Consider the following 125,070-nt stretch of genomic DNA (forward strand, 5'->3'; position numbering starts at 1 on the left):
AATTAAGTACGATAACCCCAGCTTAATTAACTCCGTAGTCTGCTAGAGTGGTGGATTTACAAGGATTTGAAACTTTTCACTGGTTCCACTGATGGTGCACGCATTTAGATGTGCGTATATCGCTTTTTACATATACATGTGTGTTCACCCGGTAGATAGGACCCAGTACAGTCGGTCTACAGAATGACCCACGACAGGAGTGGGACAGCATGAAAGAATGACTAGGTAGTTGTGACGTGACTGAATCGTCTGACAACAGCAAATTAAACTGATAAAGTTGCGATGAGAATGGAATCGAAACAAAGAGCGTTTGATATGAGTGAGTGAGTGAGTGAGTGAGTGAACATACCAGTTGATAATCGAGTTAGTCTACAGAAAATAGGTTGTGTTTAATAAAACATATCATGATAATAAGACTACACAAGTATTACAATAAATAATTTATTAATGTTGCAATGACTCTATGTCTACTGACTCTGATGTCTACGTAATGCATGTACACCACATTAGAGACAGGTCTGTCCAAACTCTCCCTGGTGTTCGGCCGTCGAGTGGAGTCGGCTCTGTACGAGTGCCCCACACACGCTAACCCCTGTATGTTGTACGATATTCTGTCATGAAAATGTAGTTGATTGTCCTAAACAATTGGCGAGGTTTGACGCCACAAGTAACACTGCCGCAGCTAATTAAATCCTGTTCAGATCAGATCTTTCACCCCGATGTCACGGAGAGAGGTATTGAACGGGGATAAAATATGTGTTTACGAACCTATAGAAAGTAGCCATGTCTGGGACAGTCAGACCGGTAGTCGATGAACGTCATAAATTTGCATTACGTTGACCAGTAAACGATGATACACAATCAGCGTTACTGAAACGCCAAGTTTGTTTCATTTTTTGGTCTTACAAAGCGGCTTTATACACCCTTCACAGCCGCCAGCATTCGAAATTAACGTTGGTCCTTATGCCCGAAGCCGACTGAAAACCACTCACACCCGCAGCTTTGGTTTTCTGCAGGTCCTTATGGCCGATAGCTTCTTCATCACCAATAGATAAAAGTATTGCTTCCATATTAAAATATATGACTACACATTCTAATCAGGACCAACAACTTTTTCTCGGGCCATAGGGCCTGTAGCTTTTCTGGGTTAAGGGCAAACGCTGACCGCCATTGTGGCCACCGAATCCACACTTCAGTGCCCTCTGTGTAGGAGTTGAGACACTCGACTAGAGACGCTGTGCAAACCGTAAAATATGGAGCTTGGTGGTTTTTAAAAGAGATTTTATACGGGTGGACAAGTAATAGAAGGGTTACTTCGTCATACAATACGTGATTCGATTCCCTTCTCTGGTGCAACTTGCTAAAACCAAATACATGAAGACTGACTGAGTTTGGTTTTACGCCGCTTTTAGCAATATTCCAGCAACATCACGGCGGGGGACACCAGAAATGGGCTTCACACATTGTACCCATGTGGGGATTCGAACCCGGGTCTTCGGCGTGACGAGCCAACGCTTTAACCACTGGGCTACCCCACCGCCCCACCATGAAGAATTCAAGGTAACAGTAATGACACTCTTAGTTACCACACAGTTGCTGTAGAGCAGCACGCGGTATATAAGCTAATTTCATATTCTTTGTTGATTTAAGTGTACTTCTGTTGAAGATTGTCTCAATTTTTAAACTGTTTCGTTTTATGAATTTTTGTCAGATTCAGATTCTGTGCACCAGGTGCATGCTTTTTGTACTGCTTATGATGATGGGTCTGAATATTTTCATTCCTAAGGGACCGTTCATGATTTATGGCAAATTTGATGATGATGATTTTAAGGAGGGGGGTGGATGTATGGCACCCATTTTGTTCTGGGGAGGTGTGTGTGTGTGTGTGTGTGTGTGTGTGTGTGTGTGTGTGTGTGTGTGTGTGTGTGTGTGTGTGTGTGTGTGTGTGTGTGTGTGTGTGTGTGTGTGTGTGTGTGTGTTTGTCAGCAATTTTGTACTTTAGATTACTTTAAAAAATATGCTTAAAATATGGGAAGGGAGGGGGTAATAGATTTTGTACATGATATGCAGGGGGTCACTTACTTTGTACATATATTTTAGGGGGAGTCACTCACATTATACATGCTGCTCCATAAAAATCATCACCCCACCCTCAGCCATAAATTATGAACGGTCCCTAAGTCACAAGAGGTGAGGTGAGGTGAAATTGGGTTTAACGTCGTGCTTGAGAATATTTCGCTCATATGACGACGTGCATGCGTGTGTATGTGTATGTGCGTCTTTTGGTATGACGCGGTCGGGGATCGAACCCGCGACCTTCTAACCACTACTCCACGGAGGCGGTCCACAAGAGGTAAATCAGTTTGACAGGGGAAGACAATTTGAGGTGTGGCTTTCTTTAAGCAGTCTTGTGGGTAGTTTTTGTTTATAGGCAAATCTACATGATGGCAAGTATTTCTGTGTACATCAAACATGAAACATGTCAACTGTTTGGACTACTGATGTTTAATGATTCAATGTACACAGGTTGATCTCCACAGGAATTGCTACATCTATTAAGCGTTGAAATGAATCCCAAGAATAATGATTTACTAATTGTCACAGTCAGAACGTTTCGGGATCATGTAATGACCACCCTCTGAGTTCCTGGGGTCTGGGATTAATTAGGGTCGTTAATTACGTTTTCTAGGACTGTCTCAATTAACTACCTCGTTTGTTGTCACGGAAGATTGACAATATAATTATTCTAATCTTTACCCGTATGGATACCGTCTCTTTGTAAAGGGGCAGAGTGTAATTTAAAATATTGAAAAGTCTTTTGCGTTTAATGTTATTTGACTTGTGTGAGAGTGACACATCGTCATTGTTACAAGGCTGTTGTTCCCGAGTTGCACATGTATATACACGGTAGGTCATCAGCATACATAGCTCATCTTACTCATCCTCCATCTGTTTGACCTGTAATATTTTGGCTAAAGCATATTTTCTTTTCCCCGGCAGTTTGTTTGATTGAATACTCTCTAAATCATATGAATAAATAAGTTAAATTTAAAGCATGTACCACCCAACACTATATCGATGCAGGTTTCGTGTGCCACCATGGCGTGTGTTGCCGAACTGTACTGCGAGTATATACATTAGAGTCATATTGTAACTAAATCATAAATAGAAGCTGATATACACACTAATAACAAACTATGTATGTATATATGCTCTATATTTCATGTATTACTGGATGTTACCTGAACTGTCTGGATATGTACATCATATCAATTTGTAATATATGTCGCTAATAAACGTATGTTTAATGATATAATAATATAAAGGCAATCATTATTACTAACTTTTAATTCTCCTGAACAACATGTTTTAATCAAATATACTTCACTGCATTGATGGGTTATTCCTCTGCCTCTAAACCTTGGTTAGTTCAAGATAAGGAATATAGAAATCCTGGGACGGGTGTCTGTTCTATACACTGGAATCAATACATATGTTTACACCTTGGTGGAGTTGTTGTTTATGTCCAAGGAGATAGCTCAAGCTTTAGCATCACTTAACCAGTACTGTAAAAATACGTAAGTTTTTTAAATGATAACTTTTTGAGACGTTGATTGCAACAAAACAGTGGAGTGATCACTTCTCCGCATGTGAGTCAGTTTAACTTCGCTTTTAGCAATATTCCAGCAATATCACGGCGGGGACACCAGGAATGGGTTTCACACACTGTACCCATGTGGGGAATCGAACCCGGGTCTTCGGCATGACGAGTGGACGCTTTAACCACTGGGCTACCCTACCACACCCCTTCTCGCAAGTGTATAACAAAAGTACCTTACGGGTCCTATGTGCCCGGAATGTGTGAGTTTTGCTTTCACGAGGTTCAAGTGTACACTTAAGTTATTATATATAGCCCCGACTGACATGCCCCGTGTTAATCTATATTGCTCTGCTATCAAACACACAGAAATAGAAGTAAGAGTACTTTAATCAACGGTTTGTAAGTGCACACAATACCCCACGACAGTGATTGATGGTTATACAGCCCTGAATTGCCATGTGGTGAACTATTTTTACTTATCTGTTTCTCACGACCATGTTGGTATGTACTTGTACGTGCCCCTACTCCCCTGGGCGTTATCCACAGACTCCACCTGTAAGGCTTAATCTTGTACGTTATTGTATAACCACCGCTTATTGATTAAGACTTTTACGTTGCCGTTGTGCATGCATGTGCAGGCACCGTCTCGAGGTGCGCGAGACTGGATTAGTACTCAATACATTATAACGGAAAGAATTGCACCAGGAGCTTAGACGTCCCCGACCACCCGCTAAACTTTAGATTAGGGTTACGTAGGTTTCTAAAGTCTATTGTTCTACGTGAATCTGTAATATGGACGTAAGCCCTGGTAATGCAAGGAGGAAGAGAGCGGTTCTATATAAAGTGGTTGGTTGTGATTACCCTTCAGCATTGCGCGTATACCAGGCGGGTCAGTACAGACGTAGTCAACATTCCGTACTGTCGTCTGCTATTACTGAACAGTTCATGGACGTACTGTAGCAGGGTAATACAGAAACAAGTCTGGATTTGACACGAGAAGGCGGCATTGAAAGCCGTGTAAGATTTTAACTCAAGGGCATTCGACCAGCTACCACCCTGGCATCCTGGTGCGAGATCGGTCTCCCTTCCCACAACCCCTTGCAACTCGATTACCCGGGTCCGATTCCCAGTAGCAGACGACAAGTTGCCGGATTTGTTGCGATGTCGTACACATCCATGTTTACAATATCGCCCCACGAAGTAGGGAAAATGGTGCGATCAAGACTAAAAAGCGAGGACGATGAGAAACAGTGTTTTATGCTCCAAATCATTCTCCAACCAGTGTATAGTGACTCGGACGTTCCAAACTCGTGTTTCAAAAAGCTCCCCCGACTTGTGAATGGAATTCCTTTGGGAGCCGGATTAATGTCGAAGGATCAGCTGGGGAGTATACGATGGAGGTACATAGAAGGAGGGAGGAAGATTCAGACATTCATATCAGAACCCATACACAAGGACGAAGCCGAGGAGACGAAACGGACGCTCAAGGATCGACTTGCAAAACAGTCTCAAGCCATTTTTGGCGATATGACTGTAAAAGCAACGATTGTGTTATCCCAGTGTTTAGACTATGACGATGATTTCATCATCAACGACATTGCAGTTTCGTTGGAGGAGGGTTTACATTTCCGAGATTGATACCGTCACTATTGGTGTGTGATATTTTGTTATCCTGTGATGGAGGTACGTGTGTAAACATAGCCATTATGTGGAGCTCCTCGCGCGTGCATCACGTCTGTGCATGCGCTGGTTGAACCAGTGCCAATACAACATCTGGTTCTTCTATTACCGTCAGAATACCTCTTCCCAGTGATACAGATACCTGGACCGCCTGCTTACCTCTAGCCTACATCACCGGAACTCCTCAATATGTTGTGTTATTCCACCCCAACCTGGTTCTCCAAAACAGACTGCTGACGTCATAGTGACATAGTTTTCCTATTGTTACGTATGTACACTACATGTATATTCTTTGTAAATATGTGCGTTTTATTCTGTTAGAAAAAGAAATCTGATTCCGTTCAGTAACTCGGTTTTTATAAAGTTTTACTTCATTTTATTATAGTTGCATATATTTGTGATCATTACCGGTTTCTTTAAAAAAAACACATTATGTATGTATGTATGTGTGTGTGTGTGCGTGCGTGTGTGTGTGTGTGTGTGTGTGTGTGTGTATGTATGTATGTATGTATGTATGTATGTATGTATGTATGTATGTGTGTGTGTGCGTGTGCGTGTGTGTGTGTGTGCGTGTATGTATGTGTGTGTATGTGCGCGTATGTATGCATCCATGTATACTAATACAAACACTTGTGGTGAAAGAATATTTCCCTTGAAAGTTTTAGTTAGATTCATGAAAATAGTTTGTCTTCTCAAAACCCATGTTGTAATTGGATATCCAGGTTTGGTTGAACGGACATGACCTGCACCGGTGTTTGAGTGCGCGATGATAAGGAAGGTCGAGATACATTTCATGTACAAAACTCGCGTGAAGGTCGCCGGACCCGTCCAAAGTTATTGTCGAATATACACGACCTATGGCTCCCTGCCTCACTGTTACAATGTACATTTGTGTATGTTCGAACGTCACTAAGCCTATAGAAAATTGGCCTATAGTGTCAGTATGTGGTAAAGATTATATTACGTTTATAATAACCTGTCAGATAATATACTAGCAAGTTAGTATTACGTCCATTTTGCATTTGAATAAATATGATAAGTAATGGCAGCGTATCATTATGCACAATCAAAATATTAATTGTTTCACAAACACTAAATGGCGTCAATTATACCGAAACTTAGCCTGGCTGTTTGCTATTCTATGCGGTTCAATGTAATTCTTGCATTCAATGTCTGCCGTAATCAGGACAGATGTGGTTATACGTAAAATGGAAGAGAATCATTGTTGATATTTAATTGGATTTTATTTATTCATGTACCGTGATCATATCTGTGACGTTCGTGGTATATGAATAGATTACCTGTTCGGCTGTCGCACGAAAATGCTGAGGACTCAGTTATTCATGTCACGTCGAAAACTGCAGACATGGAATCAGATCGCGTATATGCATGTCAAGTCAGGGAACTTAGAACAGCGGTCCTTTGGGTCTCTACATGCCTTAGGAAATCAGGAAAACCTTTACAAGTCAGTATGAAGGTTACCAGATGTGTGATATCAATGGCAGTAAGACTTGGTTATACTGAACTATTGCATTTTGTACTAAAACATTTTGGTTATGTTAGAATGTGTCCTTAAAAAGGCTGATAATAGGGTGAGATTTCTGATATATGAACGTGAGCAACTGTTTGATTCAAGCTGATTTTCTTTGACAAAAGAATCTTGAAGAACTAGTTAAAATACTAGTATACACGATAAAACACTTTCCATATTCCCACGAATTCTCTGTTAAAAGTCGACTTATGATACCTCTGTAATCAAATACACTCGGCAAACGATTCGTCTTTGGTCGGGACATGCTCATTGTTGAATTATCTTATATCTCTCTCAGCTTAGCCAGATGTACGTATTTGAAAATGCCAGATGACCAGAACTTGTAACTGAAGAGAGAAAATGGCTGGCAGTAATTATTTGAATATGTCTTCAAGTTCATATTTTAAAGTTTTACTCAACTTGGATTTTACATCTCAAGTTGGCCAAAACGGATCTTATCCTACCTCGTCCTTGCTACCAAATCCGAAAAATAACATAGACCTGTATGTTTGAAACGACACACACGCGCACACGCACAGACACTGGATGCGTGTACTCATTGATTGTGTTATCCCAGTGTTCATCACACAACATCATTATGAGGCAAGTGACAAGGTTGGATGTATGCAGAATACTGCTATGTGGTATACATGTGTACACTGACCGTATAGTGTATGTCACATCACTACAGGTTGGTTTACTGACCAGGTATTGTGTGTACTGTTAACCATCTACCGCCTGACGGGCACCTTGGCTTGTATACTCCCGAGGAAGTTGAGAATGAATTCTGGTAAACTAATTGGCGTAATAATGTTGATATTTGGGAATAAGTGGGTGGATAATATATATAAATGCTTGTGTGCGCATTATTTTGATTATCAAAACATCAAAATATGTAATCGGTATATAGATTTTAATGTTTTAATGTATGTTTATACATAACCTACAAACTTACAGGGTTTATCGAAAATAAATGGGCGAGGATGTGCGTATGTGTTTGTGTATGGCAAACGGAGGGTATATGTGCGTGTGCGTGTGAGTTTGTGGTAGGAGCATGAGCCGTGTAGGAGGATGACGCAATGATAATAAAGCGTATTAACAACTGGACCCTCTCCATTGGAATATTAAACTGCATATCGACACAAGTCAGTCAGTGTGTGATACCATTGTATGTCAAGAAATGTGTCATGGTAAATAGGTGGTGTAATGATAAAGATATGACGTTATTCATCTGTACAAAAACCTTGACGTCATTACTATACCGTTCATACCACGTTAAACCCAGATCGCCGTTATTACAGACACGATAGACTCGAGCCTTTGTATATTTCATGCCAGATCCGGGTTAGAATTGATCTTCAGCAACCCATGTTTGTTGTAAGAGGCGGCTAACGGGATCGGGTGGTCAGGCTCGCTGACTTTGTAGGCACAAGTCGTCGTATCTCAATTGTGTAGATTGATGCTCATGTTGTTGATCACTGGATTGTCTGGTCCAGACTCGATTATTTACAGACCGCCGCCATATAGCTGGAATATTGCTGAGTGCGGCGTAAAACTAAACGCACTCACTCACTCATGCCAGAAACCTGTGATTGTACGTTCGAGTCGGTGATTCACCCAAAGCTTTCTTAGCAGCGTTTCCATGTTTGTTGGTTGGTACGTGTCAAGGACTTGAACCCCTTCGGGCTTTCCTCCCACTTTAACCAGACACTAAGTGATGGCACTGTATACTGTTCACAGCGGTGTTAAACCCAACTCACTCACTCACTCAAGTTGGGCTTTAACCGAGTTACTGTATATTTGAATATTTTGTTTTTAATATTGTTATTGCGTGTTGTGCTTTGATTTCTTGATACCGTGTGATACTGCCTAACTTGTAATATATCCCGTGACAGATGGTTTTAATGATTTTACAGATGTTATTTCTATTTACATATTGGAGGGCGAAATATAATCTACGTTTGTTTACTCAGGGTTAAAGCGTGTAGTATATACTTATAAATACTGGTGTACTCATATGTCATGCAGTGTTCACGATGACATTGATCTCTGGTCATAAACGTGTGGAATCAATTTCTTGAGTTGCTTTTATGTATATTATATGGCTCTCTCTCTCTCTCTCTCTCTCTCTCTCACACACACACACACACACACGCACGCACGCACGCACGCACGCTTACGCACACACACACGTACTCACATATGAACCCACAAAAACCCATACACACATCAGTATCAAACAGTGATGATATCAATCCCCGCCAGTGGCTCAAGTCACTAACACACGTAAAGGCAAGTTTCGTTACGAAAACTACGGGAACATTGCCATAGGCTGATCCAGAAGGGAGGTGCAGGGCTTTGCTAAGGATCAAATCATTGATTCAACAGAAAACTATGATGTGGAAAACTATGTTAAATTTGGTTTAAATATCTAAGCCTATTGTAGACATGGATCCAAGCTTTCTGTATGTCACTGCATCTTGTGGATCCCATACCTGCTATTGACACGTGTGTGCTTGTCAATGGCCCGTGCCATGATTTGCAAAATGGTTGATTGGTACCACGAAAACCATTTTTACGGTTACCCATGTATCAAGTGCATAAGGTTAGCTTAAAGTGGCTGTTTTCCTAAAGATGTGTTACCATGTCATTATTTATCCAGTTTTATCTACGTTATAGTAAAGTTCCGAGTTTTTGTGATTCTTATCAAGGTGTGAGTAGTATATGTTAATGAATACCTCAGGCAGGAACACATGGAAGAAACTCCCGAACGCTGAAATGACACAATGACGCAATCCTCCGTTGGGATTAAGCAGAGCTTTGAATGAACGCTCGTTGCCTACCTAAGAGCGGAAAGAAACATGTCTGTGTGTGTATATATTATATGTGGAAGCATGCACGGGGATTAAGCTACCGTATTGCCTTACCTATAACCTCATGTTTCCTGTCCTACAATAGACCACAGACTTTACCCACAGACAGGTTAACGGTGTTCGCACATGTAACCCACTTTTAATTACCCCTTCTCTACATCAGGTAGCATTTCCGATAAAGTGATGACAGGATATCAGCCTGAATGTATGATTCTGGCTATCATAGGTTAACGTGTTAATCACCAACTGTTTACAGAGGCATGTATCGTATGATAACGCTTCTAGAATACTGCCATCTGCAGCGCTTTTAACATGCCCCTGCTACTACCCCAGATCGTGACGGACATTTTGTAACAGAAATAAACTTATCTTATTTTAAAATATATATCTATGAAATTTATAAAAACCCAAATGAAGCCTGATGTTTAATTTCAGCCACTAACCAATTGCTAGATATGGGGCAATATCATCCTCGATAATCTCCAGGGTATACGTTCAGATAAATCTCCACAATATATTATCGGAACGTATACCCTTGAGATTATCGAGGATGGGGCAATATATATACTTGCCCAAACATTCTAGACTTGACTTGGGCTCCTTTTTAAATTTATTCTCTAATAATAAGATGAAACGAGAGAGCTGAGTATGGTTTCACGCCGCTTTCAGAACCGTTCTAACATCACAACGACGAACACAAGGATCTTTTACCTGTTTTACTTAGAATTGAACCGGGCCTTCGGCTTGACGGCCGAACGGTTGAACCACAAGGTTACACCACCACCCCAGCAGGAACGAACAGACACATTTATCATATCTATGCGCTATATAAACACACTACAAGAAGCCAATATAGATTATCTAATGTCTCGATCAGCTGCAATATTTGGTCGCGCTGTTTCATTTTAGAGGTTGCCATGAGCGGCTGAGAATATTGTTTTGTACAGCGGCCTGGCACCTGGCAGGTCACGGGGAGGGTTTCTTTCCGAGCGGAGATCACGATCACCACGCTGACAGCTAATATTTCAATACAGCTGACGTCACGCATGTTTTCGTCACGTCATGTCACGTAGTATACACATATTATCTTACAGGATATCGCCATTTAAGTACACTGAAACGTATTTTGATTGTCGCATATTCTACAGACCGAATCATTAGCCGCTCACACTTGACAGTTGATTGAAAGATCTCTTCAGCATCCAAAACCGGTCCAGTGTTGAGATTTGTATCTCAGTTGTCCAAACGCCTCACGACACTTTTAGATATGACTAATCGGCCAGGGTGCCGTTGTACAAAGCGATCGTAGCGCTAAGGTGATCGTAACTCCCATACCCTAACACAGACTTACGACTGACGTAGCGCTAAGGTTGCTTTGTACAACGGCACCCAGAGCTAGTTTACATGAATACCTTAATTTGTCCATACACATCACCTTCAGCATTCTCATAAAACTACTCTGTTTGAGCGGATTGCGGTTCAAAAGCCACTTTAAAGAGTACTTCACTTATTTCACGGCAGTAGTGCTCGGTGGTGCTCAAACGCTCGTATGTTGCGGACGAAAATAAGAGTTGTGTTCGATCGGCCTTTGAACTGTTGTTCAGGACCGCTAGATCCTGGTAACAAAGGGACGCAACTCTGTACATAGAATTAAACTGCCTTAGCCCATTCTGCAGCTTGTAAGTGAAACGCAGTGACGTTCTGAGACACCAAGAGTTTCCAGGGTGAGACGTCAGACACTACACATATATTTAAATGTTCACGTTGTAATAATACTGAAACAATACCGTATTTAAGTGGCATATCAAGTGTACCGAAGAAAAAAACACCACCCTACCGTATTCAGAATGGAACCTCGAGGACCAACGCTAAGGCAAATCTTGGCGTTAATCCAAAGCTTTATCCAGCTAATCCAAGGACTACGTTCTGAATACGTGGGCCAAGGAGGGGTTAGAGAGATTATCGACTGGCCTGAACAATTATATCCACAAGAGGGTAAAGGTTACAACACATTTACAATGTTATATCCCCTGGCGCCAGACGCCACAAACTGTAACCATATTTTTTGTTGATGTTTCTCACATTTGTTACATACTGTTATTCAAAAGGTAAGCATAGTGGGTGTTAATTCAACACAAATTGCGATTATTAGTCATAATCCAACATCTGACCAAAAGTGAAGTGGAACGCAGATCACAATTTAACAGGACGAAAAAATGATAACTTGAAAACGCATTTTAGTAGCAAAACTGAATCGCTCACTGGAAGCAATTCCACAGTCAGTAATGCAGGTCGTAGACTCTCACACCTGAAGTAATGCAGGTCGTAGACTCTCAAGCCTGAAGTAATGCAGGTCGTAGACTCTCACGCCTGAAGTAATGCAGGTCGTAGACTCTCACGCCTGAAGTAATGCAGGTCGTAGACTCTCACGCCTGAAGTAATGCAGGTCGTAGACTCTCACGCCTGAAGTAATGCAGGTCGTAGACTCTCACGCCTGAAGTAATGCAGGTCGTAGACTCTCACGCCTGAAGTAAGCCAGGTCCTAGACTCTCACGCCTGAAGTAATGCAGGTCGTAGACTCTCACGCCTGAAGTAATGCAGGTCGTAGACTCTCACGCCTGAAGTAATGCAGGTCGTAGACTCTCACGCCTGAAGTAATGCAGGTCGTAGACTCTCACGCCTGAAGTAATGCAGGTCGTAGACTCTCACGCCTGAAGTAATGCAGGTCGTAGACTCTCACTCCTGAAGTGATGCAGGTCGTAGACTCTCACTCCTGAAGTGATGCAGGTAGTAGACTCTCACTCCTGAAGTAATGCAGGCCGTAGACTCTAATGCCTGAAGCAATGCAGGTCGTAGACTCTCACTCCTGAAGTGATGCAGGTCGTAGACTCTCACGCCTGAAGTAATGCAGGCCGTAGACTCTAATGCCTGAAGCAATGCAGGTCGTAGACTCTCACTCCTGAAGTAATGCAGGTCGTAGACTCTCACGCCTGAAGTAATGCAGGTCGTAGACTCTCACTCCTGAAGTGATGCAGGTCGTAGACTCTCACTCCTGAAGTGATGCAGGTAGTAGACTCTCACTCCTGAAGTAATGCAGGCCGTAGACTCTCATGCCTGAAGCAATGCAGGTCGTAGACTCTCACTCCTGAAGTGATGCAGGTCGTAGACTCTCACGCCTGAAGTAATGCAGGTCGTAGACTCTCACTCCTGAAGTGATGCAGGTCGTAGACTCTCACGCCTTTGGTGAAGCCAACGAATGTGTTTTAATGTTTATTATTTGTGGTGATAAATAATACATCTGGGTTATCAGTATGTGAGACATGATTCTACAATTTAATGTATGTGTCATCCAGCAATACTCCATTGGTATCGCGACAGCCTGCACATACTAAGTCCAGACAACTGGTACATATAAACTAGGTCCAAAGCAGTAGAACGGTGACAGGCAACCCATGTCGAGCTTGACCACCAGACCGGTGTCGGTGTCTCTGGCTACTGAATCTAACTAGAATACCCATAAGGGTATTTAACATTGATGTCATGCAGGCGGTTGCATATATAGGGCACAGTATGTCTGCATAACCATTTATGACAGGCTAGCTATTTGTGACACGATACAAAAATTATATACATTACAATAAATAGTCTGATGACGCGCGTATTCAAGTATGGTGAATAATTATATCATATTAGAGGACGATAGACATGGCCAATTACGCAGTCTACGATATATATACATGTAATGCAATGCTGATCTAATACAGTAATCCAAAACTGAATAAAATCCACATAACTACCCTGGGACTGAACCAAGCGTCGACGCCACATACAACAGCAACGTTTTGTTTTGGGACTTGCTTTAGGAGTAATGATAATTGGGAGTTTTTGAAGCTAAAAGTTAATTTATAATGCTCTTCTGGTGTGACTGACATATAATGGACAAACCTTTTTGAATCACTTGTTAGTTTCAAGCCCAGTTACCCATATGTGCCAGTGGTTGAGTGAGTTAGTTGGGTTCAACACTGCCAACATACGTTTCAGCTTATTGCCCGAGTCAGTACTATTTGGATGCAGATCTCAGTGGTTTACCTCTATGAGCAGAGCTAGGTGCTGACAAACTTAGAAACATAATCTGGGCAAACAATATTCGAACCCATGATTCCACATACCTACACAAGGGGCACAACTCTGAGTACCTCAGACAACTGGGCCCCCATTGGGTACAAAAATGACCATGAGGTTATGCCCTCTAAGCATTTTATCAGTTCTTCAATATATTCAATTAGGAATGCACAGTATCAGGTTACTCGTTCGTTCCTTCATTCATTTCTTCGTTCCTGAGTGAGTGAGGCTTTTGCACTGTTCCCATCAGGGTCAGGGACACCAGAAATGGATCTCACACATTTCCCTCGTAAAATCAAGCCAGCGCATTTTGAGTGACAAGTGCTTTAATAACTTGGTTATCCCACTGGTCAGGATGAAATAAATATATAGTCCGTTAGGCTCACAGCCAGGTGTGCGAGAAAGGATGGAGACGGCACATCACAGGTTAATGAATCAATAACATTGTCGGCACTTGCTTCTCTAACACCTGGCTGTCCCTTTCTCTGCACTCCTCCCTCTTAACAAATAGTGAACTGTGTCAAAATTTTAATGATAGTTTGTTAAACAACTTTTTTAATTTTAGAACATAAATTCTGCAAACAAATCACAGAGTTGGTCTGATGTTTTGATTATGATCAGCGTTTCATTGAGTATTTTATGTTTATTAGTTTTCGAGTTAGATTGCACTTCATCGGTCCGCTTTTGACCCAAACGGACTATAGGTTAGGACATTGTATTTGATTATTGGTTGTTTCAGGCTGCACATAGCAATTTTCCACCTGTATGATGGCAGTTTGTATATAATCAAGCCTGAACCAGACTATCCAGTGATTGACAACATGAGCATCCATCTATGTCACAGGCATCTACCAAGTCAGTGAGTCTGACCATGTTCAACAAGCATGGGTTGCTGAAGACTGATGTTAACCTGCATCAAGAACATTATGCAACATAGACATTTGATAAGATATTTATTCAAAATAAATACAGTTTGTTGTGAGATTACATGACACTACCCCTTATCATAGGTATGTCCTTCACCTTTCGTGACATTGTCTGTAACAGCACCATCGTTCTGAACACTGGATACAGTGGTGGTTGTCTCTGTACTGCTATGTGGTAGATCTGATGAGACACCACAATGACCACTGATGTTGGTCATATTGTCCACTTGGGCTGAATCTGACAGACTTTCTAATTCACCTTCATCAGTGCTTTTAATCTGCAGATTCTTAACGTCTGGTATTTCCACCTCTCTGCCCCTCTCCTTTACTTCACCATTCTCATCTGTATCTAAATCTAATTCTTTCCCCTCCTCTTCATCTTCAACCTCTCCTTCCTCTTCTTCACCATCCTCCTCCTCATCATCGTCATCATCAGTTTCTTCTTCATCCGAGCTATAAGAACACAAGTGTGAAACTGTTTTAAAGTAAGACTGGATTTGAACTTTCTATGTTCTGCAGTTTCACAGCCTAATTAATCTGTGATATAACATCCGAGACAATAAACAGTTGAACACTACACAAAATAGATCCATCAAATGCATTATGTAGGTTATATATATAATGGAAACAAATACAAGTGATATGTAGTTCCACTCAGACCATGTAATAAACAATGTGACAGAAATCACTCCTCACCTGTAGCCTGGTGGGAGGTCATAGCCTCTGTTTGGATTGCACATATCTAGGTCCATGTCAATATCTGTGAAATCTGAAACACACAAACATCCAACTCAGGTACTGCTGCTGGTCATTAACTGTCATCCATACCATACATTGACAGTATCACTGGAACAATACTTTCATCCACCTATGTAAAATATTCTAATGCAGGGAACAATGAACTAATAGAGATTCAAACATAACATCAGTTAGCTGGTCCTGTGTTTTTGTGTCAATATTTGCTGTTCCTACTGGTAAATTTTAATCATTGATAATGCACATATCACATGCACATGCGATTATCCAGTGTATAAATGTTTAGCTTGAAAAGATGTTTTCCTGAGACCTAAGACATTAGGAAGGAAGTCTTTATGCTACAAGTACATGTACTGGTCATATTGTCAGTTGTTCAGATGTCTCTATTCTGTGTTGTGTCAACTTGACCAAAAACAAACCTATGGCAGCAAATGCATATTTATCATCAAATGCAGAAATATACTATACATGATTTGACAGAATATATCAAGGACAGGCACAGCAGATGCCACAAATGTGAATGTAGATCCAAGCCAAGATGGTGAGAGTTCAGGTTACATATACAAGGGAGATAATCAAGGAGACGATCAGCCTTACTCACTTACCTACGTCCTTCCTGGAGAGTTTTTCATCTGCAATTTCAGCCAGGTAATCCTGTTGGACTTGTACAATCTCAGCACTGGTTTTACATGCCACATATCTCTCCAACAAAGCTTCATTCACTTTGTAGAAGTTACTTCCCCACTTGAACTTGGACAGGAGAATTGTTCCTAGTTCCTTAAATCCTGAAATGTAGAATTTACCCACATCATGCACTTATTGTAATGGAATGTCATGGTTAATATTTCTCAAATAAGTACTCCTTTGCCCATTCACAACCAGTGCTATACATGACATGATAATTCAATTGAAGTTATTTCAGACATATCGAAGCACTGATAACATCTCAGGCATTTTCTGAGGCCATGATCCCTGGTCCATAAATTAACATGCCAAGAGTTCTTTCCCCTTAGATAGTACACTAATGACTGACTGACTGAGTTTGGTTTTACGCCGCTTTTAGCAATATTCCAGCAACATCACGGCGGGGGACACCAGAAATGGGCTTCACACATTTTACCCATGTGGGGATTCTAGTACACTAATGTGTCTGCTTCAAGTGGGAGGAAATCTTGAAGTGACACAGCCCTTGGCATGCTTAGATATTTGGTTAAACCCACAAGCAAGGGTACGATATTGACAAACCTAGGAACATAGTGATGGGGAGTCCACAATCACATGGCATGGCAAAGGAAAACAACTCTGTATCCTAAAAATCAGCTAACATTGTTCTAACACTGGGTCAACCAAAGTGACATCTTATCTGAATGGCAACTGTTGCTTGTGCTATAAACATGATAAAGTACTGAGTTACCTGATCAAGATGTGATATACTAGTAAACAGTACTATGATTACATATACAGGCTGCCTGGACATAGATGACAGCTGAATAAAACAACATTCACTCATTATTACCTGTGAGATAGAAAGCAGCTGCGTAAGCCTCTACACAAGACAGTTTGCATGGACGGCCATAGTTGATTGGGTTGGTAGCAATGAGATAGGGCAAAAGACGAGGGTGACCAGCCTTCATTTTGGAAAAGGGAGTCTCCTCCAATTTTGCCCAGGAACAGTCAACCACAGCCAGGCCACTTTGTGCAATGATGTCACTGTTACAGGAAACTAAGAGATATTCATTGTGTCCAATAGAACTGGAGTAATATAAATTGTTTGTCTGCGGTTTAATGCAATACCCAGCATTATTCCAGCCACATGATGGTGAAATGTAATTTATACGACACACAATCAGCCAAGAGATCAAATATGACCACACAGTCCATAAAGTCACCTCTTACAGTTGACATACTCAGGTCTTAAATATTTTTAACCTGGATAAGAACCTTCATAATTAAGATGGACCTGTTAAAATAAACCACATCAAAAGGGGACCTTCACACAGTTTTTAAACTTCAAAGTTCCTTACTGCCGCCTGTAAACAACACACTACACTCACCTATCTTCTGGAGACACACATCTTGTACCGACTGGTGTAAGCACTATCCCGTCAAAGCGCTGCTGTAGTCTCAGTGTGCGGACATATCCCAGCCTTCCCAGCTTCCTGCCTGAGCATTTCTTGGGGTCACACTGTTCCAAGTCCCACATGGCCAGGGGGGCATGGGAACTTGGCCTCAGCAGTGTCTGTCAAATGAACATGTTTCATAGTCAAACAAACACAGTATTTCAAAGTCAGCAGAACTATTCCAAACAAAAATTCACATCTTCTCATAAATTTTCACACACATTGTATAGACTGTGATATGGTTTAGTTGGATATTGATGCTGAAACATGTCTGAATTACTATGCTGAAATATTCATATTTCATAAAGAAGACATAATTGCTTAAATATGCTCATTCTGTGAAGGGTGTTTAGAATGAAAGGAATGAGTAGAACTTCTTCACAACCTATTGCATCAATCACATCATCTAATCATTGTTAACAGCATTTAATTACAGTCTTACTAACCATGCTGATAGGCCAATGTGGTCAGAACCTACTAAATATGGAGGAATCATGAAACCAATAACATTTAGTTGCATATCCACGTGCAAATGATAATTAAGAATAAAATCACATTAATCACAAAATTACTCATGTGACTAAATCATGCTGCAATTATTACCATCAATAGCAGCTTGCAGATTTTCTGAAAATCTTTCTGGGTCAAATTTTGACACTCTGTTTCTCCGATGATCATGTTTTGAGTGGTGATGACTACCTCCCTTGCCTTGCTTCCCATGTGCTTTCTCCTGCTTGTGACCTTTGCTCTTGCCCATGGTGACTTTTTTAACCTAAAAACATTTGACCAAAAAAGTTAATTCACAAAAGTGGAATTTCCAGAGAAAGAAAGCAATATGTAACATTAATAATTTGGCTGCAGAGTAAACATACAAATTATACACCTCTAACCAGTGCTGAAGAGTATGTGTTAAAGGCTACAGAAATGAACTCAAGTACCTTCCTGCACGTACAAAACATGCACTAAAATCACTAAAATGCACTATCCAGAAGAAAGTGTGTCTGTGTAATGAAGCAATCAAAAATAGTTGAAGAGAAAGGAATGTCTATAACATATATTAAAGTAGACCTAAACAAAGTGATATATGGCTGTCAAAGGGTTCTACTTACTGACATGACAGGACAGGTACCACCCCAGAGCGAGTAGGTATGCAAATAATACCCATAACTGGTTTGCTGTAGGTATAGTTACGAAATTCTAGATTCTTGTCGGTCAATTTCCTTTTATCACCTCCGATTGTGTTGTTCAAAATCCCATATAACAATCAAACACTAATGGTATGCAGTGCGATCAGTAGCTACGATACTTTACCTATGTGATCAGTGGCTGAGAGATATAGATTCACATTTTCATAACATCGTGTTTAGACTTCATGGGCGCCGCCATCTTTACGTCACGTGACAAAAGTTACGCGAAGAGGTTACACTTTACAAACTAGGTTAAAATGAACAATGCCATGCATGTCTAACAACCCTATTAATATATTCCATGAAGATCAATGCTATATATACAATATAATCTGATTGTCAGGGTTTATCCATAGATCTCGTAAAATATCGTCGAACCGAGATGAAAACAAACGATGAATTTTGCTTTCTCCTTACAGGGGTGATAGGAATCACAACATGAAGAATAATGTTCCTTACTACTATGAACCAAGTCAAGAGTTTAGAGACTGGCCACATGACAAACATTGTCGAAGCAATGAGGCCTACATTAGTTGTGACGTTACTGCTTATACTTTTCTTCATAGGAAAAGGTATTTATGATGTTCATCAATTAAATACTAGCAAAACTCCGTCTCTTCGCCCTCGTTACGTATCGATTACTAACTAGTGTAATAAAGTTGTGTGCGACTAAAGAATGTGTAGGATGCTAACCTTTGAGAAAACGCTGTTATTTGGTCTGAAATATAAACGTCACTTTGTAGTTACCGAGCGTTTCCCAAGCACACATACTTGAAAACATGTTTATATCATGAAAGGTCTTTTTCAAATTCTTTTGTCGAGAAACTTGCTACCAATCCCATATCTCACAAACGATAACTGAACATTGCAAATTTTCCTTGAATACATGCATTAATGCGTGGCATGACTATAGTTAGGGACCGTTCATAATTTATGGCTGGGTGGTGGTGGTGGGGTCGTGTGATGATGATTTTTATGGAGAAGCATGTACAATGTAACCCCCCCCCCTAAAATTTATGTACAAAATAAGTGACACCCCCCCTTTGTCATGTACAAAGTCAATCTCCCCTCCCTTCCCATAATTTCTAAGGATGATTTTAGACGTTTTTATGTACAAAATTGCTAACCCCCGCTTGAAAGTGTGTACAAAATTGCTTACCAGAACAACATAGCTCCCCAGAACAAAATGGTGACCAAAACGCACTCACGCACGCACAGCACGCACGCAAGCACGCATCATCATCACCCACCCCTAGCCATAAATTATGAACGGCCCCTTAGTTCAGCCAGCTAACTGTTTAGCTGGCTGAACTGTACTATAGTCAAACTAACCGATGCCTTCTTGCCGTTTGCAGCCATTCATTGCTCCTGAGTGAGGTTTTGTTATCAAAGGGAGGCTACTCTAGTCAATGAGATGTCAGGTTCTTTTAGAGTTTTGTGGCCTGTCATAACATTACAAAATGCAGTCTCTGAGAGAGACACAATAATTCCATCTGTTTTAAATTGGGGGAAAAGGCACCAAGTTGCAAAGGTCTTGAAGCACAGATATAGAAACTTATCCCACAAGCTTGCTCCAGGTTAACTTGTCCTTGCAATGTATATTTCCAATGTTGAGAAAGTTGCACCGATTTTCATTATCAAACTATCATATTGAGAGTGATGGCAGTTGTCCCATCATCCTGGGGCCAAGAAGTGAAATGACAATTAAAGTCCAGTTTCTGCCCTTGCCAAGTTACATTTGGGCTCATGTAATTCTTCATGGTTGATTTTAACATGATCGCCAACTGACAAAGGTAATGCCATGTTTGTTTATAAGCACTGAAAATAGTACCTACCTGACCTTCCATATTTGCATCTTATGACCTCAGCAGATACTGATTTATCTGTTACATGACAAATATGTATTATGAGTTGAAATATAAATTTGAAATACCACTTCCACTCACTTTCTTCCTGCCAATGTACATATTTTGCAATTTAGGAATGATTATGTAGTCAGACACTGTGTTATGAGAGTGTTTTTTGTAGTTTGTAACATTGGTTAGGTGATAGTTATTATGAGTCACAATGTTTAAAGTTTTGGGCGTTGGTTGTGGGTCGCGTTTCGCATTATGTGTGTTCAATGGCAGTAGTATTTTAGCGGTATGCCTTTTGAGAAAGTGCTCCAGAGTTACCTCCCTTGACCAGATGTTTATGTTTTACAGTACTAGTATTACAGTATTATTCCTTCTTTATCAGATGTAAATGGTGATATGGTCAGTATGAAGATAGTCGATGAGCCATCAAGCTATGGGTGAGTACCAGAAATACGTGAAAATGCTGCATTTGAAATGACTGATGATGTAAATGTGATGTATAAATAATTATAGGGATCTATGTTCTGGAACATGCAGTGACAACCATCCCCAAGCTGTCAGTGACAAGTACATCACTGTGTTATCTACTGTTTCCATTTATCTAAACATATTTTATTCAGTGAAGAAAGGGATTAGGAACAAGTTAACCAACTTGGGTAACCACCCCCCGAGTATTTACATCATGAGAAATATACAACAACATACATGTAATACAGAAAGAAATATAGTACAGAAATGGTAGAGACCTATGTACAGAGATAGTTATTTACACATATGAAAATATTTACAGCATTCACGAAAAACACTTGCTATTTGATATGTAATGCAACACTGTTTCCATTCCCAGTTTAAGCAACAGTTTTGGTGGCCTGTACCAGTCTCCAGAAGATAAACTGCAGATGAGAGTTAGAGGCCAGCCAACTTCTCCGGCCTGCTCATCTCAAGAGACTGGTGGGGAAGTGCTTCAGCCTGGTGGACAGCAGGTCAGTCTCACATCATTGGTCAGAGTGTTGTCGCTGTAGGCCCCTGGACAGCAGGTCAGTCTCACATCATTACCGTCAGAGTGTTGTCGCTGTAGGCCCCTGGACAGCAGGTCAGTCTCACATCATTACCGTAGTGTTGTCACTCTAGGCCCCTGGACAGCAGGTCAGTCTCACATCATCACCGTGAGTGTTGTCACTGTAGGCCCCTGGACAGCAGGTCAGTCTCACATCATCACCGTAGTGTTGTCACTGTAGGCCCCTGGACAGCAGGTCAGTCTCACATCATTGCCGTAGTGTTGGTCGCTGTAGGCCCCCTGGACAGCAGGTCAGTCTCACATCATTACCGTGAGTGTTGTCGCTGTAGGCCCCTGGACAGCAGGTCAGTCTCACATCATTACCGTGAGGTGTTGTGGCTGTAGGCCCCTGGACAGCAGGTCAGTCTCACATCATTACCGTGAGTGTTGTCACTGTAGGCCCCTGGACAGCAGGTCAGTCTCACATCATTACCGTAGTGTTGTCACTGCAGGCCCCTGGACAGCAGGTCAGTCTCACATCATTACCGTGAGTGTTGTCGCTGTAGGCCCCTGGACAGCAGGTCAGTCTCACATCATTACCGTAGTGTTGTCGCTGTAGGCCCCTGGACAGCAGGTCAGTCTCACATCATTACCGTGAGTGTTGTCACTCTAGGCCCCTGGACAGCAGGTCTGTCTCACATCATTACCGTGAGTGTTGTCACTGTAGGCCCCTGGACAGCAGGTCAGTCTCACATCATTACCGTGAGTGTTGTCACTGTAGGCCCCTGGACAGCAGGTCTGTCTCACATCATTACCAGAGTGTTGTCACTGTAGGCCCCTGGACAGCAGGTCAGTCTCACATCATTACCGTGAGTGTAGTCACTGTTGTCACGTAGGCCCCTGGACAGCAGGTCAGTCTGACATCATTACCGTAGTGTTGTCACTGTAGGCCCCTGGACAGCAGGTCTGTCTCACATCATTACCGTAGTGTTGTCACTGTAGGCCCCTGGACAGCAGGTCAGTCTCACATCATTACCCTATTGTTGTGGCTGTAGGCCCATGGACAGCAGATCAGTCTCCCATCATTACCGTAGTGTTGTCACTGTAGGCCCCTGGACAGCAGATCAGTCTCACATCATTACCGTAATGTTGTCACTGTAGGCCCCTGGACAGCAGGTCAGTCTCACATCATTACCCTATTGTTGTGGCTGTAGGCCCATGGACAGCAGATCAGTCTCACATCATTACCGTATTGTTGTCACTGTAGGCCCATCTTCGGGGCCACCTCCTTTCATGTATTACAGATCACATTGCAAATCCCAGTCCCTGATTTTCTCTTCGTGATAAGTGAGCTGGAACATGACTCACCTGAACCAACCAAGATGACAACACAGCCAGCCAGTAATAGTTGTCATCAGTTAAAGAGTTAGCATGATCAGTGCCTAATTTGTTTTGTTATTTATGTTCTATGTTCATCAATTATATTTTGCTGGAGAACTGTAACTTGTTTGATTTCAAGACTTGGCGCGATATCATTGCTTATGCCTTATGCTTAACTGTTTCGCTTTGTTGAGATTAGAATATTTTGAGGGTGGAATACTGTTTATTGCATTATAGGGCCTGTAAGTCCCGAGAGGTCCTAGCATTCCAATAATAAGCTGGTTCCTAGCTCCCTTTGTGCATGCTAGGTTGTGATATGTGAGATGGGGCCCAGCTTACCGTCAAAGTACCAGATTTCTGGTGACAAGCATATGTTCAAGAACCAGTACTGTTGGTTCAAAATTGCTTGTTACAGCCAAATATGACTTTACTAGACCAGACCAAGTGTACATTGTCACTGCCAGAGGGTACTAAGGACACGCTGAAGTGCCATGACCTACTTACAGACCCTATACACCATGTATACACACTGCGGCAGCGAATAATAAACTGTTGTGTGGTGCAGAGGCCACTGCAGATGGGCATCTTGAGGAGAAGACAGGAGCTTACAGGATATATTATTCCTTCTTTATCAGATGTAAATGGTGATATGGTCAGTATGAAGATAGTCGATGAGCACATCAAGCTAATGGGTGAGTACCAGTTAAATTATTTCTTCTTTACCAGATGGAAAATGCTGCATTTGAAATGACTGATGATGTAAATGTGATGTATAAATAATTATAGGGATCTATGTTCTGGAACATGCAGTGATGCGGTGACAACCATCCCCAAGCTGTCAGTGACAAGTACATCACTGTGTTATCTACTGTTTCCATTTATCTAAACATATTTTATTCAGTGAAGAAAGGGATTAGGAACAAGTTAACCAACTTGGGTAACCACCCCCCGAGTATTTACATCATGAGAAATATACAACAACATACATGTAATACAGAAAGAAATATAGTACAGAAATGGTAGAGACCTATGTACAGAGATAGTTATTTACACATATGAAAATATTTACAGCATTCACGAAAAACACTTGCTATTTGATATGTAATGCAACACTGTTTCCATTCCCAGTTTAAGCAACAGTTTTGGTGGCCTGTACCAGTCTCCAGAAGATAAACTGCAGATGAGAGTTCGGCCAGCCAACTTCTCCGGGCCTGCTCATCTCAAGAGACTGGTGGGGAAGTGCTTCAGCCTGGTGGACAGCAGGTCAGTCTCACATCATTACCGTAGTGTTGTCGCTGTAGGCCCCTGGACAGCAGGTCAGTCTCACATCATTACCGTAGTGTTGTCGCTGTAGGCCCCTGGACAGCAGGTCAGTCTCACATCATTACCGTAGTGTTGTCACTCTAGGCCCCTGGACAGCAGGTCAGTCTCACATCATTACCGTAGTGTTGTCGCTGTAGGCCCCTGGACAGCAGGTCAGTCTCACATCATCACCGTAGTGTTGTCACTGTAGGCCCCTGGACAGCAGGTCAGTCTCACATCATTACCGTAGTGTTGTCGCTGTAGGCCCCTGGACAGCAGGTCAGTCTCACATCATTACAGTGGTGTTGTCGTCTCACATCATTACCGTAGTGTTGTCGCTGTAGGCCCCTGGACAGCAGGTCAGTCTCACATCATTACCGTAGTGTTGTCGCTGTAGGCCCCTGGACAGCAGGTCAGTCTCACATCATTACCGTAGTGTTGTCACTGTAGGCCCCTGGACAGCAGGTCTGTCTCACATCATTACCCGTGTAGTGTTGTCACTGTAGGCCCCTGGACAGCAGGTCAGTCTCACATCATTACCGTAGTGTTGTCGCTGTAGGCCCCTGGACAGCAGGTCAGTCTCACATCATTACCGTAGTGTTGTCGCTGTAGGCCCCTGGACAGCAGGTCAGTCTCACATCATTACCGTAGTGTTGTCACTCTAGGCCCCTGGACAGCAGGTCTGTCTCACATCATTACCGTAGTGTTGTCACTGTAGGCCCCTGGACAGCAGGTCAGTCTCACATCATTACCGTAGTGTTGTCACTGTAGGCCCCTGGACAGCAGGTCTGTCTCACATCATTACCGTAGTGTTGTCACTGTAGGCCCCTGGACAGCAGGTCAGTCTCACATCATTACTCGTAGTGTTACCGTAGTGTCACTGTAGGCCCCTGGACAGCAGGTCAGTCTGACATCATTACCGTAGTGTTGTCACTGTAGGCCCCTGGACAGCAGGTCTGTCTCACATCATTACCGTAGTGTTGTCACTGTAGGCCCCTGGACAGCAGGTCAGTCTCACATCATTACCCTATTGTTGTGGCTGTAGGCCCATGGACAGCAGATCAGTCTCCCATCATTACCGTAGTGTTGTCACTGTAGGCCCCTGGACAGCAGATCAGTCTCACATCATTACCGTAATGTTGTCACTGTAGGCCCCTGGACAGCAGGTCAGTCTCACATCATTACCCTATTGTTGTGGCTGTAGGCCCATGGACAGCAGATCAGTCTCACATCATTACCGTATTGTTGTCACTGTAGGCCCATCTTCGGGGCCACCTCCTTTCATGTATTACAGATCACATTGCAAATCCCAGTCCCTGATTTTCTCTTCGTGATAAGTGAGCTGGAACATGACTCACCTGAACCAACCAAGATGACAACACAGCCAGCCAGTAATAGTTGTCATCAGTTAAAGAGTTAGCATGATCAGTGCCTAATTTGTTTGTTATTTATGTTCTATGTTCATCAATTATATTTTGTGGTATATATATCAAAGGGAGATCAATGGTAATTAAATAAAATGCATGTTACCGTAATCGACTGGTAAGTAACCAAATGTACTACAATGCCCAGTTACATATTTAGAATTTTAAGTGGTAATTTAGTATAATTCCAAGTTAAGAAGTTTGCCACTTAAGCAAGATCATAATGATTTGTATTTATTTAAACATTTTGGCTCCAGAGTGTACTTATTTCAAACACTTCCCCAGTATGTCAGCTGAGTCTTATGTCTGTGATTAACTGATTAAAGTCATATGGTGTTTGTAGGACTGTTTCATATCTATGTTGAATCACCTAACACTCAGACAATGCCACCCACTAATCATGGTACTTGTAGTGTGAAGGTCTCACAGGTGCTGTTATGTACATTTCCTTGTGCCTGTTTGCTTCCAGCTATAAATATGAGTTCTGTCCCTTCTCCAACGTGACCCAGCATGAGCAAAGTTTGAGATGGAATCCATACAGTGGAGTGCTGGGGTGAGCTGTGTTGTAGAGCTTATACCAGTGTACAGAACTGGCATGTGAAAAGTTGCACATTGTATTCATGATACCATATTAGCCATATTAAACACCCAGTTGCTAAAGTCGCCCCCTGACCAATTTCTAGACCAATCAGTAAGTAATTGACAAGTACCCCTCCAAGAACCAAAACATTACATGGCAGTCTATATTTTCTTCGTTATTCAGATTGTTTTACAGCGGACATCAGTGCAGAAGGGGTATAACTGACGTTAGATTTATCTAAAATGTTTCATTTCATCAATGTTTGAATTAATGACTGCTTCTATGGTGTACTAAGTGCCCCCGTTATCAATTTTCTAAAGAACTTGGGTGCCTATTATGACAAATATGGTATTCAGTATTCAGAGCATTGAGAATATGTACCACTACCAGGTAAACATGGTAAATGTGTGTCTTGTTTGAAGTAATTACATGATGGCTGTGTTCAAGATAAGTAACAAATTTACATGGTGATGTTGAGGATCAGTAAATAGTATACGCTTATGAAAATGACTTGTCAGCTTAAACATCACTATACTTGTAGATCAAATTTGCATCAGGTTTACATCAAGATTGCAGATAGTTACAAAATTGTTTATCCTAAAGGGACTGTTCATAATTTATGGCTAGGGTTGGGGTGGGTGGGGTGGTGGTGGTGATGATGATTTGTATGGAAAAGCATATACAAAGGGAATGTCCCCCAAAACCCCCACCCCCAATGTGTACAAAAGTAAACACACCCACCCCCAATTTCATGTACAAAATCAATGGCCACCCCACCCTTTCCTATTTATGTTAAGCAAAAAATTTTAATATTTATATGTGCAAAATTGATTTTCTTCCCCCCAAAATGTGTACAAATTTGATGAACACCCTATTTCTCCAGAACAAAATGGGTGACCACCCCCTAAAAACATCATCACCCCCCTAGCCATAAATTATGAAGATACCCTAATAAAATATGAAAGATATTGTATCATTGTTTCATGTGCTATATGGGGCGGTGGGGTAGCCTAATGGTTAAAGCGTTGACTCGTCACGCCGAAGACCCGGGTTCGAATCCCCACATGGGCACAATGTGTTAAGCCCATTTCTGGTGTCCCCCGCCGTGATGTTGCTGGAATATTGCTAAAAGCGGCGTAAAACCAAACTCAGTCAGTCAGTCAGTCATGTGCTATATCACATAATGGAAGTTAGCTGCAAGTTAGCCATTTAAACAACTATCTGCCATTTAAACAACTATCTGCTTTAAATTGTAGAAGTTAGCAGTGTTATTTATTTCAATACACATGTAAATAGAGATTTTACTGAGTTCAGTGAAGGGAAAAGAGTTTGAATTCTGAACAAGACTTATGAAGAAAGACCTTGTTAAAGACATTACAGCTATGCATGTCTGTCAAGTGTCATGATGTATGTTTTTTTGACAGAGTGTATCAGGAGTGGGATATCGAGAACAACAGATTCACCGCCATGATTATGAGGGAGGGTGATGCTTGTGGTGATATTTTCAGATCAGTCAAGGTTAGTGTCACATGCTACTCAACTGATGAAACTGTTTAATGCATGTCCATCATATTATCAGTCTCAAGTTTCAAGAGGCTCCCATAACCCATAACCCAAACAAAAGTACAAGAATCTGTACTTTATACTAAGAAAGTGTAATCCCAAATATAACGTTTGTTACATTTGACCACTTTCTAAATGGCATTGTGTAATCATAGCTTTCGGCCGTGGGAGCTGCCACGATGCTTATCAGAAGGGTACACAAAGTCCGCAGTCTAGACTACCAGTTATCTGACTTTCATTTTGTGGAAGTAGAGGTGGTTGCGCGGGTTAGGTGGCTGACTTTGTGTGCTGGTGATTAAGTGCCTGACTCTGAGGGTGTGGGTTCAAGCCCGGATGGGACTCAACCCAACAAAAGTACAAGAATCTGTACTAAGAAAGTGTAATCCCAAATATAACGTATTGTATAACAATAGTCTTCAGACCTGTGGCATCTTGCTAGATTTTACATGAGAAAGTAAATCCTGCCTTGTGGGCAGCACACAGTTACAGCTAAATGAAGAAGTACCTGTTGTCTACAAATCAAAGATTTCTTCAGAGTTTCTAGTTCACAGACTTACAGAACATTGTAACAGCTGACGATAAATGTACAGGATTCCTTTCAATTTGTTTAAAGGTCACATGCAACGTAAAACACAACTTTGCAGATTCTGATACAACGATTCACTAATTTTCCCCCGACTTTTCGGGGGAAAACTGGTTTCAACAGCTGGGCTGTGCTCATAGCACGTGCGCAGTGAAATAGGTTCGCGCAACTTGGAAGCGGGCTGTCCGGTGAATACTCGGTGAAGGCTTTGGTGTGAGCTATTTTCCTAATGTTTTGTTGATATCTCACAGGCGCGAGCTTTTTTATATGTTATGACAGTAAATAAACTGTTTATATAATTTCATTTGTCTATTTCACCACACGTTCTTCTTACCGAGTCACTTTCTCAGTTTGATACTTAAAACAATGTCATTATTTAGCGTTGACAGAATTTCTAACTGTGATATAGATATGTCGTTGTCACAGACAAAACTCAATGTCTTGTTTTAATGGCACCTGTGTGTCTGCCTGCCTGTCTGCTAATGACAATATTCAATACACAACTGCGATCACTGACCACATGCAATTTAAACTTAACACCAATCAGGCTATACACCATAAACAAAATGCATTGATTTATGGCCCGAGTTCGGTCTCTGTCACATTATGTAATTACACAGACAGGCAGGTGTGATACTTGAACACATGACATGTTATGATGTCTGTTGATTGCAAAATGTTATACAAAAAAAATGAGCATGTATTTACAAAACCCAACATCTCTATATATATACACACACAATGTGCCGTGAGGGCATCTGCAAATGAACCAGCCGTTACACCAGTGACACCCACCCACTCTGACTGGGTTCGGTATCCCGGCTGCTTCGTTTCTTGGGAAGTAAACTGAAGTACAAAATATTGCACTTTTGATTTGCGATTGTACGCTTATTATTTTGTTTATATGTATTTTCATGACCAGCAATGTATACTATATGTCATGAATAAGTGATAATTGTGTTTTAATTATGTTTGATTTTTTGGTTGCATGTGACCTTTAAGAGAATTTGTATAATGAACTGTTGGAGAATGTTTAATATGGAACTCTATAAGTTATTACCATGATTATTGGGGCAAACCCTAAAGTCATATAGTATAAACTACGTACTGGTGTTTGGAACGTTAAGTTGAAATAAGTTTTACAACTATATTAAAGTTGGATTGTCATATAAATATTTTGTAGATTATGAGTTCTACAGCAAAATATGGTACCACCATGATGAGATAAACGTGATATTCATTTTAAACATAATTAGGTTGTAATTTGTAGCTGTTTAAACACAATGGTTTTCCCCTCCTGTACAACATTCTGTGCCATGGTTACTCAGTCTGTTATGTATGATTAGGAACTTTGATGTACAGCATGGTATACTTTGGCATATGTGGTGAAGAATTTGCAGAAATATACATTTGACGTTTTGGTCATGGTAACCAAGGACTGTTTCAAGCCCTGCTTTTCTGTCCTAAGTCATGGCTATTGTGACAATTTGCATTGTTTTTCTTCAGGACAGTTGACTGTCATATATTTCACATAATGTTAACTGTATTGTCACGGAAGATGCTTCATTCATGTTGCCATGATTGCCTTACAGTGTTAAACCAGTGTTAAACCAGTGTTAAGAATGTAGGGTTTATTGTAAGTTATAGTTATTACTAAGATGTCTTCCCCTGCTTGTTGTCAGGTGTTTTTCAAGTGTAGCAATCACAGCCAGTTAACGACTGTGTCGGAGCCACACACTTGTCAGTACCACATGGACTTCTTGACCCCCCTTGTCTGCCACAACCACTCCATGCTGGTGTACCCCACCCTAGCACGGGAACTGAGGGCTGAGTGGGACAGGGTTGAGGGGGAGCTTGTCAGGGAGGAAATTACTCAACAGGTAAGACATTCAAACATGAATGGTATACATGTGGGTGCAGGAATAACTCACTGTGCAGAGTTCTGTCCCTTGGCATGGCTGAAACTTAGGTTAGCCTCATTAGGTTTCTTGGTTTGTCAGTCAATACCATGCTTGTGGGATTTATCAAAGCGATCTGTTTCTAAGATCTTCAATACTTTTAATTTTCCGCTGACATCAAGCTGACACACGCAATGTAATTGAAATGCTGCTCAAAGCAGTGTCACACAGAAACATGGACACTAGAAGAAATTAGTTGTGGGAGATGTAAGCACTGCACACGTTTGATCACTGCCCTGTGTGACTGTTGCAGATGTGTTGTTGTTATGAGTATTTCTCAAGTAAAACATTTTGGTGTCAGATTATCCAACAGTATGATGTGCTTCTGTTCCAGGGCTACAAGAAAAAGTTAAGAAAAATATTTGAAGATGCTGGATATTATCTGTCAAAAGAAAACCAGAAAATACTTTCTGAAACAGCAGAGATTAAAAAGGAAGAACCTTTCAGGCCTACTGAGGAGCCAAAAGGAGAGTTCTCATCTATGCAAAAATGTACCGAGGTAAATGTGTCTAATTTGATGATGAGTGATTTGATGAATAGTTTTATGCTGCTTTTAGCAATATTCCAGCAAACTCACAGCGGGGGACACCAGAAATGGGCTTCACACATTGTACCCAAGTGGGGAATCAAACCCGGGTCTTCGACGTGACAAGCGAACACTTTAACCACTAGGCTACCCCACTGCCCCAATTTGATGATGATGATGATGATCAACATGCTGACTGACTGACTGACTGACTGAGTTTGGTTTTACGCCGCTTTTAGCAATATTCCAGCAATATAACGGCGGGGGACACCAGAAATGGGCTTCACACATTGTACCCATGTGGGGAATCAAACCCGGGTCTTCGGCGTGACAAGCGAACACTTTAACCACTAGGCTACCCCACTGCCCCAATTTGATGATGATGATGATGATCAACATGCTGACTGACTGACTGACTGACTGAGTTTGGTTTTACGCCGCTTTTAGCAATATTCCAGCAATATAACGGCGGGGGACACCAGAAATGGGCTTCACTCATTGTACCCATGTGGGGATTCAAACCCGGGTCTTCGGTGTGACGAGCCAACGCTTTAACCACTAGACTACCCCACCGCCCCTCAACATGCTGAAAGTTGGCCTCTGTGAATGTTGTGATACAACTGGAAGAAAGCTGACCTCTGTGACATGACTGACAATTGCTGCCATCTTTGGCAGAGCTGAAAGTCTTTGTTGAACAAAGTGTGAGGTTCTGTTTTGCAGGAAGTAGCCAAGTTACGAGAAGAGCTTGAACAGCTAAAGGAAGGGCTGCTAGTGCGAGGGATCAAGGAGTTCCAGCTAAAAAATAATATAAAAGGTGAGATGTGATAGCCTTAGCATGTTAGCAGAATTCAGATTCTTATATCAAGTTGTACCTCTCCTCTTGCATGGCTATGTGTAAGAAAAAATATTTGAAATATTACATTAACAATAACTGGTCTGTAAGGAGGAGTTTAATGTCTCTCCAGTATTGTATTTGTTATTGTAAAACTTGAGGCAGTCTAAGTTTGTTTATGTCCAACCAGAGGCAATTCTATTTTGGAATTTTGTTGTTTCCAAACAACCTCCATCCTCGATAATGTCCAGGGTATACGTTCTGATAAATCTCCACTAAACTAAATCTCCATCTACGGCCCCATGATTTTATTACCTCCCTTGGTTGGCTTTTTATCTAATCAGGTGTCTAAGCTGTGAAGTTGAGCGTACCAATCACAACTCACTTTCACTTCTTTTATCTAACCGATTAAACTTGGCAACATAATTGTTTCAGAGGTACTCTGAAAGAGGTAGAAAGAGTTCTGGCCTATACTTTTTTAAGGTTTCAGACCTGTCAATTTGTCTGTATGATTTCCCCCTAAATCTGAGTCGCACTGCCAACAAACCTTCGTGGCTACGACCGCCATCTTTGTTACACTGGCAAGCTTGGTTGTAATGGCGGCTTAGCTGATTGGCTACTGTGAGAATGCGGAGCCAGCAAAGGGAGGTAATAACATTATCGGGCCGAGCCATAGATGCATCCAGGGTGCATTTACCTTTATGACCCAACACTGCCGCTGTTACAGGTCATTGGCTCCCTCCCTCTGCACGCAGTTAGTATTCTGCTGTATATTTTGTTGACAGTTACATAGACGGATTCTTTAATACAAATGCATAAAATCGGTGATTTACAATGTGATTAGGTTGTCTGACAAAACAACCACTTGCACAGTTTGAGATCGATTGGGTCATTGGATGAAGAGATATTTACAAAAAACCGGGTCCACATGCATTTCATGCGAAACTATAGTGGAGATTTATCGTAACATATACCCTGGAGATTATCGAGGATGAACAACCTCCCCTTATCTCCTAATCATGCTTATGATAGACAAACCCATTACCAACCACTTTAGTTTGGATTTGTGTCAGAGGTGGACAGTGTTATTTGAGGGAAAATGTTACAGATGAAATTTCTTTTTATTCAGCTGAAAACTAACATCATGCAGTGTATTTTATAATGGTTACCATGTGAGTATATCTCGTTGTCAAAGTCGTTGTGCCATGTCTGTTTTAACCTCAGCCATTAAACCTGTATGAGTGGGAAACATTGTTGCAGCTGTGTTCAGGTGAAGGTCAAGGGGTCCTGGTCTTGAGGTTAAGGGGTCCCTAGGTTCATTTAGGAAAAGAGCTGACTCAGACCCAAGGACCTATCTTACTTTTGTACCCTCCTATGTAGTCTTCCGTGTGATCATGTCATGTTGTGTGTTACTCATCTTCCATATACGTCCTGTACATTTGTGTTGGACATACACTACTAGAATATAGTTGCAGAACACAATTCTCTCATATGTATTGTGTTCCGCCATAGCAGGACAGAGTAACTGTAGTAATATGAAAGACTCCTGTGTTTTAACATCTTTCGAGTCGTGTGTAAGAAGCAATGGAGCTTTAGCTTTGTATGGATGCTTGTTGTCATGGTGACGTCATTATTCAGAGAATTCTGCAAGTTATGTCATATTTAACATGCGCTACTAAGAATGTGCTGTATTTTAACTTTTGGCTTTGTTTATGACCTTTCATTTTGAGGTTTGTTCTCCAGAATAATTCTCAGAAGTCATAGGTTTGGAAACTAAAAATGTTCAGTATTAAAAAATTCATCCAAGTAAATCAATCCTAAGTCCTGGTTTCCACATGGGCCCAAAGGCGAATATTTTTACATCTTTTGAAAGACCTTCCACTCTAATTTCAACCCTGTGATAACCAGGGGTTTCAGTGTTTCTATGTCAGTGTTTGTGTTTTGTTGTAACATGTTTCTGTAACAGCAGAGTGTAAATTTGTTGTTCCAGATATTCGTATGGTATCTCTGATTCAGAAATTATTTCAGGAATCATTATGCGATAGCAATGAAACATCTCTTTTGAAGTCTTTGTCCTGACTAAGCTTGCCACTCATACCGATTAGTAAAGAAATAGCTGAGTGAGTGAGTGGGTGGGTGAGAGAGAGGGAGAGTGAGTTTGGTTAATACTGATTTGAACAGTGTTCCAGTGATATGACCTTTTTGTCAGTTTAATGAGTTGGAAAAGCCCTGAGGTGATGCAAGTCTTGGGTGTGAACCACTTTAGCACATATAGGGTGCGGTCACACAGGAATATTATCAAACCCATGCTGATAGGTTGCCATAGGGATACACACTGAATAGCTGTGTACCAATGTTGTTATCCAACATTAATGTGACAGCAGGTATTAGTTATGCACGTTATAGTTCCACAGTCATTATTATTCTGCTAGGTAATCTAGGGGATTGCAAGTTCACTATGTTCATTGTCGTTTTCATTACAATGTAATTCAGGATCACGACTACCGGCTGTGAGGCTCAAGTCACCAATACCAGATCTCCAAAATGCCACTGCAGTACGGAATGGAACTGAAAAAAAGTAAACAGGATTCACAGTGATCTCAATTCATCAACATCATACTCACCTTGTCTACTGAAATCCAAGGTCATCAATCTGTCACCTGTGTTATTTGTGTTGTGTTTGACATTAGCAGAACAAGTCATGTCTGTTACCTTGTTGTGCCAGAATAGGCATACAAGTTGGCTGGTATTTTGAGAGGAATATGGAGTTGGTAATGCTATTCTATAATACTCAAAAAAGAGTTAGGGTCACTTGTTTCTTTTCTGTAGTTAATCTCTCATGCCATGACAATTAACTATAGTAGTATTGCATGGTCATTAACTCTTTTTATGGTTTTAATTTGTTGCTAAATTATTGTGTACTTTCCAGTTATACTTGTTTATGGTCTGTCAGTACATTGAGAATGTAGTGTGACAACCCAGTGGGTCGGGATTGTGGGTAAGGTACCAGCTGTGGTTGTTATGACATGTCCAGACTTGATTTAGTGTGCTGGTGCCATCAAATAGCGGAGATATTGCTGAGAGTGGCTTTAATCAACTTCAGATTTGCAGTGGAAATGGTTTATTCATGTTCATTTACACCTCACTATAATTATTTTAAATGACCAAATTCATAATTGTATGCACTGTACATTGAGGCTTTAAAGCTACTTGCCATCTTCTATATATATGCTTGTATATTTGCAATGCAAAGTTTATTGATGTGATGAGTCTTAATTCGTTATGGGACATGATGCAACTACTCCACATTGAAAAGTCTGTTTGAATATCCTTATGTCATAATGAATAACCTATTTACATAAGAAAGAGAGTTTTATGAATGATGACCACCTGATGGAGTAATGATATACTGTGAAAAAAGTTATGTTCCTCAAAATAAAGAAGTTGACATCCGTCAAACTCTTTTTTATGTGTATCACTTCTAAATGCCACTTAAAGACCTAACTTATTTACAGACTGCCAATGTATAGCTGGAATATTGCTGAGTGTGGCGTTTAACAATAACCAAACCATAATAAATAACATAATAGGAGCAACTATTTAAGTGTTCCACATCAGATGAAACTTAATGGATTCAACAAATAATTTCATGTCTGAATTAGTACCTCAAGTCATGAATCAAATACATGATTACATCCCAGTTTTTCGTAAGAAAGAATGCTTGTTTGGAGTGACAGTATTCCACATTCATCCAGGTGGGCACCTGTTACTTCAGATGGTCCAACATATCAGTGAGGTTCTACTATTGTTTTCAGACATGGTATACACATATTACTGTGGGAATAAATCTATTATTTACTGGGTTGCATCTAGTTCTGTTTTGATTGGATTCCATGAAGGAGTCCGAATCAGGTCTTGGTCCCTCTGGTCGGTGCATGGTATGTGCAGTCAAACACTGTTGTGACATGTTATGGTTGTCTCAGAGAAACGCATGTTCCCTGCATATTATTTATTGTCGACATGTTCCAGCTGTGTGGAACCCTCAGATAACTTCAACTTCGACTCGTAAGTGTTCAACTGTACTTGTTCTTGGGTATCCGTCACTTGACATAATTAGGTGAACATCTGTTTGTGTGTGGCTTATCCTGAACATGCACCTTCATGCAGATCAAATATTTATCCCACTGAATATTATACTCAAAATCAGAGGTGGCATGTGTGAACAGAGCATATTGCAAATTGGGCACATTAGTCATAGAGAATAGGTGTAGGTGATTGTACCATGCTACAATTGGTATTGAAACCCTTAGAATATATGAGCCATTAGTCCTGTTCCATTAAAACAAGTTACGTGTTGTGTCTACTTGGGCAGGTGACTTTGGTCAAAATGTGCCTCTGTTCGCCATTCATAGTGAATGGGTACCCGGTAGGATAAGCAGTAATGTGACTTAAGCTAGCACCTCATAATCCAGTTTGGGTTGCATGGTCCCAGTACTGATCCGCTGATCAGGGGTACCCGGTAGGATGAGCTGTAATGCGACTTAAGCTAGCACCTCGTAATCCAGCTTGGGTTGCATGGTCCCCATACTGACCCGCTGATCAGGGGTACCCGGTAAGATGAGTGGTAATGTGACTTAAGCTAGCACCTCGTAATCCAGCTTGGGTTGCATGGTCCCCATACTGACCCGCTGATCAGGGGTACCCGGTAAGATGAGTGGTAATGTGACTTAAGCTAGCACCTCGTAATCCAGCTTGGGTTGCATGGTCCCCATACTGACCCGCTGATCAGGGGTATCTGGTAGGATGAGCTGTAATGTGACTTAAGCTAGCACCTCGTAATCCAGCTTGGGTTGCATGGTCCCCATACTGACCCGCTGATCAGGGGTACCCGGTAGGATGAGCTGTAATGTGACTTAAGCTAGCACCTCGTAATCCAGCTTGGGTTGCATGGTCCCCACACTGACCCGCTGATCAGGGTAGTAATGTTGTACTTTGGTGCATCATAAATATGCACACCCATTGTATCCATGTGAGGAATTTGACTAGGGTCTTTTGTTTGATGACTAGATGATTAAACAACCAGGCTACACCTTTTCTTCTAGCAAATTAATGATGATGAAATGTTCACAATGAAACCTGTTATTCCGTGAATGAAAAAAAATAAAACTATAAAAAAAATTATTTTATGTTGTAAAAATAAATAGTGATGATGATGAACCAAGCATAAACTGTTAGCACTTGAATGACTATTACATCTGCCTCATTTTGGACAATGTATCAAATTGCTGATTCCCATTCCAGTAGGGAAATCAAATATCAACACTTCATTATATAAGGATCTGTTTGAAAATTTTACAATCAGATGAAACAGATCTCATAAATCCAAAGATATTTGAACTGTTTGTTAAGATCCATTCAGTGTGGTTGTTTCATACTGGGATTAGAGACATCAGCCAGCTCGCCGTCACCTCACTCTCATGTCACAATGGAAGAGTTTCTGGGTGCTTGAGGAGGAGTTTTGGATAGATGACTCCGATTTGAAGCCTTTGAATACTTTGCACCAAATTAATGGTCAGGCACAACCTGGCCTATAGTCTGTTTGCAGAGAAAATGTACGGTTGAATTTCACTTTAAACGAAAAAGTAAATCAAATAAAGTGAAATTAAGATTGCGAATCCTCTTAATTTTATCTTGCCAATTGAGCATTTAAATCTCAGAATTTTATTCATCTGAGAATAAAAGTTCTTTAACAAACGATCATAGATTCAAATCGCTATTATTGATTTGTATTACAAGGTGGTAAGCGTAGTAGTTGGAACAGTGAAACAAATGCACGTGCGGTACGTGATGAGCGTTAACTTAGACCAAACATACTTGTTCTAGGTGTTTCATCTAATGTGCATACCCCCTTGTAATACAAACCAATAATAGCGGTTTGAAACCATGATCGTTTGTTAAACAACTTTTATCCTAAGTTGAATAAAATTCTGAGATTTAAATGCTCAATTGGCAAGGTAAAATTATGAGGATTCGCAGTCATATTATCACTTTATTCGATTTACTTTTTTGTTTAAAGTGGAATTCATCGGTACGTTTTCACTGCAAACAGACTATAATTTCAAACATCACAGCTGAAAATGGAAATGCTATAGAGATGCCATCCATCCACTGAAGGTGATCAGATTAATGGATGATGGATTAATGAGGTGTAAAATGCTGTGGCATGAAGGTTTTCTACAATTGTGACATGATGTGATGAAGATTGAAGTCCATTGGTCATATCTTCCTTCAGGTCTTCCAGCATTAGGTTTTCATTTGATGGATTCCTGGCAGTCAGCTGCACATCTTCCAGAGCTGCCTTCTTGGGAACCCATGATGGGTGTCGGTTGGATGGACTGTGCAGCACCATTACTCCCTCCTTCACTGAACACGGGTGAATTTCTTGTTGAGAGTTCATTTCATTGGGCAGTGGTTTCCAGTTTTCAGCACCATAAGATCAACCGTGTTCAACTTCAAAGCAATCAACTGAAGTACATTGGGCAGTACAGAATAAGCAAACATGAATGGACACATTATGTGTTATCTTGCAGACTTCGATGGGCTTGGTTCAGACTTTTCTGGTGTACCTGAAAACATACGGGCATTAAATCTTAAGTCCCCAACCATGGCATCTGCCTTCACAGCCAATCTGACTGTTGGAGTACAATGAAAGAAGACTGTTTGATCATGCAGTGTAAACAGATGAAGGTAAACATATTGAGAATTTGAATAATGTAATTCCAAATGTCATAACTGACTGACTGACTGAGTTTGGTTTTACGCCGCTTTTAGCAATATTCCAGCAACATCAGGGCGGGGGACACCAGAAATGGGCTTCACACATTGTGCCCATGTGGGGATTCGAACCCGGGTCTTCGGCGTGACGAGACAACGCTTTAACCACTATACTACCCCACCGCCCCCAAATGTCATAATGTCTTGTATGTATATATGATTATATAAATTGCATATTTGTCTTTATTATTTGTTGTAAATAAACTCCTTGGTTTGGGTAGCAGTCACAATGAACCTTCACTCATCCTATACACAAGTTTCAGTGTCAAAGAAAGCATTGCTACCTTTTGTGTTGCCATGTTGTCTTTTCCTACTTTTCAAGAAGGGCTGATGGAACACATCATGGAGTCGCTGGGCCTGGAGCAGACGTAAACACTCAGTAGTTTGTAAAGAAACAATAACAGCTAGCAAATGCAGGATGTAAGAGTAGTGTAAATCGGAAGCCTTAATGCTTTTCCCAAAACTTCCAAGACTTAAAGTAGTTGATGCTTGAACCAAAGATGTGATCAGAACAACTCAATCAGATGAACTTCCAAGCTTGATAAATGTCAAGAAGCTGTCAGCTGAGATGTATCTGCTCAGCCACATACCTTCTGAGGTCCGAACCCTGGACACAGCGACAGCTCCTCCTTGCCAGCCTTCATCACCTTCTCCAGGCTCTGTCATATAGCAAGTTCAAGGCCATCATTTAGCAAGTTCAAGGCCATCACAAAGCATCTTTTATGGCTTATCTTATAGAATGTTCATGGCTATCATATAACAAGTGTAAGTCCATGATAGAGCAAGTTCATAGCCAACTGTATTAGTCAACAGTATTTAGAAGCAAGAGACAAATACACTTAGATCATTAATTCGAAATGTTGTGATGCAGTTTCATTCATCAGATCGCCTTTCGACGTCACAACAGTGCTCCTTGAGAAATTGAAATTAATATTGTAATCTCCACAATGAAAAACATACAGATACGGAAATCTATCTTCTTTCAAATCTGCTATAAACCACTACTAAACATGTTCAGGTCTGCCCGCTGAAAACTCTTTTGATTCATATCGATGAAGGTCATGTGACCTTCAGCTAAATAAAAAGTGTGTTTTGATACATATGATTGATAATAATCTTTCAATTGATGAATCCATTGTATCACTTTGTGAATTATACTGTTCATAAATACTAGTCATGTGTATATTATCCATATTTTTGTCCAGTTAACCTGTGAGAAAATACAGTTGTCACAGATTTAATAAACCGGATAATAGACACTAATAAAACATGAGATCATCTTTAACCAGGCCATTACACTTTAACTATGACATCAGCCATGAAATGTCCAATCTTAGCAAGCAATTACCATCCGTCTGGTGGCTGAACATACTGCAGTAAGACATTTTCATGGCTTCGTGAAGCAATATTTCTGGGACAGAAGAACCTAATCTGAGTACCAGAAAGGTAGTTAAGAAGAATTTGTACAGTTATCGTTGTTGAATACATTGGATGACAAGGTTGAGCAGCTCACCCCAAATGTGGTCATTAGGGTCATGCAGTCTGTCTTGTTGACGGACTTCACGGTCGTCAGGCAATCTGTCATCTGGGGACAAGAGATACGACACGTTTGGAGATGAAAACGATAACTCACAAATGACAAACTTTTGAAACCGGTGCCTCATGTTTCAATCCTTACATGTTTTGTGTGTTTCAAGAAACACCCTGTGGAGAGAAAGAACAGGTCCCAACTATCAAGGCTGGTTGTAAGACGCAAAATATGGACTTGGTGGTAATACTCCGTAGCTTAGTGACAGCATGTCACTCTACCATGATATGGATTGTGATATCTGTAATATATCATAATATCAATCACTAGACTGTGCCACAGAAGTGATAACTTACAGACAGACGTCTTACAGCTGGATTAGTTCTTACTGCAGCACTAAACAAAGTAAGTTAAGTTACCTTTGCCATGAAGTTGTTCTCTGTCCTCTCCATGATGGCTTCTGGTGGTTTGTTCTCGTACACCTTGTACGTCTCCAGATACCGACCTGCTTCCTCGGGGCTACACATCACAAACAGATGGAACCATTCTCCCAGTTATGGATACAACATGTCTTTACAAAACTTTCAACCAGTAGCGGAAATAACATATCTCTATAAGCCCATTCAGCACAAGAACATGTCTTCATGCTTTACAAACACTTTCAGCCATGTATCATGAAACAAGGATAAAAAAAATGACATATCATGTATAATGGAATCGAAATGCCATCTGCATAAGTAAAGAATAGATTATAGTCTGTTTGGGTTCAAATGAGAACGATGAATGATGAAATATCTCGAAATAGGGTGAGGTGAGGTGAAATTGGGTTTTACGTCGTTCTTGAGAATATTTCGCTCATATGACGACGTGCATGCGTGTTTATGTGTATGTGCGGCTGCTTGTACTAGCCCAGACTTAAGCTGGTTTTATAGTGCTATAGCCCACTGAGATACCATGCCGCAGTGAAGCATGAATACCCCACTCAGACACATTATACTGACTCGAGCCGACCAGTCCTTGTTGTACCCATTAATTCCGAGCGCCAGGCAGGGACCAACAAGTACCATATTTTAACGTCTTATGGTATGACGCGGTCAGGGATCGAACCCGCGACCTTCCACTCTCCGGGCGGACGCTCTAACCACTACACCACGGAGGCGGTCTCGAAATAGGGATAAGTGCAGAAAAGGCATAAATAAGACACATGGTCCTGAAACCTTTGTACCCAACAGAGGTGCATTTGAAGTCAGACGTTTTATGATCTATCAAGGAAAAAGTTGTTAAAGAAACCATCATGTAATATTGTGCTATTTTGGTGCAACTCAGCACAGCCAGGTGAGATGACCCCAGCAAGTCCGGTTTGTCACCACTCAGTGTGAAGCGTGAAAATAGCACAATATTACATGATGGTTTCTTAAACAACTTCTTCCGCAATCAATCATAAAACATCAGATTTCAGATCCTGTTGGGTACAGGGGTTTCAGGACCATGCGTCTTATTTATGTTTTCTGCACTTATCCCAATTTTGAGTTATTTAATCATTTGTCGTTCTCCTGTGAACCCAAACAGACTATAAATGCTCACTATAAACACACTCTTGATGTAGAGATTGGTCTAAGACTACAATCACCTGAAAGCCAGCATGAGAGTACAGTCTGCCAGAATACACATCTTGGCCAGGTCCTTTAACAGATGGTGGGGATCTTTCTGAAGTAAACAGAAGAAAAGACCTTATTACTTAGGGAGTACCACCTTGGATCTATTCATTGCTGTATGCATCCTCTGATGTGATGTATCAGTAATACTGCTGGGAATTCGTAGTGAAATCATGAGTGATGACGGTTCCATCCCAAACAACTGATCACTGATATATTTGGCTAGCAGCATTTAACTTCAGTAAAACCGGTCTAACCCAAGAGTCACAGGTTTAGAAGACTACAAAGGATCCATGTTTGTAAATCTTAGTTCCTAAGATCAGGGATGATGAAATAAAGGTTTTCAAGTTTTTTATCCAACAAAGTACCCCTTAACTAACAGTGAGTGAGTGAGTGAGTTGGGTTTTACGCCGCTTTTAGCGATATTCCAGCATCACGCATGGGGACACCAGAAATGGGCTTCACACAATGTGCCCTCTTGGGGAATCAGAAGTTGTAAGCAAATGTTTCAACCACTGGGCTACCCCACACGCCTATAACAGATCTGACCATTACAAGTATTGATGTTGGAGTGACACACTCACGATGTCAACTTGGACTAGCAGCACTCTCAGATCAAAACTCTTGCCCAGAAGTTGTAACCGTTTTGGATATATTCTGGGTTTAGTTGATGCCAAGACTGAAACAAAACAAAATGTATCGCTTGTTGCTTAATGCCAAACTAGTGGACCTTAAAATAGTGGACTGAAATTAATTGTGTCTGGCCAGACAATCCAGTGACTGACAATAAGGGAAGTCCCATGCCATCATGTACAATGACACACAGTAAAATATAATAAACATTAAAGTTGTTGGGTCACTGGCGAGCATTTTCACCACCTCTGCTGGAAGGTGGGAGTGTTTTTGTAATCTTTTGATGAAACTGTAAAGACACACCTGAGAAACAGTGCACATGTTGACTGCCCCATAACATAATCTGGCACGATGTTGCCGTATTCCCAGGGGATGTTCCTCACATGCTTCAGTATGGGGTTTCCTCTCTGAAATAATATTGAAAACATTCATGAAATTATAATCGTATTGTTAGTATGTGTGAGTGTGTCTTCACACTTAGGTATCATAAACATGACCCCAGTGTGTACTAGTATGTCAAGTGAGTGAGTGAGTGAGTGTTGTTTTACTCCACAGTCAACAATATTCCAGTAATCTTATGGCATCCTGTATATAGTTTAAACTGGCATGAGGGATGATTACACACTATCAGCGACTGACTGACTGAGTTTGGTTTTACGCTTTTAGCAATATTCCAGCAATATCACGGCGGGGGACACCAGAAATGGGCTTCACACAATGTGCCCCTGTGGGGAATCGAACCCGGGCCTTCGGCGTGACGAGCAAATGCTTCAACCACTGGGCTACCCCACCGCCCCCTTAACTAACAGATTTGACCATTACAAGTATTGATGTTGGAGTGACACACTCACGATGTCAACTTGGACTAGCAGCACTCTCAGATCAAAACTCTTGCCCAGAAGTTGTAACCGTTTGTGGATATATTCTGGGTTTAGTTGATGATATCGAAGACTGAAACAAAAACAAAATGTATCGTTTGTTGCTTAATGCCAAACTATTTGAACCTTAAAATAGTGGACTGAAATTAATTGTGTCTGGCCAGACAATCCAGTGACTGACAATAAGGGAAGTCCCATGCCATCATGTACAATGACACACAGTAAAATATAATAAACATTAAAGTTGTTGGGTCACTGGCGAGCATTTTCACCACCTCTGCTGGAAGGTGGGAGTGTTTTTGTAATCTTTTGATGAAACTGTAAAGACACACCTGAGAAACAGTGCACATGTTGACTGCCCCATAACATAATCTGGCACGATGTTGCCGTATTCCCAGGGGATGTTCCTCACATGCTTCAGTATGGGGTTTCCTCTCTGAAATAATATTGAAAACATTCATGAAATTATAATCGTATTGTTAGTATGTGTGAGTGTGTCTTCACACTTAGGTATCATAAATATGACCCCAGTGTGTATGTCAAGTGAGTGAGTGAGTGAGTGTTGTTTTACTCCACAGTCAACAATATTCCAGTAATCTTATGGCATCCTGTATATAGTTTAAACTGGCATGAGGGATGATTACACACTATCAGCCAGTTACATAACTACCCTACTTGAGGACAAGTTTTCAGTGTTACATAATTTAGAATGGAAAGCCAATACACTGGATAATCCTAGGTGCTACTATCTCTAGATATTTCCTGTAATGACTGACTGACTGACTGAGTTTGGTTTTACGCCGCTTTTAGCAATATTCCAGCAATATCACGGCGGAGGACACCAGAAATGGGCTTCACACATTGTACCCATGTGGGTCTTCGAACCTGGGTCTTCGGCGTGACGACCCAACGCTTTAACCACTAGACTACCCCACCGCCCCATATCCTGTAATGAAGAATTCTAGTAGCACTTCAGTGTGTCATGGAAGAAGCTCAGAATGAATTAGTGCGTCTTCACACTGATCCCAAATAATACACCAATGTTTATGTCAAGTGAGTGCATGTTGTTTTACACCACATTCAACAATATGCCAGTCTCCTGGCAACTATCCATGTTATCATGCTGTGACTTCAGCCAGGCTACACTGGACCAACCAGTCCCCATTATAGCACACTCTTACAACCATGATGGAGTGTTGGGGAACTTTCCAGGACTCCCTCCCCGACAGACATTAGTGGCAGATCCCTTTGTTTGGAAACTAATGCCAGTTTGGGCTGGTCAGTCTGGGGTATCGAATCACAATATAACATTCTGTAGGTTTATCTCCTAAATGCTTACCTGTCTTTGGTTAACAATCAGGGAGTTTGTTTTTCCTATTTTAGCAAGTGTTGGTAGAGATCTGTAAAGAGAACACATTAGATAAACAGCCTGAATGACTAAACACACTGAATGTAACCTATTGTTTCACTCCAATATAACACTGACATCAGTTTCATAGCCTGAGTGTCAGTACCACATTTCATGAATACAGTAGGAGTAATAGAACAATGTTGACTGGTTTACTTGTTTCAGCAAAAGAGGATGTTTTGATCATTTCATCTAGCAAAGTAATCAATTGGTAACTATAGCATTTTTATTTAGAGATAAATTCTGTGTAATATTTTTATTACAAAATTTCAAATGTATTGGTTATGGTATTCACTGGTTTAATAGTCAGATTAGCATACAGCTGCAAGGATTATCATACAGCTGCAAGACAACATAGTCAGTTTTAATGTAAAATATACCTACTCTACAGGTTCTTCTTCCACCAATTTCCCTGCCTCTTTTTGTAAACTTGTGGGTTTTGCTGCAACCTCAACCTTGTTATCTGTCACTTGCTTTGTCAAACTGTTAGCTGTTCCTAATTTACTAACAACCTCTTTGTCAACATTTGTATTTTTATCTGAAATAAATAAAATGTTCAAGTAAAGTAATGTAAATCATTATACATGATGGTATTTACAGCGGTTCATCATGTTCAATGTCATTTTGTTTGCAATGTAGAAAAAATTACTTCCTGAATTATTTTGTTTAGAAGAACAGTGGAAATGCATAACAAACAGAGTCTTTCTACATCAGCTTTCAATTTCCCTGTTCCCTCTGTATCATCATATTTAGTATATATTCCTGCTGAAGCTAATCTTGCTATCTGCCTTCTGTATGATGAAACTAAACAGGTCGGGTAACTGACTGTTTATTCCCCAAAAGTACAGACCTACATCCTGTTTTTATTATAAGATATGGAAGCATGGATCCCCCCTTGCAGTAAAACATGTACGACTTCAGGAGTATTACTGTACCATTACTTGATGCAGCCACTGTGTCTCTTGTGCCTGAATTTGGTGGGAGTGTGCCAGAGTTGTTACTGCTGGCTGGCAACCTGGGAGCTGCTGATGGTATCACTTGTTTGTGCAATACATCATCACTCTTGGACTCCTTGGTTGTCTTGAAGAGAGGCTTCACTCCCTTCTGTAAAAATACATAATTAACTTTAATACAGAATGGTGCACCTGTCCACTCAATGTACACTTAAATTCTACATTATATTCTTCGCTCTTCAGCTATATCTTTGGTTGAGTTTTCCAGATGCAACCAACTTGACACAATGGTTATTATGTGCTGCGAAGATATGAACCTGTAGACATGAAGGGGCTGAGTTTTTTACAAAATAGCAATAGCAGCAGAGTTCACAGTGCATGCCAGTTTTTGAAACTTCCTGTTCCAAGTACAATAGCAAATTACCAGTCCCTCTAATGTTTTGCCAGTTCTAACTTGGACAAATAACAAACACATTTATAGAATAACACCTGGCTTTATTCTTTATAGCTCAATATTGTCTAGTTCATATGAATAAACTCGTATTCCAGCCAAGGCCTACATAGAGTCGTCGAGCACACCTTGGTATAGTGCAAAGTCGTCTAGTTATATGCTGGTCTAAATATTGTCATGCACATTCAGAACGTTAATAACAGAAATGGGAAATAAAACATCATGTTCAGTTTTTGTTTTGTTTTAGCTTTTAGTTTTTATTCAGAACTTTTAATTATTCTTTGCACTAAGATGTTGATTTTGCGGATTTTTTAATTTTTCTAGTTTTGACATTTTAGGGAAAATTCAAAATGTCCCTCGGAATTACAGTCACACAAATTATCGGTCCATGGTTAGGTTTACCGGTAAAAGACTAAAAGCCAGTAATTACTCCTGAACGCGAACACTGATCAGTGACAACAGCCACATCTCCAGGTTCATGACGGTTGATATTTTAAGTCCATGCATAGTCAGCATGTTGTGTGTAGCGTATGATAAGCGACCATCAGATATCGGATAGGGGAGAAGCTGATAGCTGCGATTTCGAAGCTATAATCTGCACTCCAAAAAATTATCTGAATCTAAAAATCAACAGCGTTTGTTTTTGTTATTGTCATTCAATGACTGTGTCAGTAACGCCAGTGAAATAGACCATAAACTTGCTCCCGTTGAGTGAAAGATCGTCACATTTCTTTCTAAACTAAGGCACCTCGCATGTTACAATTAAGGCCAGCTGTAATTAGACATCAAGACACTCACTTGCAAACATGACTCAGCTTTGTCTTTCTCGTCTAGTGTTGGAATTCTAAATCTTCCTTTTCCAGCCATATTTAACAATCAGCCTTCTTAGGTACACACACCTGATGTGGTAATCTTCCCTGAAACAAAAATTGTAGCATCAAAGGGGGGTAATTCACCCTGTGAGTAACCTCCAGGATACCACAAAACAAAGTTCTCATCATGATGCTTTTCTTATGCATTCCACTTCTAAATGCCCTTCAAAAATTTGAGGTTGTGAGTTGTTACAACGGATTAGTTTTATAACTACCTGAAGTAAATAGGGTGCAGAAACTAAATCTGGTATAAGATTATTGAAAAATCCTAAAATTTCAGCAACCCCCAAAACAAGAGCACCACTCTGTAAATTTACCGAATCTTTAGACTGTATTCACCAACTGATCACTCTGTCTCACAGATATGAGATATGTACCCAGCAGCTCCATTGGACTTCTCTGTCTTTGTGCCACATTTGTAAAATCTCATTAATTAAATTAACAATTCAACCAATTTGAGTCATTTATCAACACTGACAGTAAAACCAGATTCACATATAGTGCAGATCAACCCAGAAATAACAGATTATCGTAATCATGTATTAGAAGGATAATAAATTCAAGGTATTTTACTATCGATAATGTTTTCTCGTCAGAAGAAATAAACACCCACAACCTCTTCATGGCCCAGTATTTTTCAGGGGGAAAAGGTTTGCATTATATATACCCAAGAAAACACCGTATCTGAAACGGTGATGAAATTCGAAACTGGTTCGCACCCTTATTCCCCCATTTTACACCATGTATGTTTTCTTTATCAAATTCATCTCATTACTATTACTGTTAATTCATTTTTTTCAAACTGGAAACATAATACTAACCAAAAAGAAACTGTTCATTGCTAAAACATCTTTTTAAATTTGAAAAATCCAACAACTATGAAAAGTTTCCATGTAAACTTTAAAAGGTGGATATTAAGATCATAACATAACGGCAGAACAACGTGTTAATTATTCATTACATTGAATCCATTGCGGGGCAGGGGTCAAGCAATAATGTCTCACTCATTAACGGGTATGCCCAGTGAGCAGAGAGAAAAGCAGTTTCGCCGTCGCATAGAGTGGGCATTAAATGGGCATGGGAGGCTTATGGAATGGCTTGCCATATTCTCGGTAGCTCTGCTGCCAAACCACAAACGTTATCTGGCGGATTTTGTACACGGCGTGACGTCGTTCCATTTTATCCCACACGTGCTCTATACGGTGAAGCTGCAGGCCAAGGCAGCATTTGAACATTGTGTTGTTAAAGAAATGACACAACCCCATCCGTGTGAGGACGGAAATGTTGGAATGTCAATTCTCAGTCATAACTTTGAAGAAACGGCATGGCGACTGGTACAAGCATTTGGTCATCTGAATAGCCCATATCTGTCAAACTGCCCTGAACAACTGACAGGGTTCTCTGACGTATGTTACCAGCTGCTGTACTGGACTTATGGCATACTGGTAACTAAAAGGAGCATTTACTGTTCTAATACACCATTCCCATTATTCATTTTCCACGACACAACAGCTATGGTAAACATGATGTGAATATACATGTAGTTCCCTAATGCTCTCATGCCACCATTGCTTATACAAATTACTATAGAACTTTTAACAAAGATATTTGTGTGGCAGGTGTATTTTAGTGTAAATATATTATTTTAATCATATTATTATTCTCTCCCTTTAGCTATATTATTTCTAGGCAGTTTAAGGTTTAAGCTTTAGAGCTTGGCCTCTCTCACTAATTGCCCAAGCCATGACGCTTCTCGGCTGATTGGTCTCACTAACTCCATGCACAATTTCACTCATTCTGCACTGACTCTTGGACAGCTTAGACAGACACACAGTGTAACATTAAGGTTAGTATTCATTTAATTAAAGTAATATTGCATTTCATCCTTGCAGTATATATATAATAAACACATATCTATTTACTATCATTTAAATAGGTATTATATTGTATAGCATGTAAGTGTGACATATGTATTTATGCTAGCTTTCCAATCCTAAGCTATAAACATAAATAAGTATCACTAATATATTCTTATCTTTACTATCCCTTTCACTGAATGTGTGAGATGAGAGAATGTGTTTTAATATAAGTTGCTATGTTTTAACTATGTTAACTATAAGTGTAATTATCAATGTGTGGAAGTAATTTTATGTTCATGAATGTAGCAGCCCTAAATCTACTCCACATTACATTGTATATTATTTATCATCTAATATTATTTACAGCAGATAAGTCCCCGTCCATAAGACTGGTGCTGTGCCTGATTGGTGTACACCCTTGTACCACCCACAGGGTATGTGTATATGTCTTTTTATATCCATGTATTTGTATATAGTACCATCACGTAATGCGTGGTGACGAATCATGTGTACTTTATCATTACGACTAATGCGTAATGGTGTATTATTATCTATCTTGTGTGTATTACATTGTATGCATGTATTATCATTACGTTATTCGTAATGATGTAATATCATAATTCCAAAATTTCATATGTTTAGTAAGTAATGGTATTCATGCTTTGAGTAACTACAGTATTATTGGTAATTGTCCATATGTATTAACCCGTGTATGGAATTATATGTATCTTGTATGAATTGTGTGAGATGTTAATTATTTTATTATATTTATTGTTACAGGGTGTCGTTTATCGTTCATCAATATCTCATCCTACCAAATAAACGACCTCACAAACCAGCAGAGTGTTGCTAATCTTTGCTTCACGTTGACCCTGCTATATTTGGATATTGATATATTTGCCCTAAATATTTAAACGGCAGTAAAGAAGGAAATGCTGTTTAGGTTACGTTGTAGAGCAAGAAATACCGTCGTTGCACGCTACTCAACCTGACACGACTCAGCAGAAATAGAGGCACTTCCGTGTTTAAGTGAGAGGTAGTGCGTAGGAAATACGTGTAACATGGTCATATAATCTCCGCCCGCTGATGAATATTCCTGACTATTCTACACTTAAGAGCATTCTAGCTTTAAGGTCACAACAGACGTACACTTAGCCAGCCCAAATCATCATATCACGGAGCCAACCCAAAGCAAGCCCTCTCCATGACGCAGATTTGATCATAACGATACCCAAGACGTCCGAAGAAACGTTGACGTCCGTCACTACGGGAATGTTAAATCGGGACTCGTCTGTCCACAACCGAGGTTGACGAACATGGTTTTGGCACCATCTCTGAACATAGCAACAGGATCGGTCATATGGCGGGACGTGGTAGTATTCTTTAATGACGTAAGCGGCCTGACTGCGTTTGTCGTGGATACGTCCTAGTCCTGAACTGAGCAGTGGCCACTGCAGTGTGGAACCCGTTCCGGGGCTGGGTCATCCAATCCAATTGTCCTGTCTTGGCGTTTTGACGCGTGGACGTCCTGCACGTGGGCGATCGGCAACCCCGTTATGGTTCTGATAACGTGTCAACAGTACTGAAATGGTGTTGCGGTGGCAAAGGAAACGCGCAGCTATCTGACGTTGAGACAATCCCCAAAGGACCATCCCAGTAGCCTCATAGCGTTGTGTGTTGGCATGATGTGCGGTTCAACAGCATTTTAATTTTTTGAATGAGCAAACGTCAAATAATAAATTTTCCAAATCGACAACATTTTTTAAATTTACGTACTCCACACAGTTTATCGACGAAATCCACATGCACATGCACAAAATTGTTGTACGTGCCCATGCCGAAACTACTGACGTCACGATAAGTAGCTCGTTCAGATGTTAAGTTACGTTCAGTGATTTTATCTTATTTGTAAAAACGTAGTTCCATATAAATTTTGATTTCCTATTAGCACAGTTTCTTTATGTGGCTAGTATATACAGATTCGCTGACCAAAATGTAAAAAAAATTGAACCAACATAGATCGAACCAATATCCTGGCACCCTCCATTGTCTTACTTTTCCATTGAATTAGGATGCATTAACGGGTTCAAAAACCCCATCGCCCGACGCCCGGGACAAGTCAGTTTTCATTTCGGGCAATCAAATAATGGTATCTTACTTGTCCGTGGGCTACTAGATAATTTCCACTTATGGTTTCAAACTGCAAATAAACTTTGATTTAATTTCATATCTGCTCAAAATGTAGCTATTAAATTTCGCAATGATAATAAAGTAGAGTTATCTTTCTTTGCTATTTATCACTTTTCAATAAATAGTCGAGAAAACATTAACATCAAATACCATGTTGATTTCTTCTTTCATAACTACATCATCATAATTATGTCATAAAATCAGGGCAAGTGGAAAATTAGTCAGGACAAGTTACTTAAAGTCAGTGGCTTTTAAAAAAGAAATTGAACCCCTGCTGCATATTGATAATGAATGAGCGGAAATACAATACTGTGGATAGTTCCGGTAGTTCTCTCCCAGTAACGCTTTTTCTGTTATTTATGTTGTCCTATTTCATCCCATATCAGTGTACTCTTACAGAACATTTGCGTGACAAGATTTGATCGCGTGTCACTGTATCTATCTAGTAGTAATTCAGTGACACAAGGCGTGTGGAATATATATTAAAATGTCAACGCCATAGAGTCATCAGTGTCGACTTTCTATCGAAACAGATTCCATTGGGTGTAAAAGACAGCTTAGCAGTAAAATTATATGACTGAATCACTGACAATCGGTGATGAAACTCCCAATGTGTTAAAGCATGCAATGGAGTAACTATGAAGAAAAACTCTCGTGATTTGTGACTTAGTTCCAAAAATATTCTTCTTTATTATTCATCATTCTGTCACCTTTTATATACAGAACAACACGTGGAGTCTATAACTCGAATGGGGTATGCTAGATTAACGATTGCTCAATGAAGATATATAATTTTGATAGACATTGAATGGGAGCCCTAGTAAGATGGTAGATTTAGAACCTGGACCTGAGAAAAAGTCTAGACTTTATTCATTTGTATCTTTTGCATTACAAAAAGGGCTGGACGGAAGGGAAATTATATGGGCCAGGACTACAGATGTGTATCCTTATCGTTATGTCGAGTTAAATACATTGGTCAACTATTGTCTGTTTGCAGTGAAAACGTACCAATGAATTTCACTCTAAACAAAAAAGTAAATCGATTAAAGCGAAATTAAGATTGCGAATCCTCATAACTTTACCTTGCCAATTGAACATTCAAATCTCAAAATTTTATTCAACTTAGGATAAAAGTTGTTTAACAAACGATCATAGTTTCAAATCGCTATTATTGGTTTGTATTACAAGGGAGTATGCACATTAGATGAAACACCGAGAACACGTAGGGCCGGTCTAAGTTAACGCTCATCACGTACCGCACGTGCATTTGTTTCACTGTTCTATCTACTGCGCTTACCCCCTAGTAATACACACCAATAATAGCGATTTGAATCTATGATCGTTTGTTAAGCAACTTTTATCCTAAGTTGAATAAAATTCTGAGATTTAAATGTTCATTTGGCAAGGTAAAATTATGAGGATTCGCAATCTTTATTTCACTTAATTTGATTTACTTTTTTTGTTTAAAGTTAAATGCATCGGTACGTTTTCACTGCAAACAGACTATAGGTGGGTTTAGTATTCGTGTGTGTGTGTAGCTTAAGTGCAAAGATGACAAGGATGAGCAAACATATGTCCACACAACTTATCATGCACAATCACGATCTATCACGGAATTACCATCCTACTGTATTTATCCTCAAGGTCAAGCTATAGAAAAAAACAGGTCAAATAGGACTGGAGTACAGTAGGTCAAGGTAGTGTCTGCACCTTTTGATTCTCACGTCACAATTTACCGTAAATAGTGTTAGATTAGATACCACGGATTAAAAAAGCAGATACATTTTCTGTAGGGACCGCGCAATGCCGTCACTGAATGTGTTTGTCTGGAAACAACGTTCTCTTCTCGATGCTCACCTGACTGAAACTAATAGATGCCAAAATACATTGTATAAGACCACTATTAGAGGTCGGACAAAGACTGATAAGGAAATGATGTTATTAAATGATGAACTTATAATCGAGGAAATAGGGTACGAATTATCTTATCTCGAGTCGTTCATCAAGAGGTGTTGTAGTCCAGAGTGACGTTATTTCATTTGGAAGCTAACTGCCACTTTGAATAAAGATGGCTGGAGAAGCGCGAGAATTCCCCCGTGTAAAGGCAGTGAGAGCCTATACAATAGCGGCCTCTACGGGGGACCAAGGATCCGACTGTCATGACGTCATAGACACTCATTGGATAAACGGAGGTCTGGCACCGATCGCCAACCCCATGTCAGGATACCTTCAATACAGAGCTTTCAGGAAATCTTGGGGGATCAACGCACTTGGGACTTTGGTTGTTGAAGTTGAGGCTGACGATGGAACTACGGGCGTTGGCGTCACCATCGGTGGAAAACCTGGATGTTACATTGTTGAGCAGCATCTGAGTAGGTTTGTGGAGGGTCAGGATCCTCGTGATGTGGAACTCATGTGGGATCAGATGTTCCGAGCTACACTGAACTATGGACGGAAGGGGTTGCCCATACAGGCTATAAGCGCCGTGGACTTAGCTCTGTGGGATCTTCTTGGCCGCTTGCGGAATGAGCCAGTGTACGCCTTGCTTGGCGGGAAAACTAAAGATCGTCTGCCAGTCTACTCAACAACTGGTCGTCCGGATCTCGCCAAGGAATTTGGTTTTGTTGGAGCAAAAGTTGCATGTCCATACGGCCCTGATGAGGGTGATGAAGGGTTGAGGAAGAACGTCGAATTCTTCAAAGGATGGCGAGAGAAAGTTGGACCCGAATTCCCACTGTCCCTGGACTGTTACATGGCGTTGACCGTCCCATATGCTATTCGTCTAGCAAAGGAACTAGAGCCATATGGTCTAAAGTGGATGGAAGAATATCTGCCTCCAGACGATTATGAAGGCTACAGTGAGGTAAGGAAGGCGCTGAGAGGTTCAAAGGTTCTTCTAACGACTGGAGAACACGAATATACAAGGTATGGATTCAGGCAACTTCTGAGTTCAAGGTGTGTCGATGTTATTCAACCAGACATCACATGGCTTGGAGGTATTACAGAAGCCAGGAGGGTGGTTGCCATGGCGTCAGCACACGATATCTTGGTCATTCCGCACGGTTCCAGTGTCTACTCGTATCATCTTCAGTATGCCTTCAGGAACTGTCCACTGGCAGAATTCATCAATCTGAGTCCGAAAGCTGACAAGATTACACCCTATTTTGGAGAGATATTTCCAGATGAACCTTTACCTAAAGATGGCTTCATTGACCTACCACCAAGAGCTGGATTTGGTGTGACATTATGTAAGGACAATCTTACCAGACCGTACGGGAGGTCAGAGAATGAGTCTTTCCAACAGGCAAAGGAGAACATTGGGAGAGAAGTACCACAGAAGGCCTCTTTTCCATTTTAGATTGGCAGCTGAATTCACGAGTTGAATGGGTGTCAGCACCTTAGCCGGATACTTTCTGAAATACTAATGAATTGTTCAGAACTATGGGATCTATCATAATATAGAATGAAACAAACTACAGCTTCTAAAATTGCACTTAAAGACTTCATAAAATACATGTAAAGAAATGGCATATGTAGTCTTATGTTGCAGCATATGTATCAGTTGAGACAGCAGAAATATCTTCACGTGTAATTAATCAATGCCACAACTTGTAATCAGTAAATTTATGAGTTTGAACACTTTATGATTGTCCATGAGAACGTTTTTTCACACCTTCAAACTATGGCTATAACTATAATTCAGCAGACCTGTAGTGATTAATTGTAAGAATATTGGTGCTTGCTGTTGGGCTTGATAGCCTAGTTTATTGTATGTCATCATATTCCAATTCTGGGGATGCTCATATGACATCTATCACTTGATTGTCTGGTCCATATTGTTACATACCACCCTCATATAGTGGGAATCTTGTGCTTTGCAGTGTAAACAAGAAACAAATAAAAGTATCGTCCATACTACACCATGGTCTCAAATGTTTTCAGTGCGTGTCGTAGAAACAACTGCATCAGCATTGACCTGATACCTTCCCCTTTGACAAGAACAGTCATCTTGTTGCCATGTGTGATCTAGGTACTGATAGATGTAATTTAGAGTTCTGGATAGTGCTTCACGGGTTTTTTTTATCTAACCCTATCATGAAGCCAAACTATACCTAAAGTACACATGATTCTGACCACTTCAAGACTGTATTTGAGGCCATAATCCACATCTTCTCAACATGAGAATAATGTGGTGTATTTTCATGAATCAACCAAGGAAGAAGTCGGAAGTACCAGCAGATTGTTGAGTGGTATCAAGGAGAAGGTTCTTATCGGGAGAAAGTTTTTAATGTCATAGTTGTTCTAAATTTACTTTGTTATCTACCCATAACATATCAAACTGCTGCTCACACATCCTATACACATCTCAATGTACATATTGTCTATGCTACACCAAAGAAGATCACTCAGTTTTTTTTCACATGACAAAAGACAATCTGTCATGGCTCTCATGTCACAAGTGGCTTTATTAATGTCTAGGCCAAGGAAGAGGCTCTGCATCAAACTTTAGACATCATTTCCCATTATATATATTATATATACCCATAGATTTCATATATCTGTGTGGTGAAACCTCATTAACTCACTCACTCACTGTTGGCTGTAAATGAATAAATAACAACAGTCCTAAACTACTTGTGAAATTCATAGTTTATTCATGTAATACAAGTATCATATTTAAACATATACACTTGAATAAACGAGCCAGATTTGAAGACTCAAATTTAGATTTAGGACTAAACTTTACACAAAATAATTCTTCCATGTTCAGTATTTCAAAATGAGTGAACAATGGAGTAACAATGTTTGGCATTGTTGAAGGAATAATATGGGAAATAATGGACGGACAAATGCATTAACGTATGCATCAACATATCAAAATACCTACATTTTACTCAATAAATTATAACATATACAAAAGAGAACAAAATATACAGACATTTTCAACTGTTCACATTTCTTCACACAACATTAAGTCATCACATCATATATATTCATGGATACCAGTCTTAAGACTGACCTCAGCATTCAGACCGGAATGATATTGATAAAACATAAATCTCAACAGACCGTCAACTACAAGCAATGCATTAAACAGTAGGTGATGAAAATCTATTCCAGATATTGATTGGCAGGCCAAAAATCAATCATGTATGGTCCTCAATTACATGCATTGATGCTGGTGAATACATTAATCGTCATCATGGGGCACCCCCCGGGAGCTGAGTGCGATGGTGACGTTCCTCAGTGCTGGTTGTACATGGGGGAACTCCTGGTTGAGTCTGTCCACAATGGTACTGAGAGCCTGCATGCGATCTATCTGCTTGCTGTGCTCTGTCTCCAGGGAGGATTCCGACTTGCACAGCATCGTGTACTTGCCATCCTTTACCTGCTGGTAATACTTGTGTTTCTGCTGTTTGCCTACTAGATCCTTCATATTCTGGAACATATTCAATCATATTGGAATTGCATTTACTTACCGTATTGTAACTTTCTTGAGTTTTGTGCACATCCATGCATAATGTGTACCTATTTTATGGGATCCAGTATTTGCATCATCTTTTGTGCATTATGTGCAGTCTGGTTGACACATGTCATCGTATCCCATTTGCGTAGATCGATGCTCATGCTGTTGATCACTGGATTGTCTGGTCCAGACTCGATTATTTACAGACCTCTGCCATACAGCTGTAATATTGCTGAGTGCGGCGTAAAACTAAACTCACTCACTCATTATGTACAGTCAAGTATTTAGAACTTGAGTTTGGTGCATTCATGCTTTGACAAAAGAGAACTAGGCCAAACAATATGTCATGTATATTTTGTCATTTTGTGAATAAAATGCAGATTTAAATAAATACATAATACTTTAGGATATGAACAATAATGTAAATACATCTGAAAATATGCTTTTAAGAAAGTGGTAAAAATTTAAAACGTGATATATTTGGGATCACACTTTGTCAGTAAAGTACACACTCTAGTATAGTGTCACACACACAAAAGACACCTAATTGCCAACACAGAAAGTCAGTGTCGCTTCAAATCTTGGATGCTTCTCAACCCAAAAAGTAAAATGCTAGGGGACCAGCAGAATATGAACAATACAAATTCCACCCTCCATAAAGAGAGACTGACTGACTGACTGAGTATGGTTTTACGCCGCTTTCAGCAATATTCGAGCAATATCACGGCAGGGGACACCAGAAATGGGCTTCACGCATTGTGCCCATGTGGGGATTTGAACCCAGTGTGACGAGCCAACGCTTTAACCATTAGGCTACCCCACCGCCCCCATAAAGAGAGAATGTTGAGTCTTAAAACAAGGTTAATTTCTGTAGGCTAAATGCTTTATACACACTGATCAACAAGAGGATTGACATCAATGTTAGAGACTCAGGACACAAACATTGGACACACCTTTAACTTGACATCCAGGAGCCTCTCGATGTCCCCATCCAGGGTGTCTGCGGAGCCCTGGAGCTGCTGGCAATTGACCTGCTTCTCCTCCAACTGACCACTCAGCTCCTGCTGGTGATCGAGCAGCTCATGGATATCATTGTCACAGCTTGAAGCATCCTGTAGCATACAGAGGGTCAGAGTGAGTGAGGGACTGGGTGAAAAAGGAGGGACAGAGAAAGAGTGATGAAGTTAGTGAGTGAGGAATGATGGGGAGAGTTTAGTACCATAACCTAAACAAAATGACCATATTTTCTTGTGCACAAATGCACATACATTTTGTTAAGTCATCTTGCATGCATTTTGCATTCAATTACTATTTCATAAAAGGAGGATGGAATTAATCATTATAGCTAAATTTATATAAGCATTATAAAACCACAACTTACATTTACTGTTTGTTTTATCTTTCTACGATGCTCAGCCATCTGTCTCTCAAACGTTCCCTTGGTAACAACCTTCTGCTTCATCTTGGACTGAGAGTCGCCTCGGGTTACAATGGTGTCTCTCCTGCACATATACATATGGATGTATCTAACAAGCAATATCGACCACACACTGATTTGTCATCCACTATTTCATGAACAATTTAAGTGTCGATATAATGCCTCTTTCAGTAATATTCCAGAGATAACCACTGACCTTCCCCCCAAAATAACAACAAAACTATCATATTGACTGTTACAGCATACCTGGACACTGCCTTCTCCATGTCTTGGATCATCTTCTCCTGCTGCTTCATCAGCTGACTGTACCTGACCTGCATCCGATGGATCTCGGACTTCATGGCTCTAATCTCTCCCTGCCCGACCTCAGAGTCTACAGCTGACCGGGTCTCCCTCGCCAGCTGAGTCTTCTTCTCCCACAACATGATTTGACGTCTGAAACATGAAACACATCATACTTGAAGGGGTGTTGTTTTATGCTTGGATCAATATTAGTAGGTCATGTTGAAATATGAATAGAATCCCCTGCTTCCCTTATGATTTTTATGGAGAAGCATGTACACTGTGAATGACAAAGTAGGTACAAAGTAGGTACAAAGTAAGTGACCCCCCTGCATGTCATCATGTCATGTACAAAATCAATGACCCCTCCCCCCCCTTCCCTTTCCCATACTTTTTAAGCATAATTTTAAAATATATTTATGTACAAAAATGCTGCCCTTGCCCCTAGTACATGTGCACTAAATTGATGCCCCTTACTTCCTCTCCCCAGAACAAAATGGGTGGACCCCCAACCCCCAAAACCCCCCATCATTTCTCCCCAAAAAAAAAATAAAATAAAAAAATAAAAAAAATAAATAAAAAAATAAAAATAATAATAATAAATAAATAAAATAAAAAATAATAATAAATAAATAAAAATAATAATAATTATGAACGGTCCCTTTGACTGGGTAGTCTCTTCAACACCCTGTCTCTACTCACTCTGCCTCCACCAGACTGTTCAGTAGCCTCTCCTTCTCTTCCTTCACAGAGTCAAGATGGTCCTGCATCTGTATGGATTCTTTCTCTGCATCCTTCAGGTTGGCAATGAAGTCATTCTCCAGCAGTGTTGTGCCTTGCTCCAGTTGCACCTCATGGCCCTTCTCTCTGTGTAGCAGTGTGTTCAACTTGATCATATCATTCTGCATGTTGGTGATGTGACGTTCAATATCATATGTCTCACGTCTCTGCTGGTCAATGTCATCTGTTGATAAATATCACAAATTATGTTGCTAATTTAAAGCAGATAAGTTTCATTAGATAGGGTCAAACAATCCATACTCAGAAGCCATTGTGAACATCCATTTTCAACATTGAAATCACTGGTAGGATAAAGCGGACAAGGGTGGATACAGAACAACAACAATCAATGGTTTGAAGGAATTAACATGGAAAACACAACACACTGATCAGTTAAGGATTATATCAAACAGTTAAGGGTTATATCAAACAGATAACGATTTTATTTAACATATAATAACATGTATAACATATATCCCAACTTACGTTCCGTCCTGATCTTCTTCTGTAAGAGGATGGTGAGCTGCTTCTTGTGTTTCTCAACATCCTGTGACTGGTCTTCCTTGTCCTTGGTCAGTCTGACCAGTTCACTCTGCTGTCGGAGCCACATCTGCTGCAGCTCGGTGATCTCCTGCTGCCTAACGTCTATAGACTTCTGGAGGGAGTTGATGGTGATCTCCAGTGGACCCAGCTCCACACCCTGACAACCAATGCACAAGAATTCAGGGAGGGGGCACTGATGGGTCTAACGCCAACAGGATATCAGTTACACCACTGTGTGTCAACTAAATGTGCCATCAAGGCCTAGATGATCATGATCTCAGTAACCATGGTATTAGAGGTGGGCAGCAATCTATAGTCAGTAGACCTCTAGTTTGTTAACAACAGTTACTATTGTTTAAAGTGAATTGTTGATAAAGCTACTTCTTCATCCATTTTATTTTCAAATGCATTTGAAGCTTCTTAAACCCAATAGGACCATCTGGGTGGTTTAGTTACACAGTCAGTTGCAAACCTGCCTATTGGGCCACCCATGTACAACTTCATTTCAAACATGACTGAGTATGTGAGTATGGTGTTAAGTATAAATATTCTCCATGTTCCTCGCTAGAGAGGACGTAGGTGGCCACAGTAATTTGCCTCTTTATCATGTAATATGTGTTCTTCTTACTTCTTTATATCTAAGGTAACCAGTTTTCACAAAATGAACACAATGTGAAGAAAATCAATATATATATATACATGCAGTTGCACACCTCAAATGCTTCAAAGGAACCATATGGACACATATAAAAGGCATGTAGAACTTACCCCAGCAGAGCTGATCATGTGTTCAAGCTTCTTGTTGAACTGATCAATTAGATTCTGTTTACGTTCAATGATAGCGTTTCTCTTGATGATCTCATTCTCACTCTTGGAGATGATGTCATTCTTCTGGCGGATCTCATCATCTAGACCCTGTAGGATCTTCTTCAGTCTCTCAGTCCTGGCCTTCACATTGGATGTGTCCAGAGCATTCCTGGCAATGGTGTTCTCTACCTCCGCCATTTGGGTCTCCTGAAAAAGTAAAGAGATAAGTTGATAAAACAGATAAAGATCACAAAACTTTGACACATGACAATTACATACCAGTACAATGGCATTAGCACCTTTCTTCAAGTGTTTGGTATTCACCAGTGTAGGAAAGATAGCCCGTCCCAACGTCCGAGACGGGTGAATTTTGTGGAGGACGGGTTAAAAAAATATCTAGTCCGTCCTCATGTCGGATCAATTTTAGCAAACCAATGACATATATATAATGATTATAACCTTTTTGAATATTTACTGCCGAAGGTGTTTTATTTATATTTGGAGGACAGGCTAGATTTTGGCAGGACTGGTAAAAAATTTGACCTGCCATTCCTGTGGACAGGCTAGATTTTCTACATCTTTCCTACACTGTATTCACCATGAGAAATATCTAAAATCTGTGATCATTTCCAATACTCTGGGTTAGTGGGACATCTACCTCTTCTGTGAAACCCACACAAACAGATATGGGTGCCGTTGTACAAAACAACCTTAGCGCTAAGACTACCTTAAGTCTATGTTAAAGTATGGGAGTTACGGTCACCTTAGAGCTAAGATCGCTTTGTACAACGGCACGGCACAAAGACCCAAGAAACATAATCAGGGTAAATCATAGGATTCTTGCAAAGACACCAAATACTTCCACACAACTTGTTGTGCCTCAGCCAACTTGTCACCTCTGCACACTAACTCAACAGGACAACTCATATGTAAATAACTTGTCATTGCTAATACGGATGTCTTAACCATCCAATTGTTTTCCCATGCCAGGAGGAATATTAAAGATGTTAAAATACAAACCCAATGACAGCTAAGACTGTGATGATATTTGACGAGATGTAAAAGAAATAAGATGTGGCCACAGTTATCAGTAAGCATGTTGTGCGCGATGTCTGTATCTGTATGGTGGTGGATTTACGCCGCTTTTAGCAATATTCCAGCAATATCACGGCAGGGGACACCAGAAATGGGCTTCACACATTGTACCCATGTGAAGAATCGAACCCGAGTCGTCAGCGTTACGAGCCAACACTTTAACCACTAGGCTACCCCTCCGACCCCCGGTGGTGGATGACTGGAATAAAACTGAACATCACACTCAGAAACATTGATGTGCTTACTCTGGACTTAATATTAAAAAAACCTAAATGCCATGCTGGTGAACTCACAAGATTCTTGGTGAGGTCCCTCATCTTGCTGGTCAGTTTCTTGGTGTACTGGGCAGCCTTGTCCATGGTCAGCTGGTTTCTGATCTTCTCCATGATCTCATCCTCCAGCTTCACCTTCTCCTGGTACTCCCGCTCTATCTGCTTCCTCAGCCCATTCAACTCGTTCATGCGGAGTGTCTTGTCCTGCAAACAGAAGATATCGAGATTTGGTAGGACTCCGTAGATTGATTCTCAGAATCCTAATATTGCCAAGTAAATAGTTCAGAAGAGATGGAAACTGAATAACTGAAACAGACAGGTACTTGAATAATCATGTTTATTTCTATACAAAAGGCTACTTTAGAAATGTTCAATTATTCAATCTTTAATCATTGAGTCAGGAATGGATAAATACTAATAAGTCTTGTAAATATATGACTGCTTAACATTTATGCTTACATTTAAGTTCATTTTTTTTAGCATAGTTCAAAATAAAATCAACAACATAGCCATAATGAAAGAATATCTTTGATTTCCAATTCAGTCACATTGTGTTTACACACAAACACGAGACAACATCTTAACCTACTGCTGTGGCCTTGTTGAGTGTCGTCTCAGTTTCATGCAACATCCGAGTGAAGGTCGTGTACTCAGCCTTGAGAGCGTCGTGTTTAGCCTGGCAGGTGATCAGCTGCTTCTTGACCATGTCGATGTCACGGTTAGTCTTGGCCAGGATCTGACACAGCTTCTCATTCTGCTCCTGCTCCTTCTGTATAGACTTCTTGAATCCCTCGATCTCCGTCTCCAGTGACAGGATCTTTTGCTGCTGCTGACTGCAATCACACCCCCACAAAAGGCATGTTAATCCCCAATACTGCGGGTGGAGGTAGCACTAGGGGGCAGACTCAGGATAATACCACATTGTCTATCTGCTATCCCTTTCACTAACTTTGGTATATGGGGAATGAAAACCCAAGTCGGCATCACGATGAGTCAACACCTTCACCACATGACAACCTCAGTGCTGACAATGTCAAGTTGCGGTTATCGTTAACTTCCAGTTTAATAAACATCATTAATTTGAGTTAGCTGTCAAACAAAGTGGGTTTTAATATACTTGATCTAAACTAGCTAGAATGGCAGGTCTACCTCATCATAGTGCTTACTGTGTAACTTTACTTGCCTCTATACCAAGCCAATAAACTCTAAAATTCTCACAAAAGAACCAAACACTGGAACTAAACATCTCTCCAAGTCATGAGACCGCCTCCGTGGTGTAGTGGTTAGACTGTCCGCCTGGAGTGCGGAAGGTTGCGGGTTCGATCCCCGACCGCGTCATACCAAAAGACGTTAAAATGTGGTACTTGTTGGTCCTTGCCTGGCGCTCGGCATTATGGGTACAACAAGGACTGGTCGGCTCGGAGTCAGTATAATGTGTCTGAGTGGGGTATTCATGCTTCACTGCGGCATGGTATCTCAGTGGGCTAGCACTCTAAAACCAGCTTAAGTCTGGGCTAGTACAAGCAGTTGCGCATTCACATACACAAGTATGCACGTCGTCATATGAGCGAAATATTCTCAAGCACGACGTTAAACCCAGTTTCACCTCACCTCACCTCCAAGTCATGAACTGATATTCTTACCTGAGAGCCTCCTGCATGGCAGCGTGTGCCTCATCTCGGCGCCTCATCCCGATCAAGCTGCTATTCCACTGTTGGAACAGCTGCTTCTTCTCAAGGCTGATGGCCTGCAGGGGAGACAATTTTGAGTGAAATATATGTCTTAATAACTTCTCAATTTTCTAAAGGATTTTAATTGAATTACAATCCTTGTGGTCTTTCTAATCCCTTCCTACTGACACACCTCAATTTCCATGTGTGCTTCCATCAGTGCTTCCTTGGCTGCTTTTGTTTCATCCGACTGGGCAGTGATTTGAGCTTCAAACATGGCCATCTCTTCCTTCAGTTTGTCTACCCTCTCCACCAGACGGTCCACGTACAGGTCCTTTAAAGTGAAACACAACAAATCTTCAGCACAATTAACCTCAACCATAAATACATCTTGTTTATCCCAGTTCCTTATACAATACACACTATTAGTTATGCTTTCAAGAAATTGATACAGTTTTGCATGAGTGAACACATCTTACCTGTTTCTGCTTCTCCATCTCGACCTTGGCCACTTCTGACTCTGCCTTCTCTGCAGCTCGCCTCATGATGGCGATGTCGCCACGGACATCCTCCTTAGCATTGTCCATGTAGAAGAGACGCAGTGCCAGGTTCTCAACCTCAGCCTGGAGCTCAGCACCTACAGTATAGCCACAGTGTGTGAGTAAGAGCGTAAGTGGTTCCATGTTGATCATACATCAGCAAGTTTCAATAAATAACGATAAAACAAAAACACACAGTCTGGATCTCATTCCGCAAAGTGGTAAGTGAATTAAAGTGATCGTAAGTCCTATACTTTAACATAGGGTTATAACAGTTGTAGTACTAAGATTGAAATGGGGTCCTGGGCCCTTATTCTCGAAACGACCTTCGTAGCCCTAAGAATTCTTAACTTTGATCGTAGCCAATGTGTAAAGAATGGGCTTAAGAAGTTCGTAGGGCTACGAATGTTTTGAGAATAAGGTCTTACAAACGTTTGCCAGCGGACATTCAACAGTCACTCACCTCTCTTCTTCTCCTTGTTAACAGCCAGCTGGTTGTCCTTGTACAGGGAACGGACCTCATCCAGCTGCTGCTCTTCATGCTGGCGGTCCTGGTTCAGATTCGAGTATTCATCATGGTTCTGTTCTAACATCATCTGGTAGCGAGCAAGCTCTTGCTGGACTCCATACAGCTCCACACCAAGATCCTCACGGTTCTTCTTCTTGGAGCGAAGATTCTCCTCCTGAACACAGGACAATTATCACTTAATCAGGGTATCCAATTTGCTTGTGTCGTGTATATATATAGATTAGTTTCACAACAAAGTCAGTTATATAAGATCAAAACCTAACCATCTTTATTGGTTAAAATATACTGGAGTAACACTGTAATATCTCATCATTAATTTCGAGACATCCATTGATTATTCTTACCAATTCCCTGAGTTCAAGAGAGACTTTCTCGTTCTGCTTGTCGAGGTGATTCTTGAGAGCGTTCTGAAATCTTCTCATCAGTGGCTGAAAAAGGGAATGTTTTAAAGTTAATGAACAATTGAAAAACAAAGAAATTCTGTTGTAAATATTTTTTATGTTCTTAAAATATATCTGGCATACTGTGACTACCTTTTGCACCAATCCATTCACACAATTAATATTTTACAAAATTACACAAAACATCTACAGAAAGCATCAAAGAAATCAATAAAGGACCAAACACTACATAAACAGCTATCAATGAGTACATGTTAGAAGATAAACATTACCCTCTATAAACATGTACATACACAATCAGCTGTTGACACTTCCACCGACAGCTGTTACATTTAACACTTACATGATCAGGGTCCAGGACCACCATATCAGTTTCATTATCACTGGCATCATCAGAGTCTGCGCCGACTTCATCTACAGCTTCCTCTTCATCATCACTCCCGCCATCACTGTCGTCCTCCTCGGGTTCGGAGGGTGGTCGGCCCAGGATGTCGGTGATATTGAGATGGGTCTGTGGTGGCTCAGAGGGCATCTGGGGCTCAGGGTAGTCCTCCGGTTCACCATCATCACCAACTCCAAAGTCATAGTTTTGAGGGTCATCCTCATCTTTAGCTGTATATAATAACAATTCAACATTAAGTGAGTGAGATAGGTTTTATGACCCTTGAACAGTATTTTGTGTAATGCCAAACAGACCATTTTGTTTAATGCCACACCCAGCAATGTACTTGCTATCTGACAGTGGTCTGTAAATGTACAAGATCTGATCAGACAATCCAATGATTGACATGATGAGCATTGATCTATGCAGCTGGGATACGATGACAAGCATCAACCAAGTCACCAAGACTGACCAAGCCACCTCTTACAAGCATTGGTTGCTAAAGACAGATTCAAACATTTCACACATATCAAAGCAAGTCAACTTCATACTGGAAGAAAACTGAACTGGTCTTAATATTACCACCTGGCTAAATCCAATAAGTCCATATATTACAATGGACCTTCAATGACCAAAGACTTCCCTACAAGTTACACTCTAAATTAAGGCAGTGAGTTAAGGTACAAGCAGGTGACTTACCTGCCAACACCAAGGCCATGGTATTATCTGGTTCTTCCTTGTCAGCCACATCTGGAACAAAGTCAGTTTTCATCAAGCCAGGTGTCAAGCAATCAAGTAATCAACATCATCACACATTACCTGTGGACAAGCTTGATTATCTTGTATATGTGTACCTTTATTCTCTCTCCATAGTAACAGTAACTCTTAGCCATATTTCACTGTAACCTGTCTAATGGGCCTCTTTATGGAATAAACTGTCAGATTCTATCATATATACCTCAGGCCTATTCACCACCATAACATATTTTAGGAAGTGACATCACTAGCTCCATCTCAAAACACCACTGAATCAAAGACAAATAAACTTTGTGTATATGACCTGCATTCCATTCAGCAAAATGATCTTAAACTTAAGATATGACCATTGTAAGTGTATGTAAAAGTATGGGAGACATAATCATATTAGTGCTAAGATGTCTTTACAGAATGGGTCCCAGGACAGGATAAGATATAAACACTGATTTACCTAATTCTTTCTCAGCAACTGAGTCAGGCCTCTTGATACTTGATCCAGGTCGGCTCCCTCGACCTGACTTGGCTGCAGATGCAGGTCGAGACCCAACCCGTGGAGAGACCTTACCTCCTGCTGTGGGAGTGGTTGACCCCACCCTCTCTCCTGTGACAGCAAGTGGGGTGGTTGGGGTGGCTGGCTTAGCAGCAGATGCAGGTCGACCTGTTGCTGATGGAGGGCGGTCAGTTGTGGGTGTAGGTGTACGTCCAGCCTTGGCTGCTGATGTTGGACGTGAATCAGCCTTAGGGGTAGCTGATGTTGGACGTGAAGCAGGTTTAGGGGTAGCTGATGTTGGACGTGAAGCAGGTTTAGGGGTAGCTGATGTTGGACGGGAAGCAGGTTTAGGGGTAGCTGATGTTGGACGGGAATCAGCTTTAGGGGTAGCTGATGTTGGACGTGAACCTAGTTAGGAAAGGATATTTTCAAATGAATGTCAGACGATCAAACAGTTCCAGATATGGCATGGAAACTTTCAGAAAAGAGTTGGATAGTTACCTGGTACAATTGTATAGCTCAGTGTCATTTTGCAATATTCAGTACTTTGAGATATCCTTACCCAAAATAACATTAGACAGCTGCAAATCATTATGCATATAAATGTAATGAGTATTTTGAGCCACAAAGATTATCATAAGTGGATAAAATATTAGGGTTAAGCCTCAAAATACTTGAAACAAATGTGTGTGGCAATACAAAATATTCTAATTTTTACCTTAGTACTATGAAATGGAAGACAGTTTGTAAAAAAATTCTTGGTGACAAATGTTGGTAAGACAACTTTGTTAGTTGGTTGGCAAATATACAGTGAAAAGGCACTTCATATAGCTCACCAGGATATGTAGAAAACAGTTTAAAACACCACTTAACAACAGTTGCTGTCAGATGTTCTCTGCATACAGATTGAGGACAAAAGTATCAATAAACACAAATCACCAACTACATGTATCCATTATACTAAATACATATCTGCAAGAATGAATGTACAAATGCAGAGCATTGTTCCAAAACATCTGCTTTCCCATATTACAAAATTGAAAATTCATGACATAAATGGTTACCTCCAGCAGATTTTCTCCCTGACTGTGGCCTTGAGGAGGGTTTGGCTGACCCTGGACGGGATGAGGGTTTTGTCTCTCCACCTTCCTCCATGGCGTCTGTTTCAAACTGTGAATAAAGGCCTCCAGTACTGAGTGTCACACTTCACGTTCCCCACACTCCCATTAGAAGTTAATCTTGAATCACTACAAACACTCGTCAGTTCTTGAGGCAAGTGGATGGTTTAGCATTGTGCTATTACTACTTAATGACTTTATCAGAGTAATTTCAGGATAATGAAAGACGTCTTTGGAATAATATTTCTATAACTGTACCATTATCATGATTAGAATTACTCATACCAATCATATACTACAAAGTAATGCTTATCAAAGTCAGCATGACTATTCAGACCAGTGATGGTGCTCAGACTCCTAAAAAAATATTAAAACTGCAATACCTCTTTTAATGCTTCTGTTGTCACCTTAGAAACAACATCTTGAACTTTGGCAGAAGAGGGTCTGGAAAACAGGATGCAAATCGGGACATAAGCAAGATGATAATAAACATGAAATTGAAGACTATATCACAGACACAAAAGGGAGATGCAGTAGCATTGATTTGGGATTTGTCAGCCTTATGGTTTCCATTGTATGAAGGCATGGGAAAAGTATATGTAAAAGATTTGCCAGAAAAAGTAATGTAAGTTCCATTGTACACCATGCCCAGCCAGTTAATGGTGCTGAGAACATTGTGCACTTATAGTACACTCATAATTATAATGACAACATACAGGAAAAACCCTAAAAAAATGCAAATATCTATCAGCCTTTGTGAAATCTGAACTACCAGGCAAGTGCCAACTTCTGTCACTGGTTCATCACCGAATTCTATGTTTGGAAGGATGCTTAAAAGGGTGTCATCAAGTTCAAGGTTTAGCGGACATTTCTAAAGGTATCATCTGTACTACACTGAGCATCAGGTAATTATGCTACCCTTAAGACACTACATGTTATGGATTAATAACTAACAGCAGAAGCAACCACTTCATTACATGTTACATATATTGTCGGATCATAGATTTTAGGACATCGTACATTTTAAGATGTCAGTGCTTACTCAGCCAGGGGTGTTACTTCACACAGGTATTGCAAAGCTTTGAACAATGGCTTATGTTTAGGATAAAGTTAGTGAAATGCTTTATAATCGCCTGTGTGATCAGAAAGAAAACAACAAATGTTTAGTTAGCTAGGCATGAAAATGTCCTTGTGAAAAGAAAGTTCACTACCCAATGATATGCACAATGACAGATGCCTTGCTTGATTAGCATCTGATTGGTGTGTGGTTTTTGTGAAAGAAAGTAGTTCCAGGGTTCCAAATTAACATAAGTCTGCTAGTCTGAGAGAAGTAAAATATTCCGAGGTGGACTAATGACATTTCCCATGTTCACTCACAAAGAATTTAACATGTCCTTGAGGAGTAATGCTTTTACATCAGATTGCAGTTTCAAATACCAATGCCACTCTCAAATATCATAAATTGTTATGTTTTTTCATTTCATGTGAATAGCCGGAGAAATTTACCTGGGTTTTCATTTATTATCATCAAGTTATATGTTTTTGGACGCCATACATTTTCGGACAGCAGTGTTTTATCACAGTATAATGGTATGTGTTGCATTCCGCAGATGCTAGGTTGATGATGATGATGATGGTTGTTTGTGCGATTAGTGAGAACACAATTGATGTTCTTAAGCGTCGGAAAACCCACACAACACGATGATACAGTCTGTAAGTTAGTGTAACTAGGAAATTTCAGGAAGGACTAGTGATATTTCCTTGTGGACTACTAAGTTAATTTTGCTTACCTGTAACAATACACTAAGCAGGATACTTTAAACCTATGTCTTTGTTTGACTTTGATGTTGACACGTACATTTCTTTATCTTTATTAAAATTAAGAAGGTGGAAAAAAAGGTAAGAGCAGTTATATATAAAATCCACTGTCTTCGTCGCCAATGCGTTCTAGATGTTACCTTTTAACACAAATCTAGGCACCTTTCATATTTAACACAAACATGCATACTATCAAATTGAAACCTATAAACAAATATACATATTATCGTAAATTATTCTGCAATAAATTCTCAACAAACCTTTCCTGCTGGTCAGCCATACTGTAAATTGTTGCTATGCGTCAACAACAACCTGTTGTGGAATTGTGGGTAAAACTGTGGAACCAATAGAAAGCCTCGTTACAACATTCAGTGGGATTATTCAAGATGGTGGCGTTTGACAGACGGTAAGTAGTCGATAGCCGATTTTCTATGACGAAGTTTGTAATGCGCTCACACTGTATCATAGGAACAAAATTCAAGACATTTAGAAACTATGTTAGATATTTTTTCTATTCAATTCCATATAAGTATGTGTGTATACTTAAAAAATTGCCGTTTTTGCGACAATACTGTGTCACACATTGTGTATTGTTTTCATTCCTTATCCGCCCCCGTCACTGCTGACGAGTTCGACATCGATGATGAGTTGGATGAAGCTGCAGCATTTTTTTTTTTATCTCGGAGCTTTCGAATTCTAAGCATCAGATATCTAAAGTGTTTAATATTGTTCTGGGTCGAATAGGCATTCACTATCGATTTGTTGAACGGACATCAGTTGGCGCATTTTGGAAGTATTTTCACTCCAAGTATAGCTGTAGTGATTATTGCTAGGCACCTAGAACTATACTTGTTTAAAGTGTGAGATATACATGCTGTATATCTAAGGATTGGGATCCCAGTCAAATGGTCGTTTCAGTAGGTTTAAATCGGGTGATGGAGGGGCCCATCGTGGCAACATGTTACACATCTCGTGCAAATGTGATATAGATTCATATGCCCATGAATAAATGATTTCCCCAACATAACATTGAGACAGTGTCCCAGTTTCGCCCATGAAACTAATATATATGTCTGAAGCTGAAATTTTCAGCATTCATGTGTTTCTTATTGAATGACTTGTGGAGTAACAGCAGGTATATTTTGAAAAAAAACCCAAACATTCACAATGATATCAATGGTCACATCATTGCTGTTTTTAATGTGGAAGGCTCATCATAGGGTTGAATGAACTGCCTCAACTCTGATTATCCAGTTAGGAAACTCGCTGCCAACAAACAAAAAACCCCCCAAAAACCAACAAAACCCCAACCCAAAAAAACAAAAAACAACAACACACAAATAAAACAACAACAACAAACAAACAACAAAACACACACACACCAGACTTCCTGTACTACATTGTAAAAAGACTCTTTGTCTGGTCTGGTATTTGAGATTGTCGTCAATATCATAAAGAAAATGTCCTTAAAATAGAGACTTGCTCAATTCCTCTGCTTATTTTGAGGATGTAACACTATGTCATGAAAAAACAAATTATAGTTACAATGATTTGTGTTTAGGCTCATACCGTATTAGGGTTAAGCAGTTGCATTGGACAGGTATCACCTGAGGGATTAGTAATCCACTCATTCATGACCTATGTGATTATAAGCTGTCAGAAAAGTGGGATACAACTGATTAGTATGCTGTAACAGCTTAATTGATGTTTGGATTCTAATTGGCAATGAGTTAATCATGTTAATTAAATTGCTAATGATGACTTCATTTCTCACTAATCATGTTTCAAGTAATCAACCAGATTTAATTAGTCTAGGTTGCAGTATACATGGGTTCATGGCCGGGAAGGCTAAAATCGTGATGCTTCACGGTTCATTGAGCGTAACCTTCCCAGTTCTTGCAATGCAATGTTATGGCTGAATTAACACGGCTCGCCATACTCTGACAAATTACAAAGAAAACAGTATTAACATGGAGGCTCTTTAATTTTGGCACATATAGAAATAATAAAGTAATTTACACATTTTCACATCTATTCTTCTTTTTACGATTTTTTTAATTTTTAAATTAAATTGTCATTTTCAATAGTAAAACACATTTTTGTCAATCTACTTCGAGTTTACAACCAAAATTATCAATGTTTAGAATTGAATTGCTCAAAGCCAAGTTCATACAAAAACATTTATACACTATGTAACCATGATTTATAACCATTATTTAGATCATTTAAACATTAATCTGCAAAATACGCCTGCAAAATTTTAAATGAATTCTTTATAATTCAGAACGTTTCACAATACCCAACACTTCACAGTTGAAATCCGAAATATACATTTTAGCCTTTTCCGGGACATCTGAAAAATACATTTTAGCCTTCCCGGCACGACACCGTATACATGTACCAAGCAAATCATTTTGTAAGCATTTTATTTGATAAGTATTTTTTTTAGTCCACCACAATGAGTTGAAATTAATTGATCTGATAGAATATATGATTGGGAAGAGACCAATAAAATGCTTGAAATGTCTGCTAGCTGGAGATGCAAAATTGTTTCAGTTAATCAGTTTAATTTATGATTGACTGGTTTTAGATTTCAACCAAATAATTAATTAAGGAATCTGTGCAAGGCAAATAGTTGAGGTTTATATCTAATTCATATGTGAACAGAATGGTTTAGGAATAAGCAGACAAAGACTGATGATAAAGAGTCCAGGCTTAGTGCTGTTATAATTGTTGTTCTAGACAAATGGTAGATGTGTTTGTGTTGAGGAATAGAGCAAAATATCATCTGAGTTTTTTCTATCATGTTTTTTGTGAAAGACAGGTGTGAATTTATAGTTTTTCAATACTCATTTGTGAGAAATCATCAATTAATTATTGATTGTAAAGCAATGCTAAGTTTTATTTTAACATTTTAACACATTCCCATCACTTCTGAACATAAAAGAGGAGCAGGGTTTTGGTGCTGACATTCTTACACTCACATACTATAGATACTTCAGACACTGATTCCCTTGTAAATAGCTACTAGTATACTAGTATACTAGTATACTTGCTACTTATAACTCTAAGACATGAAAATGTGTATCAACCTGCTCATCTAATAAATGACTATGTATTTATAAAATTGAACAGAACTTAGATAGTAATATCAAGTTTGTCTCTTGTCCTCATGTATTTTATTAACAAGATGTTTTGGAATAGGTTTTTATGAGTGATACAAGGCCAGAATTATTTTCCATTGTATCAGCTATATAGACTGTTTATTGATGACTCACTTAGAATGAATACAATATTTATATTTAGTTTATATATGATACTAGGAAACATTTAGCAACTATTGTTATACTAGAAATGGAAACAAATTGTCAAAAGTCTCCATATAACATCGATGACAGATGACCTAGTTGTGGCATCAAGAAATAAGGAAAAACATGTTTTAGGAAGTTTTTCTAATATTAGTTCACCTTAACCATATTAACTGGTAGCTGATATATCTTCCAGCAATATAATCCTATTGAAAAAACAAGGATTGCTTGGGATGAGGTGAAACAGTTTAACTCTGTGTTCAGGATATTTTACACTTGCATAGTACATATATACTACATGCATGTTTGGTTTTTGCTGCTTTCATTAGTCTTAAGGGATAGATTCAGATCATCCTTAAGCATAACTGCAGTCTCTAAGGACATCACACAGACAACTAACTGTTACGTTCTTTGAAAACTGCAGGGTGCCGTTCCACTAACTGATATTATTTAAGATCAATCTTAGCAAGTTATGCCAATCTTACAATCGTCTTAGCTAAAAGTTACACCCGTTCCACTAACCGATCTTAGACCGATCATAGCCCGGTTCCGATCTTACGATCCGATCTAAGCTTAGATCGAGACTCTTTGGTGAGAGAGATAGAGAAATGCGAGGCATGAGGTATCTCCTTTTGCATAGTCTAGCGGACGGTGGAAGTAGTTTTGGAACAAAGGGAAAACGTGGAGAAAAAACCTTGAGAAAAATATCAGGGTAGTGAGCACCTTGGTTTCAGGGGCAAGTGCGTGTGAACGCTGGGTATCAGGCATAATATGTGGCTCAGAATCAGAATCAACAAGGCGTGATGAGGCATCCCTACCTCACACCCTGTAATACGCATTGTTTGCTAGTGGCCGTTATGGTTTGCTAGGTACAGAGTAATGGCTGGCTACAGCTGAAACTACTTTTCTTGTCTTGCCACACAAATTGTGTAAGTAAACCCAAACGTTATGCTTTTTGGGGTCAAATTTATCGTATTTTGATAACTTAATAATTATGTAATAACTTGTTCCAAAAAGTGGCCCAAATGTTACAAGAATTGTGGAAAAATTCGATGTTATTTGGTATGCTTTGGCATCAAATGGAAATAATGTCTGGTTATATTTGTCAAAACAACATACATTTCACAAACCAATGTGGTACCAGGTGACAAGTATTACGATATGTATGTGTGTAACTGGGTGTGGATAATTTCAATTAAATAGTTGATATGGTTTGCTAGCATTGATTTTTGTGATACGGTTTGCTCTTTTTGGTCTTCCAGGTACATGAAGTACAGGTGTCATGACTTCGATGTAAACAGTGACATATTTGATGAAATTATCAAACATTTTTGTAACACTCATCCATGATGGGCAAATTGCAATATGTGAACAAAAATCTCAAAGTTGAATTTCTCTTTACGACAGATTTAGATAATAATAAACAAATGAAATCGAAAGCATCAACTCTGTTTGGAATCAAACGCTCATAAATTCGTAAATTCACATTTAACACAATTCCTTTGAACACATTCTCATTTTCTATTACTTCATCTAAACACTGGCTATCTATGACTGACAAGAGTTTTACTATATAGCGTATAAATGTGATAATATGTACCTGTCACCGTGACGCAACCAATGTTCAGCCGTAAGAAGCCGTTACTCTGTACATAGCAAACGGTAAGGGCCACTAGCATTCATTGCTGGTGGGTATTACAGGATGTGTCCTCGCCACAAGCACATCATCTGATAACGTATCTAGAATCTGTCAGTGGTCTTGAAAAACATGTGGCCTGCCTTTAGAATCCCCCACCAAATATGCACAGTGAAATCAAACATATTTGTATCTTTTTGTTTCAGAACATTGTTCACTTCATGACCGTCCCTATTAACCATGACGTTGCAATATTGTTGTACAAATGTATTACACCGACTCCCTGGGCTGTGTTCCCATGATGACAGTGGTCAGACTGGCCTCACATTTGTAAGGCTTCAGTGCTGTGTTTGTTTACATCACAGAAATAAGCAAATTAATTTCATGGGGGGTTTTAGGGGACGCTCACGGTGAAATGCTCGCTCTTCTTCTTCACATAGAATATGAAAGCCACCATTTTGGTGTCTCTACGATTGATTTTAGCGATCCTAAGTTGGTCATGAGCAACTTAGACTTTGGATCTTAACTTTACGATTGACTTGGGTAAGATTGGTTAGTGGAACGGTATGCCGATCTTAACGTCATGCTAAGATTGGGATTTTAGGGGTTTACGATTGGCGTAGGGCTAAGATCGGGTAGTGGAACGACACCCTGGATGAAGAAGTTTCTCCTAGTGATAGTAAGATGGCTGCTATAATCATGAACATTCCAGAATGAAGTGGCATTGCTTTATAGTGTCAGGCAGCTGTGCCATTGATGAATATTCAGTGATGAATCAAGGTTCGTTCTTGACTTGACACATGGCTATACTTATGGATGAACATAGGTTTGGTGATGTGCTCAGCACAGTTAGTCATGTACCATAGCTCAGCATAACCATAATATTGGTGGATCAGTTGTAGTGAGGACTGACATCACATATAGCTGCAGGACAGGACCCATGTTTTGTCATGAGAAACACAGGAGTTAAATAAAGCAAGTCTTTCAAAGGACTTTTGAGGAATGGGATTACCACAATACTGGTTTGGCAAGTCTGTCTCACAGTGCCTGAACCACATTATTTTCGCTTCTGCTTAGCCCTTTCTGCAATGCAAAAAACCCTAAATGAAGCAAGTCTAGATTTCCTCAAGTTCAGATTATGCATTTTCTATCTCATTTTTAATTAAAAAAGGAATACTTTGTTTCTATAAAAATTATATATATTCAGAGACTAAGTGTTAGTCTATGCCTTGGCAAGCTAAGTCTTACCTCAACCCTCAGCTCCTTTACACATCTGGGGACTGAACTTTGATATAGATGTACCAATGTCCAGTTACTCTTCACAATTATGACCAACTGTTAGCTGCTGAACAAGAAGATTGGCTCAGGATCCAAAGACAACCATGGTGTCGTGCAGCTGTGTACTATATTGCACATATTGCTGCTATTGATAAAGTTTGTTGGAACTGTTGTGTTCTTAATTTTTTCTCTTCAAATTCATTGTAATACAGAATTTGGGACAGAATTTACATGCTTACTTTACAGGACGTATAGATAGATGTATCACATATTTAAGACATTACTTGTGGAGAATTTGTAATTAACAATGATGTCACTCCTTGAAAGTAATCCCCTGTAGTCTTTGTGGGGGCTATTAGAATGGGCATTGTTAGTCCATGCATACCTCATTCAGTGAAATGTCTGTCTGTGCAAGGTAACCTTTATGGAGAGGATCTTGAAAATGATATATTTCTTCTGCAACAAACTTGGTAAATTGATACTTCTAGTGGTGAAGTGGTGCCTTTTGATTGGTTTGAACCTTTGAAAATTTCTTTTTTGAGTCAAGCTCCCCACTAGACCAATGGTGAACTGGTACATTTCAATAGTTTCGAAAAAAAAAAAACACTTTTAAAGTCTCCATAACAGCAAGTTTTATGTATCTATAACAACAAGTATTTATCATTGGTTGGTATATCAAGGACTTTTCTATGTTATGTTGGTTGTGGTTATTACATGCAGTTTATGGTATGTCACAGAATAGTTGTATTCTATTGTAGCAATGTCTTATTGTAGTATAATCAATTACATGTATTGTTGGTGACATGTCTTGTTATTTATGCTGGACATGTGGATTGGTGGTGAGCATGCTGAAAATGTTCATTGATCTACCCAATACTGCAGTGCTATGCCTATTGATGGGAGAAATTCATGTTAGCAGTTAATGTTATTTTCATGTTTTTATGACTGGTAATTTGTCATTAATTTTACGATACATCTGTGGTGTGTCATTATTGATAAATTTGGGCAAGATAAACATTTCCTGATACTACATATTTTGTGTTTTATGACAATGCTAGAACAAGTGTCATGTGTCAAGTGTGACCAGTTGGAGTCTGTATGGTGAAGATGTGTTTATTAAAAGAGGAGTGAAACATGTGGACAAATACTTATACATGTATTAAGAGTTAATCAACACAGGCTGATTAAAAAAGTTATTTTATCCAAATGTCTGATGTTGTAATAATGAAAAATGTCATTGTAAATCAGTTTATTTCATCTAGTTTATTAGTCCAGTTATCAGTGAAATATAAGTCCCATTTGCAAATTTAATGTTTATCTTTTGATGCTTATTTTAATGGTAACACATTTGAGCAAATTTGGGACCTTTTCGCTACATATTGCCAACATATTGCTAAGTTTCATATTCAAATATCATCTTGTCACTTTTCTCAAAGATGGTATATTACATTTGAATTTCTTAATAATCAAGTGTTAGTGTTTCCATGACAAATGTGTGTAGCCAGTAGAGTTAGTCAGTAGTGGCGTTTGCCAGCAGTGGCTGCAAAATATGCTGTGTGGTGTTGTAATTTTACTGTTCTAGCATAGACTTACAACAACTTTCAGACCTGAAATTCAAATCTTGGTGTAAATGTTAAGTAATATTATAACATGGCAATAATGACAGTGAAAATGTCAAATACTCAGAGATTGGGATAGAGAACTTTGACCATGGGCCATTTTCAGGATTATTAGCAATTTTCTGAATTTAGAATGGGCCATTGCCCTTCTATCAATAGTAAACTTCAAAATTTTAATGGGCCAGTTTTTATTCTAATGTGCAAAATGTCCCATGGCCGCTGCCTTTCCCAATCCCTGAATACTTGTCTACTTGCCAGAAGCAATCTGAGCATATTTAGGGCATACATCCATATACCGGTATGCATTGTGCACTGGTCACAAATACGGTGAAGTTATGCAATTTGTTTGGAGACTGTGATTGGCAGCTTGACTCCTTGAGAGTTTCTGGGCTTTAGTCTTCCCCACACTTAGGCATAGTAGCACCTGTAGCACATGTGATGTCTCCTAAGCAGTAGAGTGACTTTGTTCAAAGCATGCCCCTGTTTACCCAGCAGTGAATGGGAACCTGGTAGGATGAGATTGCAATGTGACTGTTAATTTGCAGAATCAAATGCCTCACTAATCAGTTGTATGATGGAATAATAATAATTTAGCGCTATCAATATTCACTTGGTGAATGGAATTGGGTGTATTTCAAAGATATTTATTTTGTTTTGGTTAAGTAGAAACTTGTTACTTGTTGCTTACAGTTTTACATATTATATGCTGTTACAATTTGGATGAGTTTTGAGCAATTTGAATTGTTAAGCTGTAAATGTGTTTCATTTTACAAGGAACTGGTTATGCTTATTTGACAAAACATGTGGCTTTCTTATCAGCCAGTCAGTGTCTTGTTCAGAATCGTTATGTTCACAAGGTAAGTCTAATAGTAATAGTCACCCACTGATATTTCACTGTAAGTATGTAATGGTAAATTTGTTACATGTGACACTTGTGGGATGTACAGGATTTTACCAGCTAATGATTTGTTTAAGCCCCTTTAACCTTTTAGCCTCATGGTGCACAAGCCCATTGAACTTGTAGAATTAGGTATATCCCACAAGTTACTCATTAGCACATAATCCCTGTAATGTGAATGTTGAGACTTTGTTATGTAGGGGTGGTGCATCCTGACTCAAGATGTTGCACAGTGTGTTGTAATGCTTTCTGTTCCTACATTGGTTCTATGTATGGAACATATGTATTGGGGTTCATATTACCGTTGATTACCATGATAACAGCACATGTTATGTTATATGTATGAATGCCATACCCATGCCATGGTGGGTAACCTCAGTCTGCTTGGATGTATTGCAGCGTGGAACAAAGTCTGGCCTAGTTGGTATGGTAGTGGACAGTCATGGTTATAATGCACTGATTTATGGGTGAAGGTTATTTGGCTTTAATAGATTATACACCACATCTTCTGTGAATGAAAACATGAATATATTCTCTGATCTAGAAAGGGCCACATCTTACTGCAACATTTCCATTTGATTTGTTAAACTAATTGTTTGCATTCTAAAATTAGTTATTGATGAAATTATTAGTAAAAGATTCTATTACTGTTTGAGTTTAAAAACTATTCATTTTAAGTACAGTTTTTGAAATATACTTGATTACAAATCTATTGTGAGTAAGAAATCCGTCAATGTAGTCGTATATAAGTCATTTTATTGAAGGGGCGCTGGTTGTCCAGTTGTCATATTTTGCTGCAATAATCTATATAGAGTTGTCTGCCTTAGGTGTGCCAGAATCCTATTATTATCATCCAAATTTCACTCTGATTGTCATTCTTTGTTTGTCAGCATCATACCAGTCAAGGATGACCCATTGATTGAATTTACGAAAGTGGAACGACATATCTTAAGACCTGTCACTTTGACGTTTTACCCCATGTTAACATGATAAAGCTAACATGCTGTGAAATACTTTTTCAATCTGACTCATTCCCTTGCCATGCGCAATGACTAATTTACTGCTATATCCAAAACATGAATAACTATGTTTACTTGCCTTGGGTGGAATTGACACTGCTTGAGTAAGAGCATGAGATATGCTGGAGTAACAGCTGTTCATGGACGTCAGACAGATATAATGTATTATCATTTTTAATGTATTCAAAACAGTAATATGTGTACAGGTATTCCAGCTCTTGTTTATACCTGTTGTATTCAGTATCACAATTGATTAGTGCTGAGTATTCTGTTATCAGCTGGGGGGTAGCCTAGTGGTTAAAGCGTTCGCTCGTCACGCCAAAGACCTGAGTTCGATTCCCCACATGGGTACAATGTGTGAAGCCCATTTCTGGTGTCCCATGCCATGATAGGGACCGGACAAAAGCCCCTCGCTAATTTGAGCACCCCTGTCAAAAGCCCCTCGATTCACGTATTTCATAAAAGAATAAACATTTCTCATGGCTCTTATATATTTTATACTGTACTATGTTTAATAAAGTGTAATGTACTTTTCTCATTGCTCTTATATATTTTATAAAGTATTTTAAGTTTTTTTTCATACCAGTGTAAAGGAAATGGAGCTTATTTGCTCAAGTATGAGTGGGGTGAATATATATTTCTGTCAAAAACATTTGACTAAAACTTGATCATGGAGTTAATACGCCGCCTCAAAAAGCATGTTTTTTTGAAAACACAACGCTGTCCGTTCTACTGAGGACTTTCTTTCCGCCATAGGCCACAACATTAGGTTGTGTTGATTTGTTTTATTATTAATTAATATGTAAAACAATTTTTCGAGTCATGCATAATTTCTTGTTGATTTGTTTTCATTTGTTTGATGATATATATTTCTTATTCACTAAACTTATTTGCTAAATACATATTAATGTATATAGTAATTAGGGTAATTTTTTTATGAAGCAATAAAATGTTTCATGTTATTAATCATTTCTTGTCTTTAATTTTATTTTCCCATTTATACATTAAGTGAGGGGCTTTTGGACATTTTTCGATGGGCTTTTGTCCTGGGGGGCTTTTGGTCAAGGGGCTTTTGTACCAAGGGGCTTTTGACCTAGACCCGCCATGATATTGCTTGAATATTGCTAAAAGTGGCGTAAAATGCACACTCAATCACTCACTCTGCTATCAGAGTGGTCAATCCGTCATATACATTGTATACACATGAAGTATGCTGATACATACAGTAAATATATTAGAATTGTATCTGCTGAACAGTTCAGGTTTTTGAACACAGATCTCTCCATCCTTATCTTTTTTGTAGAATATACTGCAGAGCTGTTGGATGTAATAAAATAAACAAAAGAGTCTATGCTATCTAAGCCACTAGAGAATTGCCTCATCAGTCAACTCAGGCCTTGGACTACTGTCTAATGTTATTAAGTCCGTTGTTTCTTTTGATGTAGTACTTAACAATATTCCAGCTATTTCAGTGCAGCCTGTGAGTAACTTTGTTTTAACCAAACACCAGTGATTGATCTGAGCAACAATCCACACCGATGGGGTAAAACAACATGAAATCAAACAAACGTCCAAGTCACCAGCCGGTATGTTAAGTTACTTCTTACAACCAGGATTGGTTGCTGGGGAGTTGTATTCTAAGCCTGAATCTGCAGTGGGGCACTAGCTGTAAAAGCTGAAAGCTGTAAAGAGACACAAGAGTACACTTCATTGACATATTTACATCCAGATGAAACAAATTCTTTAGGACATTTTCATGATTTGAGCAATTTCATAGGACATTTTTCTACATTGTTGTCAAAATTTAATATATTTACAGACTCTAGGACATTTTGAAGGCAATATGTCCTATACAGTGAACTGATCTGAAACCCTCCCAAGGGAACATCTTAGTTCCAACTAAACACATTTGGTGTCTACAATTACAAGTAAAGGAACAGAAGGGGCTGTCACTGTCTCCCTGTATTGATAGATGTTATAACATGACTTCAAGTTGTATTTTAGATGTGCATATATGCCCGTGTGTCATTGGATGTATTATTTTTAATTAATAATTGAATTCCAAAATTTAGGTACAAAAAGAAGGAAATCCCTAACACTTACCTTGTGTATTCATGAGAAAAAGTTAACCATTAAATATCACAGTAGCCTTGATTAGTAATAGTATATGATACTAAAGACAAGATCACCATTTTGCCAGAAAGAATGATTTTAAACTCCAGTGAACATGGTAAATAACTGTTGCTCTGTTTCAGTCAGCAAGTATAAGTAGAGCCATACCATGGTAGTGTGGAAAAATCGAGTCACATTCACAATTTGTCCTCAAACAAGTGATTGAAAGCATGGTCATCAGCTACACTGCGAAGTCCAATCACACAGCTATCAGCTATAATGTATAATATGACCATTCCATTACCTTTTAATCCTTGTTTGAATGATATCATCATATGAACATATGAACATAATATGGGAGCTCATTAAACTACATTTTATAACAACTATCAGTATTGCTTAAGTAAAGATGTAACCATAAATTATTTCCGAATCCTATTTGATGAGACCTGAATATGATGAAGATGACCTCTATCACATCCTACTGTTCTGTAGTGGACCTAGTTCCAGGACAGCCATTCCCTTCCCACACTCTCAGTATGGGTAACCTGGCATATTGAGGAAACTCATCCCTCATGTCCGTAAGGCTCCTTCAGTCTGATCAGGGATGATCTTGTTTCTTCCTTTTCACCATCACCTAAATATATTTGTACTTAATTCATTGTCTCATATTATATTTTGAAAGAACACAGGACCCAGGCTTACATTATTCCTTTGTTCTATAGGGAATGTGTCTGTAAGTAGGGAAATCTCATCATATGCCATCTTAGTTATTGATCTCTAAAGTGTATGGGCTATTACCGAGTTATGAGGCTGACGATTTTATCCTGTAGTGAAGGACACTGGTGGGTTTAATCAATCTTATCGGTCATATTGTTCATCACACTGGTTTCAGAGAGACTCCATGCTTCCTAAAAGTCTGCCATTAGCATTCCTGTGGTTTCTCTACGTCCTTGCTGTGTCCTGTCATATTGTCTATATGCTTCATAAATCCATACCAGCTTGCTGATGGGAAATGAGGTTATTTTCTTGTAACTATCTGTATTTCACTGTTACCATGTTTATCAATGCATGTTAGAGGCTTGTTGGATTTGTGTTTGTATTTCATCTGGTCATTGTTTGCAAAAGCTTTTTTAGACATGTACCTCCTTCCTTGACAAGTGATTTCAGTTACACAATCAACTGAGTCATCAGTGTTACCAGCTAGTGTTATTTTTAAGGTATGATCATTCAATAGCACTTTATGATTGTTCATTGTCATGTGTTGATTGTTATTCCTCCTTGATCACATGTTGACTACATTTTGAATATCATCATCATCATCATCATTGGTGGTGGGGTAGCCTGGTGGTTAAAGCGTTAGCGCGTCACACGGAAGACCCGGGTTCGATTCCCCACATGGGTACAATGTGTGAAGCCCATTTCTGGTGTCCACCGCTGTGATATTGCTGGAATATTGCTAAAAGCGGCTTAAAACCCAACTCACTCATCATCATCATCATCATCATCATCATTATCATCATCATCAAAATAACAGATACTGAAATATCACCAAGGCTTATTAAAGCAATGTTTATTTCAAAGACTGTATATTTACCATCCCAAACCACAGTCAAATGATGACCCCTTTGTCTACTTATCTGGAACTAGTAACATTCAGATCGACAGGTGTCATTTTCTTGTCATCTCTGTAGCAGATCATTTAGTGAAAATAAAACTACATTTCTAACACTGCTGCATGTTATAGATGATTGTGGTAGTGAAATATGACTGAACTGACTGAGTTGGGTTTTACGCCGCTTTTAGCAATATAACAATATCTGCTGCAGAAATGGGTTATTGTACCCATGTGGGGATTGTGGTAGTAAAGATATGAGTTGTAATTACACATCAGATGAGGTGAAAACTTTTGGATAGCATCTCATGTACTTGTGGTGTTCATGTTTCCAGTTTAGCTGAGAAGGTTGGCTGTGTCAAGACTTTGACTGCATAGTCAGATTGTTTATGTACATGAAGAAACAGTAAATATTATATTCCCGTATGGAAATAATGCATTTTGCATTACTTATCATGGTGACTTATCTTTGGAAATTCTGATTTACATATTTCACAACTTATGGTGATTCGGAACATACCCAGAAGACAGTGGAGAATTATTATTCATAAATCTGTCACAGCTCCTGTTCTGACGTTAAACATGCTGAATAGGGATGTGATTTAGGGCAAGGCTTCAAAGAACTTCCACATGTCAGAAGCCTTAGCTGTATCTTACTTCTTCATTGATAAACCAGTGTCTCCAAACACTTATATATTAATGCACAGCTTGCTTCAACCACTCCCCCGCGGAACTTAACACTGCCTTGGTATAGTACAGAAATACGGAGCGAGCTTTTTCAATTAAGCTGGCCGTCGAAAGAGTATTGATTTTCCTTTGGACTGACAGTAATGGTGGCTAGCTATAGGAAAAAGGCCTTTGCTATATGCATCATGTTAGATGTGTGTCCATAGTTGTCTTTCTGTATTTCTTCAACAATCACACTGTATACTATTATAGATGTTTACAGACCCATGTGACACTGAGATTCATATACAGGAAGACTGTTTGTCTATTGAAGGTAGGTGTGACTGTTATGCTGCATCCATCTGTGAAGGCATATAGACCTAATGGGAGACTTGTTTGGGTGATTATTTCTGTCAAGTTGTCTTTTATCTTCAGATACACAGAAGATGCTCTGCCATGTGTCAGTGGAAAGTGTCAGAGATGATGTATGTGTAATGATTGCAGTAGTAGCCATGATGAATGTGTTATTGATATGACAGAGGGCAGTGGTGGGTCAGTTCCTGGAGAGGTGCAGTCAGTGTGTACTTACATGGACAGATGTTCACAGTTCTATGGAGGTGATGTTGACAAATGCATGCATAACCAGCTCTGCTGTCAAAGGTATTGATGGTCCCAGAAGTGTAGCCTTACTCCTGCATGGATGCCAAGGTGTTACGTAAGGCATATAAATAGTCACAGATGTTCACTTGAAGTTATTTCTGGTGTTTTGTCACCATTGCTATGGGTTGGTTGTTAGTGTTGTTATGTTCATGTTAGCAATGTTAACATGGACTTGAGACCAACTTGATTATCATTCATATGAATTATTCACAAAAAGTGATAGAATTTTTTTATAGTTTTGATTATTGCTAAAGTATGTTTCTATAAAAAAAGATTTTACATGGTTCTATATATTTTGTGAGACTTTTCAGGTATCATTTTGCGATACTCCTGTCTGTCTACATGCAACACTCTTCACTTCCCTAAATCATTGATGTCACAATATAGGCTCAGAAGCCTATATAGTACATCCAAGTTTTAAGTTTAAAGATGTCAGTCATTGACATCCTATTTGTCAGTTATGTTTAATTCCATTCAAATATTTGGATTAATTACTTTTATTTAATCAAACAGCCTAACTTTTCGCAGCCACCTTTTCTCATGATATATATAATTTTCATCCACTGACAGTTTGTTTTCATAAATATTCTGTGTAACTTATTGGTCTCACTTATGTTTGAATTTGTGCTCATAAATAAACTATCATTATTTTTACATCCTTAATGACATTCAAAAGCAAAACATTCCTCTCAATATATGTAATTCAACCATTTATTCAAAAATGTATTCATCTTATGACAACCACAAATTATCAAGCTTTGCAATCTGTTTCTGGTATGATACATTTCAAGTTTGGCGTCATGAGCAGGAATGTGTGAACCTATTTCATGGACATGTGACCTGTTGGATTTCTCCATATTCTCTTTGACACTTTCAACATATTCAGTACTTTTTCTGTTTCTGAGAGGGATGCACTTTTTAGTTTTATATCTGCAGCAGAAACAGTCCTTCATACACATGTCAGCATATTGCAGAAGTGTTGGATTTGGGGTAATTTTCATAGAAACAAGTTGGATTTGAATGAGCTGAACATAGTGTAGGCTGCTTTTGCTTCTGGAACTTATTTCAACATGCTTATGGTCATTCAGAATGATTCTCCTGTATCTTGAGAAGTAGCCAGGATATGTCGTCTCCTCATTACTAGGATTAAGTTAGGATGGCATCACTTTATCTTTCCTACTCAAAATGTCTGCTGAGCATATTGTTTCTGTCACTCTTTATGTACTTTACATATTTACAGTCCATCAAATAGGTATTATAAGTAAACATTATAAAGCTGTTACTATGGTTACAGAACTGGTAATGTCCCAATTCCAAGTCTAGACATCAGTGAGCCTGAAGATGGACCATTGTCCTTGTGTCTGTATAACCCATGTAACTCTGACAAGTATGATACAGAAGATATAGATAACATTTGTAACCTTGGTATGCTGAGTTGCATGTTTCCCCTTATCTGCTTGAGCAATATTTCGTGTTCTGGTGTCAAACCATAACTTTATTCTGAAAACTAAAATACAAGATTATCTTGTCATCACATACACATATCAAGTATAGAATAAGGTGTTGTCAGGATATGTTCTGGTTATGTTGTGTGATTTACAAAATATTCAAAATCGGCAGAATCTAGCATCAAACATTGCAAGATTTAGAATTGTATTTGCCATGATTACAAAGAAAGCAATTCATATTTTGAATATTTAGTACACAAGCAAGACATCATCATGCTCGTGTTATTATGTAAAAATGTATGTTGATTCTACATGTTTACAGCTTGCAATTTTCCCTCAAGTCCTAAGTGTGAGGGCTCCATAAAATCACGGTTCCTTTTCTTTGTTTAATGTTCTGATGGGACTGCAGTGAGATTTGTGTGTGTAAACCTATCCTACTCATGCTAATAACCAGTCAGTTGGATAGAAGCGATGTCGAATGTAGGAACCCGGGGACTTTTACATGTAATTACAATTGACAGTTAACATAGTTCTGGAAATCAATTTGGTTTGACTTCATGCTTGCATACCGATACTAATAATGTCATTGTCTGCTGGATATCTCGGCCTGCTCAACATGAGGCACAAGACTGAAGTGCATGATCAGAAACTGTCAGTTGAATGCTAAACTGTATATCCACCAGCTTGACTTGTTAAAGAGACTGCACATTAGTCTTTGAATGATTTAATGATAAAAGAGAGGTAGGTATATACTCTGAACCGTTGTATTCTTCCCCTGTTGATGGCTGCAAATATGTTTCATGTATTGGTGACAAAAACTCAAGCAGAAAGGTATACCCTTATTTTTCTGTTTGTGATACAAATATTGCTTGTTATGTTTGGATGTATTTGATGGATGATAATGTTAGAAGATTGAACGACATGGCCAGTTTGAAGGCTCATCAGTATTTATGATGTGAACAATTGAGCAACAGAGCTTGTGTGGTGGAATGATGATTGATCCAGACTAGTATGAAACCTGAAACTGCAGTTAAGTGTTAGTCATTGTTGGGACATCATTGTGGCCACTGGTATTGTTGGGTTTGTCATGCCAAGTGGAACATGTGGAAACAGAAACAAGGAATATGGACATAGAAGGAAAAAACCAAATACAAGCAACATGAGACATCTGGCTACTTCCTTCACAAGACTGGAACTCGTTGTCACGCATTATTTACTTGACAATAAGACCATTCAACAGCCTTGAAACATGTATACATGTATTTAAGGATTTTCTATGTGCAAGATTGTCATTATGGTGGCCAGGTTTGATCATTACACTCGTGTACATACACTGTTTAGAATGTATGAAAACCTTGTTTGTATTTCGGATAGTTCACTTACAGGGATTATTCAATGCAACAATTTGCATCTAGTTACTAAGTATGCACAGATTTACAGAGTAGATGCATATATATTATGTCCTCATCGATGCTCATTTATGTTCAGGACACTACACCATTCCATTAGGGGGCTCTGATATTTCCTGTTAGGACCTTTGAAATCAGTAATTGGTAATCCACTGGCTGTGCTAGTTTTATTAGTCAAGGTAAGGCCCTGCTACATACCTTTTTTTCTGATTGCAGTAATAGATATGTGATGGTTGAATCAACAGATCAAGATTTTAATGTAAAATTTCATGTTTAATGTCAGGACCATGCACCTTGTTGTGTATACTATATGATATATCCTTAACACAGTTTACAGTTACTTCTGTGTCACTGCTATGATTTTATGTGTTTAATTATACTAGTCCTTACACAGATCTGAGACAATGTTCAACACTCACACTGGTCTGCAGGTTCAAGTCTCATATTTGTTCAGAAGGACATTTGATGACATTTTTATGACATTTGAAATTAGTGATAGATTGATTGACTCTACACTCGAAGCAAAATTAGCCGTCTAAACCAGAGGGTTCCTTGGTTATCATCTTGACTGGTTTCTCTATCTAATTGTGTATACACACTTGTATGCATCATCCGATTTCAGTGTGAGGTAGTGTTTTCATGACTAATTGTGATGTTACACCCACTATCTGGGAAGGTGACAGGTTGCAAACATATCGACCTCTGAAGTTCACCATCATTAACTTGTGTTTCAATAGTGCCATTTGGGAAACATTGTGTATGTGGAATGAAGTAATACCATTTACAACCACTTTTGGTCAGCATTGTTGTGTCTTGTACAGATCCAACTCTGCCAGTAGATTTTCTGTATTGGTCCTTTGGACCACAGACAAATGTAGGTCAGTGTCAAACATTGATCTCCAGCTTAAAGATAATTGGATAGTCTAGCTATGAGGCCCTGAAAACATGTTTGCTATTTACTGGTCAACCAGGTCTATAGGTGCCACCATTTTTACTAAAGAAATCCAAAAGGAAATAGTTAGATCACTCTTGAGCATGTTGATAAATTATAAACGGGATGAGCATTTTAGAAGATTGTCCCCTTCCTTTTAATTGGAGATTGTTAATACCCGACCGTACAAATTTCTGAATCCTTGGGTTAATTTTGTGAATTGTCTGTAATAAACATGTGTAAGTGTGCTGTAAGGCACTAGGGCTAACTGTAGATGTGCTATTTTGTTTACTCTATTGGCTTTCAAGTACAAGGAATGTCAAATTCTGAATTTGTGAATGGATGTATAACTTCATGGTTTTAGACAGGTTAACATAGGTATGTGATGTGTTACAACATGGTCCAGACTGACTGGCGTTTGAGGACTAGTTATTGAAAGCATGTCTATTGGAGAACAGAGGGTTAGGTGAGTTCAGGCTCCATGGTGCACGGCTCACTAGATCTACCAGTGATGAATCACATTCAATATGATGTATGAAAATGTTGAAGTATTTTTCCTATGACCACTTCGGTAATTTTGTTCAAACACTGTTTTGTTCATAGTGTGTGATAGAATATAGAATATATATATTGTTGCATACATAAGCTGGTTCTTTTTTCAGGAACATTTCTATAATGTTTCAAAAGTCAAATTACAGTAGCCTTGTGTTTATAATAGGAGACTGTGTTCTTTATTTCAATCAAAACAGTGCATGTTAATATTGTCATGATGATATTATATCCCTGCTTCATCATCAATGAACAGACATACCCTAGTTATTCCCTCTGGTGAATAACAGGGCACCATTAGAATAGGACATTTCTATCGGTCTTGTGGTGTCAAGTGTCATTTGTGAGAAAAGTGGCAACTTGTCTGTTTCAGTAACCATGGTAACAGAACAGTTGATAAAATATACATCCAATTTCTTCAGTCTTCAAAGAGATTTCGTTCAATTATGGATGGTGTTTGTGATGTCATGCATGCTTCATGCAATTAACGGACAGGAAATGACCTGATTCAAGAAAAACTGAACCTGAAGAGCTTTGCCATTTTCAATGATTTAGTTAGAATCTCACTCTATTTTGATAGAGATGACTGAGTTATGTTTGCTTTTTGCCACTGTCTTACTCTCCACATCCTCTTGGTTAACACTAATTTGCATTTAAAACATCATGATTGATCACTCCAAAAACAGATGCTTGTTCTTTTTCTTCAAGCTGCCCATCACAAATAAAAGAGACGCAAGCCTCTTAATTGTGTTAACCAGGGTTGTGATGTGAAGAAGGCTTGGTTGTTTTATTATTCCTTCTGCCATCTGACAATATATCACACTGGTGGTGTAATACTTCATCTCATCATGCTGATAAAAGCATTCACAGTTATGTGAATCACAATTTAAAAAGTAAGATTTTAAAAACGTTTGTTAAAGTCAGAGAATCTTTTACAATTGTGTGAAGAATGGCTCTCTGTTGGTGGGCCCTGAATTTGGTGCTTGTTTTAATGGGCAATTACCATATTGACTTTTACACATGACAAAAGACCCTATAAGATTAAAAGTTAATGCTAGGAATAAAAATGTACTTGTTTTCAAGACTTCTTGATCAGTCCAGGGACCCATTTAACAAAGCGATCATAATGCTATGACTGTCATAAATCTATGTTAAAGTATAGGAGTTACGATTACCTTAGCTCTATGATCGCTTTGAGGAATGGAATCCAAATGTACAATGCCAGTAACTAAACACAATGTCTTATATGATTCATTAGTGTATATGACACATGGCTTGACTGTAACGAGTGATGACTCAGCTTTATATATAACTGTTGACTAGCTTGTTAGCAGAGTGAGAATTGTAAACTGCTAACGAGTAGGAGAGGGCACATTTAGCATTGATGGTTTAATTAGGTTAATTTCCTTGATTCCCGGGGTTTAATTGTAAATTCCGGACAGATGTTAACTAAACTCTCATATGTATGCTTGACTCAACTGCTTTATCTGAACAATTGAGCAGGCTTTGTTGCTCCCTGTTTGAAGAGAACAATTGAGTTGCAGCATTGATTCTGGACACCGAGATGTTTGGGAATACACTTAAATACAGCAGTTGTCAGTTGTGATGTATTTTGTCGCTGTGTTGTAAAGGTCAGTAACTCGCCCAGGGATTGTTACATTCATGAAGGGCATTTAGAACAGGCCGGGAAGTCACTGAATTGAGTCTTTATTTAGTGAGATCGCTGTGGTTATTGAGACCATGGCAATATAGCCTTGCTAATGTTTGAAGATGTTTTGCTGACAGTGACAGGAATTGTGTGAATTATATTCTTTGGCTGAATTTGTGTTGTTTTCCATAAATGGTTTTTGGTTGTTATGGCAACCAATCATTCTTCTTCCAGTGCCTTACATATAGAATATAAGGTTTGTGTTTGAGAGACTGTCTGATAACCAAATATGCATGAATAATCTTTGTTTATTTAAACATTGAAATACTAGTCATGCATATTCATGTGTATGTATGGTTTCAAATGCACATATAGTTACATTTTATTATCATGGTGTTAATACTACTGGTAAAATGATCTTGACTGTATTGTAGAAATGAATAGTATGAACCTCCTTTTCACCAACCCAAATTACATCAGGAAGCCATGTGGAAATCAGACTAAAATCTAAATCAAGTTGCTCTGATGTCATTAATGTTAATTCGGACTGTACTTTGGGCGCTGATACAAAGGTTTTTCAGTTTGTTTGGTCCCGAATTTCAGTGTATTAGGAAACAGCCACACTGAACTTTCATCTGAGAAAATCACATTGTCCCAGTTAAAATTTCTATGCTGTAAGTGTAAGCACCAGTTCAACCTTCGCTTCTTTTGTTCAGTTTCATGATCTGTGATGGAATTCCTTGACTTTTCTGCCAACCCATTGCATTCAGCTCAGTTCTAATTGTCTCCTTACAGACAGCCACAGTTCCTCTATCGATCATATCCAGCCTTAAGTTTTCTAAACTCCTTCGGTTTTTTTAGAAACAAAAATACCAAGCCGCCTCCTGTCACCGACAGTAAATTTTCTGGGCCTACCTGCGCCTCCCTGGTGCTCAATGCCGTATCCATTTGCAATATTTTTCAAAACACGATAAACAGTGGACAAAGGGATGCCTGTTCTACTTGAAATCACTTTAGCTGATCTGATGTCCTTGTTATAATGCTCTAAAATGAACTTCCTCTTCTCTAAATCATCCATACTGAGGATCACTGAAAATGTCGTCTGCTAGCAAGTAAGCAAAGAGGGATAACTCTTCACAAACTAATGAAAAAGGATTAACGGAGTTGTCTCTCTTGAATGAAACCAAGCACTTGATAGCTGGTCTAGAAATCCACTTAAACATATTCCTAAAATTCTCAATAATTTCTGGTCATACTATATTATTTATATAGTTTTCTTTTTGCTTAGCCAGACATCACATTTTTTTAGGTTTGGGATTGTGAAAGAACAGATCTAGAACCGGTCAGATTGCTGCACATGCTGCAATAGACTTTGCAGTTGGGTTTTGTTTCTAAGTCCATTTGATTAGTTATGACTAAATGGTCAAACATTGGAATAGATTCAATTATTTACATTCTATAGCTAGCAGTGTGGAACGTGAGTGAGTGAGCGAGTGACAAATGCTAACTACACTGTTTGCGACCCAGCTGATTATTAATGATGGCTCTGTTATCACATGGTAAAAATGTTTATAGCTTCTTAAACACATCAAAACTAAACAGCAAGAGACAGCTACATGTCATTTCAAATTGAAAAGGTTTCCTTTGCATTTCTTGTTATCAGCGTTGAGAAATAAGGTCTAGACAATATTGATCTTCTCTGTAATGGGAGGAAACTCCATGTAATGTATCTGAATTAGACAGATCCTTTGTTGTACAGCTGTAGTTGCTTTAGGCTCAGCCCAAACTTGTCCCCTAGTAGGCTAGTACATCATAGTACCTGAATGGTGGTAGAATAGTGGTTACCATGTTGCACTGCTAAATGAAGACATTATCACATTGGAAACACACAATTATATTCATAGGATTTCATATTGAACAGTGTTTTATGATGTGCATTACCATGTGGAAATAGAGTAATTCACTCTTTGTCACCCATCTCAGTTTTATAAGGTATTTAGGATATTGTAGGAATGAACTGATCTTTGTTATTAGAATGGTTTACCATGGTTCAGTATTCTCGTTTTCAAGAAACACTAATTGTTAAAATATTAATCTTCTTATGGCATAGCGACTGCCCGGAGAGCGGAAGGTCGCTGGTTTGATCCCCGACCTGGTCATACCAAAAGACGTTAAAATATGGTACTTGTTGGTCCCTGCCTGGTGCTCGGCATTAATGGGTACAACAAGGACTGGTTGGCTCGGAGTCAGTATAATCATAATGTGTGTGAGTGGGGTATTCATGCTTCACTGCGGCATGAGTATCTTAGTGGGCTAGCACTATAAAACCAGCTTAAGTCTAGGCTAGTACAAGCAGCCGCACATACACACACATGCACATGCACGGCGAAATATTCTCAAGCACGATGTTAAACCCAATTTCACCTCACCTTTTATGGCATAGTATGGATTTAAGGTTTCTTTGACCATCAACTTATCCATGATCTTGAAGCCCAAGCCTAGTCATTCTGTGAATTTCATTTTATTTTAACTCTTAAATATACTGCAATAATTCTATAAAGAACCAAATTTGAGGTAATAAACTCAAATCAATTTTGTAAAGATAGCTTTGAATGCTGTCATTAATGTAATCATTATAACAGAAGAACATTAAACCTAAGGAATTCAAGACTTTTTGCCATATGAGTGTAATTTCTAATTAGTATGTTGGTAACTGGAACAGTTATCTTTTTCAGACAGTTGTAATCAGATAATGTTTAATTTAGATCTTAAATCTCATTTGCAAATTCTAGCAATGGTTTAATTGGACATCTCTCAAGTTATGTTTAAGTTGAGTTGTTTTTGTCAGTCCTTGTCAAATCCTTGATAAGGTATCGGCAAGGGTCCACTTGCACAAAATGTTCTTATTACTACAACTGAAATGAATCTATGTTGTTGTAATGCTAAGATCATTTTGTGCAATGAACCAAGCAAGTGTTCAGATTGTGTTTGTGTATTACTGCAATGATATGATCATTCAAAAGTATTCAAAGCTGTACTTAAAACATGATTTTATTTGCAGGATCTAGAACAGTTCTTGGATTGGTCCACTTTGATGGGTTTATATTGGCAACCTGAATCCCCTGTTAATGGAGATTGGTACATTCCCAGCCATGGCCTTCAGCAATATATTCAAGAAGGCATCAAGTCTGCTGGGAATTGGGGGTGACGCTCTGAAGCCTCCACCCCTAGATGGGGAAATTATCTACTGTAAGAACAATGTGTGTGTCCATCCTCCAGCTCCCCTCTCACTGGATGCAGAGCATTATCCAGGATACCTCACTCTCCGAGCACATGAAGACAAGGTATGGAGCTACTTTGTCGCATGTTTTCACTTAAATTTACATTTTGTGAAATTTCCCAATAAGCATGATGTTTATGATCATATCTTTATTTAGTTAATGTACAGACGCTGAATGGTACAATTGAAGCTATCCCCACAAAACACTATAGAAATAAGTCACTATAAATTCAAATAATATCAATGCCTGTTAGAGGTGCTTACATGGAATGGGATGGTCAGACAAAATATCCCAGCTAAATATGTCATAGTACCTGCAGGTTACGCTGCTAATTCTATCAGTCACTGGTTGTGCGGGTCCCAAGTTGATTGTTGTCAGGCTGCTGTGTATAGCTGGAATATTGCCATGTAGAACAACAAACAATTCAAGTAATTGAGAACTTGGCTGAGAGGGTGGAGATGTTGATTTAACAATTCAGTGTCAGTCAATCAGGCTATTCATGGAGATATTCCTATTCAATGACATTTATAATTGATTGTTTTTATCCATGTAATGTGAGCAGTGAGGATTTTGTCAGCAGCAAGGAATTTTGTGGATTGTATTTCACTAGCAGTATCAGCAGATTAATTTACAAAACTGATCAACAAGTGATTAAATATTATATAAAGAATTAATTAAAAATTTCTTTTGCGTTGTTACCTTTATCCAAAATTGAAAGTAGCAATTTGATGTTTGCAACGTTTGTAAACAGTTTTGTTCCCCATCAAAAAGTAGTATATGCAGCACATGTACGATTAAGGATAATAGATTGAGTGTAAAAACTTTCAGATTATTGCACATGTGATCATCAATGCTAATCATACTGATTGGTCAATGGAATTTTATGACATAACGTTACTGCATGATGTCACAAATGGATTGCATTTTCTCACTTTGACAAAATGATGCCTTCACTGAAGTTTCTTTGTATGGTGGATCTTTCGTTCAGTTATTTTTGTTTCTTCCAATGATAACATGTAATGCAAAGAATATTCTAGTTAAACTAAATGCAGTTGTGCGATTTGTACGTGTGAAATTGATATTTCACTGCACATACTTGTTGATTACCTGGCTGTTCTACCAGCAAGTGGTCCCCCCTCGTAAGAAATAGCGAAAAGTGACAACAAAATAATGATCGTTTTGTTTGTTAAACAACCTTTTTTTTTAGGATGTCTAAAATTATGAGACAAATCATCAGAGCTGGTCTGTCGATTTCATGTGACTGTGCAAAATTTGGTTCTGTTACAATTATTAGATTTTGTGTTAGTGAGCAATTCATCTGTCTAAAATGAAGTCAAACGGACTATAGTATTAACATGTCTTGATTTTCATGACATTCTTAATCTATGGCCTTAATCTATGATTATTTCAGGCAAGTGGACCAACTTTAATTCTTACCTGGATACCAAATGCAACACTGAAAAAGAACCCAAGGAGTATTGAAAACAGCCCCAACAAGTCAAAGGGCAATACACCCCGTGCCAGTCCAAGACGAACACCCAAGCAAGAGTTTGCCAAACTTGACCATGGTTCCCAGCTCACCCCATCTCCCAGTGAGTCGCAGTGTGACTCAGGCATTCTGGGAGGATCAGACATTTTCGAGCGTCTTGAGCGGTCCCTACCTCGTAGAAAGAAGCACAGTACAGACAACACAAGTTTGAGCTCTGAGATATCGGTTGGATCTCGAGATGACAGTGTTGAGAGCTGGAACCCAAGTGAGGAGTTCACACGGGATGGTCATCGTCTCAGCACAAGCAACAAATCGCAAACAGATTCAGGCATTGGACCAGAAGAGATTATGACAAGTCAGGGTTACGTGCAGAATAATGAGAAGTCACTGCCAATTGGAACAAAACCAAACAAGGTTGGAATTAATGTTAATGATCTGCATACCGAAAAAGGAAAGAGTAATATGGAACAAAGAAATCTCATGAATACCACTGTGAAGGAGGAGGAAATCTCTTCTCCTGATAGTGATGGACTTACATCAGAAGAACAACTGGCAGCCATGTTGAAACGAAATAAACTTCATACAAAAGCCAGAGAGAGAACAGACTCCAATAAATCTGTCAGTATTGAAATGGATGGGGATAAGTTGGTTGTTGTTACAGAAGAAGTTGGTGATGATGCATTTGTTGATAAGAATACTGATCTTTCGGAGAGGAATCTCAACAAGAATGAGAGCAAGTTTGACACTAGCAGCTCCCCTTCCACTGATGTGGATTCTGCCAGTCTTAGTTCAGATTCCACCCATCCTTCCCCTTCAGGGGCCCATTATGAAACTATGCTGTCTGAACTGAAAAAGGACCTTGAATCACAAAATGGTTTAAAATCTGGTGAATATCCATCAAAAGAATACCCCCCCTAAAGAAATCCTACAGGTTATGCCCACTGTGAGTAAAATTCCCAACGAACTTGATTTGAGTGGGTTTACTCACCCCCCACCAAATACCCCGATGCTTACTCCTGATATTTCTGTTACACGGTGTCGGAACACATCTTCCTCTTCCACAACGACTTCTGGGCCTGATTCACGACCTCCAAGTCCGTACACGTCTGATGACTCCGCCCCCAACTCACCTGGTAAGGAGTACTCTTCTTCCAGCTCCTCTGCCAGTGTGTCCCACAATCTCACCTTCCCAGAAAACTCAGTGGTGTATGCTAGTAATCGGAAAGAAAAGAAATCAGCCAAAGAACAAATCTGTGGAGTCTTCTCAGTTGATTTAGGTAAGTATAGATCTCTATTCATATATTGTGGTGTAGACAGTAAATGTAACTACTACTGGGGATGCTCTATGCAGCTCAAATTTATGGACTATATATTACCTGTATGAGCAGGGATATGTCCTATTGTCAGTAATAAGTAATTACAGAGCAAACAAGAACATTCATTACTCTTTTTATGGCAAGTAATGTTGATTATGTCAAAGTGGATGCAAGTTATACATCATTCTTTGTACTATGGAGTCATCTCTCATTGCAAATGTATGTGATTGTAACGGATTTTTTTTCTTCTCCATTAGCAGACCATCACATGAAAATTCTTTTGAATTTTTCCAAATATATGGACATGATCCATCTGTGGTAAACTTAAAGACATTTACCATTAATACAGGTAGTCGCCAAGTTTTTGTTTGCTTAGACTTATGAATAACCAGTGTACGTTTGAAAACAACCTGTTTTTGTAGCAATGAGACAAGGTAATATACTTTAACTTGATATATGATAATAGCAAGATGTTTCAGGCAATACATGATCAAAGAATTTGTACTGCTTTGTAACAATTAGTTGAAATGGCTTGGCTCATTGTGGGACAGCATCCTTGTCTTAGGAACATTCAAGATGTTACTGATTCTACTTTACTGTGTGTTGCACTGTAGCAAATCTGTGCCACAGTATGTGACACAGATGTCAAAGGGAGCACAATATGCTGTGCAACTTGCTTCATTAAACAATTGCTTATGTATGCTAGAGACTGGGGTTTGCCCAGGTTTGGCAGCCCTATTCCTGTGTTTGTGGGTTCTTCAAATTGGTAAATATCGGAGACCTATATCACTTCTATTCTGGTTTTCCTTCCATGGTAAGATATGACTGGAACTCTGTTGTAAGCAGCCTTAAAGACATACTCATTCACTCACTCATGGGTAAGAAATTACTAAGAATCCAAGGTTTGCTCTTGGATAAACTTGGTAGACATTTAAGCCCTTCATCACTTTGGGCTATCCCCTGCACTAAGATTTGTCTGTTGTGTGTGGTACTATGGTCAGTTGTTGTGTACAGGTCAGATGCGGTCTCTGCGGCTGTTCTACAGTGACAAGGAGTGTACCCGGGGCCAAGTGGTCATAGCCAGCAGGGAGAGCCAGTACAAGATCCTCCACTTCCATAACGGAGGCTTGGATAAGCTGGCTGAGATCTTCGAGGACTGGAGCTTGTTTGCCAAGGCTAAGGACAAGGTATCAAAACGAAAAGTAAATACAAAGAGAAGTCCAGCTACTGTATGTTGTGGCTGTGTTTGTAACAGTGTATTCACCATTGCTGCTTATTGTTTGTCACAGTTTTAAAGATGTACATGAACTTTTCAGGCAGATGTTGTATCACCTCTCTGTGTGATTTTATATTTTATATATTACAAAATGTAAGCATTTGTTTTGGGCAAAATATGTAAAATTTCTTGTCCTTTAAACTTTAAGGTAATGATGTTATCAGTACAGTTGTCAAGGTCAAGGAAACTGGGGCATGACAATGAATGTGCGACACTGGTTCACATCATTTAGTATCGATGTAACAGTGAGTGTTATTGTTCAACAACTTTTGACTGTGTGTCTGAACCCTACAGGTGAAGGAAGGTGAGACCCCTTACCGCCAGTTCCTCATTGTGAAGCCCCAGATCACTGACGACCAGTGCCACCCTGAAGAGGGTGTGTATGCCACAGTCACTGAGGAGATCTGGAGGGTGCACATGAACAGGGAAGGCATCATTGAGGATGACTATCAGCTGAGGAAGGTTAGTATCCCATGTTCTTTTGGAAAAGAATTTAGATTATAGAGATCATCTTAGAGGAGGTGTTGCAGAAGAGAAGCAAAATTGACGTCAGTTTGAGTTGTTCTGCTGTGATGAAGAGTATTTAAGTTATATCATGGTGTTAACTTTAGAAAGCCTGAACTGACACATGTTTGACATAGGATCAGCATTATTTGTATTTCCTCTTGGTTGGGACTCTTGAATTATAGCTGTCATTGGAACATTTTTTTGGACTTAGATAATCCAGGCTGTTATCTTTAGCCCACTTAGTCCCTATTAACATTTATATTTGTTTTATTTTCTAGGCTATATTTTTTGGTGGCCTTGATCCGCTGTTACGTCACGAGTCCTGGCCTTATCTCCTCCACTACTTCCCCTATGACTCAAGTTTCGATGAACGGGAACAAATCCGCAATGACAAATTCATTGAGTATCAAAATATTAGAAAAATGAGGTGAGTTGCTTTTGTATGTTTTTTAATCAAAATGTTCAATGTTGAATGTCCATTCCCTTTTGAACTGGTTACTCATTAAAGGGAAGTAATTTGGTGGCTCAGAATATTACCTACCTTTGGTCATAGTTGAAAAGTTGTCATATTGACAGATTTTGTTCATGTATTTCCATCAAGGACATCTGCGCCAGTGTTACTTGAGGCATTAATCTGTGTTTCAATTGGTCTTCAGCAATCCATACTTGTCGTGAGAGGCAACCTACAAGATTGGGTGGTCAGACACATAAACCTGGTTAATGCATGTCTTCGAGTTCCAATTACGTAAATCAAAGCTCATAATGTCAGCTTCTGGATTGTCTGGTTTAGAGTTGTATACAGACCTACATCTGTTATATGGATGGAACAAATAAGCCTGAGGAATCTTTTTGAAACAATATTCAGCAAGTTTTGTGCATGAAAGTGCATTAAACTTTCTCACTAAAAGACAATCTGTATTCATAGCTTGGCCATGGGAGCCATTCTAGTTTCACTTCTCAGGGGGATACACACAGTATGTAATCTTGACTACCACTTGACAGACTTCAGTTTTTGGAAAATTGGTGGCTGAGTGTATTAGATCGCTGACTTTGTTTGCTGGCGATCTGGGAGTGTAGGGATTGAATAATCCCGGGTGGAATAAATAAAAAAGTACTCAAATCTGTACTTCACTGTGTGTAAGTGTAATCCTGTGTATTATATACATTACAAGTTATGTGCATTACAAGAATCTGAGTTCTCCCACTTTGACTGACTGACTGACTGAGTTTGGTTTTACGTCGCCTTTAGCAATCTTCCAGCAACATCACGGCTGGGGACACCAGAAATGGGCTTCACACAATGTACCCATGTGGGGATTCGAACCCGGATCTTCGGCGTGACAAGCCAACACTTTAACCACTACGCTACCCCACCGCCCCTCTCCCACTTTGAATTTTGGTGCACACACTGGCTACACTTTGGTTGGCTGTTACAATGACTGCAAATTTTAGATCTTAAATGTTTGGAAACAACTGCAATTTGTTTAGGTTGTCATTGTACTCAAAAGCAGAGGATTAATTGTCTCACTACAAACATCCATGTTGCCATTTGAACCTTTGAGGCCTGAATTTTGATGACCCCATAATGTGGGTTTGTTGACTATAATGTAGAACATGTGGAGGAGAGGTTGTTGAGAAACCAGTTGATGCATGTCAATCCGTGTATATATTTACAGAGAGTCGATGACATTCGAGGAACAGCAGCAGTTCTGGAGGACAATCCAATGCACTGTGGAGAAGGATGTGGTGCGAACAGACCGAAGCCACCCTTACTTCCGCGGGGATGACAACCCCAACATTGAAGTGCTCAAGTCAGTATATGCATGAAATACTTGTAGTTCAGCAGACTGATGGTTTTATGTAACAATAACAAATAGTCTTGCTTTATGATATGAACTTATTTAATCATGATAATGTAAAGCTCGTTTTTGTTTCTTTTAAATCTCTTCAACATATTACCTGTGACGGTCCGGGTTAGAATTGGCCTTCAGTAACCCATGCTTGTCATAAGAGACGACTAATGGGATCGGGTGGTCAGGCTCGCTGGCTCGGTTGACACATGTCATTGGTTCCCAAATGTACAGATCGATGCTCATGCTGTTGATCACTGGATTGTCTGGTCCAGACTCGAATATTTACAGACCGCCGCCATATAGCTGGAATATTGCTGAGTGCGGCGTAAAACTAAACTCACTCACTCACTTCAACATATTAATCTTGTGGTGTTCAACTGTTGTGGCCTGAGTGTTATCTGTATATTGTGTCTGCCAGACTGTCAAACATTAGGTCAGGCCCCAATTTCACGAAACAAACTGAAGTCTGAGTTTTCACTCAATTTTGAGACAATGCATTTCCCAGAAATTTGAAATTTGAGTAGAAACTTAAGTTTGTTTCGAGAAATCGGGGCCTGATCATTAAGTCACTCATAGGTCAAATCACAGATTCTACTTTCAACATGTTTATTGGTAACAGTGGTGAATGTTGTTCGCCATCCTATTTCCCCACAATTGTTGTAAGAGCTGACTAGAATGGGGTTTGGTGTAATAGTGTTTCATCTGAGTCATGAGTATGTACAGAGTCTAGATGAACACTAAGGGAACAACTATTGGATGGCTAATCAAGCCCTTGTTTTATGGGATTTGTTTGTTTCTTAGGAAACACAAACCTTACCTATTTCTTTAGTTGTAGTTTCCCAAAGACACATTGTATTTTTTTGCTATTGCTATAACACCCGATTCACTGACTCTCTCCTTATTGTCTCCAGGAACATCCTCCTGAACTACGCTGTGGCCAATCCCTGGATGGGCTACACTCAGGGCATGTCAGACCTGTTGGCGCCAGTGTTGGCTGAGGTGCAGAACGAGGTTGATGCATACTGGTGCTTTGTCGGACTCATGCAGAGGACCATCTTTGTCAGTTCTCCCCGAGACAGCGATATGGATAAGCAGCTGGTAGGATGTGTGACTCATCTCTGTAAAATGGCAGTAGTTCATTCTGATATTCCAGCTGGTTCATTTCCCTGTGGCATTAGTCTTGCAACCTGTACCTAGTTGTCTGCCACAATTATTTAGTACCAAGACAGAAACATCATTGTGACAATGTTTCTGCAATTATCAATAGCCTTTTTGTGTGCCCCTTGACAGTAACAATCATTAGTATGACAGGCATGTGAACCTCGTTTAAATAATCATCAAACTTAAAAGGTATAATATAATTAAACTGTAATTCATTTGTTTGCTGGTAGATAACAGTTACATATCGGAGTCAATCGATTATCAATTATTTGACTGCCATGTATGAAACAGTTTTGATTACTGCAAGAATTTTAACCTCACTTCAGTTAATGGTAACTGCCATAAATGTTATGGTTTGATGTAACATGGATTTGTAAGAAAATTAAAGGGAAATAGGAAACAATTCAATAGGAATCAAAATATGTGTTTGTTAGCATTGAAAACACTCTTGTCGTGTTTGTTCATTATGGGATAAAATTCAAATAAAAGGCAGTATTTGATCAACAGGAAGAAATGTGCACATTGTTTTTTTTTGTCAAATGAGTACTCATATTCATTCGCTTCCAGAACTACTTCCGTGAGCTGCTACGTTTGATGGAGTTCAAGTTCTTTGCTCACCTGGTGAAGTTGGGGAGTGATGCCATGGAGCTGCTGTTTTGTCATAGGTTGGTGTCAGTGAGTGAGTGAGTTAAGTTTTACCCCGCACTCAGCAATATTCCAGCTATATGGCGGCGGTCTGTAAATAATCGAGTAGACAATCCAGTGATCAACAGCATGAGCATCGATCTGCGTAATTGGAGACCGATGACGTGTCAACGAAGCCAGCGATCATAAACTTTATTCTGAAATACAGTGATAAATTCAGAAGCAGTTACAAGTTTAATGATAGTAACAAACTAAAAATTATACTTATTTCTTTCCAAATGATTTAAATAAAAATAGATAAACTAATATCATATCTGTTTAACATGTTAAAGAGCAGTAAACCATCTGTTTTAATCATTACAATATGTTTATCCACTTTGTTCATTTGTAGGTGGATCTTGCTGTGCTTCAAGCGTGAGTTCCCTGAGTGTGATGCTCTGAGTATCTGGGAGGCTTGCTGGTCCCACTACCAGACTGACTACTTCCACCTGTTCCTCTGTGTGGCCATCGTGTCCATATACGGGGATGATGTTATAGAACAGAACCTGCCTGCTGATGAGATCCTCCTCCACTTCAGCAGCCTTGCTATGCACATGAATGGAGATCTTGTCCTCAGGAAGGTAAGGTTACTGATGGAGAAATCATTAATCAAAGATGTTATGTCAACAGATTGATATACTGTTGTTCAAAAGGGTAACCATTGACTGCATCAGGGCTGATAGTGAGGATCAGCACCCACAACATTGCACAGTGCCACAATAGTGTGGTAAGGCAAATGATCCAGTTGGGCTGTCGCTGAAATTGAAACATTGAGACAATGATTACTGTACATAATGAAAGTAGTTTGTTTTTGATTAACATGTTCAATAATACCACATGGGGACTGACCACTCTGTGACTATGGTATCAGGGACTGATTGTGTGGTATCATATCAAGACAAATCAGTTTGGTTGGCCATTTGAGTGTCAATTGCAGCAGAGTTCTTCATGTCCTGTGTGCAATATAGTCGAAAATAGTTCTAATGCCTTGTGTTTCTTCCACTAGGCCCGTGGTTTACTGCACCAGTATCGGAAGATGAGGAAGATCCCGTGCAGCCTGTTTGGTCTGTGTTCTCGCTGTAGCCCCGGGATGTGGGACAGTGGTCACGTGCCCACTGTGGAGTGTGTGGGGCACCGGGAGGGAGAGGAATGTCTCTATCAAAGTCAGCCCAGCACACCAGTTACCCCCACACACTGAGGACACCTGCTCGTTATAGTCTGGATACACAGAGCAAACACAGTACTAACAACACACATACGACAGTAGTGTTACACTAGGTTTCAGTAATGATTGATGGTAACGTCTTCTCTCTTTGGTGTTCAAAATGCCTTAGTTGTTCTCACACTACAGGCATCTTCTATGCATTCATTAAGAGGTGGGCATTTTCTTACACCCCGCTATAAGCATGTTTCAGGGATGGCTGTAACAGGTATTGAACAAGTTCTGTAGGCATTAAGACATTGGGCTGTTCAGCTGAATCTTCCTCACTCTCTTCATCCTTTATCATGATATTAATTTCATAATCCACCATCAATTATGGTTACAGGTGTAGTATTACCGGAGCTGTTCTGATTGTATTACTGATGCACATACCTACAGGGTAGCTATAACAGTCATCACACATTGACCCAGTTATATTTTTAAAGGGTATATACATGGAGTTAAGATAGAGCAACCGGTATATGTGTTGGCTTGATGTACGTGGAACAGTATTGTGGGTTTGACAGACTTGATGGAGCATGGACAAAAAAGACCGATTCCAAATACTATATCACTGTTAGAATATTGTTCTTCCAAAATATCCTCCACATCATTTTGACATCTGTTGATGTCTCCATTAGTGATTGTGTGTCTGGTGTTAGTATCTTTTTACAGTACCTGATGTGTTTGCAGTGCTTTAAGTTATATGTAGACAGAACTGCAATGCCTGTAGTTTAGACAGGGAATTTAAGCCAAGGCTCTTGTTACATATGGCAGGGATTGATGCAGACTTTATATCATGGTTGTAACCAATGCCAAAGTGGTTGTTCAGGTTGTTTAATCATTTACAAATTGTGTAAGTATTTACATTTCACAGTGTTTCACTGAGAGTAGGATTACAAGTGAATATTAAAGAAAAGCATGTTCAAGCAGTGTTTAAAACTCCCAAAACTTCAAGCCAGACAGCCAGCCTGGTAACCAGACCAGCGGACAGGCTACGTTTGAAATTAGACCATCTGAGATGAAAATAGACCGTTCCGGACGGTTGGGCAGGTGGGCGGGCGGGAATTTTAAATGCTGCTGACGTGAATGATCAAGTCGTCAGTAAGTGTAATGTGACTTACAAGAGATGAGATTATTTTGTTACTGAGACAATAGATGATTGTTTATGAAATTTAAGCAATGAAGTTGAAGTTCTTGTCACCTGTTGTATGTTTCTATGGTTACGGTAACTTTCTGCTCAGAGATGCTGGGATCCACAACCTTCTGACAAAGAGGAAAGTACACCCAGAATTAAGCATGTGTTGTATGGAATTATTGCTCATAGATCGTCAACATATCCAGGGTTGATTGATGCAGCAAAAGATGGACATCCTTTTATGTGAGTGAAATACTGCAGGCTGAAAATGATTTTGATTTGAATGTCTGCAACAGTAAAAGTGTTATGGTAATCCACAAAAAAATATTTCTCATCCTTCCTTAAATAGTCCAATCCTGAACTGGTAGCTATGGTGAAGAAGACTATGGTCCATTGATACAGACTAAGAGGACATCTTGCTCATGATACCAGCCTATATTTTGTTGAGTATGTTCTTGACCAAGAGTATTCATGACCAAAAAAAGAAATTGGCTTCACTATCAAAGCTGATTATTTTCTGATTGGTTGACAGTGTGTTAAGATGTGAGATTTTTGGATGTAGAGAAGGGAGTTGTCGGGAGTCACAGGATGTGATTGGTTCAGTCATGTGGTGATACATAACTACATGTATTATTTTGTGTATATAATGTAGATATATATATTAAGGGCAGCAAATGTAAACCCGACTTGTTCAACATGTTGATCAATGTTAGTCCATACTGATAGTTGATGTGAGAGAGTTCTCTTCTTGTTCTGAAAAATACCTCTTATTGATCTTATCGATGACGGGGGGGGATGTTAATGTAGAATTATTCTGTAGATATTTGTGTGTTTGTTCATGTTATGATTTTTTCAGAATACATGGTATAAATCCAAAAATACACATATTGAATATTCAACAATATACTGCTACTGGCCATGAATTTAGCAAGGTTGAGAATGAATCTAGTGCATTATTATCATTACAGGATTTTGTTTTAAATAAAATAATACTGACCAGTATATACTTTGAGCGGTGGGGTAGTCTAGTGGTTAAAGCGTTGGCTCGTCACGCCGAAGACCCGGGGTTCGAATCCCCACATGGGTACAATGAGTGAAGCCCATTTCTGGTGTCCCCCGCCGTGATATTGCTGGAATATTGCTAAATGCGGCGTAAAACCAAACTCAGTCAGTCAGTCAGTTGAGCTGCAGCTACATACTGATATGAATCTACAGGACTAATAAAATATAACATATCTGCATGACGTTTTTAGGCCTCATAATAAGATTGTAGTGTTCACGTACAGTTAAATAGATACTGCTGCCCTTGCTAGGTTTTTGGCCAGGTATGTTCAAGTGTTTCATTATTAATTGTGTTGTGGTGTTTGAAACAAATTACAACATGTAACAGTATTCCTGTATTAAGATCAATTTATTGACTTAGACTAGCATGGCATATGATGTGGGAAGGTGTGCAATATTATCTCATTTTGTTTCTGTGATATTCAGTTTGTGACTAACAGGATACTTGAGTACTAGATACTATATTTGTGTAGGTGCTTCATTCATGTAGGGTAAGATGGAATGTGGTGGGGGGCTAGAAAATAAGCAATATTATGAAATATTACACAGAGAAAGAGTTGTTCTATATTTTCAAGGTGATATATATATGTGTTTATAGCATGCCAAAAAACAAGGTTTTCTGTGACTTTTGGAATACTCCTGATCTTGTCATGATACATTGTGATTATTCATAATTGTAATCAGGAGATAACAAATTTACCACACATCTTATATGTATTACTGTCAGTTCATTTTTAAGCCTTGTGTTGAAGAGGCTTGACAGCAAGAGAATTTATTTTATGTTATTGAGATTATTTTGTTTGTTTTTATTTGGTTGTTAATATCTATTTTTGGTTGTTAGTTTTTATGCGGATTATTTGTCAAAATAACCATGCCTGTACAAGCTTGGTTTGAATGTAACCATCTCTACAGGATTGTCTGGAACCCTTGAAAGAGGTTTTTACTGGAAATCAAAAATAGGATTATCAGAATGGACTGAAAATAGAATCTATAAACTATAAACTATATCCGAATGCACCAGTCTGTGTAACTGTGTTGCCAGGTAGTAGAAGACATTTGCTTTCATTAGTATTTCCAAATACATGTATTAGATAACTATGTAATTTTGGGCAGTTCTATGTACAAAAAATATGTTCATCCCAAGACAAACTCTTTTCAAAATATTCTTAGTTCGAATGCTAACATAAAAATGCTGAGATAAGAACTCCTGTTGTAATGTTTCTTAGTTCAAATCAAATTAGGAATTTGTTTTGCTAAAGAATATTTATGTGTTTATATTTAAGATTTTAAGACAATCATTGTTTGCATACAAGATGTTGTATTGCAGTTCATAACATTCCAGGAAATTGCTCTCTTTGTTTGATGAATACATTTCTACTCCATTTTGATTTTCATTATTTTATGTGAGACAAAATAGAAAGACTAGAAAAAAAGAGTGTCTACAATACACTGATCACGACTGAAGAGAAAGACACAACACCACCCTGTTGAGGTGACAGTATCCTGTTGATATGCATTTACCTTTTATCTTGAATATGGTTCTTGAATGAAATCCTTTACTCAGTAATGCTCAGTCTTTATCTTTTATGTTTTGCAATTTATTTCATGTCAGACTGTTTGTCCTGTGTCTCTGTTAAAGGAGGAGTTTAACTCACCAGCCATGCATTCCACTGTCCTCTCCAATGATGAGGATTTCTCCACTAGTCAACTTGTCAGTCATGTCAATAAATAGAGTCACAATGTTTTTGTTCACTGGTCTTTTTGTTCTGAATACAGCTGATGTCAAATTGCAATTCAGCATTAACACCTTTATACACTCCCATGTTTCTTTTTGAAAAGATGTGGCTCTAAATTATGTTGTCAGGAAAAGAAAAAAGGGCCTTGGTCACCTCAGTGAAATCCTGAAATACACTGTGGTGGTGTGTAATCTTTTGCCGAAAGCAGAGATCACAAATCAGATGAAGTTAAGCAATGTTGGGCATGGGAATTCCTTGGGTGGGTGACCGTGTCTGCCAGCTAGAGTTTCTAGGACTACTGTCCTGCTGAACAACAATCCATACATGACACATGTGGTTTCACCTTAGATAAGTGAGTTTCTTCAAAATTGCCTCTGTTTGAAATTACATTAGTAAAATTATGCCTTCCTTGGAAAATAGTAATGGTTTGATAGTGTCTGATCATGATGACATTTTGCAGGAAGTGAGGTCCTTTTGTGATAGTCTTTATACTTCAAGAGATAATAGCCTTGGTGAAAATTATATGGGTGATATGCCGGATTAACTGAGCTCCCAAAACTGGATACTGCTATTGCCCTTCAGGTTAATAACCTATTTAAGAATTGGCAAAGGCCATGATGAAGATGAAAAATAACAAAAGAACGGGGTCAGATGGTTTCAGTTGAGAGTTTTACAAGTTCTTTTGGAAGGACCTAAGTTATTTCTTGCTAAGATCAATGAAGCTTGATCAGTAACCCAGAAACATGAAAGTATTACATGTATCCCAAAGAAGGTTAGGGCAAAAAAATCTCTAATTGGAAACCAAGATCTTTATTAAATGTTACTCAGCTGAGTAGCTTCCGATTGTATCACAGAGAGATTTACGAAAGTTTTGCCCTGACTCATTTCTGAGGATCAAACAGGCTTCATGGCCAATAGATATATTGGGGACAACATAAGATTATTATGTGATGTTATGTACCATTATGAAAAGACGAACAGGAAGGGTATGCTTTTTCTAACTGACTTTGACTTTGACTTTGACTCCATACCATGGTGTTTTATCCACCAAACTTTTTAGATTTGGACCTGATATGATCAGGTGGTTTTCTGTTTTCTGTAATCAAATCATGTCATCGGTCTTGATAAAAGGTAAAGTGTCCTCGTCCTTCAAAATCCAAAATGGATGCAGGCAAGGTATTCCTTTATCACCTTACATTTTATTGTGTGTGCAGAAATTCTAGCAGGCTAGATCCGACCATAATGTATCACGGATGTGACTCAACTCCAAAAGTACTAGAATCTGTACTTTACGAAGAAAGTGTAATCCCAAATATAACATGTTACATTTGACCACTTTCTAAATGACAATGTGTAATAGTTTTCGGCCGTGGGAGCTGTGCCAATTTACACTTATCAGAGGGGTACGCAAAGTTTTTAGTCAAGACTACCAGTTGTCTGACTTCCATTTTTGTGGAAGTCTCGGTGGCTGACTCTGAAGGTGTGGGTTCGAATCCCGGATGGGACTCAACCCCAAAAGTACTAGAATCTGTAATTTACGAGGAAAGTGTAATCCCAAATATAACATGTTAAATGTGACCCCTTTCTAAATGGCATTGTGTAATCATGGCATGATCCGACATAGTAAAAATATTAAAGGGATTACAATTTGTAACACAAGATTTCCCAGTTTGCTGATGACACCTCCTTCCTCCTTGATGGATCAACCCAATCTCTTGAAAATACTGTTGCTATACTTGAGAAGTTTATTTGTATGTCTGGTCTAATATAAATTACAACAAATCAGAGATTGTGTGCATCGGCTCAGTGAGTGAAAGAGCTGTCAGGTTTCCACCTCACTATAAGTTTAAATCGAATCACCCAACTTTTAAGTTTCTGGGTGTTACCTTAAGTACCGACTTGGGCACGATGCCCAATTTAAACTATAAGAAGTTTCTTGTAGATTAAGACCCTCGAAGATGCGGGGTAGAATAGGTCTTCAGCAACCCATGCTTGCCACAAAAGGCGACTATGCTTGTCGTAAGAGGCGACTAGCTGAATCGGGTGGTCATGCTCGCTGACTTGGTTGACACATGTCATCGGTTCCCAATAGCGCAGATCGATGCTGATGCTGTTGATCACTGGATTGTCTGGTCCAGACTCGATTATTTACAGACCGCCGCCATATAGCTGGGATATTGCTGAGTGTGGCGTAAAACTAAACTCACTCACTCACTCTTGCAGATTAAAGACGTTCAAAGAGATCATCTCAAAATGGATAAAAAGACTCATCACCCCTCTTGGGAAAATTGCCATTATTAAATCTCTGCTCATCTCCAAACTGAATTATCTCTTGCTTACTTTGCCCAACCCATCTGAATTTTTCTTGATATTCTTTTCAGTTTTCAGTTTTGTGGAATAACAAACCAGATAGAATAAAGAGGGTCCTTGTGTGTAAACCCATTAAAGAAGGGGGGTTAGGAATGATAAACATACCTGCCTATGTCAAAGTGATCAAACTTCTGTGGATTAGAAGACTCTCATTCATGCAGGAGGAGCATGTTTGAAACAAGCTGGTGAAAAACAGAAGATTTTTCGAATTTGGGTACTGATTTCATTAAAACATTGTCACAGAAAGTTGGAAATGTATTTTGGAAAAAGTGTCTCCAATACTTCAATGAGTTTGGAAGCAAACAATATTTCTGTAGAATCCTCTCAGGATTTCCTTTCTGAACCTATATTCCTTAACTCAAATATCACGATAAATATAAAGTCCTTTCTTCACAAAAAACGGTTTGATCAGGTGTTTCTGTGATATTGTTCATTCTGATGGTTTGTTCATGTCTTACAAAGACTTTATAGAAACATTCTTTATTTCTACAACCTATCTGAAATACTATGGTATGTTGAGTGCATTGAATTGTTATAAAACAATCTATGTATTGAAAAAGAATCTACATCAGTCCCCCTTAGCATGGCACCTGTGTGTCGCAAGCTTCTGTCTGCGACAAGAGGATCCAGAATATATTACTATGTTATATTGACACAACAAGTTCCAGTCCAGTCTCAGCATAAATGGCAAAACCAGATTGTTTTGGATGTTGAATGGGCCAAAATCTATGAAAAAACCCTTCAGGCCACAGAAGAAACAAAATTCAGGTGGTTCCAGTACAGATAGTTGCATAGAATTCTTTCCACCAACCCCTTCCTCTATGAAATATAACAAAGAGGCAATAATCTCTGCACTTTCTGTTCTTCGTGTGAAAAAACTTTCATTCACTTGTTTTGGCAGTGTCCATTAGTGGATATATTTTGGAATAACTTCCATGGATGGTTGACACATAATTGTGACCATACATTCAATCTGAAGCTCTCTGCTGAACTTGTTATATTTGGGTCTGACTCAAGATCAAGATGGTTTATTGTACATGAGGCCTCAGGTCCCTATACATAGTGTTATACATGTAATGACAGGCAAAGTGTAGACAGTGCAAATAGTGGAAAGCATCATAACATTGTGAAATTAGTTAACAGGAGAAATCAGACTCTTCCTTAACCACAACGAATGTGTTAAAACAGGGATAATCTACAACGCTATATAGTCTCCCTGGTTAAAAACAGGGCTAATTTTACATGGACAGATTCGTCTTCTGATGTTTCCTTTGTTGGGTGACCAAAATATTTCTGTTGAATATACTCCTTTATTACCCACGTGGTCAACGTATGGGTAGTTGCATACTAATCTCGTACGTAACACGAGTGTCGTATCGCGTTGACCTGTGTCCTAACGACTTGGCCTGAGATTCTAACGATTTGATTGGATAACCGATGACCTCTCAATTAGGTCACGTTCTGACATAACTATTTTTTCATTCATAACATACTCGTGAATTCATTCATTCTACAACTTATGTATTGTGGGAATGAAAACATTGCGAACGTTGCCGTGTCGCTGTTTAATTGTGAGTCGAACTGAGACATTATATCTAGGCTTATCTGTCGAAAAAACATAAACGCAATTTTTCCACCAGTGACGTTACCGAGTGAAGCAACTGCAAACCAAGAAACGGGGTACCACGGAGTAGTTGGCTGTAGGAGTCTGTACGAGGCGATGACAACTGACCTGCATCGTGACGTCGGTTACCAAGGTAGTGACGTCATTACAGTGTGTACTACATAGAGGATATTATATGAGTGCCCATGTCATACTATGTTTACGACACGAGTGCCTAAATGTTGGTATTTCCTGAGCGAAAGTACCGATATTTATGCACGAGTGTCGTAAACATAGTATGATATGGACACGAATATAATATTCTGTTTATTACCGAAGTCGTCAAGTTGAAAATAAACCCAAATCTGCGTTCAAACATAGACTGGCTACCCGCCGTCGCTGCATGTAGAACGCAACGTCACAGAAGAGACGTGACATCATAGCATTGTTCATGACGTCACCATGACGAAGTGATATTTTGCCCTAGGGCATCGTATGAAGAATATGAACCCCGATATTTTCCCCGGTAATAAAGTACAAAACTCTTCCGCAACGTCTTTGTGAAACCGGTTTTGGTTTGAAACCATAAAAATACAACAAAAATACGCTATTTTGTCAATTTAATGCATGTAAGACGTGGGTAATAAATAAAATACTACACTCGGTCTCATTGCGTACGAATTATACGAAACGAGTGTCCTTCCTGTGGCTTTCGCTCGGTCAGATACCATGGGAAGGACACTCGTTTCGTATAATTCGTATGTAATGAGACCTCGTGCAGTAGTCTATTTCGTAAATCGGCACAAGCATCACATTTAAATAACATGATATTCGGCTTCGATATCCGCCATACAGACAGGGCAGAATCTTATGTTTGGCCAGTGACTGTTTACGGCCAGTATTGATCATTATATCTGTCAAACCAAGTCTAAATCTAATAACTGTACTTCTTGATTGTAATGTTTGATCGGTATCTCTCAGGTTCGACATTGTTTTAAAGGATCTATATACATCAAATCTAGAACTAAGGGTATTCATCCAGTTCTGACGAAACATATCAACGTCTCTTTGACGAAATTCGTTCACAAACAGCCACTCGTTACCAACACCCTGGAAAATCCACACGTCCAAATCCATACGAAAATAACAGATATCTAACATGTGATGCCCATGCTACATAGCCAAGATTATCTAAATTAAGCAGCATGTTATAAGATTTTCTGGGATTTTCTGAGTATTTGAACCATCATTTCATGCAACGAAGATGAGAGTTTATATATAGTGGGTATCTTCCGCATTCTCCATATACCATTTAGTTTGCTGTTGTAAATTAAATGTTAACATTAAGGAAATTCGTACATGCCAATAGATGTATTTTATCAATCGGTCTGAAAACCCCATAGCTCTGCCCCATACAAAAGCATCTGTACATTGAAAGGTTTGAAAAACATCTTTGGTGTTATTGGCGCTAATGGATAGAGTAATGAAAGCAAATACACTAGAGCTTTTCTTGCTTTTGCTGATAAGGCAGTTGTACCCATATTCAATGTATGATTAAAAAGTACTCCAAGATATTTGTATTCGGAAATGCCATTATAAGACCATTTTTCGCCATTAGCGAGTTGTCCACCCCTTCTGAATACAACAATATTTGACTTATCAAGTACTTCTTTCGAGTAGTTCTCCAAAATGTCCAAATGGTTCTGTAAACCTACCACTGAGTCCGAGACTAATATCACGTCGTCAGCAAACAGTCGCATTAAAATTCAGGCTATAGTGGTACACCATGTTTGCCTTTATGAATTATTTCATGTTTGCAAAGCTTTATACAAATAAAGTTATCACACACCCGTCGTGATTCTTTTTCTTTTTACATACACATACACCACCTCATAAGCCACCATATTTTGCCAGTTTAACAGCAGGTGCAAAACAAGTCTGTAAACCAATGCTGTGGTATTGTACTAAGGATGGTTTCTTTCAGGCACACAATGTCTAATGATCGTATATAGTTAGTAAAGTCTTGATATTTACCTATGAGTCCGTTACATTCCATGATAGAAAGCGCAAATGTACGCCCTCATTGACAGACTTAGTGATGTTGCCATCAGAGGCGGATCCAGGAAGAGGTTCAGGGGGGGTCAGTTTTGTCGTCCGTGTCCATGAACTTAGCGATCAGTGAGCGTGGTCGATCGGAACCTGGACGTTTAACCCTGAGTCGATGAGCACGACTAAGCTCCGATGGTTGCCACTTATCTTGACAAATTCACTCATCGCGGTGACCACCTTCTGTTTGCACATCACATGATCCTCATCACTGCGTTCGGGTACACCAAATAGGATCACGTTGTCACGTCGGCTAAAGGCTTCGAAACGGTCAATTTCATCATCGAAATTTGAAATCTTTGTCTGCATAAAGTCAACTTTCTCATTGTACATGATGCTGCTACTCTCTGTTTAACTTAACTTCCTTCTGTATGCCGCTTATCGTCGTTTCGACCCGTGAAGTTCCGGGTTAGAATGAGCCTTCAGTAGCCCATGCTTGTCGTCAGAGGCGACTAACGGGATTGTGTGGTCAGGTGAGGTGAGGTGAAATTGGGTTTAACGTCGTGCTTGAGAATATTTCGCTTATATGACGACGTGCATGGGTGTGTATGTGTATGTGCGGCTGCTTGTACTAGCCCAGACTTAAGCTGGTTTTATAGTGCTAGCTCACTGAGATACCATGCCGCAGTGAAGCATGAATACCCCACTCAGACACAGTATACTGACTCCGAGCCGACCAGTCCTTGTTGTACCCAATAATGCCGAGCGCCAGGCAGGGGACCAACAAGTACCATATTTTAACGTCTTTTGGTATGACCCGGTCGGGGATCGAACCCGCGACCTTCCGCTCTAACGGGCGGACGCTCTAACCACTACACCACGGAGGCGGTCTTGTGTGGTCAGGCTCGCTGGCTTGGTTGACACATGTCATGGGTTCCCAATTGCGCAGATCGATGCTGATGCTGTTGATCACTGGATTGTCTGTTCCAGACTCGATTATTTACAGACCGCCGCCATATAGCAACTGAGTGCGGCGTAAAACTAAACTCACTCACTCACTTAGCGTCGTTTCCATCTGGTCACACTTTAGCGTTTGCACGTCGGTTCCAAGGGCAGTAGTCAGACTGGTTAGGTCTGTTTTGACATCACGTATATCCTTCAGGATAGTTTCTTGTTCTTTCTCCAATGTTACTGGGCCTGGATTTAGCTTAATGTCACCTGAGCACAAACGTTTCCGAGTTATCACACCACTGGATACAGGTAAGCCGTATTGGAGACATCGGTTGCTGCACGAGGAACATGTGCAGAAAGTGGGGCACGGCCACATTCCAAAGCCGTGACGTCAGGGACAATATTACCTTTGAACATCGTTTTCGATGGGAAAAATGCCCCAGAATCTATATTGTTCAGAGTTTTCAGCATATTAATCACAAGTTGGGAAAGTAACACATGGATGGATAATAGGATTAAGCACACAAATACTCGGAGATAACGTCCGAGCTGGGGACGAATCGTGAGTACACACTACTGCTGTTGAATTCAATTTGACTTGACGGGTACCCGGGGGTTGCCTGAAAACCCCAATCTGTACTGTTCCAGTGATATCACGATGACTCTAGGATTGTGTTTTACACATCTGACACATCGCTGGCACGTTATTGGTTTATTATACGTGACGGTGCATCACTAAATGCATAAGCAGAGTGGGAGATCAAAGCCGTGCGTCCATCTTTGACAAGGGCAGGTAAGCACCTCAAATACTGTCACAGATACTGTTTCTGACCTCTCACTATTAATGGCGAAATTCTTTGTGTATAAATGTCGGTGTCAGAGGGTAAAAACACGCATTGATGGCTTTAAGAAAGTGTGTGAACAGAGGTATTCCATTCTCAAGCAGAAATAAACTCAATAAATTTTACACAAAGTTGGCATTATATCATCCACTTTCCACGTAGTCTTAAGTATAAGTGAAACGCACACATATAGTAAAAGCAAGCTGTTTATCCCGACCACAGTATGAATGTGAGTGTGAATGAGTTCCTTTTTTTCTTTATTTTTATAGAAAATGTCAGATTGTCTACCATTAAGATTTCATACCTTACAGGGGCGGTGGGGTAGCCTAGTGGTTAAAGCGTTGGCTCGTCACGCCGAAGACCCGGGTTCGATTCCCCACATGGGCACAATGTGTTAAGCCCATTTCTGGTGTCCCCCGCCGTGATATTGCTGGAATATTGCTAAAAGCGGCGTAAAACTAAACTCAGTCAGTCATACCTTACAAATGAGAGTCACACTCACCCTGGAGGTAATCATCAATCCTGCAACAGGGGCTGTCAATATGTGGAAAGGATGGATAACATTATATGGATGAACACCTTCATTACAGTGAGAGCGGCGTTTTGGTGTAGGTTCTAATGCTGTTACCAAGCAAGTGATGAACAGAATGAGGATAGAGACATACATACACGTGTGAAGAGTACAATGGGGATTAGGACTAAAATAGCACAAGCAAGCCAGTTAACAATAACAACACATAGCTTGAGATAGATGGAAGCGTTAACATGAAAGCCTGCAGTATAAACAAAGGGATTATGACTGATGGGGATCTTTGATGGGTGTCAGCCCGGGACCGCCCAATTGGTATAGTAAAAACTTGACTTGAATGTGTACGGTAATCTAACTAATCGCCTGTGAACGGTACCGGGACCGCCACAGGGTATGTTCTCATTTCGCCTACATCCCAATTCGCCTACATTCTTAAAACAACATGTCATGGTCTGTTGACTGTTGATTACGCAATGGTGAACTAGTGGCACCCCTATGATCAAAAAGTGGACTCTTCTACTTCTTTTGAAGTAGTTGAAGGACAAAAAGAATTTATTTATTTCTGTTACTAGTCATTTTCTGATCACAGTGAAATGATAATTTATTTATCACATCATATCATCACATCATCTTCTAGTTGAAGGACAAAAAGAATTTTTTTTTAAGAATTTATTTCTGTTATTTGTTATTTTCCGATCACAATCGTGACATTGTCCATTCTCACTTCAACTTGATAAGGTTGATTTCCTCAGCTGCGTCGAGGAATTGAAGGGGTGATATTCTCCCAGAAGCAAGTTGCTCTCTAAGTCTGTCCAAGCGACTCTCCAGGTTTCTGTACATCCTTGATTTGGGGCGGACAGCTGCTCCATGATCAATCTGTCTGCGTGCAACAACAACGGTCGATCAAAACTCAGTGAGTCAGGTTCATTATAAGATTAGGGTGCATTCTCTAAATCCCAATTCGCCTACATTGTTTTTGTAGGCGAATTGAGATGTAGGCGAATAGAAACTAAACCCCGCCACAGTTGTATATCAGAGAACCATTCAATATGCCCAGGAACGCCACACTACTTTTCGCTTCCAGAAATTACAAATGTGGCGGTCCTGGGTATAAACCCTTTGATGAGTATGTAGAGGTATGTAATAGCATTAGTCGCGGTTGATTGCTGGTTGGAATCTTTTGATGGTCGGGATTATGTTGGATGTGATACGGGTGATTTAGAATAAGGTTTTGATTCGAAGTTTGATGCTACAGTAGGGTAGGACATCCTACTTGTAATGTGTCGCCAGCGACGATGACTTTAAGAATATTGGCACTGCACACACCTCCTATTAAGCCAAAACACTGCAATCTAACCAGAAAATGCAACCAGAAAAAGCTCATCTTTCTAACATTTCTTTTGGTAGCTCGTCATTACGTCAAGTACAGTTAATCTGATACGCAAACACGATGCTCAAAGATACAACACACTTCGTTTAGTGGCCACCCTACTTGTAATGTATCGGTGATGGCTGTCAGAATACAGGTACTGCACACTCCTCCTATCAAGCCCACAATGTAAACTCTGCAATCACTGTGACACATGCATTTAATTTTCACACACTGCTTACTTACTACCACCATGCATCAATGCCGTCATGTTGGACCACCGTCTGTGTCTGCCTTTTTGTGTTTCCAAGCCTTCAGAAACTGTCTGCTCTTTGTCAAGTGAGAGGCATGTCAGGTAGGGAGGGATCCTCGCAGTTGCTGTGTGTAGCCTTGTTCGTGATAAATGATACCCAAACCGGAAACGTTTTATAGGTATCCTGTTTTCAATGTTTTGACAAGGTATTAAGATAAACCTAAGTGTAAGCTCCAATTAAAAGAAACTCAGATCCACCCGATTTAGCTGTGTCATAAGTAAGATAGCACAATTAACTCCCTGTTGTCTCACCACTCACCACGCTTGGGGGCATTTGTATGTATTACAATAGATTGGAGACACGTCGGAAGGCATTGTTTCCAACACCTAACCGAACTTGCTCAAGAAACCATTGCGTAACAAAAGAGCAATTCACTATCAAGAGACTAGTTGTCACCTCCCGAATACACTCCAATGTTAGTCTTTTGGTGCCTAGCCTTTGTACAGATTTGTCTGTGTATGGGTTTTCAAGAGGAAATAGAGGGTCTGGTTTACCTGAGTGGATCTCTTGTCCCTGTTTGTTCTAGAAACGGGAAGTTCACTACAGCCAGAAGCGCGCCCGTCCTGTTCAGTACCTACAGCCCGATTGTCTCTGACGTCAGCTGATTGTTGACGTAATCGCTCTATGATGTCAGCAGCTAGGTCGTGACGTAGCCTCATTGTCTGCATCAGCGGTTTCTGCTTGGCCGCCACATCATTCCAATGTAGACGTGTTGCCAACCTACGAGTATCTTACGTTCGCGTCGCTCATCAGTAGTGTGGTACCTGGGTTGGGTAGGACATCGTTTTGTGGCCATCCTACTTGTAATGTGTCGGCAGCGACGATTGCTGTAAGAATACAGGCACTGCACACAGCTCCTATAAAGCCAAAACGCTGCAATCTAAGTTCCATACACTGCTTACTTGCTACTAGCATGCATCAATGTCGTTATGTTGGATCATTGTCTGTGTCTACATTTTGCGTTTTCAAACCCAAGGGAAAAGGCTTGAGAAATTGCCTACTCTTCGCATGTGGCAGCTACGACAGATAGGTGTCAAACGTATGTACAACATAGAATGGTAATTCCCCACGTACATTCAATAAGAGGTATCAAAGGATATATCGGTTCCCTTGTATATACTACTTTCTGCAATAATCACAAAATGCCAATACAAACATTTGCAACCAGAAAAGCCAAATCTTTCTTACATTTGCTGTAGTAATAAGTACGCATTACACATGATGAATGATTTCAAAGAGAAGTACAGTTAATCTGATACACAAACACGATGCTCAAAGATACAACACACTTCCAACCTGCTACCCAACTTGTTAACGGACGTTGACAATGGAACAAAGGCAGAGACAAGCGCAATTCCGCATCCAGTGAGTAGGGGTCGGCTCCTGTGTACCTGTTCATGTTTGTCTGTTTGGTGTAGCCTTTGTTCCGATTTGTCTGTGTATTGGTTTTCAAGAGGAAATAGAGAGTCTGGTTTACCTGAGTGAATCTCTTGTCCCTGTTTGTTCTAGAAACGGGAAGTTCACTACAGCAAGAAGCGCGCCCGTCCTGTTCAGTACCGACAGCCTGATTGTCTCTGACGTCAGCTGATTGTTGACGTAATCGCTCTATGATGTCAGCAGCTAGGTCGTGACGTAGCCACATTGTCTGCATCAGCGATATCTGGCGACCACATTATTCCATTTAGACCATTTACACACCTGTGAGTAGTTTACGTTCGCGTCGCTCATCAGTATTGTTGTACCTGGGTAGGGTAGGATATCGTTTTGTGGCCACCCTACTTGTAATGTAGCGGCGGTGGCTGTCAGAATACAGGTACTGCACACACCTCCTAGCAAGCCCACAATGTAAACTCTGCAATCACTATGACACATGCATTTAACTTCCACACACTGCTTACTTACTACCACCATGCATCAATGCCGTCATGTTGGACCACCGTCTGTGTCTGCCTTTTTGTGTTTCCAAGCCTTCAGAAACTGTCTGCTCTTTGTCAAGTGAGAGGCATGTCAGGTAGGGAGGGATCCTCGCAGTTGCTGTGTGTAGCCTTGTTCGTGATAAATGATACCAAAACCGGAAACGTTTTATAGGTATCCTGTTTTCAATGTTTTGACAAGGTATTAAGATAAACCTAAGTGTAAGCTCCAATTAAAAGAAACTCAGATCCACCCGATTTAGCTGTGTCATAAGTAAGATAGCACAATTAACTCCCTGTTGTCTCACCACTCACCGCGCTTGGGGGCATTTGTATGTGTTACAATAGATTGGAGACACGTCGGAAGGCTTTGTTTCCAACACCTAACCGAACTTGTTCAAGAAACCATGGCGTAACAAAAGCGCAATTCACTATCAAGAGACTAGTTGTCACCTCCCGAATACACTCCAATGTTAGTCTTTTGGGCCTAGCCTTTGTACAGATTTGTCTGTGTATGGGTTTTCAAGAGGAAATAGAGGGTCTGGTTTACCTGAGTGGATCTCTTGTCCCTGTTTGTTCTAGAAACGGGAAGTTCACTACAGCCAGAAGCGCGCCCGTCCTGTTCAGTACCTACAGCCCGATTGTCTCTGACGTCAGCTGATTGTTGACGTAATCGCTCTATGATGTCAGCAGCTAGGTCGTGACGTAGCCTCATTGTCTGCATCAGCGGTTTCTGCTTGGCCGCCACATCATTCCAATGTAGACGGGTTGCCAACCTACGAGTATCTTACGTTCGCGTCGCTCATCAGTAGTGTGGTACCTGGGTTGGGTAGGACATCGTTTTGTGGCCATCCTACTTGTAATGTGTCGGCAGCGACGATGGCTGTCAGAATACAGGCACTGCACACACACCTCCTATTAAGCCAAAACGCTGCCATCTAACTTCCATACACTGCTTACTTGCTACTAGCATGCATCAATGTCGTTATGTTGGATCATTGTCTGTGTCTACATTTTGCGTTTTCAAACCCAAGGGAAGGTAAAAGGCTTGAGAAATTGCCTACTCTTCGCATGTGGCAGCTACGACAGATAGGTGTCAAACGTGTGTACAACATAGAATGTTAATTCCCCTCCTTCCACGTACATTCAATAAGAGGTATCAAAGGATATATCGGTTCCCTTGTATATACTACTTTCTGCAATAATCACAAAATGCCAATACAAACATTTGCAACCAGAAAAGCCAAATCTTTCTTACATTTGCTGTAGTAATAAGTACGCATTACACATGATGAATGATTTCAAAGAGAAGTACAGTTAATCTGATACACAAACACGATGCTCAAAGATACAACACACTTCCAACCTGCTACCCAACTTGTTAACGGACGTTGACAATGGAACAAAGGCAGAGACAAGCGCAATTCCGCATCCAGTGAGTAGGGGTCGGCTCCTGTGTACCTGTTCATGTTTGTCTGTTTGGTGTAGCCTTTGTTCCGATTTGTCTGTGTATTGGTTTTCAAGAGGAAATAGAGAGTCTGGTTTACCTGAGTGAATCTCTTGTCCCTGTTTGTTCTAGACACGGGAAGTTCACTACAGCAAGAGGCGCGCCCGTCCTGTTCAGTACCGACAGCCCGATTGTCTCTGACGTCAGCTGATTGTTGACGTAATCGCTCTATGATGTCAGCAGCTAGGTCGTGACGTAGCCACATTGTCTGCATCATCGATATCTGGCGACCACATTCTTCCATTTAGACCATTTACAACCTACGAGTAGTTTACGTTCGCGTCGCTCATCAGTATTGTTGTACCTGGGTTTGGGTAGGACATCGTTTTGTGGCCACCCTACTTGTAATGTAGCGGCGGTGGCGTCGAATACAGGTACTGCACACAGGCAACCCACACAAACCTGCAATTAAGCCAAAACATGCATTTAACTTCCACACACTGCTTACTTGCTACTACCATGCATCAATGTCGTCATGTTGGATCATTGTCTGTGTCTATTTTTTTGTGTTTCAAGCCAAGGGAAGGTAAAAGGCTTGAGAAATTGCTCTTTGTCAAGTGAGAGGCATGTCAGGTAGGGAGGGATCCTCGCAGTTGCAACATGTGTAGCCTTGTTCGTGATAAATGATTCAATAAAACCGGAAACGATATATCGGTATCCTGTATTTCTTCTTTTTGCAATAATAAGAAAATGCCAATACAAACAATTGCAAAAAGAAAGCCAGATCTTTCTTACATTTAGCTGTGTCATAAGTAAGATAGCACAATTAACACCTGATGAATGATTTCTCAAGAGCTTGGGTTAATTGATACACAAACAATAGATTCAAAGACACGTCGGAAGGCACACTTCCAACACCTAACCGAACTTGTTAACGGACGTTGACAATGGAACAAAGCGCAGAGAAAAGCGCAATTCCGCATCAAGAGACTAGGGGTCACCTCCTGTGAATGTTCAATGTTAGTCTTTTGGCCTAGCCTTTGTTCAGATTTGTCTGTGTATGGGTTTTCAAGAGGAAATAGAGGGTCTGGTTTACCTGAGTGGATCTCTTGTCCCTGTTTGTTCTAGAAACGGGAAGTTCACTACAGCCAGAAGCGCGCCCGTCCTGTTCAGTACCGACAGCCTGATTGTCTCTGACGTCAGCTGATTGTTGACGTAATCGCTCTATGATGTCAGCAGCTAGGTCGTGACGTAGCCTCATTGTCTGCATCAGCGATATCTGGCGACCGCATTATTCCATTTAAACCATTTACACACCTGTGAGTAGTTTACGTTCGCGTCGCTCATCAGTATTGTTGTACCTGGGTAGGGTAGGATATCGTTTTGTGGCCACCCTACTTGTAATGTGTCGGCGGCGGTGGCTGTCAGAATACAGGTACTGCACACACCTCCTAGCAAGCCAAAACAATGTAAACTCTGCAATCACTATGACACATGCATTTAACTTCCACACACTGCTTACTTACTACCACCATGCATCAATGCCGTCATGTTGGACCACCGTCTGTGTCTGCCTTTTTGTGTTTCCAAGCCTTCAGAAACTGTCTGCTCTTTGTCAAGTGAGAGGCATGTCAGGTAGGGAGGGATCCTAGCAGTTGCTGTGTGTAGCCTTGTTCGTGATAAATGATACCCAAACCGGAAACGTTTTATAGGTATCCTGTTTTCAATGTTTTGACAAGGTATTAAGATAAACCTAAGTGTAAGCTCCAATTAAAAGAAACTCAGATCCACCCGATTTAGCTGTGTCATAAGTAAGATAGCACAATTAACTCCCTGTTGTCTCACCACTCACCACGCTTGGGGGCATTTGTATGTGTTACAATAGATTGGAGACACGTCGGAAGGCATTGTTTCCAACACCTAACCGAACTTGCTCAAGAAACCATGGCGTAACAAAAGCGCAATTCACTATCAAGAGACTAGTTGTCACCTCCCGAATACACTCCAATGTTAGTCTTTTGGGCCTAGCCTTTGTACAGATTTGTCTGTGTATGGGTTTTCAAGAGGAAATAGAGGGTCTGGTTTACCTGAGTGGATCTCTTGTCCCTGTTTGTTCTAGAAACGGGAAGTTCACTACAGCAAGAAGCGCGCCCGTCCTGTTCAGTACCTACAGCCCGATTGTCTCTGACGTCAGCTGATTGTTGACGTAATCGCTCTATGATGTCAGCAGCTAGGTCGTGACGTAGCCTCATTGTCTGCATCAGCGGTTTCTGCTTGGCCGCCACATCATTCCAATGTAGACGGGTTGCCAACCTACGAGTATCTTACGTTCGCGTCGCTCATCAGTAGTGTGGTACCTGGGTTGGGTAGGACATCGTTTTGTGGCCATCCTACTTGTAATGTGTCGGCAGCGACGATGGCTGTCAGAATACAGGCACTGCACACACCTCCTATTAAGCCAAAACTTCCATACACTGCTTACTTGCTACTAGCATGCATCAATGTCGTTATGTTGGATCATTGTCTGTGTCTACATTTTGCGTTTTCAAACCCAAGGGAAGGTAAAAGGCTTGAGAAATTGCCTACTCTTCGCATGTGGCAGCTACGACAGATAGGTGTCAAACGTGTGTACAACATAGAATGTTAATTCCCCTCCTTCCACGTACATTCAATAAGAGGTATCAAAGGATATATCGGTTCCCTTGTATATACTACTTTCTGCAATAATCACAAAATGCCAATACAAACATTTGCAACCAGAAAAGCCAAATCTTTCTTACATTTGCTGTAGTAATAAGTACGCATTACACATGATGAATGATTTCAAAGAGAAGTACAGTTAATCTGATACACAAACACGATGCTCAAAGATACAACACACTTCCAACCTGCTACCCAACTTGTTAACGGACGTTGACAATGGAACAAAGGCAGAGACAAGCGCAATTCCGCATCCAGTGAGAGTAGGGTCGGCTCCTGTGTACCTGTTCATGTTTGTCTGTTTGGTGTAGCCTTTGTTCCGATTTGTCTGTGTATTGGTTTTCAAGAGGAAATAGAGAGTCTGGTTTACCTGAGTGAATCTCTTGTCCCTGTTTGTTCTAGAAACGGGAAGTTCACTACAGCAAGAAGCGCGCCCGTCCTGTTCAGTACCGACAGCCTGATTGTCTCTGACGTCAGCTGATTGTTGACGTAATCGCTCTATGATGTCAGCAGCTAGGTCGTGACGTAGCCACATTGTCTGCATCAGCGATATCTGGCGACCACATTATTCCATTTAGACCATTTACACACCTGTGAGTAGTTTACGTTCGCGTCGCTCATCAGTATTGTTGTACCTGGGTAGGGTAGGATATCGTTTTGTGGCCACCCTACTTGTAATGTAGCGGCGGTGGCTGTCAGAATACAGGTACTGCACACACCTCTAGCAAGCCCACAATGTAAACTCTGCAATCACTATGACACATGCATTTAACTTCCACACACTGCTTACTTACTACCACCATGCATCAATGCCGTCATGTTGGACCACCGTCTGTGTCTGCCTTTTTGTGTTTCCAAGCCTTCAGAAACTGTCTGCTCTTTGTCAAGTGAGAGGCATGTCAGGTAGGGAGGGATCCTCGCAGTTGCTGTGTGTAGCCTTGTTCGTGATAAATGATACCAAAACCGGAAACGTTTTATAGGTATCCTGTTTTCAATGTTTTGACAAGGTATTAAGATAAACCTAAGTGTAAGCTCCAATTAAAAGAAACTCAGATCCACCCGATTTAGCTGTGTCATAAGTAAGATAGCACAATTAACTCCCTGTTGTCTCACCACTCACCGCGCTTGGGGGCATTTGTATGTGTTACAATAGATTGGAGACACGTCGGAAGGCTTTGTTTCCAACACCTAACCGAACTTGTTCAAGAAACCATGGCGTAACAAAAGCGCAATTCACTATCAAGAGACTAGTTGTCACCTCCCGAATACACTCCAATGTTAGTCTTTTGGGCCTAGCCTTTGTACAGATTTGTCTGTGTATGGGTTTTCAAGAGGAAATAGAGGGTCTGGTTTACCTGAGTGGATCTCTTGTCCCTGTTTGTTCTAGAAACGGGAAGTTCACTACAGCCAGAAGCGCGCCCGTCCTGTTCAGTACCTACAGCCCGATTGTCTCTGACGTCAGCTGATTGTTGACGTAATCGCTCTATGATGTCAGCAGCTAGGTCGTGACGTAGCCTCATTGTCTGCATCAGCGGTTTCTCCTTGGCCGCCACATCATTCCAATGTAGACGGGTTGCCAACCTACGAGTATCTTACGTTCGCGTCGCTCATCAGTAGTGTGGTACCTGGGTTGGGTAGGACATCGTTTTGTGGCCATCCTACTTGTAATGTGTCGGCAGCGACGATGGCTGTCAGAATACAGGCACTGCACACACCTCCTATTAAGCCAAAACGCTGCCATCTAACTTCCATACACTGCTTACTTGCTACTAGCATGCATCAATGTCGTTATGTTGGATCATTGTCTGTGTCTACATTTTGCGTTTTCAAACCCAAGGGAAGGTAAAAGGCTTGAGAAATTGCCTACTCTTCGCATGTGGCAGCTACGACAGATAGGTGTCAAACGTGTGTACAACATAGAATGGACGTCATACACGTATGACGTCACGACGATTGGTCTCGTGACGTCACGATCTACAAACGAAGGTAGTGACGTCACTTGATGGTGACGCAACCTGGAAAATATACTGCCACTCTGATG

The 125,070-nt window shown here is 39.8% G+C and overlaps 7 protein-coding genes and 1 long non-coding RNA gene across 12 annotated transcripts; 5 read left to right on the top strand and 3 right to left on the bottom strand.

Annotated features, from left to right (window-relative positions):
• The first annotated feature begins 4,309 nt into the window (after positions 1-4,309).
• LOC124276380 lies at positions 4,310-5,656 on the top strand. Its single transcript, XM_046712028.1, has one exon. It carries the CDS (start codon positions 4,763-4,765, stop codon positions 5,237-5,239), a length of 477 nt encoding a protein of 158 aa, XP_046567984.1. The 5' UTR covers positions 4,310-4,762; the 3' UTR covers positions 5,240-5,656.
• Positions 5,657-14,743: 9,087 nt separating this feature from the next.
• On the bottom strand, positions 14,744-19,070 carry LOC124276222 (18S rRNA aminocarboxypropyltransferase-like). 3 transcript variants are annotated; one of them, XM_046711898.1, is made up of 7 exons: positions 18,921-19,070; positions 18,213-18,381; positions 17,544-17,728; positions 17,006-17,199; positions 16,095-16,274; positions 15,430-15,502; positions 14,744-15,186 (listed from the first exon to the last, which is right to left on the bottom strand). In XM_046711898.1, exons 2-7 carry the CDS (start codon positions 18,327-18,329, stop codon positions 14,802-14,804), a joined length of 1,134 nt encoding a protein of 377 aa, XP_046567854.1. In that variant the 5' UTR covers positions 18,330-18,381; positions 18,921-19,070; the 3' UTR covers positions 14,744-14,801. The 3 variants fall into 3 exon arrangements, with proteins under 3 accessions (XP_046567854.1, XP_046567862.1, XP_046567846.1); XM_046711906.1 differs by having other exon boundaries at positions 18,213-18,371; positions 18,921-19,020; XM_046711890.1 differs by lacking the exon at positions 18,921-19,070 and adding an exon at positions 18,719-18,914.
• Positions 19,071-19,203: 133 nt separating this feature from the next.
• Positions 19,204-35,660, top strand: LOC124276260 (N-acetylglucosamine-1-phosphotransferase subunit gamma-like). Of its 2 annotated transcripts, XM_046711926.1 has the most exons (9): positions 19,204-19,368; positions 21,035-21,089; positions 24,158-24,292; positions 26,225-26,308; positions 27,760-27,853; positions 30,164-30,361; positions 30,774-30,938; positions 31,686-31,779; positions 34,291-35,660. In XM_046711926.1, the coding sequence occupies exons 1-9, from the start codon at positions 19,245-19,247 to the stop codon at positions 34,377-34,379; spliced, it is 1,038 nt and encodes a 345-aa protein (XP_046567882.1). In that variant the 5' UTR covers positions 19,204-19,244; the 3' UTR covers positions 34,380-35,660. The 2 variants fall into 2 exon arrangements, with proteins under 2 accessions (XP_046567882.1, XP_046567883.1); XM_046711927.1 differs by lacking the exons at positions 19,204-19,368; positions 21,035-21,089 and adding an exon at positions 23,704-23,721.
• Positions 35,661-37,916: 2,256 nt separating this feature from the next.
• On the bottom strand, positions 37,917-47,217 carry LOC124276243 (DNA excision repair protein ERCC-1-like). Of its 2 annotated transcripts, none has more exons than XM_046711919.1 (12): positions 46,936-47,217; positions 45,675-45,837; positions 45,118-45,271; positions 44,665-44,725; positions 43,658-43,761; positions 43,299-43,398; positions 41,790-41,866; positions 40,579-40,678; positions 40,145-40,216; positions 39,222-39,290; positions 38,916-38,988; positions 37,917-38,423 (listed from the first exon to the last, which is right to left on the bottom strand). In XM_046711919.1, exons 1-12 carry the CDS (start codon positions 47,002-47,004, stop codon positions 38,377-38,379), a joined length of 1,089 nt encoding a protein of 362 aa, XP_046567875.1. In that variant the 5' UTR covers positions 47,005-47,217; the 3' UTR covers positions 37,917-38,376. The 2 variants fall into 2 exon arrangements, with proteins under 2 accessions (XP_046567875.1, XP_046567871.1); XM_046711915.1 differs by having other exon boundaries at positions 45,669-45,837; positions 46,936-47,213.
• Positions 47,218-53,070: 5,853 nt separating this feature from the next.
• LOC124276287 (L-rhamnonate dehydratase-like) lies at positions 53,071-54,978 on the top strand. The gene has a single exon (XM_046711928.1). It carries the CDS (start codon positions 53,127-53,129, stop codon positions 54,414-54,416), a length of 1,290 nt encoding a protein of 429 aa, XP_046567884.1. The 5' UTR covers positions 53,071-53,126; the 3' UTR covers positions 54,417-54,978.
• Positions 54,979-55,690: 712 nt separating this feature from the next.
• Positions 55,691-69,764, bottom strand: LOC124276303 (coiled-coil domain-containing protein 40-like). The gene is made up of 20 exons (XM_046711929.1): positions 69,706-69,764; positions 68,011-68,071; positions 67,574-67,679; positions 66,471-66,917; positions 65,963-66,013; positions 65,225-65,493; positions 64,825-64,908; positions 64,415-64,634; positions 63,892-64,049; positions 63,606-63,746; positions 63,386-63,489; positions 62,332-62,575; positions 61,764-61,946; positions 60,337-60,582; positions 59,512-59,725; positions 58,948-59,209; positions 58,210-58,398; positions 57,907-58,027; positions 57,479-57,637; positions 55,691-56,498 (listed from the first exon to the last, which is right to left on the bottom strand). Exons 1-20 carry the CDS (start codon positions 69,723-69,725, stop codon positions 56,250-56,252), a joined length of 3,528 nt encoding a protein of 1,175 aa, XP_046567885.1. The 5' UTR covers positions 69,726-69,764; the 3' UTR covers positions 55,691-56,249.
• A 46-nt stretch (positions 69,765-69,810) lies between these two features.
• Positions 69,811-104,002, top strand: LOC124276318 (TBC1 domain family member 16-like). The gene is made up of 12 exons (XM_046711935.1): positions 69,811-69,851; positions 93,303-93,585; positions 94,934-95,897; positions 95,932-96,288; positions 97,342-97,529; positions 97,898-98,065; positions 98,389-98,537; positions 99,787-99,921; positions 100,875-101,061; positions 101,692-101,789; positions 102,161-102,389; positions 102,815-104,002. The coding sequence occupies exons 2-12, from the start codon at positions 93,370-93,372 to the stop codon at positions 103,004-103,006; spliced, it is 2,883 nt and encodes a 960-aa protein (XP_046567891.1). The 5' UTR covers positions 69,811-69,851; positions 93,303-93,369; the 3' UTR covers positions 103,007-104,002.
• A 76-nt stretch (positions 104,003-104,078) lies between these two features.
• On the top strand, positions 104,079-104,464 carry LOC124276328. The gene is made up of 2 exons (XR_006898518.1): positions 104,079-104,109; positions 104,168-104,464. It is a non-coding gene; the product is annotated as an uncharacterized LOC124276328 (long non-coding RNA).
• Positions 104,465-125,070: the final 20,606 nt, after the last annotated feature.

The sequence above is a fragment of the Haliotis rubra genome, unplaced genomic scaffold (assembly GCF_003918875.1).
Source record: "Haliotis rubra isolate DU_JTF1 unplaced genomic scaffold, ASM391887v1 Scf105, whole genome shotgun sequence".
Lineage (NCBI taxonomy): Eukaryota > Metazoa > Mollusca > Gastropoda > Lepetellida > Haliotidae > Haliotis > Haliotis rubra.

Coding starts and splice junctions, on each gene's coding strand:
- LOC124276380 (XM_046712028.1), top strand. CDS start 4,763: ATGTCGTACACATCCATGTTTACAATATCGCCCCACGAAGTAGGGAAA.
- LOC124276222 (XM_046711890.1), bottom strand. CDS start 18,774: ATGGGTATTATTTGCATACCTACTCGCTCTGGGGTGGTACCTGTCCTG. Junction 17,200..17,543: donor TGTGTGTCTCCAGAAGATAG/GTGAGTGTAGTG, acceptor TTCCTGTAACAG/TGACATCATTGCACAAAGTG. Junction 16,275..17,005: donor AGCTGCTTTCTATCTCACAG/GTAATAATGAGT, acceptor TCTACATTTCAG/GATTTAAGGAACTAGGAACA.
- LOC124276260 (XM_046711926.1), top strand. CDS start 19,245: ATGTTCCTTACTACTATGAACCAAGTCAAGAGTTTAGAGACTGGCCAC. Junction 30,362..30,773: donor GGGAGGAAATTACTCAACAG/GTAAGACATTCA, acceptor CTTCTGTTCCAG/GGCTACAAGAAAAAGTTAAG. Junction 30,939..31,685: donor CTATGCAAAAATGTACCGAG/GTAAATGTGTCT, acceptor TCTGTTTTGCAG/GAAGTAGCCAAGTTACGAGA.
- LOC124276243 (XM_046711915.1), bottom strand. CDS start 47,004: ATGGCTGGAAAAGGAAGATTTAGAATTCCAACACTAGACGAGAAAGAC. Junction 45,838..46,935: donor AAGCTGAGTCATGTTTGCAA/GTGAGTGTCTTG, acceptor GTATTTTTACAG/AAGGGAGTGAAGCCTCTCTT. Junction 38,424..38,915: donor ACAACATGGCAACACAAAAG/GTAGCAATGCTT, acceptor GTATGTTTTCAG/GTACACCAGAAAAGTCTGAA.
- LOC124276287 (XM_046711928.1), top strand. CDS start 53,127: ATGGCTGGAGAAGCGCGAGAATTCCCCCGTGTAAAGGCAGTGAGAGCC.
- LOC124276303 (XM_046711929.1), bottom strand. CDS start 69,725: ATGGCTGACCAGCAGGAAAG. Junction 66,014..66,470: donor AGTTGCTGAGAAAGAATTAG/GTAAATCAGTGT, acceptor ACTTTGTTCCAG/ATGTGGCTGACAAGGAAGAA. Junction 64,050..64,414: donor TAACAAGGAGAAGAAGAGAG/GTGAGTGACTGT, acceptor GCTATACTGTAG/GTGCTGAGCTCCAGGCTGAG.
- LOC124276318 (XM_046711935.1), top strand. CDS start 93,370: ATGGAGATTGGTACATTCCCAGCCATGGCCTTCAGCAATATATTCAAG. Junction 93,586..94,933: donor TCCGAGCACATGAAGACAAG/GTATGGAGCTAC, acceptor TGATTATTTCAG/GCAAGTGGACCAACTTTAAT. Junction 101,790..102,160: donor GAGCTGCTGTTTTGTCATAG/GTTGGTGTCAGT, acceptor GTTCATTTGTAG/GTGGATCTTGCTGTGCTTCA.